Source organism: Schistocerca gregaria, chromosome 3 (assembly GCF_023897955.1).
Source record: "Schistocerca gregaria isolate iqSchGreg1 chromosome 3, iqSchGreg1.2, whole genome shotgun sequence".
Lineage (NCBI taxonomy): Eukaryota > Metazoa > Arthropoda > Insecta > Orthoptera > Acrididae > Schistocerca > Schistocerca gregaria.
The window spans coordinates 330,094,570-330,238,748 of NC_064922.1; positions in this window are offsets into that span (position 1 = coordinate 330,094,570).

Genomic DNA, 144,179 nt, shown 5'->3' on the forward strand with positions numbered 1-144,179 from the left:
CGCAATTTGGGTGCATAGATCCTAAGAAATCAGTATCCAGAAAAACCACCTCTGGCCGTAACAGCGGCCTTGATACGCCTGGGCATTGAGTCAAACAGAGCTTGGATGGCGTGTACAGGTACAGCTGCCGATTCAGTTTCAACACGATACCACAGTTCATCAAGAGTAGTGACTGGCGTATTGTGACGAGCCAGTTGAAAGGCCACCATTGACCAGACGTTTTCATTTCGTGAGAGATCTGGAGAATGTGCTGACCAGGGCAGCAGTCGAACATTTTCTGTATCCAGAAAGGCCCATGCAGGACCTGCAACATGCGGTCGTGCATTATCCTGCTGAAATGTATGGTTTAGCAGGGATCGAATAAAGGGTAGAGCCAAGGGTCGTAACACATCTGAAATGTGACGTCCACTGTTCAAAGTGCTGTCAATGCGGACAAGAGGTGACCGAGACGTCTAACCGATGGCACCCCATACCAGCATGCTGGGTGATACGCCAGTACGGCGATGACGAATACATGCTTCCAACGTGCATTCACCGAGATGTCGCCAAACACGGATGCGGCCATCATGATGCTGTAAACAGAACCTGGATTCATCAGAGAAAATGACGTTTTGCCATTCGTGTACGCAGGTTCGTCGTTGAGTACACCATCGCAGGCGCTCCTGTCTGTGATGCAGCGTCAAGAGTAACCGCAGCCATGGTCTCAGAGCTGATAGTCCATGCTGCTGCAAACGTCGTCTAACTGTTCGTGCAGATGGTTGTTGTCTTGCAAACGTCCACATCTGTTGAGTCAGGGATCGAGACGTGGGTGCACGATGCATTACAGCCATGCGGTTAAGATGCCTGTCATCTCGACTGCTAGTGATACGAGGCCGTTGCGATCCAGCACGGCGTTCCGTATTACTTTCCTGAACCCACCGATTCCATATTCTGCTAACAATCGTTGAATCTCGACCAACGCGAGCAGCAATGTCGCGATACGATAAACCGCAATCGCGATAGGCTAGAATCCGATCTCTATCAAAGTCGTAAACATGATGGTACGCAATTCTCCTCCTTACACGAGGCATCACAACAACGTTTCACCAGGCAACGCCGGTCAACTGCTGCTTGTGTATGAGAAATCGGTTGGAAACTTTCCTCATGTCAGCACGTTGTAGGTGTTGCCAACGGCGCCAAACTTGTGTGAATACTCTGAAATGCTAATCATTTGCATATCACAGCATCTTCTTCCTGTGCGTTAAATTTCGCGTCTGTAGCACGTCATTTTCGCGGTGTAGCAATTTTAATGGTCGGTAGTGTACATTTTGGAAGTACTTAGCAAAAGGTAGATTCATAACTATTTGGCCCGTATTAGATATACATGAGACCAACTAAAGAAGATTAGAATCTTTTAATTAATAAGACAGGAGGTAAATACCCGTATACCAGTGATCATTTGAGACAAGAGCAAAAAGTGAAAGGAATTCTCGAAGGAGAAGCGTTAAAAGCTACACTGGACCGAAGCCGGAAAGTAATTTTGTAGACGGAACGATTTTTAGCTTTGTCAACATTGTCAGAAACATTCTTGTTTCCAGGTCTTAATCTCGGCCCTTACTGGCTTATGGAGCTGGAACTGTTGAAGAAAAGAACCTTCCATAATTGGCGTGTTTGACAGGAGAACTATCAGGAGAAATCTATGTGATAAGTAGGGCAATTCCAGTGTTAAATTGATTCCTCCAGATTCCAGACAATATTTGCACACTCACCAAAATTAGGCATGAGATTTACTGTTCTGATAGAATTTGATAGAGACATTTATTTGCTCTGCCTATGTTTTTGCATCCAAAGTAATAGGATCGTCACTTCAAAATCTCGTTGCAGCGCTGTCTGAAAAGGTATTATCGTCGGAGTGAGACTAAAATGGAAACAGTAAGAGATTCTTCAGGGACTGTATATGACCAGGTCACAAACCGCTCGCATTGAACATTGTGGGAGAAATTGCGGGCGCCTCTGTCCCGCGCTGAAACCTTGAATTAGCAGAAACAACTCCTATAATTGTCAACCACTCAGCGAATCCTCTAGATACACACTCTGTTAAACAAGAGAGTATCTGAGTGCTGTTGCGACTATTGGGCCAGCTAATAGGATATTTTCAAAAGGCGACAACCTTTCCACTTAAAAAAGGTTGCGTACCATTTTACTTTTCTGAATTGATTGCCTCAGACATACTGCAGGCAAGCTTATTTCACAGCTTAAATTAATGTATATGCTAATCTTGATATTGTTGTTTGCTATTTAGAGCACCAATTTCCTGACAGAAACCAAATTAATTAAGTTCGGGATAATTAACCAGCGCTATAAATTTTCTCGATAATAAAAACAATGGGAAAATTATGGTGTTCAACGTAAAAAAAGAAAACAAATCTTCTGAAACAGCTTCTGTATACATCAGAAATTGCAGGCTTTTAATACAACTAAGTTAAATAATAACGTATTCCTGTCTCAAAATTAACAACTCTTTTCTAAACTAGTTGTCAGACGTTCTGACATATCGAAATCCGATAACTCGAAAAAATTATATAGCGTCAGCGTCGATATCGTTCAGCTGGTTTTTCGAAAAGTAGATACATCGACACTTCATATTATTTTGCCATCTGTTCGAAGAATGTAGGAAAACATACGATGTTTCACATATTATTATGTTCTCTATGACGGATCTTGAGTATCGCCGCTGCATAGAATTGCGAGAGCATTATTTATTTGATCAAACCAAGTAATACTTCAAACCCACTGTGGCGGTTCGCTACATAACCAATTAAAAATGATGCTGAATAACTTCGCAAATATAACAAATGGTTCAAATGGCTCTAAGCACAATGGGACTTAACTTCTGAGGTCATCAGTCCCCTAGAACTTACAACTACTTAAACCTAACTAACCTAAGGACATCACACACAACCATGCCCGAGGCAGGATTCGAACCTGCGACCGTAGCGATCGCGCTGTTCCAGGCTGTAGCGCCTAGAACCGCTCGGCTACTCCAGCCGGCGCAAATATAACAAAACCGACGTTGTAACGAAATAAATACCATCGCAGAAAAATAAGAAATATTGTAATCAGTTAATATGATCTGTGAATGTAATTGCAATCTGTGTTCCTTTTGCAAAAGGACCGCTCTCTCGTCCCTTTTGATTCTTCGTAGTGTAAGAAGCCATTTTGTGACGAGGCACGAAAATATGTAACTTGCATGTAAAATTTAGCCTAAATATAATCAAATATTACTTAAAAGTTATGTAAAACTTTATATGTACCAATTTCTATATTCATGAAGCGGCAGTATCAATTTCTTGCAAATTTTATAGGGGGACATTGGTGCAGAGGTCGGTGCCATTGTTCTAAATGATAACGGCCCAGAGTCGTAATAAATATCTTAATATTTGCTAATATTTTGACAAAGATAAATGTAAATGTAGGAGAATTCCCTTGATTAGCGGTTCTTCCTCTGAAACAGTAAAAATAATGTTTGGTGTCTTTTAATATAGAAACATCGTGTCAGGCAACCTAACTGCGAGAAGTACCACAACTGAGTCACTGACGTAAATAGTTTTCCAGTTGTGAAGCAGCCAGAATAACACTAACTTCAAATTTTCATAACATATAAATACCAACACATAAAAGAACCACCACACCACCTACGTGTTGTTGTTGGGGTCGTGAGTCCCAAGACTGCTATGGTGGAACTGTACATACTAGTCTGTCCTATGCAAGCCTCTTAATCTCTGCATCTCTGAACAACTGCTGCAACATACATCCACTTCAACTTGCCTATATATTCAAGCTCTTGTCTCCAACTACAATCCCCTCCCCCTAAACTTAGCCACACACATCCCCCAATTACCATACTGACGATGCCTTTTTGGCTCAGGATGTGTACTATTAATCGATTCCTTCTTTTATTGAGGTTATGCCATAAAAACCTTTTCTCTTTTTCTCCGTTTCGATTCAGTAGCTCATCATAAGTTACTCGATCTAAACAACTGTCTTCAGTCCTGATCTGTAGGACGGCATTAGAAAAGCCGCTATCATTGTTTGAACTGTTTATCACCCACTTTTCACTTTCAGACAAATACCTTCAGTACAGAATTACCATAATTCATATCCATATTGGATGTTAAGGAAATTCTCATTTTCAAAAATGCGTTCCTTGCCATTATCAGTTTGCACTTTACACCGTCTCTACTTCAGCCAACATCAGTTACTTTGCTCCCCAAACACTACTTATAGTGTGGCTACGAAGTCTTTCGCGACGTATTTCTTGAATAAAAATATCTCGGTGTACATGCAGCGTCATGTACACCGAGAGATTTTTGGTTCAGATGCCTCTGAGCACTATGGGACTTAACATCTATGGTCATCAGTCCCCTAGAACTTAGAATTAATTACACCTAACTAACCTAAGGACATGACACAACACCCAGTCATCACGAGAGATTTTTATTCACTACTTATAGTGTCTCATTTCCTACTCTCATAGTAGCCCGATTTCATTCGAATACAGTCCATTTCTCTCTCCTTTTTTTTATTTTGTTTATGTTTTTCTTATCATCTCCTTTCAAACTATTATCCGTTCTGCTCAACTGCTCTTCCATGTCTTTGCTGTCTGTGACAGAATTACAGTGTCATTGGCAAGCTTTGCATGGCGTCTGTTAATAGTCAAGCGTACTCGTGTAGCAAGCGTATTGATGTGCATCTGAATACATCGAAGCAGGTTTAAACAGACAGTGGAATATATCCTGCGCAAGGATACACCCTCTCGTCGACGTTTGTAAGTCCCAAAATCAATCATAGTTCTTTACAATCATTATCACTAATCTCTAGAAATTTTTAAAACTTTCAAAATATGCACTTAATTCTATCACTTTTATTGCCTTCTCATCAATCCGTTGCTCAATTTCATCAATCATACTTTTAACAAATTTCCTTGCTCTTTTCATAGCTTGAATCAGCTCCTCTACGTTCGTGAATAGCACACCTTCAACTTCTGTTGCGTCCTCCTGCAGTTTTTTTAAATTTTGTTAAGAGTTTCATTTGCTGCACTATGTCCATCACAGTCACAAAGACAGTCGATGTGTCTTAAATGTTTCAGAATTCCAGAAACAAGTCGAGGGATTTGCGAAATTTTAAGTGATGGTCTTTGCAAAACTTTACATAAGTTTGAGACCGCATTTAACGTATCGTCTAAAATTACTAAACCTACAATGAAATTGGAATTCATCATTTCTAACAAGATTCCTCTAGCTAAACTTGTTAAATCCGCGCCGTCCTTGTGTATATGTTCACATGCCATTATAATGGACTCGTAGGTTAGGAAAATAGCATGAACTGTGCGATGGGTACTTAACCATCGGATGTCAACAGCTTCGGGTATTTTTAAAACACGTTGCTCTAAAGCACACTGAATTTCATGCAAAACATTTTCTTTTGTAAGAACCATGAAAAAGTTTGTAAATGTCGTCAACAAGATGTAATGTGCGTTTCATAATGGGGTGTTTATTCCTAGAGTTGGTGGCAGTAATTGACAAAACAGTGCTCTACTGTGAATGTATGGCACCTATGGCCCTTCCTCTCTGACAACCGAGCGCAGACTCCTGAGATAGACCCACCGTCGTAAGAACAAGAAAATAATCCGTCGTCAGAAAGTTTTCTTTTCTCAGAAAGTTTTCTTTTCTTTAGTTCAGTACCAATTGCTGTAAATATGGATTCAGCTGAAGTGCTTTTCAACTCAACGAGACATAAAAACCTTTCCTTCACTTCAAACGATGGAGACGGTGCAACATATTGAACTACTAAAGACAGTTCACTTTGGTTGGAAACATTTGTAGATTGTCTGCCATTAATGAAAAATATTTGTCATGGAGAAGTGTTACATCTTGAAAGTCTCAAGACTCTCCCAAACAAGTCCACAATTCTGACGCAGTACACTTACTAAGATATGTGGACCTTCCGCTCTGAAATTTTAACCACTTTTCAAGATTAATGTCGCTTTTCAGTACTATCTTACGAATTAGAGGTTCATGTTTTGTTGTGTGGAGTATTTCTTCCTTACTGAGGAAATGCGGACTTCGAATAAAGCTTTTTCATTTTCAGTTTGTTTAAATATCTGTGTATGAAATGGAGCGTTTACTCCCTGGAATGCAACGGCTCTTGCATGTTTTTCTGAGTTGGCGTGCTTTTCTAGTTTTCTCGTGTTTCCGGTAGCTTTTCTAAATTTAGTGAGAGATACAGAAATGAACACTACTCCTGTTTTCTGTAGAGCTTCTGTATCGTTTTTTAATTGCGTTTCACACAATTTGCAGAAAGCCCCACCCCGCTCGTGATCAAAGTACAACCAATAGTACTTAAACTCCCATTTTTGCTGATACTTAATCTCGCCTTCAATGCTTTGTTTAGAATTGCAATTTAGATAGGCCAGAAATAGCACATTTATAGTTTGAAAAATGTGAAAGGGAAACTGAAGACTTGGTAGACCTACGCAATTCATTGTCACAACCACTAGCACTTCTTTCAGTAGACTCACACTCGTTTTTGTCTTTTGCAATACACTGTCTTTTATTAGAAAAGAAAGAAATTAAAGTTTGTTGTTCCGACATTGTATTTCGCCACTAACACTTCCATTTATGTTATAAACTGACGAAGACTGCACGTACCACACTACTTAATCACATCACACTTCCATAGTAACCCGTCGACTGACTGTTACGATCTTACAACAGTTTCAACAATGCATTGTTGCCTCCAACTGCGCAACGCTACGCGCTGATAGCATCCAGCTGCCGCTGCCCAACACTACAATGGCAGACAACAATGCAAACCAGCCACAGACTGCACACGGCACAGCCAGTGATTTTTATACAGAGCGCTACGTGGCGGCGGCGTTACCAATAAAAAAACCTAAACAGCCTACTTACATAGCCCACATGCTCCCCACAAAAAAATTTACAAATTGTTTTGGGCAGTGGCCAATACAGATTTGAAATTTTTTTTCATAATTACAATGACAAAGAAATGAAATGCACACACTTACCGATACAATGTTGGTCAAAAGCTAAAATTTTCTCACAGTCCATAAAGACAGTCCTGATCATTCATCAAAGTAAAATTGCAGTGTTTTTCTCAAAGTCTGAGTAGTAAAAGAAAATGCACACGGAAGTAGTGGATTTCCATGCAGTCTTGAAGAAGTAGTGTTGTCCTTGCAATGGAAAGACAGTGCTGACTCTTGACATGCAGACAGGTAATGGGCCACAACAGAGCAAACCCACTGCAGAGTCAGTCGAAGTTTTAAAGAATATTGGTAGGTAGGTCGTCACAGAGTAGACCCATTGTAGTCCTGGTAGAGATTACGGTATTGGTGGGCCACGAGAGGTGCAGACCCACTGCAGTCCTTGTAGAGATGTCTAGCAGCCATCTGTTGTGACTGTGCAGGTGCACAATCACCATCGAAGAGTCTTGCAGAGAATATAGCAAGTCCATAAACCACCACTTGTGCACTCAATATTTTTTTGAAATGTCCTTTCAACCAGCAATGCTGTTATCCAGTCCCTTACTGAATTATTAACACACGTGCAAACACTATCAGTCCCTACTTCTCACATATTGTCCATATACTATGACAAACAGAAACATGTGAAGTGAAATGTAATTTACAAGTTACTTAATTTGATTAACTGGTGTCAATTACAATTTTATAACATAAGAATACAATAACAAAGGTACAAAATATATCATTAAAGAACTTAACAATACAGATAACATTTGTAGTAGTACAGGCTTTACAAAAGAATCGAAATAGCAAATACATCAGTGTTACAAAAATTACGACATAACTACATACATAAAAGATCAGAATAACTTTTGAAACATCAACTTCACACATGAGCATTAGAACAAAACAGAATAAATAATGTGTAAACATCTTTACAAGGTAAATAACATGTTATTAATTCAAATTATATTTGAGGATAACAGTATTCCTCATCATAGTGAAAGTAGCTTAGTATTAGAAAAATTCTGCAACATAAGTCTTATCAGATAAACATATAAAGACAGGAAGAACATAAATACACAAGAGTACACAAACACATAGTGGGATAACACAAGGAAAGGGCAGAGTTTGTTTTACTGCAGTATTTTGCAAACAAAACTTTCTTTACTTCTCGGAGATCTCCCTTCGTTCTTCATTATTTCCAAAAAGTCCTATCTATACATGCTTTCTGTACTTTTCTCATATAACCTCTCAGTGCATTTCTTCAAATCCATCACAACTCATTCTCTTATATAGGTTACCCCCTCTTAAGCTAACTTAAATCTACTGAGCTCAGATGCTTAACTAAGGGACGAGGCAGTGGTGCAGCACAAAACAATTTACACAAACAGCAATGATAAAAAAATGGAAATTGGCAAAAAAAGGCAGCAATATTACAACTAATATAAGGCAATGCGCAGCAAACAAGAAAAATAAATCAGTAATAAAATTGGCTTAACCTAGTAATACAAAGTGACATTCAGTAGCACTATGCATGGCAAACAGCAGCAGCAAATGCTATAACTTATACCTAAACATGTCAAAGCTCAAGCAGAAAAAATGTTACACGAAAGACAACAATGCAGATAAGGACAATGTCTATTCACATTTTAATGTCTATGTAATTAAAGTGGTGCACCACAAAAACTAATGCTACAACAAATTACCAAGTACTTGAAAAGAAAATTATATATACAGTTACTGTTATTAGTCGCTTCTTATTGCTCTTTCCATTCCAAGAGCTCCTTTTTCGAAGAATGTGGATCATAAAATAATTATTTAATAGATCTGTTGACAGAAAGTGTTCACATTAGCAAATGCGTTTAATTTTATTTTATAAAACCAACGCTGCAACACAGCTTGAAAACAGATATCAAATGAAATAAGCAACTATGAAAAGCAAAGCATAAAAATATCATTCAATAGTCATGTGACATTTCATAAGTTAGTAGAAATTCTCTCAACTCTCGTAGAAAGACGCTTGTCATTATCAGGTGTGCAGATGTAAGTATCTTTCCAAGCAATAAGCGTGTCGTATTTGCAATGCTTTCTACAAAGGAATGTCAATAGCGAGGATAATGCCCTCTTTTTTTTCTCCACCTGTGCCTCTGAACGGCACACACTAATGGCTTGTGTCCAGGTGGCTGTCGCACAGCTGGGTGCCCACGACGCATTACGTGCAGGTGGTCACTTACCTTTCCTACTGAAAAAATTATGACAACAGTTTCCGCTACAGTGACAGTCTCACATAAAAAATATTTTCACAGGTTGAGAATTTGCATTACAAATCTGTAGAAACAAAATCCTTTAAATATAATAGTGTCCAAAAATTTTTCGCCAGCAAAGTGATACATTCACGCATATACACACATTTCATAACTCTTAAAGTACGATTCTCGGTTTCCAACATCCTTTTTCACAAACCAGAGTCCCTAACCACTACTCTTTATTCCTTACCTTATTCGTCGACACTTCTTCAATATTTCATCATAACAGATACGTAGCATAATCAAATAACTCATACAGCATCAGCTTATTGATCATGAACATACCTCAACAGCATAATACACATAGTCAACGTAATAATTTCGTAACACCTTAGTCAACTCTCAAAATCGTCGTAGCTTCCTCCAATAATTTCAAAAGCTAAAAAAAATTCTCTGCTCATGCCAAAAGTGTCAACTACCTCAAACGTACTTTAACAATCATGATCCCATACCAAACACATCATTCAAAGATTTCATACTATCACAATGGTTCTGAAAAAATATGAACAGTTCACAAAGTACAGACCAAATACAATTTCATAAGTGTGAAGTTATCCAACGGTGCAATTACGTAAACATCTGTCACTGATGTAGTAAAATAAATGTTTGTCTCTCTCAGTTAAATGATCAGATAGCTGTGTAATTTATGTGTTAGAGAAATATGGTACCGATGTGTAAAGTTGTATAAGCAAATACCATATTAGCTAGGGCTCCTTGTGCTTGCCAAGCACATGGTACACAAAGTAAGCGTGTACCCCGCTGAGGATAAATGTAATTGTATCCTCAGATGTTACAGGTTACAGCAATGGAATGAAATGTATCACGGAAAACCTTTGTATCATTGTCCTTCAAATATCTTTAAAAATAAATGTTTTAAGTACAAAATTAATCACTCAAATACGTGTACTGTAGCGATAAACTGTGCGTCTTCTCGTAAGATAATTATGTGGAAGTGTCGTAGTTATCGTCCTCTGTAAGCAAAGTTCTGCTGAAGTCAATGTACTTACCTCGTAATAAACGAAGTGAATTGCTTTGCCTATAAATATCTTAGTTATTACGCTTATTGCCGTGATGAAGAAAGTACTGTGCTGTAACGTATTGCTGTGCTATGGAAAAGGCTGTCTAATTGTAGCTATACCACAAAAGTTACCACTAAAACATGTTTTACTTTCCAGAATAATTCAGAAAAACTGTGCAGATATAAGACAGATACACCGCAAAAGCACAATGTAAATTGTGTCACACATTAGTAGCGTCGTGATATAATCGTGTAGCTATCAAAGAAACCAAACGCTAAGTCATCTTTAATCTCACAGAAGGTACTTCAAATAAAGAATGTCTTTTCAACTGAACCAAAATGTTGCATTAAAACCTCGTTAACAGTATATGTTCTAAGTATGTAAGCCTTGTAGTCGTTACGTAATCGTGCAACTAACAAGCAAGAATGTACAAATAACAACACTGTGTCGTCTGTTCACTATAACAATGCATTCGTAATTTCTGTTTAAAAATGTTCCCTAGGTTCTAGACTGTACAGTTAACTTCAAAACATTGTTGCATGTTAACAGTTTCTCAGTGTGACAAAGCATACTAGAAATGTGAAGTGAAATGTTTTATGGCAAAGACAAACTTAAAAAGCACATTATCTCTTAATAAACGGTTTTGCATGTAAAATGTGGTGTAAACCTTTACTCTTCCTAGTACGCAGACTGTCAACTGAAAAGCAATTATCATATGGTTACGTCGGTAAGGAACACTGGAATTTTGCTCAAGGTTAGCTTATGTTATTTTTCTCTGAGCCAGCCGGTTCAGGTGGCTGCCTGCGGTGCGAGTCATTGTCTGTTTCTTTGTTGGCGCGCGTCGTTATTGGGATTAGGAGACCTAACTTCTACAAATTCACCTTGCCGAGAGGGCCCTGCTCTGTTTGAATCCCGCCAGTTCTGATGCAATTCAGGTCTGTCGGCATGTCGGTAATTTCTGTAATTAATTTCTTGTCGGTCACGTGGTGGAGAATTTCTCCCTGAATCGTAACTGCGCGCTGGACCGTTGCGTCTGAAGTTATTCCGTCTCCCTTGATAATAATTATTTTGGTTCCCGTATTGTCTGTTTCTCTGATTGTGTCTGTGATATTCATTACTACGGAAATGCGATCTTTCTCTGTAACTATTACTCTGCCAGTGGTTGTCACATGGGTGGTGTCTGTTTTGGTCACGATTTGTGATGTGAGAATGACCTTGTCCTGTCCAGTTATTGTTTCTTTCATCGCGGAATTGCGACGGATGTGACCTGTAATTGTTGTGTTCCTGTTTTCGCGTTCCGCGATTGTCAGTGTCAATTTCTAATTCTTGTAACAGTCCCTGAAAATCTTCAATGTCGTCTTTGCAACGGCCTGCTAAAATAATCTGTCGTAAATGTTCAGGTTATTTGATTAAGCAAATGCGGATGAGTTCTGAGGGGCTGTATGGGTTTGAAAGATACTGATTCTTATGTAACATGTCTTCAAAATATTTGACACGACTGGAAAATTCAGATTGTTCGAAATGTTTCATCATTATGATGCTATGTTTTACTCGGTCTTCTGTAGCTTGAGACCAATATGCTGAGAGGAAGGCATGATAAAATTCTCCTTCACTATGACAATCGTGAATGACCGATCGCATTCTTACAGCTGGTTCATTCTCCAAGTAGCCACACATAAATTCTAATTTGTGCTCTAGTGACCAGTTGGGAGGAAAACAATGAGAGAAACGATGGAGCCACGCTTGTGGTTGAATGTCGTTGCCAGAATTCTTAAATGTTTTGAATTTACGTGTAGTAATGAACAGCTTATAGTCAAAATCATCGTGTCCGCGGGTTGCATATTGGTCATTGTTACGTGATGTCGGCGGTTCCATCTCAAAATTCGGTGCACCTTGCCAATTTCTTTCATAATCTCCAAAGTGCCCTGTGTTATTATTTTGTGGCAGTTCGGTATTTATATGTCCCTCTTCCCGTATTGGCGTGCGAGTGTCCTCTGAAATACGTAATTCTTGTATTATCTGTGTGAGCTGATCTTGCACTTCCCGGATTTCTCTTTGGTGTTGTGTATTAATTTGATTCTGATTTTGTTTGAATTTCCTAATTTGTTGGCACTCTTCTGTGTCATTCAGATCATCATCTACCTTTGTAGATAAGTTAATGAACTGATCTGAAAGTTCGGCTACTTTCTCCGATAGTGAACACATTTCCTCAGTGTGTTTTTCTGAACCAAGTTTCAGAATGTCCATTTGTGTTGAAATCGAATCTTCTGTGTCCTTTAAGTTCGCTTGAGTTTTTGCAAGTTGCGTAACCGAATCGGTAGATGCAACTGAGTCAATTTTAGCTTGCAAGGTCTCATGATTTTCATGAACAATAGTTTGCAGTTCTTTTATGGCTGCTTCGTGATTCTGTAATGCATTTTCATGCCGCGAAAAAATAGGTTGGAAATGCTCACAAATTTGTGTTTTTACGTCATTACAGACTTTTTGACATTTCGATTCGATTTTATGTAATTCAGTAGTTAAATCTTCACGTGTTTGTTCAAGTGTATGTTCCACTGAGTCTAACTTTTGAAGCTTTTGTTCCGTTGCGTCTAACTTTTGAAGCTTTTGCTGTGTTTGTCTCTGATTTTGTTCCATTGTGTCTAACATTTGAAGCTTTTGCTGTGTTTGTCTCTGATTTTGTTCCATTTGTTGCATTAATTGCAATGTATTGGTGTCTGGAATCTGTTTTTCTATGCTTTTTGGCAGTGCATTTTCACCGGCAACATTTACATTTTGACAGGCAGAAAAGGTGTCTTGACTCATATGAGAAAACGGTGCGGGCCCATAACCTAAGTCTACAGTATTTGCAATATTGTGTTCTGTCATTTCGGATTCCTGAGGCGAGCTGTTGCCGACTGATCGATCGATAATTGTTCCCTGTTCACTACTTGTTTCATTGTCTACACCATTATTTGCCACCAGCTCCATTTGCCTATGCACAGTTACCAAATTACTACTTCGAATGTCTGTTAATTCACTACACAGTGGTGCTGATAAGCGTCGCTCGTCGTCACTATTATTTCTCAGTTTACTTTGGAGCCTAGTGTTACGTTTTTCACACGCCATTATTGTCACAATATTTCACACGATAACACATAAAAGCACAATTTGAAGAGCAAAAATAAGAGAACACATTAACATAGCACTGAAAATAATATCTAGTTAATTGCAAGCGAAGCTGCAAAATACTTGGTGCAAATCTACATGCATGCCACAACTGTTTCACTGTACATCTACATCTACATCTACATGACTACTCTGCAATTCACATTTAAGTGCTTGGCAGAGGGTTCATCGAACCACAATCATACTATCTCTCTACTATTCCACTCCCGAACAGCGAGCGGGAAAAATGAACACCTAAACCTTTCTGTTCGAGCTCTGATTTCTCTTATTTTATTTTGATGATCATTCCTACCTATGTAGGTTGGGCTCAACAAAATATTTTCGCATTCGGAAGAGAAGGTTGGTGACTGAAATTTCGTAAAAAGGTCTCGCCGCGACGAAAAACGTCTATGCTGTAATGACTTCCATCCCAACTCGTGTATCATATCTGCCACACTCTCTCCCCTATAACGCGATAATACAAAACGAGCTGCCCTTTTTTGCACCCTTTCGATATCCTCCGTCAATCCCACCTGGTAAGGATCCCACACCGCGCAGCAATATTCTAACAGAGGACGAACGAGTGTAGTGTAAGCTGTCTCTTTAGTGGACTTGTTGCATCTTCTAAGTGTCCTGCCAATGAAACGCAACCTTTGGCTCGCCTTCTCGACAATATTATCTATGTGGTTCTTCCAACTGAAGTTGTTCGTAATTTTAACACCCAGGTACTTAGTTGAATTGACAGCCTTGAGAATTGTACTATTTATCGAGTAATCGAATTCCAACGGATTTCTTTTGGAACTCATGTGGATCATCTCACACTTTTCGTTATTTAGCGTCAACTGCCACCTGACACACCATACAGCAATCTTTTCTAAATCGCTTTGCAACTGATACTGGTCTTCGGATGACCTTACTAGACGGTAAATTACAGCATCATCTGCGAACAGTCTAAGAGAACTGCTCAGATTGCCACCCAGGTCATTTATATAGATCAGGAACAGTAGAGGTCCCAGGACGCTTCCCTGGGGAACACCTGATATCACTTCAGTTTTACTCGATGATTTGCCATCTATTACTACGAACTGCGACCTTCCTGACAGGAAATCACGAATCCAGTCACGATACCCCATAGCTCCGCAGCTTGATTAGAAGTCGCTTGTGAGGAACGGTGTCAAAAGCTTTCCGGAAATCTAGAAATACGGAATCAACTTGAGATCCCCTGTCGATAGCGGCCATTACTTCATGCGAATAAAGAGCTAGCTGCGTTGCACAAGAGCGATGTTTTCTGAAGCCATGCTGATTACGTGTCAATAGATCGTTCCCTTCGAGGTGATTCATAATGTTTGAATACAGTATATGCTCCAAAACCCTACTGCAAACCGACGTCAATGATATAGGTCTGTAGTTAAATGGATTACTCCTACTACCCTTCTTGAACACTGGTGCGACCTGCGCAATTTTCCAATCTGTAGGTACAGATCTATCGGTGAGCGAGCGGTTGTATATGAGTGCTAGGTAGGGAGCTATAGTATCAGCGTAATCTGAAAGGAACCTAATCGGTATACAATCTGGACCTGAAGACTTGCCCATATCAAGCGATTTGAGTTGCTTCGCAACCCCTAAGGTATCTACTTTTAAGAAACTCATGCTAGCAGATGTTCGTGTTTCAAATTCTGGAATATTCCATTCGTCTTCCCTGGTGAAGGAATTTCGGAAAACTGCGTTCAATAACTCCGCTTTAGCGGCACAGTCGTCGATAACAGTACCATCGGCACTGCGCAGCGAAGGTATTGACTGAGTCTTGCCGCTTGTGTACTTTACATACGACCAAAATTTCTTCGGATTTTCTACCAAATTTCGAGACAATGTTTCGTTGTGGAACCTATTAAAGGCATCTCGCATCGAAGTACGTGCCAAATTTCGCGCGTCTGTAAATTTTAGCCCATCTTCGGGATTTCGCGTTCTTCTGAACTTCGCATGCTTTTTCCGTTGCCTCTGCAACAGCGTTCGGACCTTTTTTGTGTACCACGGGGGATCCGTTCCATCTCTTACCAATTTATGAGGTATGAATATCTCAATTGCTGTTGCTACTATATCTTTGAATTTGAGCCACATCTCGTCTACATTCGCATAGTCAGTTCGGAAGGAATGGAAATTGTCTTTTAGGAAGGCTTCTAGTGGCACTTTATCCGCTTTTTTAAATAAAATTATTTTGCGTTTGTTTCTGATGGATTTGGAAGAAATGGTATTGAGCCTAGCTACAATGACCCTGTGATCACTAATCCCTGTATCAGTCATGATGCTCTCTATCAGCTCTGGATTGTTTGTGGCCAAGAGGTCAAGTGTGTTTTCGCAACCATTTACAATTCGCGTGGGTTCGTAGACTAACTGCTCGAAATAAATTTCGGAGAATGCATTTAGGACAATCTCGGAAGACGTTTTCTGCCTACCACCGGTTTAGAACAAGTATTTTTGCCAACATACCGAAGGTAGGTTGAAGTCCCCACCAACTATAACCGTATTAGTGCGGTATTTATTTGTTACGAGACTCAAACTTTCTCTGAACTGTTCCGCAACTGTATCATCGGAGTCTGGGGGTCGGTAGAAGGAGCCAATTATTGACTTAATTCGGCTGTTAAGTATAACCTCCACCCACACCAATTCGCACGGAGTATCTACTTCGATTTCACTACAAGATAAACCACTACTGACAGACACAAACACTCCACCACCAATTCTGCCTAATCTATCTTTCCTGAACACCGTCTGAGACTTCGTAAAAATTTCTGCAGTACTTATTTCAGGCTTTAGCCAGCTTTCTGTACCTATAACGATATCAGCTTCTGTGCTTTCTATTAGCGCTTGAAGCTCAGGGACTTTTCCAGCGCAACTACAACAATTTACAACTATAATTCCGACTGTTCCTTGATCCAAGCACGTCCTGTAATTGCCAAGCACCCTTTGACATTGCAGCCCATCCCGCACTTTCCCGAGGCCTTCTAACCTAAAAAACCGCCCAGTCCACGCCACACAGCCTCCGCTACCCGTGTAGCCGCCAGCTGAGTGTAGTGAACTCCTGACCTATTCAGCGGAACCCGAAACCCCACCACCCTATGGCGCAAGTCAAGGAATCTGCAGCCAGCACGGTCGCAAAACCGTCTGAGCCTCTGATTCAGACCCTCCACCCGGCTCTGCACCAAAGGTCCGCAGTCGGTTCTGTCAACGATGCTGCAGATGGTGAGCTCTGCCTTCATCTCGTAAGCAAGACCGGCAGCCTTCACCAAATCAGATAGCCGCTGGATTCCAGAGAGAATTTCCTCAGATCCAGAGCGACACACGTCATTAGTGCCGACATGTGCCACCACCTGCAGCTGGCTGCACCCTGTGCTCTTCATGGCATCCGGAAGGACCCTTTCCACATCAGGAATGACTCCTCCCGGAATGCACACGGAGTGCACACTGGATTTCTTCCCCTCCTTAGCCGCCGTATCCCTAAGGGGCCCCATTACGCCTAACATTGGAGCTCCCGACTACCAGTAAGCCCACCCTCTGCGATTGCCCGGACCTTGAAGGCTGAGAATGATCCTCTGAAACAGGGCAGGCAGCTGCATCTGGCTCAGCCAGAGACAGTGCCTGAAACCGGTTTGTCAGACGCACCGGGGAGGCTTTCTGATCAGCCTCCGGGGACGCCTTTCGCTGTCTGCCACGCCTTGGAACGACCTCCCAATTAACCACAGGCGAGGGCTCAGCCCCACTGCGGGCATCAACCGGGGCAACCACAGCGGCAGACCGATCTGGGGACAGACGGGACGAGGTTGACATCCCCGTGATAACCGAGTCCGGCTCCCCACAGTGGTGCCCATTGGCAACAGCCTCAAGCTGCGCGACCGAAGTCAGCGCCGATTGCAGCTGTGAGCGAAGGGATGCCAAGTCAGCCCTCATCCGAACACAGCAATCGCAGTCCCTGTCCATTCTAATCTATGTTTAACAACAGTTACCGAAACACGAGTCCGTGCCTAGATAACGCAAGCGGAACACGCAAAGAATGTATCAACTAACCTGTACAAATGCCTAACGACTGCGCTACAATCTGCTGAATTTACGATTACAGTAACTAAAACTCGAAATTGCACCTCCTATACGAAACTCACACGCAATTTAAATAAGAATCTACGAAGTAAACACTAAAGCGCGATGCTACAACTGTCAAATACTATAATACGCCCGAAATATATGAATTAAACAATGCAAGTACCCAAAACAACGCAAAGAAATTAATTAAACTATCTAACAAATAAGTAAGCTAGGGTTATACGACTTGCTGCTGCAGCTGCTTATCCAACGGCGGCAGGGAGCACACTGACTGACCAACCAACACTGGCCGTTCACAACAAAAATAGAAGACAGACGACTACGCGAATTTGCACTATTCAGGTACTAAGGCGCGATGCTACAATCCTCAAATACTATAATACGCCTGAAATATATGAATCCAACAATGCAAGTACCCAAAAACAATCAAAGAAATTAATTAAACTATCTAACAAATAAGTAAGCTAGGGTTATACGACTTGCTGCTGCAGCTGCTTATCCAACGGCGGCAGGGAGCACACTATACAACAATGAAAGACTGCAACTACAAAGGAAATTCTCTCTATGATTACGCGCTAGCAATAAACAAAGGCTACACTAACTACACAAACTACAAGAAAAAATCACAAGATTCCAGTGAGGTATCCTGGCAGGGTCGCCATATGAAACGTCCACTTAGAACAATTTATACACGACTGTGCTTAAACTGACACACAATATTTTTAGCGCAACGCAATCTGACTTCCAAAAATCCCTACAAACGAATGGCCCGGACTAACATTAAACTATACCTTTCACAAATCACTTACCTCACAAAAATCTTCGTTACTCGAACTACTGCAATACAGCGAGCGCCACTACTGCCAGCTAACTAAAAGAATCAAACTACGGAAGGCACTAACTACTGATAGGCATAGTTAGCAAATGAAAGATTTTAATAGAGAACGAACAGTGTATTTACCTTAATAGTCAAAATATATATGGTAGTTCATGACATCCAGGCTTACAAATTACAAAACTCCGCCATTTCTCTCCTCACATCCACCACTGCTAGCGGCTCGCCTCGAACTGCGCAACGCTACGCGCTGTTAGCATCCAGCTGCCGCTGCCCAACACTACAATGGCAGACAACAATGCAAACCAGCCACAGACTGCACATGGCACAGCCAGTGATTTTTATACAGAGCGCTACGTGGCGGCGGCGTTACCAATAAAAAAACCTAAACAGCCTACTTACACTTTCCTCTCCGATTCTGCGTAGAACCTCCTCATTCCTTACCTTATCGGTCCAACTAATTTTCAACATTCGTCTATAGCACCACATCTCAAATGCTTCGATTCTCTTCTGTTCCGGTTTTCCCACAGTCCATGTTTCACTACCATACAATGCTGTACTCCAGACGTACATCCTCAGAAATTTCTTCCTCAAATTAAGGCCGGTATTTGATATTAGTAGACTTCTCTTGGCCAGAAATGCCTTTTTTGCCATAGAGAGTCTGCTTTTGATGTCGTCCTTGCTCTGTCCGTCATTGGTTATTTTACTGCCTGGGTAGCAGAATTCCTTAACTTCAATGACTTCATTACCATCAATCCTGATGTTAAGTTTCTCGCTGTTCTCATTTCTACTACTTCTCATTACCTTCGTCTTTCTCCGATTTACTCTCAAACCATACTGTGTACTCATTAGACTGTCCATTCCGTTCAGCAGATCATTTAATTCTTCTTCACTTTCACTCCGGATAGCAATGTCATCAGCGAATCGTATCATTGATATCCTTTCACCTTGTATTTTAATTCCACTCCTGAACCTTTCTTTTATTTCCATCATTGCTTCCTCGATGTACAGATTGAAGAGTAGGGGCGAAAGGCTACAGCCTTGTCTTACACCCTTCTTATTACGAGCACTTCGTTCTTGATCGCCCACTCTTATTATTCCCTCTTGGTTCTTGTACATATTGTATATGACCCGCCTCTCCCTATAGCTTACCCCTACTTTTTTCAGAATCTCGAACAGCTTGCACCATTTTATATTGTCGAACGCTTTTCCAGAACTACAAATCCTATGAACGTGTCTTGATTTTTCTTCAGCCTTGCTTCCATTATTAGCTGTAACGTCAGAATTGCCTCTCTCGTGCCTTTACTTTTCCTAAAGCCAAACTGATCGTCACCTAACGCATTCTCAATTTCCTTTTCCATTCTTCTGTATATTATTCTTGTAAGCAGCTTCGATGCATGAGCTGTTAAGCTGATTGTGCGATAATTCTCGCACTTGTCAGCTCTTGCCGTCTTCGGAATTGTGTGGATGATGCTTTTCCGAAAGTCAGATGGTATGTCGCCAGACTCATATATTCTAAACACCAACGTGAATAGTCGTTTTGTTGCCACTTCCCCTAATGATTTTAGAAATTCTGATGGAATGTTATCCATCCCATCTGCCTTATTGGACCGTAAGTCCTCCAAAGCTCTTAAATTCCAATTCTAATACTGGATTTCCTATCTCTTCTAAATCGACTCCTGTTTCTTCTTCTATCACATCAGACAAATCTTCACCCTCATAGAGGCTTTCAATGTATTCTTTCCACCTATCTGCTCTCTCCTCTGCATTTAACAGTGGAATTCCCGTTGCACTCTTAATGTTACCACCGTTGCTTTTAATGTCACCAAAGGTTGTTTTGACTTTCCTGTATGCTGAGTCTGTCCTTCCGACAATCATATCTTTTTCGATGTCTTCACATTTTTCCTGCAGCCATTTCGTCTTAGCTTCCCTATTTATTTCATTCCTCAGCGACTTCTATTTCTGTATTCCTGATTTTCCCGGAACATGTTTGTACTACCTCCTTTCATCAATCAACTGAAGTATTTCTTCTGTTACCCATGGTTTCTTCGCAGCTACCTTCTTTGTACCTATGTTTTCCTTCCCAACTTCTGTGATGGCCCTTTTTAGAGATGTCCATTCCTCTTCAACTGTGCTGCCTACTGCGCTATTCCTTATTGCTGTATCTATAGCGTTAGAGAACTTCAAATGTATCTCGTCATTCCTTAGAACGTCCGTATCCCACTTCTTTGCGTATTGATTCTTCCTGACTAATGTCTTGAACTTCAGCCTACTCTTCATCACTACTATATTGTGATCTGACTCTATATCTGCTCCTGGGTACGCCTTACAATCCAGTATCTGATTTAGGAATCTCTGTCTGACCATGATGTAATCTAAGTGAAATCTTCCCGTATCTCCCGGTCTTTTCCAAGTATACCTCCTCCTCTTGTGATTCTTGAACAGGGTATTCGCTATTACTAGCTGAAACTTGTTACAGAACTCAATTAGTCTTTCTCCTCTTTCATTCCTTGTCCCAAGCCCATACTCTACTGTAACCTTTTCTTCTACTCCTCCCCTACAACTGCATTCCAGTCACCCATGATTATTAGATTTTCGTCCCCCTTTACATACTGCATTACCCTTTCAATATCCTCATACACTTTCTCTATCTGTTCATCTTCAGCTTGCGACGTCGGCATGTATACCTGAACTATCGTTGTCGGTGTTGGTCTGCTGTCGATTCTGATTAGAACAACCCGGTCACCGAACTATTCACAGTAACACACCCTCTGCCCTACCTTCCTATTCATAACGAATCCTACACCTGTTATACCATTTTCTGTTGCTGTTGATATTACCCGATACTCATCTGACCAGAAATCCTTGTCTTCCTTCCACTTCACTTCACTGACCCCTACTATATCTAGACTGAGCCTTTGCATTTCCCTTTCGAGATTTTCTAGTTTCCCTACCACGTTCAAGCTTCTGACATTCCACGCCCCGACTCGTAGAACATTATCCTTTCGTTGATTATTCAATCATTTTCTCATTGTAACCTCCCCCTTGGCAGTCCCCTCCCGGAGATCCGAATGGGGGACTATTTCGGAACCTTTTGCCAATGGAGAGATCATCATGACACTTCTTCAACTATAGGCCACATGTTCTGCGGATACACGTTACGTGTCTTTAATGCAGTGGTTTCCATTGCCTTCTGCATCATCATGTGGTTGATCATTGCTGATTCTTCCGCCTTTAGTGGCAATTTCCCACCCCTAGGAGAAGAGAGTGCCCTGAACCTCTATTCGCTCCTGCGCCCTCTTCGACAAGGCCGTTGGCAGAATGAGGCTGACTTCTTATGCCGGAAGTCTTCGGCCGCCAATGCTGAATATTTATCAAAATTTAGGCAGTGGCGAGGATCGAACCGGGGACCGAAGACGTTTTGATTATGAATGAAAGACGCTACCCTTTTTTTTTTATTTATACAGTTCATATGTATGTTTCGCTATACTGAAAGTTTTGTAATACGTGACATTATTTTGCGCTCTGTGGTGACAAATAAACCAATTTTTCATGTAAAAAAAATCAGTGACAACTGTGCAGTAATTCACGGGTTTGAAATCATCTCAAACCTTTGAAATTTTTTATTCCGTTTGTTACTACTTTTTTCCATAAGGATAATTATAAGAACTCTATATGGCGGCAGTATCTGTCCACAAAGAACAGGTACCGTTGATGACCATGTAGCTTTGCTAGAAATGAAATGATAATTAAATGGACACCCTAGCTGCAAACATGCATTGATGTACTTCATTGGGGAGATGTTGAAAATGTGTGCCCCCATCGGGACTCGAACCGGGGATCTCCTGCTTACGTGGCAGATGCTCTATCCATTATTTTCAAATTTTTTTAAATAACCTTCCACTTAGCAGCTATTGAGCAGCTATTGATCTTTTTTTATAACAAAATGCGTACGTAACACAAATGGGCATTTTTTTAATAGCCAGCTATCCCAGCCAGTTTTTTTTAACAAAAATGAAAAAAGGAAAAAGGGTTTTGGAAGGTTTGTTTTTCTGCTTTTTTTTACTTTTATTTCATTTTATTTTTCTACAAATGGATAAAAGGAAGGCCGTTCCTCTTCGGCTACATAAACAGAATAATAGGAAGTCGTCCCGTTACGACAAAGGATGCTCCATACTATAGCCCGCTGCGAATTTTTCGATGACTGTCTTCTCGTTGCTGTGTTGTTTCCGTTGTTTGTTCAAATCTCATAAAAAAGGAACTGGGAAGAGGTGCTATGGTTATCTTCTCATGTCATCGATAATCCAGCTGCGAGGCGAATTATGGAATGCGCTCCAAAGGAAATTAGAAAAACATTGCCTATATTTAGGGTTCTTGACGATCGCATAATGTCGTTCGTTGAGGTAATACCAAAAATCGGGTACCGTCTTTTCGCCATTACCGAAGAGGTAGTGAACAGCGTGGCCGCTGATCCACGTCATAGAGATCGTTTTTGCTCTTGGGAAATAAATCTTATCGGGGAAAAGAAGTGATCGGGTAGTTATCCTGTCGGGAGTCGCGCGTGGGAGAAAAGCCAATATCTGACGCACCAAATACCATACGTCCTTTGCCGACCCGCATTCGAAACGATGTTCATCCGTGTCAATCACTTGGCATGTGGCACACAAGGGGGAATCAGCGAGGTGGATGTGATGTAGGCGGGACTGGCACAACTGTTTCCCATTAACAGTTACGTACCATGCAGATTGCACGTCAGTATCAAGGGTGGTGGCATTCACTGCCTGCCACGCAGCGCGCCACTTTGTATTGGGGTGTTTGCTTTCAATCACATTCGGCGTCATGTTCATTTGCATGGCAGCATATATCGCCCTCGTCATCATCAAGCGTGTGGGTAGTGGTGCAGTGCGGATGTAGCTTAATTCAAGGAAGAATTGGCTAATGTAGAAGAAAGGTGCAGGGATGTCCGATATCATCACAGGGGGTGCGAGTGAGATTGGTCGTAAGGCCTCCAGTACGAGACTTGTGAGGCACGTCGGACTTCGTCGCCACAGTTGCAGGTGACAGCTGACGAAAAGGGCCTTCGCTCTGTTCTGAACATGACAAAGGCCTAAACCCCCTCTGCTCCTCGGGAGTGTTAGGGACTCGTAAGGAATCTTGAATAACATGCCCGTATTAACAAAGGATCCCAAAACCGCCAACATGCGGTGAGCCAGGGTAGGTGGTATGGGGAGTATCTGTGCAAAATGGGGGATACGTGACGCCAAATAGACGTTAGCATATCGTGTCCGTTGCAGGAGGTCTAGATGTCTCAGACGGTGGTCACTTATTCCTGCTCTCATCTGATTCAATAAACGTCTGTAGTTAAGGGCTGTTGAACGCTTAATGTCAGATGTGAAATCAATGCCAAGACAGCGGATTGTGTCACTGATTCGTAGCGGTGTGACGCTCTCGTCGGGTAGGCCTCTGCCTATAGACAAAGCGTGTGATTTGTGGAGATTGAGATGGCTCCCCTATGCCGCGCCGTAGGTCGCCACCCACGCCAGTGCTGCACGAACATCGTCATTATTGCGAAGAAGGAGTACCATATCATCTGCGTAGGCAGTGCAGCAGAAAGTGTGTCCACCAAGGGACATCACAGTCAGGCGTTGTCGGTGGCCGCAGAGGAGTGGTTCCAAGACGAGGGCGTACAATATCGCCGAAAGAGGGCAGCCTTGTCGCACCGATCGCTGGATCTGTATCGGCGGCGTAAGACGGCCATTATATAGCACCTTGGACGTCGCGCCGCGTAGGAGACGCATCAGTACATTAACTATGACGTCCGGATACCCCATGTGTCGCAGTACCTCCATCAAAAATGTGTGGTCGACTCTGTCAAAGGCCTGGCTAAAGTCGAGTGAGGCCAAAACTCCTGGCAGTTGGCGAGCTTTTGCTAGCGCGATCATATCTCTATATCGGCACAATGCAGTGCGAATATTATGGTCACCACCTAACGATGCCTGGTCCTGCGACACAACACATCGTACTGATCGCTTTAGGCGTGCCGCCAGAAGCCGGGTGAAAATGTTCAAGTCACTGTTGAGTAAGGTCAAGGGCCGATAATCACTGATCCTGGATCCACCTCGTGGTTTGTGTATGGGCGCAATCAGTCCTTCTAGGAAGGCCCCAGGTATCTGCGTCGTGGGAGACATAAGATCGCGGCAAATATCAGTCCACGCTGGTGTCAGCAATTGTTGATACGTCCGGGGTAGAATTCCAGAGGAAGGTCATCACATCCCGGGGACTTATGAGCAGCCCCAGCCTGTATTGCTTCAATGATTTCCTCTTCCGTTACATCTGTAGTCAAATCCTCCGCTGTCGGAGAGATCGAGCCATAAGTGAGTTGAGAGACTTCGGCGATCACCTCTGGGGGATGTCGATTTTCCGAGTACAGCCTAGTGTAGTGAGCATGAAGGGCGTTTTCTATGTCGTGCTGGGTATCAAGGCGTCGTCCGTCTTCCGTCGTGATAGCTTGGATCAGTGTCCTGCGCCGGCGCTGTCGTTCTGCAATGACGTGGTACATAGACAGTTCCTCCTGGGCCACTCTGTCTTGAGTGCGCGCTCTGACGATCGCACCCTCAAGGTGGCAACCTGTTAATTTGATGATCTGTGCCTTGGCACGGTTCACCGTCACCTGCCGTGCAGGTGAGTACGGCAGTGTTGCACATTCCCTTAAGATGCTGTAGTAAAAGTCCATGGTATGTCTCTTCCACGCTGCAACATCTCGGCCGTAGCCTATCAAGGTCTTCCGGAGGGCTGTTTTGGCGCAGAGTAACCACCACGACAGTCTAGACCGGTGGGTGCCACGCCGGCGGCTATAAGAGTCCCACGTGTTCTCTATAAGGCGGTGGCTTTCCTGAGAAGCTAGGTGGGCGACGTTCAACTTCCAAGGACCACGGCTGTGCCATATCTTCTGGCGGCCGAGAGTAATAGCGCAGATGTAGGCCTCGTGGTCAGAAGAAGCTGTGGGCCAAACTTCGGCAGCTCTTGTCCCCACAGCGATGGAGCGCGAGATGTAAATCCGGTCGATGCGGCTGGAGGAATGGCTGGTGTAGTGAGTAAATCCGGGCTGATCGCCACAAACATGTTCCCACGAGTCCACCAATTGAAGATTATTTATAATTGTCATAAGTTCTGCGCAGGGAGAATGATGTGATAACTGATCCTTAGGTGCTTGGCTACAGTTGAAGTCCCCTCCCATTATCAAGGCGTCCTGACGGCCCGTAAAGAGGGGCGTGAATGTATGAGCAAAAAAGGTGGATCGTTTGCGACGCCGACCAGATCCTGACGGTGCATAGATGTTAATAAGTTTGACTCCTTGGACAGTAAGAGCCATGCCTCTGGTGTCAGGGAGATAGTCGACGTCTTCTGCGGATATACCGTCGCGGAGGAGGATCGCCACACCACTGCCATTGGCAGACGTATGTGAGACCCAAGTCTGGTAGCCATAGGGTCCCTTGAAGTCGGCGACATACACCTCTTGAAGGAGCGCAATGTCGATGTCTGCTGCGTTGAGTAGATCCTGTAGCATCGCTAGTTTATGTCGGGCACGTATGTTGTTGATGTTAATCGTCGCTAGACGGTATGTTTGGTCAGCCAGGTCGGCAACTGGGTTGTGTCGGTGGCCAGGTGTGGGAGGCAGGGGCGGCCCCACAGAGGCTGACGATACAGCCGTGGTGCTGGTGCTGGGTACAGCCGAGGGAGCATCTCTGCCTTCGGCATCCTCCTGGTGCTGTGGCTCATCTTCGACATCATCCGCCCAAGAATCAGATGCAGCAATTGGTAACTGTTGATTAGTGCTGTCAGTAGAGCGCTTGCGCGTATGTTCGGTAGCAGAAGTGATGTTGTCAGACCGAGGCTCAGAAATTGTATCCGCCGTAGCATCGTGATGGGAAGGTTGAGTTGTGGTGGTAGAGTCCTGAGTGTCGTCCGACGCCGGATATTCGTCTGGGTCGCACATCCGAAGCAGGCAATCATCGGACGGCGTATGCCACCGTTTCTTGGGTTTTCGAGGGGACCGTTGTTTCCGGACATGTTGTTCTGTGTCAGAGTGCGGGCGACAATCATCTGATGCGGTCTCCATTGGTAGGAAGGCAGAGGTCGGGACAATTTTAGTTTCTACTTCCATCTTCTCTTTAGGCTCGTCTTGAGGCAAGTCTTGAGGCAAGTCTGCCGAAGGCGTCGTAGAGGGGGATATGCTGTCCGCCGCACTGTCATCGACCACTGACTGCAATATGGTGTTACGATCCTGGGCAGGAACAGCTGTTGCGGTTGCAGCCGCTGCATACGTGATGGGGATTGAAGTAGGCGTCGCCGGGGATGGAACTTCACCAACCAGTGTCTGAGTCAGTCGGCGTTGAATGCAGGCCGATCGGACATGTCCTTCCTGGCCACAGCCGGCGCAAGTACGCGGTTGTCCGTCGTACATGACAATGGCTCTGCAGCCGCCAATTTCTAGATAGGATGGCACATGCTTCGTCAGTTCAATCTTAATTTGCCTCACTGCATGTAAGACGGGGTACGTCTCAAACGTTTGCCACTTTTCAGCCAAGTGGCTTAGCGCGTTGCCGTACGGTTTGAAAGCTGTCACCACAACATCTCGCGTGACTTCGAATGGCAGCTCGAAGATCCGCAGAGTGCGAAGGCCTAATCCAGCGTGGTCGATCGTGGCAGTTCCTATGTGACCACCAGAATGCTTAAATTTAAGTCCATGAGCGTGTCGGCACACAACATCAGTGCACGCCTTTTCATTGATCATTTTTATGTAGACGACACTTTGTGTTATAGAAAAGTGGATCCCAATGATGTCTTGAGGTGCAATATGAAGTTCTTCTCGGATGAAACGTTGAATGTCAAGTGCTCGAGGTCTTGCGTAGTCCGCTTGAAATGTGATCTTAATTGTGGACTTGCGATACGAGTGCGCCATGGCACTACCGATACACGGACGCGTGACACTCGCCGCAGCGGAAGGTAAACAGTAAACACTCGCAGGGGGACACGGGCACGACGACCTTGCCCCACCGCTGCTAACAGCGGAGTGCCCCTAGACCACGGGTAGTTAGATAGTGCCACCTAAAACAACAAGGGGTGCAAGCCCCCTCCATGAGAAAACACGACCACACCATAACACCACCGCCTCTGAATTTTACTGTTGGCACTATACACGCTGGCAGATGACGTTCGCCGGGCATTCGCCATTCCCACACCCTGCCATCGGATCGCCACTTTGTGTACCGTTGATCGTTACTCCGCACAATGTTTTTCCACTGTTCAATCGTCCAATGTTTACGCTCCTTACACCAAGCGAGGCGTCGTTTGGCATTTACCGGCGTGATGTGTGGCTTCAGAGCAGCCGCTCGACCGTGAAATCCAATTTTTCTCGGCTTCCGCTTAACTGTCATGGTACTTGCAGTGGATCGTGATGCAGTTTGGAATTCCTGTGTGGTAGTCTGGATAGATGTCTGCCTATTACACATTACGACCCTCTTCAACAATCGGCGGTCTATGTCAGGCAACAAAACGAGGACGGCCTGTCTGCCTATTACACATTACGATCCTCTTCAACTACCGGCGGTCTATGTCAGGCAACAAACGATGACGGCCTGTGCACTTTTCTGCTGTAAGTGTCCCTTCACGTTTCCACTTGGCTATCACATCGGAAGCAGTGGACCTAGGGATGTTTAGGAGTGTGGAAATCTCGCGTACGGACGTGTGGCACAAGTGACACTCAATCACCTGACCACGTTCGAAGTCCGTGAGTTCCGCGGAGCGCCCATTCTGCTCTCTCACAATGTCTAATGACTACTGAGGACGCTGATATGGAGTACCTGGCAGTGCGTGGCCGCACAATGCACCTAATATGAAAAACATATGTTCTGGGGGGATGTCCGTATACTTTTGATCACATAGTGTACACCCATACTCTACAAACCACCTTAGAGTGTTTGTAAGTCCCATTGTACCAGTTACTAGGGTTTCTCTACGTTCAATTCACATATGGAGCGCGATAAGAATAATTGTTCGAGTGCCTCTGTGCTAATTATTCTAATCCTATGGGATACTTAGGGGTTGTAGTATATTTCTAGAGTCATCATTTAGTGCCGATTCCTGAAACTTTGTTCAAAGTCATCATTTAGTACCGCTTTTGAAACTTTGTTCCTAGGCTTTCTTGGGACAGTTACGTCTATCTACAAGAGTCTTCCAGTTCAGTTCCTTCAGTATTTCTGTGATGCTCTCCTACGGATCAAACAAACCCGTGATCATTCATGCTGCCCTTCTCTATATACGTTCAATATATACTGTTAATCCTATTTGACACGGATCCCACACATTTGAGCGATATTCTAGAACCGGTCACGCAGGTGATTTGCAAGCAATCTGCTTTGTAGACTGATGGCATTTCCCCAGCATTCTTCCAATAAACAGAAGTCTAGCACGTGCTTTACAAATGACTGTGCCTATATGAACATCCCATTTCATATCCTTACAAAGTGTTACACACAGGTACTTGTATGAGTTGGCTGACCTCAACAGTGACTCGTTGATATTATAGCCATAGGATACTACGTTTTTTCTTTCTGTGAAGTGCACAATGTTACATTTCTGAACATTTAAGTCAAATTTCGAATCTTTGTATCACTTCAGAACCTTATCAAGATCTGATGAAATATTTATGCAGCTTTTTTCAGAGAGAACTTCATTATAGATAATTAAGTCACCTGCAAAAATTTTGAGGTTACTATTGCAAGTGTCTGCAAAGTCATTAATACATAATATGAATATCAAGGGTCCCAACTCACTCCCCTCGGTCACACCTGAAATTAGTTCTACATCTGATGATGGCTCTCCATCCCAGATAACATGCTGCGTCCTCCCTACCAAAGGGTCCTCAATCCTGTCACAAATTTCGCTTGATACCCATATGATCGTACATTTGACAGTAAGCATAGGTATAGTAATGTGTCAAATTCTATTCGGAAATCAAGAAATACTGCATGTATCAGACAATGTTGATCCACAGCTCTCTGTATGTCATGTGAGAAGAGTGTGAGTTGCGTTCCACATGATCGATGTTTTCAGAATCCATGCTGGTAGGCAATAAGGAGGTCATTCTGATCAAAATGTCTCATTATTTTTGAACCCAGAATATGTTCTACGATCCTACAACAAATCGATGCCAAGGATACAGGAAGGTATTTTTGTGGATCACCTCTACTACCCCTCCTGTATACGAGTGTGACCTGTGCTTTTTTCTAAGAACTGGGCACAGTTTTTTTGTTCGAGTGAACTACGACTGACTACAGGTAAAAGAGGAGCTAACTGAGCCGCAGTTTCAGTATAAAATCTGACAGGGATTCCATTGGCTGTGGAGTTTTGTTGAGTTTTATCTATTTCGTCTGTCTCTCAATACCAGTGCCACTAATACTTATGTCAGTCATCTTTTCAGTGGTACGAGAATTAAATTGGGGCGATTTTTCTGGGTTTTGCGTTGTAAAGGACCATCTGAAAATGGAGTTAAGCATTTCAGATTTTGCTTTGCTACCCTCAATTTTAGTTCCTGTCTCATTCGCTAGGGAATGGACTTTTCCTTTGGTGCCGCTAACAGCCTTCACATTCTACCAGAATTTTTTGGGTTTTGTGAAACATCATTTGACAATATTCCGCTACAGTAGTTATTCAAGACGTCACATATTGTTCTCTTAACGGTCAAACGCTTTTCAATGAGAATCTCTCCATATATAGGCCTTCGCTTTGTTTTACAACAATCATGCAGTAGTCTCTGTAGAAACATGGATGTTTCTTCCCATTATGAACTGTTCCGCCAGGTTCATATCAGTCCATAACATGGTCAACTGTTCTTTTAAACTTGAGTCGTAGTACCTCTACATGATCCTGCCCTGTGCTGAAACTTTCAAATTCCTGATTGAGATATGGCACTAGCAACTTTTCATTTGGTTTACTGAACATACACTCCTGGAAATAGAAATAAGAACACCGTGAATTCATTGTCCCAGGAAGGGGAAACTTTATTGACACATTCCTTGGGTCAGATACATCACATGATCACACTGACAAAACCACAAGCACATAGACACAGGCAACAGAGCATGCACAATGTCGGCACTAGTACAGTGTATATCCACCTTTCGCAGCAATGCAGGCTGCTATTCTCCCATGGAGACGATCGTAGAGATGCTGGATGTAGTCCTGTGGAACGGCTTGCCATGCCATTTCCACCTGGCGCCTCAGTTGGACCAGCGTTCGTGCTGGACGTGCAGACCGCGTGAGACGACGCTTCATCCAGTCCCAAACATGCTCAATGGGGGACAGATCCGGAGATCTTGCTGGCCAGGGTAGTTGACTTACACCTTCTAGAGCACGTTGGGTGGCACGGGATACATGCGGACGTGCATTGTCCTGTTGGAACAGCAAGTTCCCTTGCCGGTCTAGGAATGGTAGAACGATTGGTTCGATGACGGTTTGGATGTACCGTGCACTATTCAGTGTCCCCTCGACGATCACCAGAGATGTACGGCCAGTGTAGGAGATCGCTCCCCACACCATGATGCCGGGTGTGTATGCAGTCCTGATTGTGGCGCTCACCTGCACGGCGCCAAACACGCATACGACCATCATTGGCACCAAAGCAGAAGCGCCTCTCATCGCTGAAGACGACACGTCTCCATTCGTCTCTCCATTCACGCCTGTCGCGACACCACTGGAGGCGGGCTGCACGATGTTGGGGCGTGAGCGGAAGGCGGCCTAACGGTGTGCGGGACCGTAGCCCAGCTTCATGGAGACGGTTGCGAATGGTCCTCGCCGATACCCCAGGAGCAACAGTGTCCCTAATTTGCTGGGAAGTGGCGGTGCGGTTCCCTACGGCACTGCGTAGGATCCTACGGTCTTGGCGTGCATCCGTACGTCGCTGCGGTCCGGACCCAGGTCGACGGACACGTGCACCTTCCGCCGACCACTGGCGACAACATCGATGTACTGTGGAGACCTCACGCCCCACGTGTTGAGCAATTCGGCGGTACGTCCACCCGGCCTCCCGCATGCCCACTATACGCCCTCGCTCAAAGTCCGTCAACTGCACATACGGTTCACGTCCACGCTGTCGCGGCATGCTACCAGTGTTAAAGACTGCGATGGAGCTCCGTATGCCACGGCAAACTGGCCGACACTGACGGCGGCGGTGCAGAAATGCTGCGCAGCTAGCGCCATTCGACGGCCAACACCGCGGTTCCTGGTGTGTCCGCTATGCCGTGCGTGTGATCATTGCTTGTACAGCCCTCTCGCAGTGTCTGGAGCAAGTATGGTGGGTCTGACACACCGGTGTCAATGTGTTTTTTTTCCATTTCCAGGAGTGTATATCTTTCTGCTTGTTCCAGTTGTCCTTCGCGATTTGGTAAACATTTTTGTCACAACTGCTTCATGGTCACTGATACCAGTTGTGATGTGAACATCATGAGAGGTCTGGACTATTTGTTATCAGATTTAACAAGTTTTTAAGGAGTGCTTAAAACCCTGGCACTTCGCTGCGAATGCTTAGACGGTTAACCATAGGGATTTTAATACTTTCACTGGTGGGAGGCATTTCTTTCGATCTTACACTGATACTTCTCGGTTTCCTACAGCTATAGTTATCTGGACTGTATGAACAGTCATCCAATCTACCAAAAAAAAAATGAAAATAGATCCACCTGTGTACATCCCACACACAGGCTGCTACCTGAGTAGCAGCGTCTGACATGTAGTGCACATTCGACCTATTTAGGAGGACCCTACAGTTCTCAACCTTATGGCAGAAAAACAGGAAGTAGCAGCCCAGCTTGTCATAGAACTTTCGAAGTCTTTGGTTCAGACCTACCACTCGAATCAGAACCAGAGGTCACGATTAGTTCTGGGGAAAATGCTGCAAATCGTGAGCTTCTTTGAAACTCCAGGCTCAAGGCTGGTCTTTTCAACTTTCTCTGTCAGTCTCCAGAATGACCCAGTATGACCTCGGAGCCCGGACGACATGCATCATTTGTTTCAACTTGCGTCGCAATCTGCTGTTGGTTGCACCTTGTTCCTTCAATGGCTGCTGGAGCAACCTCCAATGAGGCCCGCAAGCATACACATTGTAGCTCGTGTTCTTTCCTGTCCCTCGCAGCCGCCCGGTGTGCCGTGCGGTTCTAGGCACTACAGTCTGGAGCCGAGCGACCGCTACGGTCGCAGGTTCGAATCCTGCCTCGGGCATGGATGTGTGTCATGTCCTTAGGTTAGTTAGGTCTAATTAGTTCTAAGTTCTAGGCAACCGATGACCTCAGAAGTTAAGTTGCATAGTGCTCAGAGACATTTGAACCATTTGTCCCTCGCTGCTTTTTTCCTAACAGGTACTATCTTTTTACGTACGTTTGAACCGCCGTCAATTAATGGGCCCCTACCCTTTTGTATTTACCTCCTCTTGGCACTGGGTAGTTCGCTCCGATAGCTAAATGGCCAGCGCGGTGGTCTGTCACGCCAAGGGGCCCGAGTTCGATTCCCGGCTACGTCGGAGATTTTCTCCGCTCAGGGACTGGGTGTTGTCTTGTCCTCATTATCATTTCATCATCATCAGTGGAAGGTAACGGTAAACCACCACTGGAATCACTTCCCTAGATGCTCATGTGGTGGACCTCTCTGACGAGGCTTCCCTACCGTAAGGCAGCACACAAATTTAAGACACTGGACAAAGCAGATTTCCCCAACACAGGTGAAGTGAGTACCTCTAGCTCAGTTTCACTTTCAGCCAAAGACAGCGCCTCAAACTTTTTGATTAGAGGGACTGATACAACACCTTGAGTCCTCCCTAGTCCGTGTCAATTCTCTACAGAACTCCTAGATCTATCATTGACACGCCACTCTCAAGTGGATGAGTAATGGCAGATCCTGCACTTTCTACAGAGGAGACAGGATCCATAGTAGAGGACAGTACTTGAGGTACCTCTGCTATTGGTATCATAGGTACACGACTCTCAAGAGCTGTTCCAAAACATTGACTCGCAGCAGTTGCCAATCGTTTGACAGCGGTCAGGACTATTTCCAGCCGCTTATGAACGTCAACCAACTCATTCCGTGTTTGAGAACTGCAGTAACATGGGTCTGCACTTTGGCTGGCGCAATGTATTACAGGGCAGTGGACAAATTACTTTAAATGAAGCCCGCTATCTTTTAATCTGTTGAGCTAAAAAGTTGGTAATTCCCAATAATAATTTAAGAAAACATATAAAACGAGATCTGTTAACACAACAAAAAACCCTGTGGCAAAAATTACTAGTTCTCTAAAACATTTTGAGGTTAATTACAGTCGTTAGTAAAACTGATAATAGAGTTAATTTACGATAAAAGTAGATAATACATAGGGCTTTAAGGGAAAAGCAGATGCAATACAAAATGTTAGAATATCTGCTACAGTAAGTAATTCACAAATGCCGATTTACTACAGATTATTCGTAGATTAAACAAAGGATAATGTCATCTTCCTAAAATTGTGAAAAACGCACATTTATTTGCGTTGATATGAATGTAATTCAGGGGTAATGTATTTTTTGGCAGTAACTATGAGCCACAAACGCTGATTTGCTACGAAATAAGTTACCTATCCAAAACACTTACGAAAATATAATTTTGTAAGAATACGAAAATCCTCAAAAATAACTTATTTCTCACGTAATTATATAGCGACATTACATGATTGTTTTGAACGACGGTAGGCCTACTGTTCTCAAAATTTAAAAAAAATCACAATTATGTTCAAGTTGACAGTAACAGCACAATTTTATCGATGCACTTGCGAATGTTCGAAATTTCACAATATATCAGTATACAAACGAGTACTAATACAATCAATGAAATATTACGCAGAAGCCACACGAACAGTGAAATGTGCGAATCTAGAACTTCAAAACTGCACACGAATCTTGTACTCGCGGTCTGACATAAAGGAAAATTCCAAAGTCGGCTTTTATATACAAATAAATACCAAATGACTCTTAAGACACTTGGGTTAAGAAAAGAACCAATGGGTGGAAGATAAAAGTCATAATTGCAAACATATTCTGTGATCGTTTTCAAAAATAATGGAAAAATATAAACAGATTTGAACGTTGTATGAGAAAGAAATGTGAGCTCTTTATATAAGACTCGGAGTGTGTCCAACGACAGTACCCATCTGAAAGGATAGGCGTACATATTTGTTGCACAACGGTAATTTTCCGAGTATGACGAGGAAAACAGTTCAGGCAAGAGGAGAGTAGAAGCTTTTCAGATGTAGTGCTACTCAAGATTTCTGTAGGTTAGATATGTAGACCGGGTAATTAATGAAGAGGTGCGAACTAGGAAAAAATACATTTATGGCAATACCCCAATAAAAGAAGGGATCGGTTGACAGGACACTCATTGAGACATCAAGGAATCCTCAATTTGGTAACGAGTTAAAGTATTTTTTTGTTTTTTGTTTGGGGGGGGGGGGGGCGGTTAAGAGTGAAAAATTGTACTGTGAAACCAAGGGATGAATACTGAATACAATAAGACGGTTCACATGGATGTAGGTTGCAGTAGTCATTTGAAGACGAAGAGGCTTGCACAGGATAGACTAGTGTAGGTAGCTGTATTAGACCATACTTCAGATTAAAGACTACAACACCAGCAGCAGTAACAACAACAGCAAAGACTACAGCAATACAAAAAAGAATCAGTCCTATGTGATTGTTGGTTGCGAGGCAGCGAGGGTGATTCAGCTACCTAATATGAGGGTTTTCTTCCTCCGTACAGAATGGACCCATTCCACACAGCTAATCAGTTTTACTTGCATTTGTTGATTTAAGGACCGACCATGGTGGCACATTCGTAAGGATGAGGGGTCTGACCATCCAGATTCAGATTTTCCGTGATTTCCGTAAACAGTTTTAGGTGAACACCGGGATGGTTCCTCCGAAAAGGCATGGCTGGTTTCCTGCTATAACTTGAGCCTGTGTTTCGTTCGTAATGACCTCGCTCACTCTGGACGGAATCTTAAACACTAATGTGCCTCATTCTTTTAGTGTAATGTGTGTGTGTGTGTGTGTGTGTGTGTGTGTGTGTGTGTGTGTGTGCGCGCGCACGTGTACATCGTTCGTGTCATGGTTGAGTTGTGTGACGAGGAGAGAAGAGGGATTAAGGTGTTTATCGTGGCAAGTAGTTAGTGAGTTTTGTCTCGCCCAAAGTTCGAATGGAACAGAACACGTATTGACTTATATTACACGTAGTGCCGAGCATCCTCCGGCATGCAACGTGCAGTATCTTGAGGAGTACCTCATTACGTGTGAGCAGAGTTACTAGTATGTTAGGTAAAGTCGTTTGAAGTACAAAATACATCTTTTTTCTACTACTCACAAAGACGCAGCCGATGATAAGGAGTTGGACTTAGATGACAAGTCGAATAGTGCTCGTCTAGTCCTTTATTAAGTGATCTTCGAAGCATTACAATACTTACCAAGGCATTCGACTCTTCTAAAATTAATTTAAAAGGCAGTGTATATGCACGAATACCATGTGACCATTAATCTACCAGCTGGAACAATTGAAATGGAGTATTGAGACACTTAATCGATATACCCTTTGGTATAAATTTCTTCCGAGTGGTCGTATAACATTTCAAGTATGGTGATGATCCGTTGAAATGCCATAAATATACTAAGTTCTCTCTCTCTCTCTCTCTCTCTCTCTCTCTCTCTCTCTCTCTCTCTCTCTTTTCGTTGCAAATAATAATGATAAATAATTATGTTTACTAGAAGACACTGATGTTTCTTCTACTTTAACGGACAAGATAACTTTGCACGTTCATTAAGAGGTCGTTCTTTTAAAATCTGACAGTACTTTCTAAACATAATACTCTATAATTTTTTGAAGACAAAAATAAGTAACAACAACTGCATTCTTCAAAAGGTAACTGAAAATTACAGAAACGTTTGCTCATAGTACATTTTGTATCAAGAACTGATCTGACAAATTAATATACGTTGTATTAAGAGGGAAACAGAAAAAGACAAAGTTATGATACGTTCAGAAATGTACATGTTAATAATGCAATCATTACTTAGCGATTTGCTAATGCATTGATACCTAGTTGCCTATAAGTACTCTTAACTGTGAAAAGAACATTGATGCTGATTCATCCGAGATGTAATTAAACTTCTTAACCGCTTAAAACATAGATACACAAAATCAAAGCACGCCCTATTTCTACCGCGCTAAGCGCATTGAAACGAACACCTACGTCAGGTGACGAGTGTTTACCGTGAATAATAGTAGTGAACGAAAGAAATGGGTAAGTAATCTTTTCGTAGTTGATTCGCGTACCCAACCAATAAACAACCAGGATAAATCAGAGAATAACAAGGACAAAAGTTTCGCCTTAATAATGATTCCATGCTGCAACCAGTGATCATCTTCTACTGAACCAATCCACTTGTCATTCAATTCGTCCGTCGCTACTCGAACCCCTCCTTCTAAACAAAAATGGTGCTAAGTACGTTAGGGTACTGGTGCCTGATACGACGGCCCACTCTGGTTGCTGCGCTGGAACGTCTTCTTCCTGTTCTGAGGTTTTCTCTGCTGGATCACTGTCGTTTCCAGAGTGGAACGGAAGTGTTTGATCACCACAAAAATCACCCATAGTTCGCAATCGACTGCGCTCGGTTCCGTATGTTGTCGTGAGAGGCTAAAGGCTGTCAATGTACCCTGTGTTGCAGCACCGCGCCGACTTCTAGCTTGCTCGCGTTTACCTTGAGAGCTAACTGAGCCACGGTAGGAGGATACGGTAGAATTGCAGCCTGTGCTAAACACGGTTTGATTCTGTTAAAAGCCTCTCCTCCAGCTGGAGTCCACGGGATTTTATGATTTCCTGATGGCCGTTTGCCAGTGAATAATGCATTAACCGGTACTTATTGCTGTGCTAGGCGCGGAAGATAGCACCGGTAGTAATTGACCTTTCAGAGAAATCTGCATAATTCTTTGAAAGTTGCCGGTAGCCGCATGTTTCGCATTGCCTCTAGTCGGTTCGGAATTTTCAAATACCAAGTACACGAGGAATTGCACTTAGTCCCTACCTGGTATGCATTTGGAGACATCGACCACTTTTCCGTACTCCTGCAGCTGTTGAAATGTGATCTATGGCTTTCCTCTAACGCCGAGAAAACGAAAATCTAATCCACGTAGCAGAAGAGAAACGAAAAACCGCGCAATACCTCATGCATGAATTTCGTCACGTTTGAAGAGCGTTTCTTAACCCAAACGGCGTGAAGTAATACTGGAAGAAGCTAAAGTGTGTAGTTACTGAGGTTCTCTGTACATCCTCTTTGGCTATCGGTATCTTAAATATGCCTTCGTCAGAATACTATCCTCAATACTTCTGCCTGTGCAATAGCTCGATTAAAATATGTGACATTAGGTACCAGGTGCTGGTCGAGAATCGTACGTGCGTTAAGTGTCCCGTAGTTATCACGTAACGGCCAAGATCCGTCTTTCTTATGTACCATATGCAATGGTAAAGCCTAAGGACTATAGGAACGCGCTACGATACCTGTTGCGATTAGTTCTTTAAAACCGGCTCGTTCTGCTCGTCGCTTGTCCGGTGGCAATCCCCACAGTCTGATTGCTACTGGTTGTCCGGGTGTCGGGTTGATGTGCACCGCTGAGTGTCTGCATTATCTCTCCGTACTAAATGGTTGTATCACCCCCAAATATTCGTGCCAGAGATCGTTGAATGCACTGTCACTGCTTGCCGTTTTAATTTGTGTATGTACACTCCTGGAAATTGAAATAAGAACACCATGAATTCATTGTCCCAGGAAGCGGAAACTTTATTGACACATTCCTGGGGTCAGATACATCACATGATCACACTGACAGAACCACAGGCACATAGACACAGGCAACACAGCATGCACAATGTCGGCACTAGTAGAGTGTATATCTACCTTTCGCAGCAATGCAGACTGCTATTCTCCCATGGAGACGATCGTAGAGATGCTGGATGTAGTCCTGTCGAACGGCTTGCCATGCCATTTCCACCTGGCGCCTCAGTTGGACCAGCGTTCGTGCTGGACGTGCAGACCGCGTGAGACGACGCTTCATCCAGTCCCAAACATGCTCAATGGGGGACAGATCCGGAGATCTTGCTGGCCAGGGTAGTTGTCTTACACCTTCTAGAGCACGTTGGATGGCACGGGATACATGCGGACGTGCATTATCCTGTTGGAACAGCAAGTTCCCTAGCCGGTCTAGGAATGGTAGAACGATGGCTTTGATGACGGTTTGGATGTACCGTGCACTATTCAGTGTCCCCTCGACGATCACCAGAGGTGTACGGCCAGTGTAGGAGATCGCTCCCCACACCATGATGCCGGGTGTTGGCCCTGTGTGCCTCGGTCGTATGCAGTCCTGATTGTGGCGCTCACCTGCACGGCGCCAAACACGCATACGACCATCATTGGCACCAAGGCAGAAGCGACTCTCATCGCTGAAGACGACACGTCTCCATTCGTCCCTCCATTCACGCCTGTCGCGACACCACTGGAGGCGGGCTGAACGAAGTTGGGGCGTGAGCGGAAGACGGCCTATCGGTGTGCGGGACCTTAGCCCAGCTTCATGGAGACGGTTGCAAATGGTCCTCGCCGATACCCCAGGAGCAACAGTGTCCCTAATTAGCTGGGAAGTGGCGGTGCGGTCCCCTACGGCACTGCGTAGGATCCTACGGTCTTGGCGTGCATCCGTGCGTCGTTGCGGTCCTGTCCCAGGTCGACGGGCACGTGCACCTTCCGCCGACCACTGGCGACAACATCGATGTACTGTGGAGACCTCACGCCCCACGTGTTGAGCAATTCGGCGGTACGTCCTCCCGGCCTCCCGCATGCCCACTATACGCCCTCGCTCAAAGTCCGTCAACTGCACATACGGTTCACGCCCACGCTGTCGCGGCATGCTACCAGTGTTAAAGACTGCGATGAAGCTCCGTATGCCACGGCAAACTGGCTGACACTGACGGCGGCGGTGCACAAATGCTGCACAGCTAGCGCCATTCGACGGCCAACACCGCGGTTCCTGGTGTGTCCGCTGTGCCGTGCTTGTGATCATTGCTTGTACAGCCCTCTCGCAGTGTCCGGTACAAGTATGGTGGGTCTGATACACCGGTGTCAATGTGTTCTTTTTTCCATTTCCGGGAGTGTATTTCCCGTGGCTTTTGCAGTGTCATTCCCACCGCTGCGCCACTTTGCTGATACGTTGCATCATTTGATCTGTGCCACTAGGGATGATGAAGTCCCACTTAAGTTCGTGCAGAAGTCCAAGGTCTACAATCCGTTCCTGCTCTCGTAACGTGCCGATTCTTGATCCATCCCCTACAGCGAGAATATGTTGTGGCGGTGCGAAAGGGCCTTTCGTCGTAGTTTTAGAGCACACACTCACTTCCGACTCTGAGTCGGTCAGAAAATTCTTGTCCCAGTCGTACACGAAATTTCTGAAAGCTCTCCGTATCGCTGATAGCGTCACGTTAACGTTCACTTTTATTTCATTCCTCTTTGAGCGCATCTAGAAACGTTGGCGGATGTCGCCTCTCTTTAACCCCTGCCAATGGCATTTGCGTGCATCAACGCGAACCTCCTCCGAATCTTGGGTGATACCAATACCACTGTTCTCCTTTTTTTTCTTGGGAACGATCCCTGCCTCTTGAGACACGCTCCTCTTTTCGTCAGTATCTTACGTGACGACGACAACCCTGAATTAATTTGTGTTATTTGTTGTTTCAGATGTTCTACCCTTTGGTCCTGTTTCTATGTCTCCTCGCCACCGAGATACACCTCATGAGCTACTTTTGAAGTCTCTGCGTTCTCTAACACCGCGAAAACCAACATTCCTGCCATACTGAGAGGCACTTTGCAACCTCGTGTGATAACTCACGTAGTGTCAGGTCTTGATCGGCGGCAACCGCCACGCAAATGCCTGCTGGTAATTTTCGTAGCCACAGTACTTTTAGAGACTGTTCTGCTATGTCAAGCCCTGCAAAGGCTCGCACATCCTGCTTCATTTGAGACGGTGATCCACGAAAACCTTCTGAAGCCAAAGTTCCAGTGACAAGTATATCGGTGTATCAACGCTTCCTTTATAGCCGAATAGCATCGCTGTGATAACACGTCTTCTACTTCTGTAACAGCTCCATCTAGCTGCACCACAGTGGTGATATACCTATTTTCATCTATGCTCATACCGTGCTGTTGAAAAATACATTCAAAGTGTGTAAATCACTTAGTGCTCGGCTCGACCAAAAGTGTGTCAGTTTGATGAGGGTAACATTATTTACGTCTTTCTGCTTGAATCATCTCCACAATGATTTGACGCGGTGATGTTGAAGGCCTGGATAGCTCTTTTTTACGTCGGCTTCTGCCTCTTGCATATCTTATTCTGTCGTCATGTCGGAGAAGAAAAGGTGTGCTATCTTATAAATTTTCTCATCTTACTTCGTCTAGGTCGCCACTTTAGCGTGAGTAATACTAACGAACGAAAGAAACAGGTAAGTAATGTTTTCGTACTTTATTCTCCTAACGAGCCAACAAACAACTAATACAAAGAATAACAAGAACAAAAGTTTTCTCATAATAATAATTCCATGCTGCAATCAGCGATCATCTTCTACATCATCATCTCATCTTCTGCTGCATCATCCACTTGTAGTTTACACTCGTCCGTCGCAACAAGTAGCATAAGACCGGACCCCTGTCCCCATGTACTGTGCGAAATGGAGTTGGCAGTCTCAACGTTTCTCGCTTTTAACTGGAATCTTTTCTCGTAATTGAGCGAGATACTGCATTAGTGTTATTTGTGTAGTCATGGTTCTGCCCGACAACTAAAAATTTTTGGAACGACATTTGTCTTTAGTACTCTTTCTGCACCGAAAGGGTCACTGTCAAGACGTACTGGCGAAATATGTTTACTTCATACCTTCCCGTGGTCGTTCGCGTTAAAAATATCTTTCTCAAAGCAAGAACGGAAATAATTTTCGTACATCATCAGTGAGAAAACCGTAATAAGTGATGATGTTGCGAAGATCTTATCGCGGATAGAGAAAAAGAAATACACTCTATATGTAATCCATTTTTGCTTGAACTTTTTTGCCGATATATAATGATTTTAATCAATAAATTCGTAACGTTCATACATAAATTACTCTTCATAAAAAAAGAAAACAGAAAACCATCCGCATCTGGTCGATAATTATCTCACATTATACGTTCATCCTATAATTCAAAGAACTGATCTCGAAAATCACGTTAGTACAATTGCTTTGTTTTAAAACCACTTTACTGTTGAACTAGATATTACTTGTGATGTTTGAAGCTTTCCCGGCGTAATGATTGTTCCATAAAAACACGGGAGAACTGCCGGATGTCAGTATCGTCCTGCCACGATATTTCGGCGCAGAGTCTTCTGACCATCTTCAGGCCAGTACCACTGTAGTACTACAGTGGTACTGACATGAAGATGGCGCTGAAATATCGTGGCAGGACGTTACTGACATTCGGCTAGATATTACTTCCTTTTGGATATTTAGCGTACATATAGTAACTTAAACAAAACTTCATTATCATAACCAAATAACTTGACTCAAAATACAATGAAAAATTATCATTTATTGCATACGAATCCTGGAAATCGGTATTCACCAGTCAGCTAAACGAGATGTTGCGTTTCACTACAATACGTCACGCGCTGTCTGCCTCGTACATGATCAGTCCTTATTCCTGCCTTCTTTTGTCATAAATGGATGTTTGCAGCCTTCTTAATGTATGTAAACATTTCGTCTAAAGATTGTGGACCTAAGATGATTGTGAATGTAAGACGTTGCTACTACATTCCTGCAGCAATAGCTGCTATTAATTACGACATTCCTTTTAACAGATGCACGATTCGGCTTCTGTTTTTTGTCTCTTCTCTTCTGCCTCCCTCTCTTGTTGCAGCTAAAAAAGTAAGCACCAGTGTAGTCATTCATAATAATTTTGGTAATAGTAAGCGGAATTGCTATGTGTGGCCATGTTTCATTTATACGTCAAAGATAATATCTTTCACCAATGCCATGCAAAGTTTATTAATTTCAGTGTTAACAACAATGGAAGGAGATTAGTTTGTAGACGTGTTGATTACCGAGCCATCCCTGGGACATTACCTGCAGACTTGCAACACAGAAAATTAGATTAGAGCGCTATTTATCTTGTCACTAACAGGCAACAGCTACAGTTACATTCTTTCGTACTACGCATAGAAATCAACTGCTTACAGATTTACTCTCTAGGCCAGATAGTTAAACGAAGTTGTCGATGTATAAACAAATTCCAAATTACAAGTCAATATTTTACAACTTATTGCTCATATTTACAGTTGCTTTTCATATGTTTAATGTATATGAAACTACTACATTTTTTCAGAAATGTTAACATTGATAACGGATTACAGTGACAATATTTGAAGCTGCGTGCCCCGCCTGATAGTTAGGCTGCCCATCGTAGCAACTGTCACTCTCAAGCAGTACGCGAGGAACAGCTGAAATATACCGAACTATTACGCTGCTTATAATCAACGCAATTTTATCGGCGTGTCATCCTCTTTCAGTTCTAACTTCTCATTATTGATGTAATACATCAATCATTTGTGTTTGTCGATGTATGGTATATAAGAAAAGTATGTAAGAAGTAAACAAATGAGCAAATTTTTAGAAGGGTTTATGATATTTCGTAACGGTTTTATTTTGTGATATTAACCCGAAGGGAAAGAAATACTCTTTTTCTATCTTGCTAGTAGCTTCTACATCCCGCGACATGGCAAGGAATCCGCTAAACACGGAAGGTTTTATGGAGGCATCTTGATCGCTGACAGCTCAACCGTTGCCCATAAAACAGTCTGACTGATCGAAACTGGTTCCAAGGCGAACTGCACGAACTAATTCGTTACTTAGAACCACAACACAACGACATTTCATGTCAAGCACCTACCATGAGATACGGCAGACAACAAACTGACGAAAACGGTCAGACGTAAGTCACCAATTTTTGTTTATTTTCCATATAAATGAATTGCAAGTCCACAAATTATTGTTTTGTTTTACCCCTCATACACATTTCACCACAGTTGTCACGTACTCAGCGGGTTGTATTATTCAGGAATACAATAATCAGATTTTGCTGTCATTTAAATTGTATGTGCACTTCACCTGTTATTTAACATTGTCCTATGGCTGCCACCCAAAATCATCCAGAGCTCTAAATTAGTCGTCCATATAATCTGTAAATATGAGCAATGTTAGAAAATCGTCTTCATCGATTTTTATGTTTATTATCCAATCTTTAAAATGTATGTTCCAGTAAATGTATGTTTTGGTAAAACACGTGACACACGCTCCTTTATTGCCTTACCATAACAGTACTTTGCGAGTACTTAACTGTGACAAGTTTGTTTTTATGCATCAAACATATTTCTGTGAACTGTAGTTGAGGTGAACCTATGGACATCGATAAAGGTTTTGTGAAGTTTAGGTAATGCAAACATTTTCGTGTGGTTTGTTATACATGGATTACGTTTCTTTCGTTGACAGTGTTACTCACGTTTTCTCCTGCTCGTTTGTAAATACTGTGTTTTGTTATGTTGCTGTGACTTGTACATACGTTTCCTTGCATAAATTTACGTCTCTGATGCGCTTCCAACTGTCGTTTGTTTACTGTTTTTTGACGACCAGGAACCTTTAGTCTGATGCGATTCTGTAACATATAGTCGTACCTCTCACCCGTCCCGGTAACAGTTACTGACGTTTTGCTGTCCAGCGCCATCTGTCGCTCATTTTGTGAACTTGGTTTCTTTTTTTTTATCTAATAAAACCACATGTCATTCCAAGCATGTGTGTCAATTTGTACCTCTCTATCTACATTATTCCGTGAGTTATTCGGTTTTCAAACTTATACTGACTTTTTGATCACCCGGAAATATATATATATATATATATATATATATATATATATACTCCTGGAAATTGAAATAAGAACACCTTGAATTCATTGTCCCAGGAAGGGGAAACTTTATTGACACATTCCTGGGGTCAGATACATCACATGATCACACTGACAGAACCACAGGCACATAGACACAGGCAACAGAGCATGCGCAATGTCGGCACTAGTACAGTGTATATCCACCTTTCGCAGCAATGAAGGCTGCTATTCTCCCATGGAGACGATCGTAGAGATGTTGGATGTAGTCCTGTGGAACGGCTTGCCATTCCATTTCCACCTGGCGCCTCAGTTGGACCAGCGTTCGTGCTGGACGTGCAGACCGCGTGAGACGACGCTTCATCCAGTCCCAAACATGCTCAATGGGGGACAGATCCGGAGATCTTGCTGGCCAGGGTAGTTGACTTACACCTTCTAGAGCACGTTGGGTGGCACGGGATACATGCGGACGTGCATTGTCCTATTGGAACAGCAAGTTCCCTTGCCGGTCTAGGAATGGTAGAACGATGGGTTCGATGACGGTTTGGATGTACCGTGCACTATTCAGTGTCCCCTCGACGATCACCAGAGGTGTACGGCCAGTGTAGGAGATCGCTCCCCACACCATGATGCCGGGTGTTGGCCCTGTGTGCCTCGGTCGTATGCAGTCCTGATTGTGGCGCTCACCTGCACGGCGCCAAACACGCATACGACCATCATTGGCACCAAAGCAGAAGCGCCTCTCATCGCTGAAGACGACACGTCTCCATTCGTCTCTCCATTCACGCCTGTCGCGACACCACTGGAGGCGGGCTGCACGATGTTGGGGCGTGAGCGGAAGAACGCCTAACGGTGTGCGGGACCGTAGCCCAGCTTCATGGAGACGGTTGCGAATGGTCCTCGCCGATACCCCAGGAGCAACAGTGTCCCTAATTTGCTGGGAAGTGGCGGTGCGGTCCCCTACGGCACTGCGTAGGATCCTACGGTCTTGGCGTGCATCCGTGCGTCGCTGCGGTCCGGTCCCAGGTCGACGGGCACGTGCACCTTCCGCCGACCACTGGCGACAACATCGATGTACTGTGGAGACCTCACGCCCCACGGCGGTACGTCCTCCCGGCCTCCCGCATGCCCACTATACGCCCTCGCTCAAAGTCCGTCAGCTGCACATACGGTTCACGTCCACGCTGTCGCGGCATGCTACCAGTGTTAAAGACTGCGATGGACCTCCGTATGCCACGGCAAACTGGCTGACACTGACGGCGGCGGTGCACAAATGCTGCGCAGCCTGCGCCATTCGACGGCCCACACCGCGGTTCCTGGTGTGTCGGCTGTGCCGTGCGTGTGATCATTGCTTGTACAGCCCTCTTGCAGTGTCCGGAGCAAGTATGGTGGGTCTGACACACCGGTGTCAATGTGTTCTTTTTTCCATTTCCAGGAGTAATATATATATATATATATATATATATATATATATATATATATATATATATATATATATATATATGTGTGTGTGTGTGTGTGTGTGTGTTTATCTGTGTGCTTTATTCCTTGTTCTCCAATAATTCGTTTAGAGTGTTTGGTCATTGATTAATTTTTTGCCCTGAGTGATACCTTTATAGATGTAATTTTCTTCTATTCTTAAAAATTAGTACAGATGGTTACTGCATTTTAGGATTTGGAGGTCTCTTTCTGTGCCACTGGGATGGTGGTTGTTTTTGATTAGGTGGTCTGCAAATGTGGAATGTTTGCAGAGCTCTTACGTGTTCTGAGTATTTCTACATGTCTCTCCGATGTATAATGAATCTCAGTCATTGCAGGTTAGCTGGTAGAAACCTGCTTTGTTGAATTTATCTGTGATGCTGTTACGTATTTTTAATCTTTGCTGCAGAGTGTTGTTGGTTTTAAATGTCACATTTATACCTTGTTTCTTCGTAATTTTTTCTATTCTATGTGTTATTTTGTTGTCAGTATGCGCCATGTTTTTCTCTTGTTTGAGGTTTTTTCACCTTCTGTGCTTTGTGTGTTGTGGTTCTCGAGGTAGCGTTCTCGCTTCCCGAGCAGGGAGTCCCGCGTTCGATCCCCGGCGGGTCAGGGATTTTTCCTACTTCGAGATGACTCGGTGTTGTGTCGTCTTCATCTTGATCATTCATCCCCATTACTGTCGGAGGAATGCAATGGCAACCACCTCCGCTAGAACCTTGCGTAGTACGGCTGTGCAGGTCTCCCGCATCGTCCCCTACGCTCTGTCAAGGAGTATGGGACCTCTGACAATGTTCTTATTTTATGATTTAGTTTGTCAACCCTCCTACGTGTCAATTTGTCTGATAAAGTTTAGTTTTTGTGTGTAGGTAGCTATCTTTGTGCATTGGAACTCTGTTCAGTCTCTAGAGTATCTTAGGCTGGCCTGCTTGTGGACTGTTGGGTGGTTTACCCTATTGTGAATAACTGTACTGTTGATGTACGTTTTCTGTACATTGAGATCCGGTGTTTGTGGTGTTTGTTTCCTACCGTGATGTCTAGGAAGTCTATTTTTTGTCTCTTTCGCTTTCAAAGGTGAAGTGTATTTTTGGATGATTAGTACTTATGTTTCTGTGTGACTGTAGTAACCAGTCATATGTTTCATCCATCAAGCAAATTATGTTATCAACATAATGGTACCAGTATATTACTTTGTACTGTTTTGTTTTATTATCTCTTCGAAGATTTTGTTCTCAGTGTGGTTAAGAAAGTTACTGGATAGCAGGCCATTTATGGGTGACCCCATGGGGAGTCCTTCCCGTTAGATGTAGAATTCGTCTTTAATCACGGAACAAAAATTATTTCGGATTTACCTTCAAAACAGTTGGACTTCTTGTGTCTGTGTGTGAGGGCTAATATTTTTCTATCTTCGTTGTCTTTCAAGTATTTTGCTGGTTTCTTCAGTTAATACGAAGGTGTAGATTGATGTGATGTCAAATGAGAGTACTGTAGCTATGCTGAGCACATTCGTATCTTTGAATTTATTGGTTAGGTCAGTAGTGTTTTCTAAGCTACTGTTGTTTGTATAAGTGTAGTGTTCTTGTAGAAACTTGTGTATGTGCCTGGTTAAATGATAGGCTGGCGCATCTGTGAAATCAGTCATAAGCCTGATCGCAGTATCGTCCTTGTTAATCTTTAGTAAACTTCTGTGTGTGAGTGCCCTGGGGTTCTTTGGTGTTACTCTTTTTTATTTGACTTTGTGAGAGTGTAGATGTGGTTTTCTCAGTCGTTCCTGAATGTGTTTCTGGAGTTTTTAGTGGCATCATTTTTCTTCGTTATTTTGGTTTTCTATTATGAAATTTAGTGTTTTATTGGTACAGTCCTTTTCAAGCATAACAATCAAAGGTCTTCCTTTGTCTGCCCTTGTGACCATTGCATTGTGTGACTTCAGATTTTTGCATATGCCTTTTAATAAGTTTCACAAACCTCTTGGTCATGTCCACGGGCTAAACTCAAGGGGCTTCACAGAAACACATTTGATACATAAAAGCAGCTAAGTACTAGCATAATATCACTGTGGAAAGGGTAAAAATGGGCATATACCATGACTTTTCCCAGAACATGCATTTACTAAACTCACATTTTAAAGACTGAATAGTAAATAAACAGTTCAATGCAGACGTTTGCAGATGACATGGGGTACTAATTTAGACCTGTGGCTGATTTTGGTTGGAAGCCACAAAATGCATACAATGTTAAATAGAAGTCAATGTGCACACACAATCTAAATGACAACAAAATTTCCTTATCATGCTCCTTAACCTAAAAACAACTTGTATGTATGTAGTTCAGACAAATACTAAAAAAAAAACACTGATCATGCCCTAACTGTAACATTACAAAATGAGGGACATGGTTCTCAGTACAGTGCTCTGCGACGTGTTCCGATGATAGCCACAACATTGGTAAGGACTCCTACTGACTGGTAGGGCCTTCTATTACGTCGACAGCGCGGCTGAAAAGTGCTGGATGGTCGCTGGTGCATGCGGGCTGGCTGCAGTACGCCTACTGAAGGCATTCCACACGTGCTCGACGGGATTTAAGTTGCGGGAACGGCAGGTCAGTCCATGTGCTGAATACACTCTCGTTCCAGCAGCCGCTCCATCTCCGCTCTTCTATGCAGACGCGGTTTGGCAGTATGTATAGCGGGAATTGCATTTAGAGGAGATGGAAGGTACGCTTTTCAAAAGAACTATGATACAAGAATGAAATTTTTACTTCATACTAAAAGGCATCAGATAGCTTACATAATGGTAAGACAGAGAATTATGAACCAGGTTTTAAATTGTAAGACATTTCCAGGGGCAGATGTGGACTCTGGCCACAATCTATTGGTTATGACCTGTAGATTAAAACTGAAGAAACTGCAAAAAGGTGGGAATTTAAGGAGATGGGAGCTGGATAAATTGACTAAACCAGACGTTGTACAGAGTTTCAGGGAGAGCATAAGGGAACAATTAACAGGACTGGGGGAAAGAAATACAGTAGAAGAAGAATGGGTAGCTTTGAGGGATGAAACAGTGAAGGCAGCAGAGGATCAAATAGGTAAAAAGACGAGGGCTAGTTGATACCCTTGGGTAACAAAAGAAATATTGAATTTAATTGATGAAAGGAGAAAATATAAAAATGCAGTAAATTAAGCAGGCAAAAAGGAATACAGACGTCTCAATAATGAGATCGACAGGAAGTGCAAAATGGCTAAGCAGGGATGGCTAGAGGACAAATGTAAGGATGTAGAGGCTTATCTCATTAGGGGAAGATAGATACTGCCTACACGAAAATTAAAGAGACTTTGGAGAACCACTTGTATGAATATCAAGAGCTCAGATGGGAACCCAGTTCTAAGCAAAGAAGGGAAAGCAGAAAGGTGGAAGGAGTATGTAGAGGGTCTATACACGGGCGATGTTCTTGAGGACAATATTATGGAAATGGAAGAGGATGTAGATGAAGATGAAATGGGAGATACGATACTGCGTGAAGAGTTTGACAGAGCACTGAAAGACCTGAGTCGAAACAAGGCCCCGAAGTTGACAACATTCCATTAGAACTACTGACGGCCTTGGGAGAGCCAGTCATGACAAAACTCTACCATCTGGCGAGCAAGATGTATGAGACAGGCGAAATACCCTCAGACTTCAAGAAGAATATAATAATTCCAATCCCAAAGAAAGCAGGTGCTGACAGATGTGAAAATTACCGAACTATCAGTTTAATAAGTCACAGCTGCAAAATACTAACACGAATTCCTTACAGACGAATGGAAAACCTGGTAGAAGCCGACTTCGGGGAAGATCAGTTTTGATTCCGTAGAAATGTTGGAACACATGAGGCAATACTGACCATACGACTTATCTTAGAAGAAAGATTAAGGGAAGGCAAACCTACGTTTCTAGCATTTGTAGACTTAGAGAAAGCTTGACAATGTTGACTGGAATACTCTCTTTCAAATTCTAAAGGTGGAAGGGATAAAATACAGGGAGCGGAAAGCTATTTACAATTTGTACAGAAACCAGATGGCAGTTATAAGAATCGAGGGACATGAAAGTGAAGCAGTGGTTGGGAAGGGAGTGAGACAGGGTTGTAGCCTCTTCCCGATATTATTCAATCTGAATATTGAGCAAGCAGTAAAGGAAACAAAAGAAAAAATCAGAGTAGGTATTAAAATCCATGGAGAAGAAATAAAAACTTCGAAGTTCGCCGATGACATTGTAATTCTGTCAGAGACAGCAAAGGACTTGGAAGAGCACTTGAATGGAATGGACAGTGTCTTGAAAGGAGGATATAAGATGAACATAAACAAAAGCAAAACGAGGATAATGGAATGCTGTCGAATTAAGTCAGGTGATGCTGAGGAAATTAGATTAGGTAATGAGACACATAAAGTAGTAAAGGAGTTTTGCTATTTGGGGAGCAAAGTAACTGATGATGGTCGAAGTAGAGAGGATATAAAATGTAGATTGGCAATGGCAATGAAAGCGTTTCTGAAGAAGAGAAATTTGTTAACATCGAGTATAGATTTAAGTGTCAGGAAGTCATTTCTGAAAGTATTTGTATGGAGTGTAGGCTGTGTATGGAAGTGAAACATGGACGATAAATAGTTTGGACAAGAATAGAATAGAAGCTTTCGAAATGTGGTGCTACAGAAGAATACTGAAGATTAGATGGGTAGATCACATAACTAATGAAGAAGTATTGAATAGGATTGGGGAGAAGAGAAGTTTGTGGCACAACTTGACCAGAAGAAGGGATCGGTTGGTAGGACATGTTCTGAGGCATCAAGGGATCAGCAATTTAGTATTGGAGGGCAGCGTGGAGGGTAAAAATCGTAGAGGGAGACCAAGAGATGACTACACAACGCAGATTAAGAAGGATGTAGGTTGCAGTAGGTACTGGGAGATGAAGAAGCTCGCACAGGATAGAGTAGCATGGAGAGCTGCATCAAACCAGTCTCAGGACTGAAGACCACTACAACAACAATCCTACAAAAAAAGAGCAGGACCTTTTTGCAGGAAAGTTAAATTTTGTACTGGGATACATTTTCGCTAAAGCCCGTAGTTTTTTTACTCAAAAAAAGACGTAGAAAAATGACCTTCAGAACAGTTATTTTTTATACAACTCCAGCGAAAACTTACGTGTATATAGTGTCTCTCCTCGAAGTCGCCAGGTGTTTCAGCAAATGTTTGTGGGGTTTTTTTTCGCCAAATGTAGCTGGAGTCAGCCCAAACAAACACTGCTCGTCACAAATTTCATACAACCGACCTAGTCGGCGCTGGCTGTTGTTGTCATGCATCAGCGCTGCTAAGTCGCTGCTGGCGTACTGCTTATTCTTCATATTTTACTGTTGCTGTTAAAACATACTGATAAAAGGAATTCGCACGAGACTAATTTGGGAATATACTGTTGAACGGACACGTAAAATTCTGATTTAAAACTCATCTTGTTTTTGTAATGGGGAATACAGTGACGCTTTTCACTGAAACCAGGCGTCACATGAGAGACTTAATGAGCAATATTGCAAAAACGGAATTACAAATATCTGCTAATCACAAGATAAAATGCGCCTGACGACACGTAGGAGAGACACCCGGTGCACGTATATAACCCCAAACGACGTTCTCGATGCTACAATCCATTAATACATATGTTAATGGACTGTAGCCTGAAGGATGACGTTCGGCGTGCAAGGAGCGCCCTTATCGATTAATGCCGTTGTCTAAAGCATAGCAGAATGTTGAATCTGCCACGTCGGGCATGGAGTAATAGGTGTCTATTTCACTCTTCACGCTACTCACGCTCTTAGTCAGATGCCAGCACAAACTTGAAACAGTACGTAAGGAGTGGCTAACGTTGGCGGCAGTGTACAGGAATACAGAACTCATGTTTTAGATAGTCAACAAAACCGTCCGTCATATGCTTTTAATTTTTTAGAGAAGGGTACCAAATTCAAATTCAAGAAAGGTATCTCTCAGTATTGAATTCTGTTTCTTACAGAAGTCCACTATTGGGACTCCCTGTGATGCTGAGAAAGAAATATCTACATCGTCAATAAGTCTTTCTGTTTTGCGACTGATAAACATGGCTGGTCTGACAAATTAAGTACGGGGATAGAATACAGCAGCCACGGTCATCCCTCTTTTGAATTCGGTGTCATTCTCCATTTTTCTGTTTCAGGGTAAGAGTTTTAATAGCTACATGAGATGGTTGGGCATGAGACACATTGATGGTACTTTATTTGGAGATAATACATGTCTGTCTTAACAACAACGTTTCAGTAGCATCTTTAAAATCAGAAAGGTCGGTTTCATGCATATGGGTTCATAGTTTCAGCTGACGCAACAATTTTGGGTAAACTTTGTAGAACAACGACCTTGATTACCTTTTTTCGCTCCTCTGTAACTGCAAAATCTCCGTCACAGCTCAAAAAGCTGTGCCCACTCACAAAAGACTTTGGTGTTGCCTCTTCAGACCACACCAGGCAAGCCAGAAACGGTACTAAAAACTAAATGGAGTGGAGTAGACTCTGACGCATGGCAATTGGAATTTCAGATATTGTCACTGCTTGGCACAGAGACCATGCGCCATCTGGTTGTCCATGATATGGAACTTCCAACAATTCTAGGGATATGCAACAGAATAACGAGAACACAATAACACAGTAACGCGTTTTGTGAAGATGTGGCATTTGACATTTCAGCTCTTCATATCGTAAATTAAAGTCCTCCGTCGCTAGTAAGTTTAAAGATTCTTTTAACTTATTCTTCTGTCACTTATTGGTAGAAGCTCTTCAGTGTTAATTTATTTCGTTTTTAGAAGGCCATCTTCAAGCAATCGTTCTCAAAGAGTATGCAATACTCTTGAACAACACTGAAAAATGTTCAAAGAAATTTCGGGTTTTCCGCCTGCCATTGGCAGCTGGGTCGCGGAACTCTTCTACGTTATGCGTGGTCTGGCCGGAGTAAGCCACACCACTCTGGCAAAATATGTTGTAATACTTGATTCATATACGTAGTATATATAGACACGCATTTCAAGACAGCTCAACACATTTTTTTCATATCATTCAATTCTCAATAATGAGTGGCAACATATCGATAAACTTTCTGGATTCAACCACTGACATTAGTACGGCAACACATTTTTTTCAAAAATACAGAAAACTACACCTATAGACACAATAATACCTTCATGCACCCAACACCCAGCAGCACACAAGCAAGCATCTTTCCAGTCAATAGCGGACCTTCTCGTATCAGTGCCAGTGTCCAAAGATGATTTTAAAGCAGAGTTAGACAAAAGAAATGTATTACCTCAACCAAAGCTATAGGCCAGGCTTATTGACAACATCTTAGACAGGAAACAAAAACTGAAGATTGTATCCTTCATATATTCTTCCTCTGCTGTTCCTTCCAGTGTCTACATAAGGTTGGTGTACTACTCTCTACCTGGGACAGGTATCACTGATAGTAAGAAACACACTGAAATCACACAGCAATAGGATTTCCTAAAACGTGAAGCATGCCACAGCCCGATAGACACTGAAGATCCAAAGAAACCGGTACATATGCCTAATATCGTATATGGCCCCCGCGAGCACGCAGAAGTGCCGCAACACAACGTGGCATGGACTCTACTAATGTCTGAAGTAGTGCTGGAGGGAACTGACAAAATGAACCCTGCAGGGCTGTCCAGAAATCGGTAAGAGTACAGAGGATGGAGATCACTTCTGAACAGCACGTTGCAAGGCATCCCAGATATGCTCAATAATGTTCATGTTGGGGAGTTCGGTGGCCATCGAAAGTATTTAAACTAAGAAGAGAGTAGTTGGAGCCACTCTGTGGCAATTCTGGACGTGTGGAGTGACGCATTGTCTTGCTGGAACTGCCCACGTCCGTCGGAATACACAGTAGACATGAATGGATACAGGTGATCAGACAGGCTGCTTACGTACGTGTCACCTGTCAGAGTCGTATCTAGATGTCTCAGGGGTCCCATACCACTTGAACTGTACACACCCCACACAATTACAGAGCCTGCACCAGCTTGAACAGTCCCAGGCGAGGGTGAAAGCTTTGTGTCATCCAGTCATTAAGGGTACACGAGAGGGGCTTCAGACCAGAAAGCACATATCGATGATGTTTTGTTGAATGGTCCGCACGCTGGCACTTTTTGATAGCCAAGCACTGAAATCCAGCAATTTGAGGAAGCGTTGCACTTCTGTCACGTTGAACGATTCTCTTCAGTCGTCGTTGGTCCGTTCTTGCAGGACATTTTTCCGGCCGCAGCGATATCGTAGATTTGATGTTTTACTTGATTCCTGAAATTCCTCTTTTTTGGGGAAAAACGCAAAAAATATGAACACAATTTTCAAACTCCAGAAAAGAGCCATAAGAATAATTACCAAAAATACTAGTCGAGGGCATTTAACTGCTCCATGTGAATACATTTACCAGTCAGTTGTACATATCAAAAATAACATTGGTTATTACTGCACAAACAGCTCTGTCCATGACCAAGCAACAAGAGACAGACTCAACTTATGTTTAGTAAGAAAAAATAAAAATAAAACTTGAAACAGCATTTTCTACCAAGGAATAAAACAGTACAATTAATCACCAAAAAATATAATTGCAAAAATACACTTATTTAAAAAGGCAGCTATAAATCACCTGTTATGCAATACATTTTATACATTTAAGGATTACTTAAATAAAACAGAGTAGGAGGTTGATAAAAAAATGTTACACAAATAAATAATAATAAGAATTATTATAAAACATCCAACATTCCACATAACACCTTCACTTTACTTTTTTTCCTTCTTTTTTCCTTTCTAGAAATGCTTACCCCCAAGCTATGCATAGCACAATACTAACACCTCTTCCTCTTTCTCAGCTCAACATATCACTCATTATGGATCGATGAGGACTCAGTTTCTCATGATAGCAAATAGGAAGTTGCAGTACAGAAAATGGCCCAGAACAATGTGTGTATAGTGTGTGCAGTAACTGATAGTGAGATGAGACTGAACAGTGTGGCATTACATTATTTAATAAGTTATTTATAAAAATAGCATTGTATACCAGGAGTAAATCTAATTATTGTCTCTAACTAGAGGTCTGTAAATATATGTTTATACGAATTAGCTTATTTTAAATTGATCTAAACTTGTAAATACTTTGACATGTCCTATATCCTTATATCTACGGGTGAATAAAGCTACTATTTCTACTACCACACTCGTGAAATGGTCGTACGGGATAATCCACACTTCATCGCTACCTCGGAGACGCTGTGTCCCATCGCTCGTGAGCCGACTGTAACTCCACGTTCAAACTCACTTAAGTCTTGATAACCTGCCAATGCAGCAGCAGAAACCGATCTAACAACTGCGCCAGTCATTCGTTGTCTTATACAGACGTTGCCAACCGAAGAGCCGTCTTCTACCTGTTTACATATCTTTGTATTTGAATACACATGCCTGTACCAGTTTTTTTGGTGCTTCAGTGTGTACTCAATAGCGAAGAGGAGACCCAATTTCTGGCCAGCAGTGAGCTATTTCTTTTGTACACATGGGTCCACAGTCACTTCGAATTTATTGATGGTAGTAACTTTTCTACGTATGCTACTTTTCATATCTAAAATAAACACGTCATTATAATGCTTTTGCTGTTTGCTGGTTTCCACCTTGGGCATTTTCAAGCTATCTCTGTCACAGTGAGTATTCGCTGACATATACGCAATTCGGTTTTAAGAAATTGATCACGTCATCTGTAGCTTTATTTGAAATGTGAAACTAACGTATTTTAATGAGCCGTGCTTTCCCACTGAGACAAAATCCGCATAATGGTTTCTTTTTCTTATTTTGTACACTGAACTGATCTGTGGCAGCTGTGCCTGTTAACATCATGATCGTAAAAAAACTTATTAAGGACGCCATTAAATGGAGCTTACTTCCCTTCGAGTGTGGGAGATGTTCTGTGACTGCAGTTTGTCACTGAGACAGCGGTAGTTTAAAATGTCCGAGGGGACGCAATTAGCGAATAGCAAAAGCATGACATGGTTATTTTAAAATTAAAAGCAGCCTACGCAGAAAACTGACTTACCTAAAAAAATAGGGGTATTTAAATTACCCATCGCCACTATGAAAAATTAGATATTGGTCGATCAGGCAAGGTACAGAAGCCAAGTTCGCTGAACATGAATGCAGCCGAAGGTTGTGGATTCCTGACACCATGTTTTCTGAGCATGTACTAAGTGCGAGCCACAGTACCGTGTTATCCACGTAGCAAACAACGCTAAAAATCGATTAACATTTGGTCCGCATGCTTGATTTAATATCAAATAATGAAACACAGCCCAATAATTCAAAAGGTTCAAATGGCTCTTAGCTCTATGGGACTCAACTGCTGTGGTCATTAGTCCCCTAGAACTTAGAACTACTTAAACCTAACTAACCTAAGGACATCACACACATCCATGCCAGAGGCAGGATTCGAACCTGCGACCGTAGCAGTCGCACGGTTCCGGACTGCGCGCCTAGAACCGCGAGACCATCGCGGCCGGCTAGCCCAGTAATTCCCCTCTTCTAAATTTCATGCAAGCCACAGTTTTATTCACCATTTCCCATACTGCCTGCTCCATTCTGGTCTCCCATCTTTTCCTGTATTTGTTTTATAATAATTGTATATGAACTCTATAAAATCTGTTGTTTTTTAATATGTACATCTCTCCTACAGTGAGAGAAATTCTTCATAACACCGATAAATTATAACTGCAATTATCACATCAAACTTTTACTCTTTTCTGCATCACCCTCCACACGTAATACCTCTTCAAATTATTATTCAATTCTCTTGTCTTTCATTTTATTCCATTGTGATTTCTAATTTAAATTGTTATGTTTGCTATTGGATTGTTACTAATGCACATCTTTTCTTTGCTAATTGTGTGTGACTAGAGCGTCCAGTCGGGTAGACCGTTCGCGAGGTGCAAGTTTTTCGATTTGACGCCACTTCGGCGACTTGGCGTCGATAAGGATGAAATGATGATGATTAGAGCAACACGACACCCAGTCCCTGAGCGGAGAAAATCTCCGACCCAGCCGGGAATCGGACCCGGGACTTTAGCATTGACATTCTGTTGCGCTGACCACTTTAGCTACCGAGGGCGGACTTTGAACTTATCCTTGCGCATGAGTCCACACACATACACACACACACACACACACACACACACACACACACACACACACACACACACACACACACACACACACACTGTTTTTCGATTTTTAATGTTTTATGTAGTTTATTTCCATTATATTGGTTTACAGTTTAACCTCGAAATTTTCAGTTAGGCTACCACTGCACTGTCAAAGATGACGTTTACTCTATGTTTGCACCTCGATTGCGACGTGTACCTAATATCTTTTACGGCGATGTTCTCTAGTATTGTGTCCTCCATCACTGTTGACGATATTCACTTAAAGTCTGAACACAATAAATTAAAACTGCAAAAATCGACAAATTTGTGCTTTTCATGTAAGAATTCGTCTTAATTCCCTGAGAGTACGACGCACCACGAAGGAATTATCGAATTGGGATGTACATGTACATCCAAACAAATGCTTACAACGGCAGAAGAATTGATTTATGCAAGAGAAAGAGCTTCGCAAATGAGCAAGTCATTAACGTGCTGGTCCAGCTCCAGTCTTATGCAAGCAGTTATTCGGCGTGGCAATGCCTGATAGGGTTGTTTGGTATCGTCCTGAGGGATATCGTGGCAAATTCTGTCTAACTGGTGCGTTAGCGTCAAAATCGTCATGTTTTTGGAGGGTCCTGCACATAACGCTCCAAACGTTCCAACTGAGGAGATATCCGGCGACGTCGCTGCCCACGGTATGGTTTGCCAAGCACAGAGACAAGTAGTAGCAACCCCTGCCGTATGCGCGCGGGCATTATCTTGCTGAAATGCAAGAAAATTGTATATGTGTTACTAGCTGTCGTTGTAGACTTTGTTTCTGCACGAAATCTACTGTACACAGCTTGCCTCTTCACGAAATCCATTGTTCACAGCTATTATTGTAAAATTTTTTTGCTACTATGGTGGGCTCAAAAGAGCAAATTACTCGTATTATGGTATAACTTTCCAGCCGATGGTGGATAATGGTCGTTTGACCAAAACTAGTGGCTTGCCGTTGTGGCCGAGCGCTTCTAGGCGCTTCAGTGTGGAACCGTGCGACCGCTACGGTCGTAGATTCGAATCCTGCCTCGGCCATGGATGTGTATGATGCCCCTAGGTTAGTTAGGTTTAAGTAGTTCTACGTTCTAGAGGACTGATGACCTCAGATGTTAAGACCCATAGTGTTCAGAACCATTTGAACCAAACCAAAACTGGTAGCGAAGCGAATTGTGCAAAATGAATCACTGTGGATGAATGGCAGTCCATTCTCCTGAAATCAGAGAAGGCTGTGATGTTGGATGGTGGGGTCTGGAGAGAAGGCGACGTTCTATCTCACTCCTAAGGTATTCCATTGGGTATGGGTCTTGAGCAGGTCAGTTCATTCAGGATGTTATTGCCCACAAATTATTGCCTCGCAGATGCTGCTTTGGGCCAACGTGCATTGTCATGTTGATACAAACATCGTCTCGGAAATATTCCTTCACTGTGGTATATAATGCTGTAAGAGGTAGGTGTTCACATCCTTCCGCATTCAGCGCTAAGCGCAACAGGAGGACCACGACCTAACCGCGCAAAAACAGCTCCACACAATAACACCCCCTCATTCGTACTTCGCTATTGACCCTACACATGAAGGCACGCACCGCACTCAAAGCAATCATGAAACCCTAAGCCTGCCATCGGATTGGCACAGGGTACAGTGTGATCCATCAACTGTTTGAAGGTGTCCAGTGGGGTGCCTCGTTAAATCACCCCAAGCGTCGATTGGTATTGGTTACAGAAATGGCAGACTCATTCGCAGCTATTGTGCTAGATGGACAGTTGGTAGCCTTTGGAGCTCACCAGAAATTCCTTTCACTGATACAGTGCTGTTTTTCTCATCCACAATCCGCATTTCTCGAGGGTCCCTCTCCTTTAGCACCAGAGGTCCACCTAGTCTTGGTTTAGCAGCGTTTTTTACTTCGCGTTTCCATTTCACAAAAACATTTCCAACAGTCGACTTGGGCTGAGTTAGAAGGATTTAAATGTCCCTAGTGGATTTGTTATTCAGGTGATATCCGATAAATACACTCCTGGAAATGGAAAAAAGAACACATTGACACCGGTGTGTCAGACCCACCATACCTGCTCCGGACACTGCGAGAGGGCTGTACAAGCAATGATCACACGCACGGCACAGCGGACACACCAGGAACCGCGGTGTTGGCCGTCGAATGGCGCTGGCTGCGCAGCATTTGTGCACCGCCGCCGTCAGTGTCAGCCAGTTTGCCGTGGCATACGGACCTCCATCGCAGTCTTTAACACTGGTAGCATGCCGCGACAGCGTGGACGTGAACCGTATGTGCAGTTGACGGACTTTAAGCGAGGGCGTATAGTGGGCATGCGGGAGGCCGGGTGGACGTACCGCCGAATTGCTCAACATGTGGGGCGTGAGGTCTCCACAGTACATCGATGTTGTCGCCAGTGGTCGGCGGAAGGTGCACGTGCCCGTCGACCTGGGACCGGACCGCAGCGACGCACGGATGCACGCCACGCCAAGACCGTAGGATCCTACGCAGTGCCGTAGGGGACCGCACCGCCACTTCCCAGCAAATTAGGGACACTGTTGCTCCTGGGGTATCGGCGAGGACCATTCGCAACCGTCTCCATGAAGCTGGGCTACGGTCCCGCACACCGTTAGGCCGTCCTCCGCTCACGCCCCAACATCGCGCAGCCCGCCTCCAGTGGTGTCGCGACAGGCGTGAATGGAGGGACGAATGGAGACGTGTCGTCTTCAGCGATGAGAGTCGCTTCTGCCTTGGTGCCAATGATGGTCGTATGCGTGTTTGGCGCCGTGCAGGTGAGCGCCACAATCAGGACTGCATACGACCGAGGCACACAGGGCCAACACCCGGCATCATGGTGTGGGGAGCGATCTCCTACACTGGCCGTACACCTCTGGTGATCGTCGAGGGGACACTGAATAGTGCACGGTACATCCAAACCGTCATCGAACCCATCGTTCTACCATTCCTAGACCGGCAAGGGAACTTGCTGTTCCAACAGGACAATGCACGTCCGCATGTATCCCGTGCCACCCAACGTGCTCTAGAAGGTGTAAGTCGACTACCCTGGCCAGCAAGATCTCCGGATCTGTCGCCCATTGAGCATGTTTGGGACTGGATGAAGCGTCGTCTCACGCGGTCTGCACATCCAGCACGAACGCTGGTCCAACTGAGGCGCCAGGTGGAAATGGCATGGCAAGCCGTTCCACAGGACTACATCCAGCATCTCTACGATCGTCTCCATGGGAGAATAGCAGCCTGCATTGCTGCGAAAGGTGGATATACACTGTACTAGTGCCGACATTGTGCATGCTCTGTTGCCTGTGTCTATGTGCTTGTGGTTCTGTCAGTGTGATCATGTGATGTATCTGACCCCAGGAATGTGTCAATAAAGTTTCCCCTTCCTGGGACAATGAATTCGCGGTGTTCTTATTTCAATTTCCAGGAGTGTAGTTCACATTCTCTTCTGACCACACATTACTCCCAGCCATCTTTTATACTCCCAGGTCCTCCTCTCGTGACGTCTAGTATTTAATTTCGCTTTACATAGGCGTGTCCGGATACTTTCGTCCACGTAGTGTATATCTGCAGTACAAAACCGACACAGGACCGCACGTGAAACGAGGGTTGGACTTCAGCTCTCGTAAACTGTGTTAGCGATATCCGGCCGAGGAATCAGCGTCCACCCAACGTTTATACGTTTCGATTTACGGTCTGTTTCAAGATTCCCCGACTCCCTGAAATAACTAAATGTTTACTGAGGCCGCGGCGATGGGAAATGTCTGGCGTCAGCGTTATCCGACTTTTAGGTTTTTTACATCTCGCAGTCGGAGCGCGGGGATAATTTTAGCGCAGATCGCGGATCGCGTGCGCGGTCGAGTCCACCGGACAGCGGCAGGTGTAGGGAACCGCGGCGGCTGCAGCCAGCGCGCCGTGGAGCAGGCGGCTACCCGCTACAGGCCGGGGTCTCACGAGAAGTTGAGTCCAATGTACATCAACGTTCATGGACGTTGCAACAACAACAGTGATAAATCTGATTGACAGTAGCTTTATACACAGATCGCTTTAGTCTCACGCCTTCCATCTTGATGGAGGAAAATTTGAGTATCAGAGACAAATTTCCAGTTCAAAAATGGTTCAAATGGCTCTAAGCACTGTGGGACAACGTCTGAGGTCGTCAGTCCCCTAGACTTAGAACTACTTACACATGACTAACCTAAGGACATCCCACACATCCATGCTCAAGGCAGGATTAGTACCTGCGACCGTAGCAGTCGCGCGGTTCCGGACTGAATCGCCTAGAACCGCTCGGCCACAACGGCCCGCTGTTTCTTCACATAGAGCCATACTTCATGAAGATTCATAATTATGAAACAATGTATTCTGTAATTGCTCAGTATGTCACCGCATGTACGTGATGTTGATGCATTAAGCGCTTCGAAACTGATAGCGATTAATAAACACCAACCACAGCTGTATGTTGTGTATATCATCTTATAAATAAAAAAGTAAATTTTTGTTTGCTCAAAATTTTATACGAGGACTGTTCGATAAAGAATGAGCATAATTTTTTATGGGCATAATTTCTCGCGCTAAAATTTAATCTTATGATATTCTGTTAGCTTAATGTGCAAAAAACACGCCGTACTAGTTTCATTTTTGGGACTCTTGGTTCCTGCCCGTGAGAAGTAGGGAAGCAAGGTAAGACATATTCAGTATCGCCTATTACTGCAATGGAGATAACACGCGAGAAACAATATGCGGCCTTGAAATTCTGCTTTCGTTTCAGAAATCTTCAGCTGAGACCTATACAACGTTACAGGAGGCCTATGAAGAGTCTTTTCTTCCCTACAGCACAGCTGAAAGGTGGTTTAAAATGTTTAAAGGGGGTAGACAATCAATTTCAAAGGGAGGTGGACCTGGTGCTCCAGTTGCTGCTCTTACGGAAGAAAATGTCAACGTTGCTGCTGACATTGTGAGAGAGGATCGACGAATTACCTTAAGGTCACTTTCTGAAATTCCGGACATTTCATTGCGTGCCACCCGGAAGCTGGTGACAGAAAAATTACACATGACACGTGTTTTTGCGTGATGGGTTCCAAGACTGTTGATTCCCGAACAAAAGGACATTCCCGTGCAGGTCTGCATGCAGTTAAAGTTGATGTTAGAGGAAGATCCGGAGTTTCTATCAAATGTAATAACTGCTCATGAAACTTGGCTACATCATTTTGATCCTGAGAGAAAACATCAAAGCTCAATATGGAAATCTCCTTCATCGCCAACCCCGAAAAAATCAAAAGTGATTGCTTGTGCTGGGAAAGTTATGGTCATCCCATTCGTTGATATTCATGGAATGGTTTATCAGTATGTTGTACCTGCACACACATCAGTAACTGGACAATACTACACGGATGTCCTGAAAACATTACAAGTCCACATCAGGCGCAAAATACAACATTTTCGTGAAGCAGCCTGGATACTGCTCCACGATAATGCGCGGCCGCATATTGCCAATGTTGACGCTGAAAATCGTGCAAAAATCAAAGTGAAGTGCATCCCTCACCCTCCCTATAGTCCGTATTTAGCCCCATGTGACTTTTTCTATACCCCAACATGACGAAACTCCTTCATAGGGCCATTATCAATCATCAGAAGAAGGATCTTTCAAAAAATGGTGTCAAGAATGCATTTGAAGACTGGCAGAAACGCTGGGACAAGTGCATCGCATTCATGGGAGACTTATTTGAGAGGGACCATCAAAGTTATGAGGATGAGTAAAGGTATGCTGCCAAAATATTATGATCATTCTTTATTTAACAGCCCTCGTATCTCCGAAAGTTGACCTGTTGCTTTGAAGGTTTGACACGACGTTACATTCAAATACGCGCAAGTTTCTGTATACATGGTAGAGCGCCATCTGTTGAACTATATAAGCTGATAGGAAAAAATCTCAACACCAAAAAATAATTAATGCAGAGTATTGAAATTTTAGGAATACATTTTTGTAGGTAACATATTTCAGTGATTGACATTGCAAAATAAGAGTTTTATGTAAGCACGAGACAAGCCATTGCAAATTTGAGATGCTGGTACAATAATAAGCGATGTAACGCGCTGTAATGAATTCATGCATGCAGACGTGCATGTTGTAGAGCCCCCAGCTGTAACTTTGCGCGATGGAGTTCCATGTCAGTACAGGGACAGTTAAGGCTTTCTGCGGATGATGCTGCTGGAGTTGTGGTCCGATGATGTCCCATAAGTGCTCGACTGGAGACAGGTCTGTTGATAGAACAGACGAATGGAACATGTCAACACTGTAAATCATGTTTGTTTAAAATAGCGGTATGTGGGGGAGCGTTATCCTGTTGGAAAACTCTCTATGGAATGGTGTTAATAAATGGCAGCACTGCGTGACACAACCACAGGAGGGCTCCTGCTATCGTACGAAATAGCACCCCAGTCCATAGCTCCACGTGCAGCTCCAGTGTGTCTAGCACACAGACGGGTTGGTTGCAGGATCTTAACTGGCCTCCTACTAACCAACAAACAACCATCACTGGCATCGAGGCAGAACCAACTTCCATCATAAACACAACTCAACCGACCCACACCATGCCCCCCAGTGAGCTCTCAATTGACACCAGTGATGTCGCAAATGTCTGTGGTTTAGCGTCAATGGAACGCGAGCTACAGGGTGTCTGGCTCCGAACTGTCCTTGAACTAACCGATGAATAACAGTTTATAGTGTCACTGTTGTGGCAACTGCTGCTCAGATTGCTGCTACAGATGCAGCGCAATGCGTCAGAGCCACTACTCTCTCGGTAGCGCCATGTGGCCTCCTGTAGCCCGGTCTTCCTGCGACAGTACTTTCCCGTGACCACCGCCGCCACCTGGCATGTACAGTGGCTACATTCCCGTCTAGTATTTCTGCAATATCGCAGAAATAACATCCATCTTCTCGTAGCACTATTCAAATTCAGTGAGGTGTTGATAAATGCGTCTTCGTAGCACCACGTCCAATTTCAAATGTAACTAACGCTCACGACAGTTACAGCACATATTTAAAGCAAACCTGATTTTCATCCTCGTAGTGGTTCTATATGGCCTGTAACTAAAAAGTGTCATGAACACTTGTAAAGGGTTCCGGAATAGTCTCCCATTCGGATCTCCAGGAGGGGCTGACAAGGGGGTTGTGACCATGACAAAAAGAATGAATAGGCAACGAAATGGTAACCTTCTACGAGTCGGGGCGTGGAATGTCAGAAGTTTGAACGTGGTAGAGAAGCTAGAAAATCTGAAGAGGGAAATAAAAAGGTTCAATCTAGATACAATAGTGGTTAGTCAAGTGAAATGGAAAGAAGACAAGGATTCCTAATACAACAGCAGAAAATGGTATAACGGCGTTAGGATTCGTTATGAATAGGAAGGTAGGGCCCAGAGTGTCTTACTGTGAACAATTCAGTGATAGAGCTGTTCTTATCAAATTCGGCAGCAAACCAACACCGACAACGACAGTTCAGGTACACATGCAGACGTCGCAAGATGAACATGAAGAGATAGAGAATGTATATGAGGATATTGAAAGGATAATACAGTACGTAAGGGAAGATGAAAATCTAACAGTCATAGGGGACTGGATTGCAGTTGCGGGAAAAGCGTTAGAAGAACAGGTAACAGTAGAGTATGTGCTTGGGACGGGGAGTGAGAGGGGAGAGAGACTAATTGTGTTCTTCAAATAAATTTAAGCTAGAAATAGGGAATACTCTGTTCGAGAACCACAGGAGGAGGAAGTATACTGGTAAAAGGTCAGGTGATACGGGAAGGTTTCATTTAGATTACATCATGCTCAGACAGAGATAACGAAATTAGATAATGGATTGTAAAGTGTACCTAGGAGCAGATATAGACTTGGATCACAGAGTAATAGTGATGAAGGGTAGGCCGAAGTTTAAGAGATTAGTCAGGAAAATTCAACACGCAAAGAAGTGGGATACGGAAGTAACAAGGGATAACGAGACAGGCTTGAAGTTCTCTAAGGTTAAAGATACAGCAATAACGAATAGCTCAGTAGGCAGTACAGTTGAACAGGAAGGGACATCTCTAAAAGTGCAATCACAGAAATTGGAAAGAAAAACATAGGTACAACTGCGAAGAAACCATGGGTAACAGTAGAAATACTTCAGTTGACTGACGAAAGAAGGAAGAACAAAACTCTTCAGGGAAATTCAGGAATACACTGACCAATGAAATAAATAGGAAGTGCAGAGAAGCAAAGAAAAAATGACTTCATTAAAAATGTGAATAAATCGAAAAAGAAATGATTGTTGGAAGGACTGACTCGGCATATAGGAAAGTCAAAACAACCTACGGGGAAATTGAAAGCGAGGGTGGTATCATTAAGAGTGCAACGGGAATTCCACTGTTAAAGGCAAAAGAGAGAGCGGATAGGTGGAAAGAGTACATTGAAGGCCGCTATGAGGGGGAAGATTTGTCTCATGTGATAGAAGAACAAACAGGAGTCGATCTAAAAGAGATAGGGAAACCAAATCAGAACCAGAATTTAAAAGAGCTTTGGTGGCAGAAGGGATAGATAACATTCCATCAGAATTTCTATAATCATTGGGGGAGGTGGCTATTCACGTTCTACATCTACATCTACACCTACATGGATACTCTGTAAATCACATTAAAGTGCCTGGCAGAGGGTTCATCGAACCACCTTCACAATTCTCTGTTATTCCAATCTCGTATAGCGCGCGAAAAGAATGGACACCTATATCTTTCCGTACTAGCTCTGATTTCTCTTATTTTATCATGGTGATCGTTCCTCCCTACGTATGTCGATGTCAACAAAATTTTTGGACATTCGGAGGGGAAAGTTGATGTTTGTAATTTCGTCAGAAGATTCCGTCGCAACGAAAAACGCCTTTCTTTTTATGATTTCCTGCCCAAATCCTATATCAGTTCTTTGACACTCTCAACAGTATTACGCAATAATACACAACGTGCTGCCTTTGTTTGAACTTTTTCGATGTACTCCGTCAGTCCTACCTGGTAAGGATCCCACGTCGCGCAGAAGTATTCTAAAAGAGGACGGACAAGCGTAGTATAGGCAGTCTCCTTAGTACGTCTGTTACATTTTCTAAGAGTCCTGCCAATAAAACGCAGTTTTCGGTTAGCGTTTCCCACCACATTTTCTATGTGTGCCTGCCAGTTTAAGTTGTTCGTAATTGTAATACCTAGGTATTTAGTTGAATTTACGGCTTTTAGATTAGACTGATTTATCGTGTAGCCGAAATTTAACGAGTTCCTTTTAGCACTCATGTGGATGACCTCACACTTTTCTTTATTTAGGGTCAACTGCCACTTTTCGCACCATTCAGATACTTTTTCTAAACCGTTTTGCAGTTTGTTTTGATCTTCTGATGACTTTATTAGCCGATAAATGACAGTGTCATCTGCAAACAACCGAAGACGGCTGCTCAGATTGTCTCCAAAATTGTTTATATAGATAAGGAACAGCAAAGGGCCTATAACACTACGCTGGGGAACGCCAGAAATCATTTCTGTTTTACTCGATGACTTTCCGTCAGTTACTACAAACTGTAACGCATCTGACAGGAAATCATAAATCTAGTCACATAACTGAGACGATATTCCATAAGCGCGCAATTTCACTACAAGCCGCTTGTGTGGTACAGTGTCAAAAGCCTTCCGGAAATCCAGAAATACGGAATCGGTCTGAAATCCCTCGTTAATAGCACTCAACACTTCATGTGAATAAAGAGCTAGTCGTGTTTCACAGGAACGATGTTTTCTAATCCCATGTTGGCTGTGTGTCAATAGACCGCTTTCTTCGTGGTAATTCATAATGTTCGAACACAATATATGTTCTAAAATCCTGCTGCATATCGACTTTAACGATATGGGCCTGTAATTTAGTGGATTACTCCTACAACTTTTCTTGAATATTGGTGTGACCTGTGCAGCTTTCCCGTCTTTGGGTACACATCTTTCGTCGAGCGAACGGTTGTACATGATTGTTAAGTATGGAGCTAATGCATCAGCATACTCCGAAAGGAATCTAATTGGTATACAGTCTGGTCCAGAAAACTTGCTTTTATTAAGTGATTTAAGTTGCTTCTCTACTCCGATGATGTTTACTTCTACGTTACTCATGTTGGCAGCTGTTCTCGATTCGAATTCTGGAATATTTACTTCGTCTTCTTTTTTGAAGGCATTTCGGAGCGCTGTGTTTAGCAACTCTGCTTTGGCAGCACTGTCTTGAATAGTATCCTCATTGCTATCGTACAGAGAAGGCATTGATTGTTTCTTGCCGCAAACATACTTCACACACGACCAGAATCTCTTTGGATTTTCTGCCAGGTTTCGAGACCAAGTTTCGTTGTGGAAACTGTTATAGGCATCTCGCAATGAAGTCCGAGCTAAATTTCGAGCTTCTGTAAAAGATCGCAAATCTTCGGGATTTTGCGTCTGTTTAAATTTGGAATGTTTGTTTCGTTGTTTCTGCAACAGCGTCCTAACCCGTTTTGTGTACCAAAGACGATCAGCTCCGTCGTTTGTTAATTTATTTGGTATAAATCTCTCTATTGCTGCCAACACTATTTATTTGAATTTAAGCTACATCTGGTCTACACTTATATTATTAATTTGGAATGAGTGGAGATTCTCTCTTAGGAAGGCGTCAAGTGAATTTTTATCTGCTTTTTTGAATAGATATATTTTTCGAGGATTTGAGGATTACAATATTCAGTCTCGCTACGACAACTCTGTGTTCGCTAATCCCTTAATCGGTTTTGATGCTCCTTATTAACTCAGGATTATTTGTTGCTAAGAGGTCAAGTGTGTTTTCACAAGCGTTTACTATTCGCGTGGGCTCATAAACTAACTGCTCAAAATAATTTTCAGAGAACGCGTTTAGCACAATTTCGGATTATATTTTATACGTACCTCCGGAATTAAACAAGTATTTTCGCCAACATATCGAGGCTAAATTAAAGTCACCATCAACTATTATCGTATCACTCGTGTACGTGTTCGAAATCAAACTCGAGTTTTCTTTGAACCTCTCAGCAACTGTATCACCTGAATTGGGAGGTCGGTAAAAGGATCCAGCTATTATTTTATTCCGATTGTCAACAATGACCTCTGTCCATACTAACTCACAGGAAGTATCTACTTCAGTTTCACGACAAGATAAACTACTTCTGATAGCAACAAACACGCCACCGCCTATCCTTTCGGAACACCGTAAGGTTCTTCGCAAAAATTTCGGCTGAGCTTATATCCAGCTTTAGCCAGCTTTCAGATTTGAGCATCAGTGCTTTCTATTAGCGCGTGGAGCTCTCGTACTTTCCCATCACAGCTACGATAATTTACAACTGTTTTACCAATGGTTCCTGTATCTACGTTCTTCCTGTGTTCAGACTGCAACCTTTGTGACGTTGGTGTGTAGAATGTCTGAGTCTGGTGGCATATCATCTGAGTTTCGGAAAAATATCATCCACACGATTCCGAAGACTGCAAAAGCTGACAAGTGCGAGAATTGTCACACAATCAGCTAAACACCACAAAGCATCCAAGTTGCTGACAAGAATAATATACGGAAGAATCGAAAAGAATTGAGGATGAGGTAGATGACGATCAGGTTGGCTTCAGGAAAGCTAAAGGCACCGGAAAGACAGTTCTGACGTTGCGGTTAATGTTGGAAGCAAGACTAAAGAAAAATCAAGACACATTCATAGTATTTGTCGACCTCGAAGTGCGTTCGACAAGGTAAAATGGTGCAAGATATTCGAAATTCTGAGAAAAATAGGGGTAAGCTATAGGGAGTGACGGATAATATACAAGATGAACAAAGCCAAAAGGGAATAAGAGTGGACGATCAAGAACGAAGTGCTCATTTCAGAAACGGTGTAAGACAAAGATGTAGCCGTTCGTCTCTACTATTAAATCTGTACTCGAAGAAGCAATGATGGAAATTGAAAAATGTTCACGAGTGGGATTAAAATTCAGGGCGAAAGGATATAAATGGTACGATTCCCTGATGGCATTGCTACCCTCAGTGAAACTGAAGAATTACAAGATATGCTGAATGGAAAGAACTGTCTAATGAGAACAGAATATGGATTGAGAGTAAATCGAAGAAAGACGAAATTAATGAGAAGTAACAGAAACGAGAAAGCTAGAAGCTTAACATCAGGACTGATGGTCACGAAGTAGCAATTAAGGAATTCTACTACCTAGGCAGTAAAATAACCAATGACGGACAGAGCAAGGAGCACATCAGAACCAGACTATCATTGACAAAAAAGGCATTTCTGACCAAGAGAAGACTACTAGTATCAAATACAGGTCTTAATTTGAGAAAGAAATTTCTAATAACGTACGTTTGGAGCACAGCATTGTATGGTAGTGAAACATGGACTGTGGGAAAACCGGATGGAAGACAGTCGAAGAATTTGAGATGTAGTGCTACAGACGAATGTTGAAAATTAGGTGGACTGATAAGATAAGGAATGAGGAGGTTCTACGCAGAATCGGAGAGGAAAGGAATATGTGGAAAACACTGATAAGGAGAAGGGACAGGATGATAGGACATCTGCTAAGACATGAGGGAATGACTTCCATGGTACTAGATGGATCTGCAGAGGGCAAAAACTGTAGAGGAAGAGACAGACTGGAATATACACAAATAACTGAGGACGTAGGTTGCAAGTGCTACTCTGAGATGAAGAGGTTAGCACAGGAGAGGATTCATGGTGAGCCGCATCGAACCAGTCATAAAACTGACGAATCAAAAAAAAAAAAGTGAGGCTATCAGAGCAACCCTCTCACTAGCTATATCTCTCAAGCAGCAAGACAGTAGTGATAATCAGGTGTATAGATGTAAAATATTTCTCATCACTTCATTAACATTTCAGTAAGTAGTAGAAAATGCGAGCTTGAAAGTGTAATCATATGTTTTCGAATATGAGGGTGTCGTGTTTGCGAAGCTTTCTACAAAGAAATGTCAATAGTGAGGTTAACAAGCTCGCCCATATTTTATGTAAGTGGCCAGCCAATGACAATTTCCTGTGACATTCTTGTTGCTATGTTTTCCCTTTGCTTACCTTTTACTTTCTTATGTAGCATTTACCTTCTTTTCCTGCTTTCTTTGCGTGTGTGCTTCAGTTTTATTAGGTCTGTCCACATTCGTTCCTTTTAATGTGTGTCAGGGCGCTGCTGACCTCGATGTTCAGCGCCCATAAGCCCCAACACACACACACACACACACACACACACACACACACACTTTTTCCTACACCTGTACCTCTGAAAGGCACACACTAATAGTTTTTTTTTTCAGGCAACTTTCATGCAGCTGGGTGCCCACAGCACATTACGTCAAGGTCACTTACCTTCTTTACTGAAATATTTATGACAGCAGTTTCCGCTACAGTGACAGTTTGATACCCACAAAATTTCACAGGTCGAAAAATTACAGTAGAAATGTGTAAAAACGAAATCTCATGTATAGCAGTGTCCAAAAATTTCCGTTGGCATTGTGATACATTCATGCATGTACACACATTTCGTAACTCTTAAAGTATGATTCTTGGTTTCCAACATCCTATTCACAAACCCGAGTCCCTAACCACTACTCATTATTCCTTGCCTTATTACACATATACATATTCGTCAACAGTTCATCGTCAACAGTTCATCATAATAAATACTAGCATAATCAGATTCCTGACATAGCATTGTCTCATTGATCATAAACATTCCTCAACAGCATGATACACATCATCATCTTAATAATATCATCATAACAGATCAATCACATCTCAAAATCGTCGTAGCTTCTTTCAGTAATTTCATAACTTAAAAACAACTTCTCTGCTCGTTTCAGTAGTGTTATCTACCTCAAATGTACTTCAAAGATCATGACCCCATACAAAATACATCATTCAAAGCTCTCATAGTATCACAATGTTTCCAAAAAATATGAACAGTTCACAAAGTACGGACAAAATACAATTTCATAAGTGTGAAGCTATCCAACTGTGTAATTGCGTAAACATGTGTCACTGATGTAGTAAAAAAAATGTATGTCTTTCTGTTAAATAATCAGATAGCCATGTAATTCTGTGTTCGAGAAATATGGTATTGATGCGTAAAGTTGTATAAGCAAATACCATATTAGCTAGGGCTTTTTGCGCTTGCTACACGCATAGTACACAAAGGAAACGTGTACGCTCCTGAGGGTTAATGCAATTATTTCCTCAGATCACGAAATGTATCACTAAAAACCTTCACTGTATCATTGTAATTCAAGACTGTTTCTAAAAATGTTCCAAGTACAAAAATTAATCACTAAAAGCCATGTCCCATAGCGCTAAACTGTGCGTCTTGCTTAATGGTAAAAATGTGCCAAGTCGTTGTCCGGAAGCAAAGTTCTCTAGAAGTCAATGTACTTACATTGTCATAAACAAAAGTGTAATGCCGTGTGTCTAGATGTCATAGTTATTACGTACATTACCATCACCAAGAAAGTACTGCACTGTAAAGTACTGTTGTTTTGTGAAAAAGGCTGTATCATTGTAACTATGCCACAAAGGTTACTGCTAAAACATATTTTACTTTTCAGAAGAATGTAGAAAAACTGTGCAGATATAAAACAGATACAGCACAAAAGCAATAATGTAAATTGTGTCACTCATTAGAAGCGTCGTGATATGATCGTGTAGCTGTCAAATAAACCAAATACTAAGTCATCTGTAATCTCTCATAAAGTACTTTAAAGGCAAAATGTCTTTTCAAGTACACCAAAATGCTGCACTAAAATCGCATTAATCGCATTAGCAGTATGCTGTTGTTGTTGTGGTCTTCAGTCCTGAGATTGGTTTGATGCAGCTCTCCATGCTACTCTATCTTGTGCAAGCTTCTTCATCTCCCAGTACCTACTGCAACCTACATCCTTCTGAATCTGCTTAGTGTAGTCATCTCTTGGTCTCCCTCTACGATTTTTACCCTCCACGCTGCCCTCCAATGCTAAAAGGTGATCCCTTGATGCCTCAGAACATGTCCTACCAACCGATCCCTTCTTCTGGTCAAGTTGTGCCTCAAACTTATTTTCTCCCCAATCCTATTCAATACTTCCTCATTAGTTATGTGATCTACCCATCTAATCTTCAGCATTCTTCTGTAGCACCACATTTCGAAAGCTTCTATTCCCTTCTTGTCCAAACTAGTTATCGTCCATGTTTCACTTCCATACATACAAATACTTTCAGAAATTACTTCCTGACACCTTAATCTATACTCGATGTTAACAAATTTCTCTTCTTCAGAAACGCTTTCCTTGCCATTGCCAGTCTACATTTTATATCCTCTCTACTTCGACCATCATCAGTTACTTTGCTCCCCAAATAGCAAAACTCTTTTACTACTTTAAGTGTCTCATTTCCTAATCTAATTCCCTCAGCATCACCCGATTTAATTCGACTACATTCCATTATCCTCGTTTTGCTTTTGTTGATGTTCATCTTATATCCTCCTTTCAAGACACTATCCATTCCGTTCAACTGTTCTTCCAAGTCCTTTGCTATCTCTGACAGAATTACAATGTCATCGGCGAACCTCAACATTTTGATTTCTTCTCCATGAATTTTAATACCTACACCGAACTTTTCTTTTGTTTCCTCCACTGCTTGCTCAATATACAGATTGAATAACATCGGGGAGAGACTACAACCCTGTCTCACTCCCTTCCCAACCACTGTTTCCCTTTCATGCCTCTCGACTCTTATAACTGCCATCTGGTTTCTGTACAAATTGTAAATAGCCTTTCTCTCCCTTTTCCTACACTCGAATTCCAGTCACCCATGACTATTAAATTTTCATCTCCCTTCACTATCTGAATAATTTCTTTTATTTGATCATACATTTCTTCAATTTCTTCGTCATCTGCAGAGCTAGTTCGCATATAAACTTGTACTACTGTAGTAGGTGTGGGCTTCGTATCTATCTTGGCCACAGTAATGCGTTCACTATGCTGTTTGTAGTAGCTTACCCGCATTCCTATTTTCCTATTCATTATTAAACCTACTCCCCTATTTGATTTTGTGTTTATAACCGTGTAGTCACCTGACCAAAAGTCTTGTTCCTTCTGCCACCAAACTTCCCTAATTCCCACTATATGTAACTTTAACCTATCCATTTCCCTTTTTAAATTTTCTAACCTACCTGCCCGATTAAGGGATCTGACATTCCACGCCCCGATCCGTAGAACGCCAGTTTTCTTTCTCCTGATAATGACATCCTCTTGAGTAGTCCCCGCCCGGAGATCCGAATGGGGGACTATTTTACCTCCGGAATATTTTACCCAAGAGGACGCCATCATCATTTAATCATACAGTAAAACTGCATACCCTCGGGAAAAATTACGGCTGTAGTTTCCCCTTGCTTTCAGACGTTCGCAGTACCAGCACAGCAAGGCCATTTTGGTTATTGTTACAAAGCCAGATCAGTCAATCATCCTGACTGTTGCCCCTGCAACTGCTGAAAAGGCTGTTGCCCCTCGTCAGGAACCACACGTTTTTCTGGCCTCTCAACGGATACCCCTCCGTTGTGGTTGCACCTACGGTACGGCTATCTGTATCGCTGAGGCACGCAAGCCTCCCCACCAGCGGCAAGATCCATGGTTCATGGGGGGATTAGCAGTATATAAGTATGTAAGCCTTTAGTCGTTACGTAATCGTGCAACGGATAAGCAATAATGTACATACAATAACACTCTGTCGTCTATTTTCAACAAAAATGCTTTCGTTATTACTGTCTAAATAGGTTCCCTAGGTCCTGACTGGATAGTTAAGTTCAAAACACTTTTGCGTGTTAATAGTTCCTAAGTGTGACAAAGGGTACTAGTAACGTGAAGTGAAAAATTTTACAGCAAAGACTAAATTAAAAAGCAGATTATCTCTCAATAGTCCGCAGCTCGTCGTCGTGCGGTAGCGTTCTCGCTTCCCACGCCCGGGTCCCCGGGTTCAATTCCCGGCGGGATCAGGGATTTTCTCTGCCTCGTGATGACTGGGTGTTGTGTGATGTCCTTAGGTTAGTTAGGTTTAGGTATTTCTAAGTTCTAGGGGACTGATGACCATAGATGTTAAGTCCCATAGTGCTCAGAGCCATTTGAACCATATCTCTCAATAAACGGGTTTACATGGGAAATGTGGTACAATCCTTTACCTTTCCTAGTAAACAGAGTTTCAACTTGAACGCAATTATCATACGGTATATGTCAGTAAAGAATACTGGAATTTTTCTCAAGGTTAGCTTGCCAGCCCACGTGGCCACCTGCGCTGAAGTCATTGTCTGTAACCTCTTTGTTGTCACGTATCGTTACTGGTATTTGGAGATATAACTTCTACAAATTCACATTGTCGAGAGGACCCTGCCCTGTTTGAATCAAGCCAATTTTGTTTAAATTCTGGTCTGTCGTCATGATTATATTGTCTGTCATCATGTCGGTAATTTCTATAGCTTCTTTCTTGTCGGTCACGTGGTGGAGAATTTCTCCCGGAATCGTAACTGCGCGGTGGACCGTTGCGTCTGAAGTTATTCTGTCTCCGTTGATAATAATTATTTTGGTTCCCATATTGTATGTTTCTACACTCCTGGAAATGGAAAAAAGAACACATTGACACCGGTGTGTCAGACCCACCATACTTGCTCCGGACACTGCGAGAGGGCTGTACAAGCAATGATCACACGCACGGCACAGCGGACACACCAGGAACCGCGGTGTTGGCCGTCGAATGGCGCTAGCTGCGCAGCATTTGTGCACCGCCGCCGTCAGTGTCAGCCAGTTTGCCGTGGCATACGGAGCTCCATCGCAGTCTTTAACACTGGTAGCATGCCGCGACAGCGTGGACGTGAACCGTATGTGCAGTTGACGGACTTTGAGCGAGGGCGTATAGTGGGCATGCGGGAGGCCGGGTGGACGTACCGCCGAATTGCTCAACACGTGGGGCGTGAGGTCTCCACAGTACATCGATGTTGTCGCCAGTGGTCGGCGGAAGGTGCACGTGCCCGTCGACCTGGGACCGGACCGCAGCGACGCACGAATGCACGCCAAGACCGTAGTTTCGTACGCAGTGCCGTAGGGGACCGCACCGCCACTTCCCAGCAAATTAGGGACACTGTTGCTCCTGGGGTATCGGCGAGGACCATTCGCAACCGTCTCCATGAAGCTGGGCTACGGTCCCGCACACCGTTAGGCCGTCTTCCCCCCACGCCCCAACATCGTGCAGCCCGCCTCCAGTGGTGTCGCGTCAGGCGTGAATGGAGGGACGAATGGAGACGTGTCGCCTTCAACGATGAGAGTCGCTTCTGCCTTGGTGCCAATGATGGTCGTATGCGTGTTTGGCGCCGTGCAGGTGAGGGCCACAATCAGGACTGCATACGACCGAGGCACACAGGGCCAACACCCGGCATCATGGTGTGGGGAGCGATCTCCTACACTGGCCGTACACCTCTGGTGATGGTCGAGGGGACACTGAATAGTGTACGGTACATCCAAACCGTCATCGAACCCATCGTTCTACCATTCCTAGACCGGCAAGGGAACTTGCTGTTCCAACAGGACAATGCACGTCCGCATGTATCCCGTGCCACCCAACGTGTTCTAGAAGGTGTAAGTCAACTACCCTGGCCAGCAAGATCTCCAGATCTGTCCCCCATTGAGCATGTTTGGGACTGGATGAAGTGTCGTCTCACGCGGTCTGCACGTCCAGCACGAACGCTGGTACAACTGAGGCGCCAGGTGGAAATGGCATGGCAAGCCGTTCCACAGGACTACAACCAGCATCTCTACGATCGTCTCCATGGGAGAATAGCAGCCTGCATTGCTGCGAAAGGTGGATACACACTGTACTAGTGCCGACGTTGTGCATGCTATGTTGCCTGTGTCTATGTGCCTGTGGTTCTGTCAGTGTGATCATGTGATGTATCTGACACCAGGAATGTGTCAATAAAGTTTCCCGTTCCTGGGACAATGAATTCACGGTGTTCTTATTTCAATTTCCAGGAGTGTATGATTGTCTCTATCATAGTCATTTGTGTGGAAGGTGACATTTCCCTGTAATTATTATTATTCTGCCAATGGTTGTCATATGGATGGTGCCTGTCTTGATCTCGACTTGCGTTGTAAGAATAGCCTTGCTGTGTCCAGTTTTTATTTCTGTCATCATGAAATTGTGATAGATGTGATCTGTAATTGTTGTTTTCCTATTTTCGCATCCTGCGACAGTCTGTCTCAATTTCCAGTTCTTGTGAAAGTCCCTAAAAAGTTTCGATGTCGTCTTCACAACATCCTGCCAAAATAATGTGTCTTAAATGTACCGGCAATTTAATTAGGCAAACGCAAATAAGTCTGAGTGACTGTACGGATTTATCAAATACTGATCTTTGTGCAACATGTCTTCAAAATATTTTACAAGACTGGAAAACACAGATTTTTTGAAAAGTTTCATCATTATGACGTTACATTTTACTCGATCTTGAGTAGCTTGAGACCAATATGCTGAGAGGAAGGCATGATAAAATTCTCCTTCACTGTGACAATCGCGAATGACCGATCACATTCATACAGCTGGTTCATTCTCTAAGTACTCACACATAAATTCTAATCTGTGTTTTAATGACCATTTGTGAGGAAAACAATGAGAGAATTGATGAAACCATGGTTGTGGATGAATGTCGTTCCCGGAATTCCTAAATTTTTGAATGTACGTGTAGTAATGAACAGCTTATAGTCAAAGTCATGATGGCGAGTCGCATATCGGTCATCGTTGTATCGGCTGTTCCATCTCAAAATCTGATGCACCTTGCCAGTTTCTTTCAAAATTTCCAAAATACCCTGTGTTGTTACTTTGTGACTTTTCCTTATTTCGGAATCCCTCTTCCTGTGTCGGAGCGCGAGTGTCCACTGAAATATTTAATTCTTTCATTACGTGTGTCAACTGATCTTGTACTTCCTGCATTTCTCTTTTGTACTGTGCATTGATTTGATTCTGATTTTGTTTAAATTTCTTAATTTGTTCATACTCTTCTGTGTCAGTGAAGGCTACAGGTCTTGTGTCATTCAGATCACCATCTACCTTTGTAGATAAGTTAGTGAACTGATCCGAAAGTTCGGCTACTTTCTCCCATAATGAACTGATTTCCTGTGTGTGTTTTTCTGAACCAAGTTTCAGAGTGTCCATTTGTGTCGAAAGCGTATCTACTGTGTCCTTTAAGTTTTCCTGAGTTTTTGCAATTTGCAACTGAGTCAATTTTAGCCTCCAAGATGTCGTGATTTTCATGAACAGTAATTTTGCAGTTCTTTTATGGATGCTTCATGATACTGTAATGCATTTTCATGACGCGAAAAAGAAGGTTGAAAATGCTCACAAATTTGTGTCTTTACACACTTTTTGACATTTAGCTTCGATGTTATGTAACTCAGTAGTAACCTCTCCAAGTGCACGTTCAAGCGTTTGCCCCATTCAGTCTAACTTTTGAAGCTTTTGCTGTGTTTGTCTCTGATTTTGTTCCATTGTGTCTAACATTTGAAGCTTTTCACAAATCACTTACCTCACAAAAAATCTTCGTTACTCGAACTACTGCAATACAGCGAGCACCACTACTGCTAGCTAAATAAAAGATTCAAACTACTGAAGGCACAAACTACTGATAGGCATAGTTAGCGAATGAAAGATTTTAATAGAGAACAAACAATGTATTTACCTTAATAGTCATAATATATATAGCAGTTCATAACATCTAGTCTTACAAATTAAAAAACTCCGCCATCTCTCTCCCCACATCTACCACTGCTGGCGGCTCACCTCCAACTGCGCAACGCTACGCACGGTTAGCATCCAGCTGCCGCTGCTCAACACTACAATGGCAGACAACAATGCAAACTAAACACAGACTGCGCACAGCACAGCCAGTGATTTTTCATACCGAGCGCTAAGCGGCGTTACCAATAAGAAAACCTAAACAGCCTACTTACAAGCTGTTGCATTATTTTCAGTAACAATGTATTAGTGTCTGGAACTTGTTCCTTTGTGCTAATCGGCAGTGCATTTGCACCGGCAGCAAGCGCATTTTGAACAGCAGAAAATGTGTCTTGACGTGATTGAGAAAAGGGTAATGACGCGAAACCTGAATGTACAGTATTTGCAAGATTTTGCCTTGTTATTTCGGACTCCTGAGGCGAGCTATTGACGACCGATCGATTGAAAATACTGTCCTGTTCACTAGCTGTTTCACCGTCCACACCGTTATTTATTGTCCGCTCCATTCCCCTATACACAATTACCAAATTACTGTTTTGAATATCTGTTAATTCATTACACAGTGTTACTGATACGCTCGTCGTCAATATCATTTCTCAATTTACTTTGCAGCCTAGTTTTATGTTCTTCACGCGCCATAATTGTCACATATTTCACATGATAGAAACCAGATGGGGTCATAACAGTTGAGGGGAATGAAAGGGAAGCAGTGGTTGGGTAAGGAGTGAGACAGGGTTGTAGCCGTTCCCCGATGTTATTCAATCTGTATATTGAGCAAGCAGTAAAGGAAACAAAAGAAAAATTCGGAGTAGGTATTAAAATTCATGGAGAAGCAGTAAAAACTTTGAGGTTCGCCGATGACATTGTAATTCTGTCAGAGACAGCAAAGGACTTGGAAGAGCAGTTGAACGGAATGGACAGTGTCTCGAAAGGAGGATACAAGATGAACATCAACAAAAGCAAAACAAGGATAATGGAATGTAGTCGAATTAAGTCGGGTGATGCTGAGGGAATTAGATTGGGAAATGAGACACTTAAAGTAGTAAAGGAGTTTAGCTATTTGGGGAGCAAAATAACTGATGATGATCGAAGTAGAGAGGATATAAAATGTAGACTGGCAATGGCAAGGAAAGCGTTTCTGAAGAAGAGAAGTTTGTTAACATCGAATATAGATTTATGTATCACGAAGTCGTTTCTGAAAGTATTTGTTTGGAGTTTAGCCATGTATGGAAGTGAAACATGGACGATAACTAGTTTGGACAAGAAGAGAATAGAAGCTTTCGAAATGTGGTGCTACAGAAGAATACTGAAGATAAGGTGGGTAGATCACGTAACTAATGAGGAGGTATTGAATAGGGTTAAGGAGAAGAGTTGTTTGTGGCACAACTTGACTAGAAGAAGGGTTCGGTTGGTAGGACATGTTTTGAGGCATCAAGGGATCACAAATTAAGCATTGGAGAGCAGCGTGGGGGATAAAATCTGTAGAGGGAGACCAAGAGATGAATACACTAAGCAGATTCAGAAGGATGTAGGTTGCAGTAGGTACTGGGAGATGAAGAAGCTTGCACAGGATAGAGTAGCATGGAGAGCTGCAACAAACCAGTCTCAGGACTGAAGACAACAACAACAACACAGAAGAGCACAATTTGAAGAACCAAATAAGAAAACACATTAAAATAGCACTGAAAATAATATCTAATTAATTGGAAGCACGGCTGCAAAATATTTGGTGCAAATCTACATGCATGCCACAACTGTTTTATTATACAACAATGAAAAACTACAACTACAAAGGAAATTCTCTCTACAATTACGCGCTAGCAATAAACAATAACTGCACTAATTACTCAAACTACAAGAAAAAAGATTCCAGTGAGGTATCCTCGGCTAAGTGTCGACATATGAAACTTCCCCTTTGAATACAAAGAAAGACTGTGCTGGTAAACTTCTACGTTATTTGATACTGAAACAGCTGAGTAAAACTGAAGGTACTCAGACAGTTTTCTCTTTACTTATTTAATTTTCATTTTCTTATTTTCTCTTTACTTATTTAATATCTAAACTGACACACAATATTTTAGCGGAATGCAAACTGACTTTCAATAATCCCTACAAAAGAATAGCCCTGACTAACAATAACCTGTACCCATCATGACTCACTTACCTTACAAAAATCTTCGTTACTCGAATTACTGCAATACAACGAGCGCCAATACTGCCAGCTAAATAAAAGAATCTTATCTACTGAAAGCACTAACTTCTGATAGGCATGTAGTTAGCGAATGATAGATTTTGATAGAGAACAAACAATGAATTTGCCTTAATAGGGTTCACAAGTCATAATATATACATAAATTCTTGACATCTATTTTGACAAATTTCCTTTTTCTGACGGATACACGTCCAGATCGTCTGCTCATATTCTTCTCTTTCTGTAGTGGTCAATGTAAGGATTGGTTTGCAACAGCTACAATGGCAGCTTGTCTCCATTCTGTGTGTCTCTCAGCTTTTCTCTTCATTTCTTTATAGGTGTCATATCCCACATCTTTCACGATTTGATCCGTATACCTCAGTCGTGGTCTTCCTCTAGGTCTTTTTCCCTCTACATATCCCTCTATGATTGTGTTCAGGAGTCCTTTATGTCTTAATAGATGGCCTGTAAATTGCACTCTTCTTTTAACAATGAAACTCCAGAAGCTTCTCTTCTCACCTGCTCTTTCCAGAACCACTTCGTTTGTGACCTTGTCGATACATTTTATTTTTAGTATGCGTCTATAGCACCACATTTCAAAAGATTTAGCTTCCGGTCTTCCTCTGTCCCGAGAGTCCATGTTTCACACCCATAGCATGCCACATTCCACACATGTGATTTCAAATATCTTTTCCTGATTTCAAGGCTGATGCTCTTAGATGTTAATATATTTTTCTTCTTGTTAAAAGCAGCCTTTGCTTGAGCTATTCTACTTCTCACTTCTGCCTTGCTCTTTCCATCCCTGGTAATATTACTGCCCGGATATGTAAATTTACCAACTTGTTCAAGCAGTTCATTGCCTACCAGAACTTGGACTTGATCTTCTTTGTCGCATGCCATTACTTTTGTTTTTGCTTTATTAATTCTCATATTATATTCTTCACCCATAACTTTATCCATTCTATTCAGTAGGACTACAAGATCTTCTTCACTTTCAGCCAGGACAGCTATATCATCGGCATATCTTATCATATCTATTCATTAGCCATGAATTACTACACCTGTCTGTGAATTTTCCCTTACTTTTTTCAGCGCCTCTTCAATGTATAGGTTAAAGATAACAGGGGATAGCATTTTTGGTTGTACCCGTAGCACCCCATATCATAAGGACTCGAGTTGGCGCTGTACGTCCTGTGCGAATGCAGTCACTGTGATGCCGCTTTCCCTGTCTGCGGCGAACCAAAACGCGACCATTATTTTCAAACAAACGGAACCTGGATTTATCCTAAAATACTACCTGATTCCACTCCTGGCCCCAGTGATGTTTTTACACACACCATACACTGCTCATATTAACATCTCAAAACTCTGGCATCTCTCCTCCCACATCTATCACTGCTGGCGGCTCACCTCCAACTGCACAACGATACGGGCTGTTCACATCCAACTGCCCAGCACTACACTAGCGAATAATACAACCCTGAGTACTACCAGCCACAGACTGTACACAGCGCAGTCAGCGATTTTAATAGAGCGCTACGTGGCGTTACCAACATAAAAACCTGAACAACCTACTTACACTGTGTAACACGTCCTACAATATCATGGGTGGCAGTGCTTCGCCGTTTATTACGGCATGGGTACTTGCGCGTCGTCCGATTCTCTGCCTACCTTCGACAAATGTGTACGAACATGCTAGACGGCAATGGTGTATGTAAAAACATTACTGGGGCCAGGAGTGGAATCAGGTAGTATTTTAGGATAAATCCAGGTTCCGTTTGTTTGAAAATAATGGTCGCGTTTTGGTTCGCCGCAGACAGGGAAAGCGGCATCACAGTGACTGCATTCGCACAGGACGTACAGCGCCAACTCGAGTCCTTATGATGTGGGGTGCTACGGGTACAACCACAAATCACAGTTGCAGCGTGTGCAGGGCACAGTGACCAGTGCGAATAAAATCCTGCGACACATAACCATGCCCTTCCTACACAACACTTCAGACGACCACATGTTTGTGCTCAAACACGTGCCTTCTTGGTGTCACAGGATGTCAGCCTTTTACCGTGCCCCACCAGATCAACTGACTTTTCGCTAATGAAAATGTGTGGGATATGGTGAAACGACGGGTGCAGTGCTGTGACCCTATGCCACCCAATAAAGATGAGTTTTGGCGTCGGGTGAATGCGGCATGGATGGCTATTCCACAGGACGCCATTCGCGAGTTGTTCGCGTTGATGTCATCACTGCACACTGCAGAACATACTAACGTATCTGTCCTGTAAATATGAACGGCCTATCTCTAACCGTTCAAAGTGTTCTGTTTTTTCGGAGCCTGAGTGTGTAGAAACGCTGACATCAAAAATCTCGAAAAGTTCTTGACTGATTGACTTCGAACCTAATGGCCCAAAAAGTTTGTAATTCTAAGTGTTCACAGGTTAAAGCTGTGAGCAACACTGTCATTGAAACCACTATTCTCACAGAACCAGCCGCTGGAAAGGTCTCTCTCGTACTCTGCAATCAAAGAACCCAACCGATTTACCCGTTCATTCTAAGCGACTTCAATTCCAGATCAAGGTTTCATTTGGAATAAGGGTCAAGGTAAAAGTGAGGGGACAAGAGATGGACAGAGAGGAAGGGAGAGGAAGAGAGAGAGAGAGAGAGAGAGAGAGAGGCAGGAAGGAGGAGGTCAGAACGTATATCCAATTCCTATATATATTTAGCAATTGCGAAACATTACCAAGCTAGCTAGTTATATAAATAAAAAATTGTGCGTTATATTCCGCAGCAAACCGGTTATTTTCAAAAACGTCAATGGAGAATGTTGATAACGCAAAGGAAAAAATGCCACCGCTTCCAGGATGTGCTTTTAGGCAGTCTGATCGCTGGCTGTTCGTAAACGGTAATGAATTTTGAAGTGTTTTGTGATTTATTTGTACACTGTTATAGGATGATCCATTCAGCTATATTATTGATGATATTTAGTTCTCATTATACAACTTGATCTTCAGGCCTTCTTGTAGCAGACCAACTCAGCCCAAACACTGAAACTGGTCTACACAAAGTGGTCTAACAGGTAATCACATTCCAAATTAGTGCTGCTACTTGTCGTTATCTTCGTCTTCATTCGGTGTACAGATTTGATGCAACTATCCAGGCCAGAATATCCTGTCGAAGACACTTCTTCTCTGCATAACTACTGTAGCATACATCTATTTGAAACTGCTTACTGTGTTTCCGAGCCCACACTGCCGCGCATCACCAAACAGACAATTCTTTGATGCTTCAGAGTGTCTCCTATCAACCGATCCCTTTATTTGTCAAACGGAGCCATAAATTTCAGTTTTTCCTAATACGATTGAGTATCTCTTCATTTGTTATTCGATCCCCCCGTCTAACCTTCAGCGTATTCTGTGCTGTCACATTTCAAAAACTTCTGTTTTCTTTTTGTCTGAATTGCCTAGGCAATACTCAGCACATATACCTTCAGAAAAGACTTCCCCGCATTACAAAACTGATAATTCCTTGATGCCTCTTAATGTCTCCTATCAACCAATCCCTTCTTTTGTCAGGTAGATTCATTTCTGTGAAGAAATGTATGATGAGATAAAAGAAATTATTCAGATTTTAAAGGGAGATGAAAATGTAACTGTGATGGGGAACTGAAATTTGGTAACAGAAAAAAGAAGAGAAGGAAAAACAGCAAGTGAAAATAGGCTTGGGGAAAGTAATGAAAGAGGAAGCCGCTTAGTACAATTCTGCACAGAGCATAAATAAATCGTCGCTAACACTTGGTTTAAGGATCATGAAAGAAGGTTATATACGTGGAAAAGACATGGACACACCGGGAGGTTTCACATTGATTATGTAATTGTAAGAGAGAGATTTCGGAATTTTAAAATTCCTCTTTTTCAGAAATGGTTTTCTTACTATTGCCAGTCGGTATTTTATATTTGCCTACTTCGCCCATCATATGTTACTTTGCTCCCTATGTAGAAAAATTCAACTTTAAGCGTCTCATTTCGTAACTTAATTCCCTCAGTATCGCGTGATTAAATTCGACTACATTGCATTACCCATGTTACACTTTAATTGACATTCATCTTGTAATCTACAGACATCAAAAAAAGTTTTGCATCACCCCAGATCCCAGAACTCCTGAAGACAGACGTTAACTGTGAATTTGTATCACACAGTTCCTTTGACTGTTCAGAGATGTCACTAAACCCCCCCAAAGATGTAAACAACCATGTATGAGCAGCGCCTATTAGACGGTGGGGTCCGACAGCCGATCAGTTCCAGCCATTCTACCAGGACGGAGTTACAGGGCTCGTGTAGTCTGTAGTTCAACATTGCCTAGACGGTCAATACCGCGGTTCGATCACGCCCATATTATTACCTTGTGCCAGAAAGGTCTCTCAACAAGGGAAGTGTCCAGGCGTCTCGGAGTGAACCAAAGCGATGTTGTTCGGACATGAAGGAGATACAGACAGGAGCGATCGATGATATACCTCGCTCAGGCTGCCCAAGGGCTGCTACTGCAGTGGATGGCCGCTAGCTATGGATGATGGCTCGGCGGAATCCTGACAGCAACGCCATCGTGTTGAATAATGCTTTTCGTGCAGCTACAGGGCGTCGTGTTACCACTCAAACCGTCCGAAATAGGCTGCATGATGCGCAACTTCACTTCTGACGTACGTGATGAGGTCCATCGTTGAAACCACACACCATGCAGCGTGGTACAGATGGCCCCACAACATGCCGAATGGACCGCTCAGGATTGGCATCAATTTCTCTTCACCGATGAGTGTCGCATATGCCTTCAACCAGACAATCGCCGGAGACATGTTTGAAGGCAACCCGGTCAGGCTGAGCGCCTTAGACACACAGTCCAGCGAGTGCAGCAAGGCGGAGGTTTCCTACAGTTTTGGGGTGGCATTATGTGGGGAAGACCTACGACGCTGGTGGTCAAGGAAGGCGCCGTAACGGGTGTACGTTTCGTGAATGTCAGTCTCCGACCAATAGTGCAACCATATCGGCAGCATATTGACGAGGCATTCCTCTTCATGGACGACTATTCGCGACTTCTTGATGCACATCTTGTGAATGACTTCCTTGAATATAACGACTAGAGTGGCCAGCTTTTTCTCCAGACATGAACTCTATCGAATATGCCTGAGATAGATTGCAAAGGACTGTTTATGGACGACGTGGCCCACCAACCACTCTGAGGGATCTACATCGAATCGCCGTTGAGGAGTGGTATAGTCTGGAGCAACAGTGTCTCGATGAACTTGTGGATGGTATGCCACGACGAATACAGGCATACATCAATGTAAGAGGGCGTGCTACTGGGTATTAGAGGTACCGGTGTGTACAGAAATCTAGATCACCACCTCTGAAGGTCTTGATGTATGGTGGTACAATATGCAATATGTGGTTTTCATGAGCAATAAAAATGGCGGAAATGATGTTTGTGTTGATCTCGATTCCAGCTTTCTGTACAGGTTCCGGAACTCTCGGAACCGAGGTGGTGCAAAATCTTTTTTGATGTGTGTATTTTTAAGACATCCATTCCGTTCAGCTGCTCTTCCAGGTCCTCAACCGTGTCTGACATTTTTACAACGTCATCAGGAAACCGGAAAGTTCTTAAATCTTCTCCCTGAACTTCAATCCCCTTTGCAGAATTCTCCATGGTTTCCTTCACAACTTGCTGTAATGTACAGATTCAACAAAGTCGGTCACTGGCTACAACCACTCACCTTCTTCTTACCCTAACCGAATGAGGTGGCGCTGGACTCGTATTCAAGGGGACGACGGTTCAGATCTTCACCCTGGCATTTACCTGTAGGTTTTCTGTGATTTACATTTAAGTTTTCTGTGATTTCCCTAAGGTTGAGGCAAATGCCGGGATAATTCCCTTGAAAATAGAACCTTTGATTTCCTTCTCAGTGCTTCCCTAATCATAGCTTGTACTTCGTCTCTTATGACCTCGTTAAACTCCAATCTTCCTTCGTCCTCAACCACTGCTTCTCTTTCATATCCTTCGACTATTACAACTGTTGTCTGGTTTCTGTACAAACTGTACATTTCTGTACAAGTTGTACGTAACCTTTCGGTCCCTGAATTTTATTCCTGCTAGCTGCAAAGAAATAAATTATTAGAGAAAGTTCTGTCGAGAGCTCCGCTGAAGTCGGAGTCAGTTCACAAACTTATGGCCTGCTGTAACCATAAAGTGTCCCACTTCTCGCATGTATCCACTATGGAGTCCAAACCTACAGTAACCGAAATTTCATGTCTGGACAGCGAGAAATAAATTATTGTCAAAAAGATGGTATTGGGTCCACAGAAGAATTGGCACATTTTTTTGTTACGGTGCTGTTGTCTCCAGAAATGTATCGTCGGTAGACGATCGTAAGGTATTGCAGAGAAACTAGGATAAAATGTCAATGTGGGGTAATGAGTGGAAGTTCTATTTAAATACGGACAAATGTAACATAAGACCTGTCATAAAGAGAGAGAATCCTATAGCATTTGATTACTGGTGAACAGCTTGAGCACGTCACAATGAATACGTAAGTAGGCCGAGTAAGACTTGTATTAGGGAAGGTAAATAGAAAACATATTTTCTGGAATGTTTATGGAATTTATAGTTTCTCTAAAGGAAGCTGTGTACAAGACGCTAACGTGAGCAATTATAAACTACCGTTTCAATGGTTGCAGCTCCAATGAAGCACACGTAACAACAAACATCAGTGTCAGACACGCACTGCCAAGATCGTCGCAGGTTGGTACAGCTCATATGAAAATCTGATAGAAATGTTCAGGAAATTTAAACTAGAAGTCTTGGAAGATAAACAACGTAGTTTTCGCGAAACCCTCTTGGGTAAATTTAGGGAACCTGTGTTCGAAGAAGACTGTGCGACCATTATGCTGTAAACAACGCATACGGGGTGATTCCTTGATGATGATACAAACTTTCGGGGATGATGGAGAAGAGTAAGCGTTTCAACTTGAGGTAAGAGACCCTGGTCGGGAACCAACCAGTCGAAAGCTATAATCGAATCCTCTCATAGTGGAATACACGTAATGTTTAAAAAAATCTAGGAAATGTGGGCTCTAAAAAGTATATCTCTAAAACTATGAGCATTTGTTCATCTACGCTATTGCCAAGCCCATCCCTTCTATTGAAGAAGTGTCCGTAGTTTTGAAGGTAAGCATTTTAGTGCCGATATTTACTGGACATTTTTCTTCCTTTGGTCCATACTACCTCCACCAAAAATACGTAAATCAAAGAGCTTGCAGTAGAAGAGATGTATTTCACATATTACAATGAACACTTGCTCATAGTTCTTGAGATATGGATTATAGAGCACCTGTTTACTAGACATTTTTTATTCTTGTTTTGGTGTATACTAACGTCTCTGAATGGCGTCTTAGCAACAACAGTGCCAGTACATGTATTCCACTTTCAGATGAATCAGAACGATTTTCTCTTATAACTTTCGACTCATTCCTTTCCCGGCCTGGGCCCCGTTACCTCAAATCGATACATTTACGCTTCTCCATCATCCCTGAAAGTTTGAATCATCATCACCAAATCATACTGTATCTCGCGTGGAGAACATGACAACAAGATAAAACGCGAATGCAACACGACAGAAAATCGATGGTACTGGTATGATGTACCCTCTGCCACGCACCATATAGTGGCTTGTGGAGTATACTCCGGTAAGATTTACACCATGAACGCCGTCACCGAATGCTACCAAAGTGATACATCAGAATGTCCACGGTTATGGGCTGTGCAGATTGACATTTCTTCCTTATGCGAGCTAATTTTTATTGCAGCAAAAAGGTCATACCTACAGAGGACGAATGGTGTGCTTTCGTCATAGTCGTTGAGTTGTTCTGACGTTACTCAAACTTTTCAGGTCGATACCACAACACAGCCGGCCAGAGAATGTACACGTTCAGCTTATCGTCATTTTTCGAACTCTTAGAAAGTTCTAATCATTACCATCAGAGATACGAGGCATCATTCAGATAATACCGACAGTTGGCTGTAGTGCAACTAAAAAATTCAGTGACATTTGTGGCGTTCGGCGGTGAGGTTCGCTTCTGTTTGTGGCCGTCAGTTTGACGTCAGCGTGTCAGTCGACGACATGGTGAAAGGCCACAGAAAGTAACAACGATTGTTGAGATCCTCTCCTCTCCAACTCCTGGGATGGTGACGTCAGGACCTGTTGGATGTGACAATAGTATCGATTTAGCAGTTGCTGAAGCGAAGTTTCCAAACGGCGTGCTCCAGCAAGACCATTCGGTTTCACACTACAAACGCCTTGAGATATGTAAGAATCCTTGACGGGCCTGCCTTGTCCTATACTTTGTGTCGCATAGAGCTAGTATGGAATGTGATGGGAAGATTTATACTTTCGCGCCTGATATGCAGTGATAAGCCAAAACATTTCGATCACCGCCAATGGTTCCAATGGCTCTGAGCACTATGGGACTTAACATCTGTGGTCATCAGTCCCCTAGAACTTAGAACTACTTAAACCTAACTAACCTAAGGACATCACACACATCCATGCCCGAGGCAGGATTCGAACCTGCGACCGTAGCAGTCGCGCGGTTCCGGACAGAGCGCCTTAACCGCGAGACCACCGCGGCCGGCTGATCACCGCCCACCGCGGCGTTGGATACAGCCCGGTGGCGTTACGGGTAAGTGACGCACTAACAAAAGTATGTAAGCGGAGCAGACATGGACGGGAGATCACCCTGGCGAAGATATGGACTGCAAATGGGTAAATCCACTGAGACAAGTGACTTTGACAAAGAGCAGACTATTATTACGTAGAGCCTGTAAACGAGTATCTCGAAAACGGCGAAGCTGGTCGAATGTTCACATACTACTGTCATGAGCATCTACAGAAAGAGGTAGGACAGTGAAGCTCTCAGTAGGTGCTAAATGGCTGGACGTCCACGACTCTTCATAGAATTTGGAGTACGGAGGCTTGTCCGCTCGGTAAAGTAGGACAGATGGTGATCTGTGGCATTACTGCCGGAAGAGCACAATGCTGATGCACGCACAAGTGTTTCGGAGCACCGTTTATCGTACAATGTTGAACATGAGGTTCCGAAGCAGACCAACCCTAGATGTTCACACGTCAACCCAACGTTACCGTCTGTTACGACTGCAGTCGTCACAGGTCCATCGGGATTCAACCGTCGATCAGTGGAAACTTGTCGGCTCTGCGGGTGAATCACATTTTTGCTCACTGGATCGATGGTCGTCAAGGCAAACACCGCCAAGGAGGTGAACGGCGGCTTGATGCGTGTAGCGAGCCACGGACGCAGGCTATTAGGAGCAGAAGTATGCTATGGGAGACATTCTCCTGGTGTTGCATGCGACCTGTTTTAGTACTCGAATACACGCTGACAGTGCGAACCACCTGCATCCCTTCATGCTTGATGTCTTCTCCGATGGCGACGTCATCTTCCAGCTGCACAACTGTCCGTGTCTCGGAGCCAGAACCGTGCTACAGTGGCTTGAGGAGCATTACACTGAATTCATGCTGATGTCTCGGCGACCAAATTCGCCTGATGCAAACCCTATGGAACCCATCTGGGTCGCTAACGGGCGCCATCACTGCGTACAGAAATGAGTGGCCCGTTACTTACGCGAATTACTTGCCCTGTGCGTAGACATCTAATGCCACATATGTCTACAAAACCACCAACAAACTGACGGATCCCTGATACACAGAATCACTGATGTATTTCGTCATAAAGACGGACAAAAAAGCAATTAAGCACATGGTCATAATGTTTTAGCTCATCGGCGTTTTTTTATATCAGCCTCCAGCCGGTAATATTAGTGAACTGATACAGCATGTGTTTACAGGCAGGGCAATAAATTACTCAAAATAGCATTCAGAGCCTGTTTGCTTCCACGCCACAACGAGTACAGGATTGTATTCGTGCTCGTCGGAGTCGTATCTAATTCTCATGTTGATGGTGGTTATCAGTTCTGAATGGAATCAAGGTTTAATCACTTAATACTCTTTACATGATTAGTGTCTTCACAAAGTTTGTTATACAGTGTGATTCCATGACGACGTAACAATCTTTCAGGGATGATAGAGTAGGGTAAAGGTATCATTCTGAGACCAGGGACCCTGGCACATAAACGACCGAGCTGAGAGTTACAAGCGATTTATAATACCTCTGACAGTGGACCTCTTCTTCTGTAAGATCTTCGCTTTGCATATTTTTGGAGGACATGGTACAGACCAAAGCAAGAAAATATTTTTAGTAAACATGGGTTCTCAATGTTATGGCCAGACGAAACTACTTTCATCTGGCTTTAATTGTGGATTCTTTATCGCTCGGTAAGGTGGCACATAGTAACTGTAACTCATGATATAGTAGTTAACTTTATTACTTTTATGAATAAAATATTTACTTAACTTTGACTCACTTCTTTGCCAAAGGAGTACTGGATCATTTACAGCTTTCATTGGCTACCAAAGCTCAGCTTGATACGCTAGTTAAAAAACTGTTGTCTTGAGGTACAATGTTCAACATTTACTAAAGTACAAATCCATCAGAAACTTTGACAACACTTTGGTCCTACATTATGACGTTGACACATACAAACGAAGTCACGAACTAGGCTGGGCTCTTTTGTCGTCGACGCTACAGAGGGTCCAGAAAAATTTAGGCACTCTTTGATAATATTAATGGAACAAATGACATACCGTTTCAATTCTTGGACGGGGGGAACGTTATTTTATGTTTCAAAGTAACCCCCATTAGCAGCCAAAGAACGTCGATGCTACTGAACTGTTGACCAAAGCACGGTTGTCAGTGTTGCCGGGGCAATAGTCGCAGAGGACACCTCGATGGTTTCTCGTAGCTCTTACAGTGAAGCCGGCTTCTGTTGATAAACTTGTTTCAAAGTCCCCCATAGGTAGAAGTCAAGAGGCGTACGGTCTGGAGACCGTGATGGATACTCAACAACTCCTCTTCGACCTATCCATTGTCCAGGTAGATTTTAATCTAATTAGGCTGACACCTCTGTAGTAGTGAGGCAAAGCTCCATTTTGTTGTTGGTAAAATCTTTCATTTCCAAACACCTAGGATGGCAGGTAAAATCGATGTTTGTAGAATACGATGATACACGTCACCAGTTATTGTACCTTGAAAGAAGAATGGACCAATCAGACCGCGCTATGACAGACCACACCACACACTAACACACGGCAGATTAACATGTGAGTCAACATGAACGTGAGGGTTTTCAGGAGCTCAGTACACGTAGTTATGGCGCTTTACAGTACCGTTCAGTTTGAGTTGCGCTTCGTCAGACCAGATAACCATCCATGCAAATCGTTCATCTCCGCCAAGCATGCCTTCAAACCACTCGCAGTACTCCATTCTTCGATTCGTGTCGTCCTCGTTCATAGCGTGCAGTGATCTTGGAGTGTACACTTTCCACTTGGCAGCCTTCAGAATTCGTCATACGTTTGATCGGCTTACCCCGCTTTCATGAGCACCCAGCTTCACAGATTTTTTATATGACCAAATAAAACGTTGCAACACAGCAGCGCTGGAGGCTGGACTTGCTGATGTTTTTGGTTGGCCAGACTTTTCCTTATGCACATCGTGAACAGTATCATCGGCTTCAAATTTAACCCGAATACGATAAATTGTTGTACGTTTTGGTGGCTGAGTTCCGTACACTTTACACCACTGTTGCTGTTTCTCCATCACACCACTTCAATATGATCTTACATTTCTCAAACTATGGTCTTACTTCATTCACTGCTACACTGTCATCCGCTGAAAAACGCGTGCCATGATCTATTGGGAAAACAAAGCTCTACGCTAAAACTCAAAATGGCAATGATATTTCATTTTTTCTGAGCATGTTAACTATCAAAGGGTGTCTATATTTTTCTTGACCCCACCTGTATATTAGTCTCTGCGTGAGGGCGCTGCTATACACCAAAACATCCAAATGTCAGACACGCAGATCGGTACCAAACGTTGTGTGTCGATAAACCAGAACACCGATTTAATTGGTCCTGTGCGCTGTCTAATAGCATAGGCGTGAACGGTAATTAAAAGTAGCAGCAGAACTATAGAGTCTATGAAAAGTGTATCTGTGAGCTATTAGAGTGGGGATCTGTGGTAGGTGAGTACATGGAAGAAGATATTTCTGACGTGTGCCTTAGGAAGTCGGGATGAGGGGTACACTTATCATGGAAGGTCAAGGCCCCAACTATGTCAATCCTTAACACAACAACTAGCAAATCAATAATTGACAATTTATTCAAAAGAAGCTTTTATAAAACAGATAAGAGGCAATGAACACGTGGTCGTGTTTAAGACAATATCAACATATACAATGACATGACGTAAAAGATGAGCCACGGAGATTTCGACACTTAATAAACAAAAATTACGATCTGAAGGTGATTTTAAAAGGTTGCACAGTTTCTTTTAAGGCAGCGATCTGCAATATGAAAGTGATTTACAAGCACACCAGTTCGTTACGAACCCAAATAACACATGGAGCACAACAAGTTAATTAATACAATTGATTCACAAGCAAATTTAAAAAAAAAAACTTTTTTCTAAACATGACACAGGTTAAACGGGCAGTGATGCCAGGCTGCCCTGGGCCAAAGGTGACTCAACGTAAAATGCCGGAAGCAGCAGACCAGGCATCCTAAACAACAACTAAACGCCGGGACCTCACATCTTCTGTGCACCGAAGCAGAACGTGGCGTCGCTCCCACACACCCCAACTCGCAGAAAACTGGAACACAAACTAACCGCAGAAAACACGGCAAACACCAAGCAAACATCAATTAATATAAGTTAAGAGATCAATAAACAACAATATAAATGAAGAACCAATAAATATTTTCAGTAGAAGTGATACGTTTTACAGCAATATCAGTGCTGTAAAATATTTAAACTAAGAACTGTACACAAATCCAATGCTGGAAATATTGTATCATACTTTTACACTATCATAGTTTGCCAAACAATGTTCCCACATATGATTAAGGCCGACAATGCGTACAAAGATGAAATGGAAAAAATTTCAAGATAATATCACCTTATTCAAATGCCCAACTTCACAACGATACTGGGTGTTGTGCACTTTAATTAGCTTGCATAGGTCTGTAATGTAGCTGCCAATTGTGTAAGCTTGTTATGCAGAAAATTACAACTAGACTATGAGCTAATATCTTCAATACCTTACAGTAACTACCTCATTTGGGAACATTAATTTTTTAGAGGAAGTAGTGACTACTGTTCTCCATGCGGTCACACACCTTGCCGGCTGCTCTTAGCACAACAACACGTACGTTAGGGCAACCGAAACGAAGGCACCAAAATAACTTACACCTTCGATGAAGAGCGTTGTTCGAGATGGTCTCGAGGGATGGGTCTCTCCGAGAAAACAGGCACCAAGGTAATGCGACGAACAGCGCCCGGAGTTAATATCAGGCAGGTCCACCACAAACTCGCGACCGTCTGCAAGGTAGACCGGCCGCGCCGCTGTTGGCCAAGCCCGCGTGTTTTCCTCCTTCGTCCTCGCGAGCATGTCCTTCCGCCTCGTAGCGAGTCCGACCTCAATTGTCGCGACCGCAAAACAGCCCCCAGATCACAACAGGGGCAAAGATCGCAGTAGAGCCGGGTAATCGATAGTGACATGCCAAAGAGCTGGCGCGCCAGAAAAGGCGCACCGCGGCTCAAAAGGACGTTTCGGAGTTTGTAAAGATGTTCTTTTAGCTGTCTGGTTTCGCTTCTTTAGTTGAAAGTAGCAAACCTATAGTGTAGGTTTGTATAGATAACACCATAGCTATGTATAAAAATGTACTCTACAGCTTCGCTACTTTCAACTAACGACGCGAAATCAGACTGCCAAAAGAACGCGTAAACTGCTCTTGTAGGGACTCGAACTCGGTACTGACGCTCTACCAACTCACCTACCACAGATAGCCTCTTCCCATAATCCGTGGTTCTGGCTTTTACCTTTATTGGCCGTTTACGCAAGTTATATTGGACGACAGCATACAGCACAAACTAGATCGGTGGTTTGGTTGATACTCAAGCCACACACAAGTTTGGTACCGATCTGAGAGTCTGACATCTGGATGTTTGGGTGTAAGAGGGAAGTGTGGTCCTCTGGAGTGCCTCCCATTGGTTGTTGCGGACTGCAGAGAGCCCTTGCTAATGTGGTATTGACTCACGTTTCAGGCTTCGATGTGGCACTGCGATCTCTGGACGACACCACACTGGAGTGACTACTTTAAGAGCTATGAGCATTTGTTGAGTAGAAGAGATGAATTTCACACAATAAAAGATGAACAAGTGGTCATAGCTCTTAAGGTACGCACTTTAGAACCCATGTTTGCTAGACATTTTTTCTTATTTTGGGCCATACCATCTCCTCCCTAAGTGTGGAAAGCAGAGCTTGCAGCGGAGGAGGTCCACTGTCGGAAGTATCAGAACGTTTGTTATAGCTTTCGACTACGTCGTTTCCGGACAAGAGTCTCTTACCTCAACTTGATCATTTACAATTCCCCGTCATCCCTGGACGTGTGTAACATCAGCACGGAACCATCCTTTATTCTAGACTAGTATTTCATACAACAGCACTTTCCAACAGTATAAATAACTAAGTAACTGAAAACCATTAACACAGGAGGCTTCCACGAGTCGGATACCGTTCACTGTGCTGTTGGCGGCGTTTTGAGAGCAACTTGCTCTCCGTCCCTATGGCGTGACTAGGCGGTGACGTGACACTGGTCGAAAATACGCTTGACACTAAACACGCAGATCTTTATCCGTCCACTTCCCTGTGACTTTTAATAAATAAATAGAGTCGGCAGCGTAATGCTGCCAGACGCAGAGCGCCAACAGCTTGTTCATGTCTATTCTTAGCGTTAATATCCCTCTGACTGCCCATAAAAACCCTTCAGCCACATGCTAAAACGTATTTAGAAACCCAAGGCCAAATTCCAAATGGTTCAAATGGCTCTGAGCACTATGGAACTTAACATCTATGGTCATCAGTCCCCTAGAACTTAGAACTACTTAAACCTAACTAACTTAAGGACATCACACAACACCCAGTCATCACGAGGCAGAGAAAATCCCTGACCATGCCGGGAATCGAACCCGGGAACCCGGGTGCGGGAGCGAGAACGCTACCGGCCGAATTCCATATTTTGTAGACTTGTAAACCAAAATTTCCTACACGTGATCATGCACTTAAACAGGAATAAAATAACATGGTCCAAAACACTCTGCTGCGTTTTCTGTACATTGCCTGAGTCTCTGGATGTGTTCTTTAAGTAACTTCAAGAATAGTTATTCTGAAACTACTAATCTGTCATTAAAAGACTCGAGAGTTTCAAGTCATTCAAATCTGTCATTAGGTTCACAGCACCTGCCTCCATAGCCGAGATAAATGACAAGGGTGAATCAAATGAAAATGAAAATATTTTCTTAAATATTATTTATTGTGTAGAAGTGGTACAAAGCTGTATTACTTTTCAACATAAACTCCCCCACGCTCAATGCAATTCCTCCAGTGCTTAGAAGGTGCATGAATTCCTTTAGAAAAAAATTGTTTTGGTAGTCCGCGCAACCACTCACGAACCGCGTGGTGTACCTCTCCATCAGAACGGAACTTCTTTCCTCCTATTGCGTCTTTGAGTGGTCCAAACACATGGAAATCACTTGGGGTGAGGTCTGGTGAGTATGGGGGATGAGGAAATGGTTGGTGGAAGTGAACCCAGGTTTCGTCCCCAGTAACGATTCTTGCAAGGAAGCCATCACCGTCTCATTCAAAGTGCCGAAGAAGTTCTTCACAATCATCAACACATCGTTCTCTCATTTCAGGAGTCAGCTGCTGTGGCACTCATCTTGCAGGCAATTGGTGAAACTGGAGCACATCATGCACACTTTGGTGTGCTGACATGACTAATCTGTAAACATGCTGCAATGTCATTCAGTGTCACTCGGCGGTTTTCCTTCACTATGGCTTCAACTGCTGCAATGTTCTGTGGATTCACAACTCGTTGTGCCTGACCTGGACGAGGAGCATCTTCCACTGAAATCACACCATTTGCGAACTTCCTACTCCATTCGTAGACTTGGTGCTGTGACAAAAATCCATCACCGTACTGAACCTTCATTCGTCGATGAATTTCAATAGGTTTCACACCTTCACTACGCAAACACCGAATAACAGAACGCTGTTCTTCCCTGGTGCAAGTCGCAAGTGGGGCGTCCATCTTTATACTGATACTACGACGGTATCGGTATGTGTGCATCTGCACTATGTTGCCACCTACAGGCCATTCTGCACGCTGTTTGTAGCACGCTTACCAACTTACAGGATAACGGAGCGAAATTTCTATTTGTTATTAGAAATTTAAGGTTTTCATTTGATTCACCCTCGTAGCGAGAGGGGGTAGCTAGTTCCAAGTCCCAGAGGTGAAATAATTCTCGTCGTAATACACAGTCTAACAAAAAAAAAAGTGAAGCACCCAGAAGGGAAGGAGAAAACTAAGCGTCACGCTCTGAGTGGGTAAGCTACGTTATGTCAGTGATTATAAAATCGAGTTAAAAAAGAACTTGGCAGTATGAGCCTACTTACCAGTATAACGTTGCACCCGCTCTAGTCTGGACGCAAGCAAGTATTCGGTTGGGAAGGGTGTCACTGATCCGTAATTATAGTAACTTGTCCTTCATGTCCTTAGTACTGCCACTGCAACGGAACAAATGTTCGAACTGGTCTCCCACATCTATCGGAAACAGATATGGGTGTCTTGTTGGCCACCGGAGTCACTCAGTATCAAGCACACAGTTCACAAAGACATATCCCATGTGCCCAGCATCATGTTATTGAAAAATGCCACCACGAATTGACGCGTGGCTGTAAACACGTGGGGACGCAAGACGTCCGTGACCCACCATTGGACTGTCAGAATTCACTCAGTCACAACCTTTTTTGACTTGAAATCATATCCGGTGGTTACTCACACTACGAGGGCAGCAGTATGCCACTATGCCTCTAGAGAATATTGGAACAACGGGACCTGCCCCGTGTCGCCCCCATATTCGCCGACGATGATCGTCAGAGTAGTGCAGATCCGCGATTCATCGATGAACAGTGTGACGCCATACACCAGCGGTCCATGCATTCCGGTCACGGCACCTTTCCAGACGTAGAAGTTTCTCACATGCAGATGTCGTTCCTGAGACTGATGAAGTCTCATTTTTATCTATGATGATAATGTAGGATGAAGAAATGAATCAAAACTTTTACCAGTGCCACGATTCGAACCCTGGTCTCCTGCTAACTAAGCAGATGAGCTAGCTGTATTTTTAATTTTTTTAATTTCCTGTCAAAGACGCTATCCCCCTTTTTTATCACAGGCGCTACCCCTATTTGTTGGGAGTAGTGGACCTATCTCCCTATTTAAGTTTAATCTCCAAAAATAAAAGAATCTAAATTCAAACCAACCCCTACTTGGCCCCACCACTTTTTCTTCTGACTTATACCTTATTGATGAACGCTGATGTCATGGTGCTAGATGTAGGTGTAGCATCCAGTATTTAAGAAATAGCCGTGCTGCTCTCTCCAGCAATCGACTATTATCATTCAACGGTTCCTTCTTCGTATACAGCGTCCGCAGCTCTTGGTCCAGTGGCTAGCGTTGCTGCCTCTGCATCACGGGGTCCAAGGTTCGATTCCCGGCCGTGTTAGGGATTTTCTCTGCCCAGGGTCTGGGTGTTTGGGTTGTCCTCAACATTTCATCATCATAATTTGTAAGAGTGACTAGATGGAATTCTGAAAAGAAAGTGGACTATGTAAAAATTGGGACTTTGTACGGGCGCTGATGACCACGCAGTTGAGCGCCCCACAGCCCAAACACCATCATCGTCATCCGTATACAGCCATTGTCCATCAATATGGGTTATCTTTTTTCGTAATTTTATTGCTAAATTTAAGTTCTTTTTATGTATTCCTCTAATTTATATCCTTTACCATGTAGACTTGAATGTCTGAAGGTGATCATGTGATGATCGAAACCGGTCAGCTTGTAATAAACGTGCGTATGTGATCTAGACGTTTAAACAAAATTTAGTTGTCCCCTGTACTTGGTATGGCCATACCAATAATGGTAGAAAGTAATCCCTTTGAATATACATATGAGCAAAAGGTTTGCAATTACCTTGACATTGTAGCCATACTGTACCTAATTCGTACTCCAGGCCAATACAAAACAACAAAGATAATGCTGATTAATGCAATATAGCACAACCTGAATACGGGAGAAAAAGGAAAACAAGAATGCCGTAATGAACAATGCAGTTTCCTTTTATAGATTCGAACGGAGCAAGGTAAAAGTGTTTCGATTTATAAAACGAATATTTATACACTTACTGCGAGAAATGACCGCTGCAACGAACTTGAAAAAAAATTCACATTCACGCTCCCATTTACTCTTCCTATCCGACAGATAATCAAAAAGTTTTAATAATCATCCCGAAACAAGTAGAATTGTGTAATGATTTTCCGTCTTTTCGAACTTACGTGTCAGGAGTTCTGCAGTCGTTGTACTACATTACCGTGGTATGCCGCTAGAAAAACCAAAGGAAAATGGCGAAGCCTACTGGTAACATGGATTACCGTGCGATAGTTCGTTTTCTGAATTTGGAGGGGAACGACACTGCATCGACTCATGCAAAGTCGATGGAAGTGTGTGTCAACAATGAAACATCGTGTGGCACAGAGCTTCCAGTATGGTCATACAAGTCTGAATGATGAACAACGAATTGGAAGACCACCTCTCTGTGAACTCTGTGAAGAACAGGGAATTGCAAGCCAAGTGGAGAAGATGGTTGTTTCTCGAAGACCAGGGTTGTCACAACCGTGGAGATAATGGTAAAAAGTGAAAACTAGTAATATATGAGTTTTCAACATATTGCATGACATTATGAACATGACAAAGTTCGTCAAGAGCTAGGTTCCGCGACTGCACGCATCTCCTTCGAACCGGAAATGTTACAGCTGTGTCAGGCCAATAAAAAATTACTTATTTAGTCCCTTAATCACCATTAATGCGTGATACCTGTGTCACTATGACCCCACGACAAAGTAACAAAGAGTGCAGTGGAAATATCTTGTTATGTCCGTTTGGTCTGGTGGGTAAGAAATGTTCATGTAGATTTGGTAGAACAAAGTTAATTTAACAAGAGAGAATATGTCTTCCCGGACGTATGTTTTAATACAATGTAAGAATTAATCACCTGATAAAAGCAATTACTTCTTGAATAACGAATAAAAATATTAAAAAGAAATTATCTTCTGAACTATTAAAATAACAGTAATATGAGGTTTGACCAGAAAGTGAGTTCCGATCAGTCACGAAATGGACACCACAGTAAAAACCTGATGAAGCTTTGCACAGATATGTTAGGTAGTGTCTCTAGTATGAGCGTCGATCGCATCAAGACGCTCTTTTAAGCTGTGAGCGCACTGTGAGCGAGTAAAGGTGCCTCGAACAACGATGTCTCCCTCCAAGTAGGAGGGCCCTCTGAGAGGCTTCGCCTTAAAGAATGCAGCACACCTAACACAGCCGCCACGCACTTCCTTCTTCATGGCAATTCTCAGCCGCAGTGAAGACGCTGCTGCAGCCTTTTCGATGAGAAGTCTTCGATCACCCACAAGACAACCCTAAGTGGCTCGTCCTGAGTATCATCTCTGTTCACATGGAACTCTGAATACGCAGATAGCACCTAGGCGCAGGCTACGCGCTATAGACTAGTGTAGAGAATTATCGGAAATCCCTGGCGGCTGCCTTCTATGACGATGGTGTTGGAAATTTAGTATAACGCTCCGACAAATGTCTAAGTCGGAGCGGCGACTATGTATAGAGGTATCTGGAACGTGTAGCTAACTCTTGCAAATAAAATGTTTCTGATTTTCACTGTGGTTTCCATTTAGCTACCGATCGCAACTTGCTTTCTGGACAACCCTCGTATTATCAGGGAGGCCAAAGACTTGAATGAAAGCAGTCAGTTCTTGGAAGAATAAATAAACATCAATATTGTCTGCAGCATGAAAGCCTTTAGAAAGAAAACAAACACTGCTAGGAAATATCACCAAATATAGCCTGCGGCAGCGCTAACGGCCTCTGGCAGCGCACCTCCTAAGGAATGCTGCATTGTCAACTCGTCTGAAAGTGAATAAACAGCAACTACGTTACTTTTTCGCACCTTGGAAACGTCGCAGACTGGCTCACCTGAATCTGCCTCATGTCTGAAGAACGAGTACACTTTAAAAATAAGGCGACTCGCCTGTTTACGAAACACTTGGCGCCTTCTAGGTGTTTCAACCATTATGTCAGAACTTTCAGAACACCAAGAATACCACAAAAATCATTCAGTCGTACTGTCGCGCAAGTAAAACGTGAGAGAACGTTCAAATATGATGGATGTTTACACGCTATGGAAAGCGGAAACAGACTGAGCGCTGATTGGGTAGCAATGCAGCTGTTTTCTGTACATCCCCAGCCCAGAGGCTAAATGCTGTAGCAGACTATAGTAGGTAAACAATACACTACGCTAGCCAGAGTTCAAGTCCTGACAGGCCAGTCCAAAGTTTTGTACACTTAGCCACAGTACAAGTTAAAGTTCCAGAAGGACAGTTCATTTTCAAAATTCCAGAATGATAAAAAAACAGCCTACTATGGGGTAGAAACAAAGGCAAGAACTATTAAAAGTCCACTAGCCGATCACTGACATGAGACGCAGTGCATCGTCGTTGTGGCTTCAAAGTGAGGTCTTGACAGATGGAATGCAACTGCATTTGGACCTGACCCAGGAACCCCACTCGAAGTAGACTGGACGTCGTGGCTCGGCCTAAATACAACACAAGTACCAGGACACCTTAGGCATTGTCTTCAGTCACCTGGCCTGCGGAGGAGAGTAGGTCCGTGGGGCCAGCGACCTCTACCGGCATCCGGCATGCCCTCTAGTGACTGGGTGGATAGTGACTTGGTGTATAGTGGGCGAGTTGCGTCTGTCTGCAGGAAGGCTGCGACCTATGTGTTAACTGCTTCTCTCGGATGTAACGTTGATTGTTGGTTGGGTAGGTGCAAGGCCTACTCACATAACACATCTGGATTCACCAACGCCAGGAAAGACGAAGATGCAAAAATGTCTGATACAGTGCGCTGCGAATTCCTCTTATGTACCAAACTCTTCCTCTCAAAGTAGCACTAGCAACATACATCCTCAATTATTTGATGGATGTATTTTAATCTCTGTTTTCCTCTACAATTTTACCTCCTACAGTTCCCTCTAGTACCATGGAAGCAATCTGTGATGTCTTAACGTCCTACTATCCTGTCCCTTCTTCTTCTCAGTGTTTCCCTTATATTCCTTTCCTCGTCGATTCTGCGGAGAACCTACTTATTCCTTACCTCATCAGTCCACATAATGTCAGCATTTTTCTCTAGCACCACATCTCAAATGCTTCAATTCACTAATTTTTCGATTTTCCCACAGTTCATGTTTCACTACCATACAATTCTGTGCTCCAAACGAACATTCTCAGATATTTATTCCTCAAATTAAGGGCCATTTTTGATACTAACAAACTTCTTTTGGCCGAAAAATCAGTTTTTGCCAGTGCTAGTCTATGTCCTCCTTCCTACGTCCGTCCAAGGTTATTTTTCTGTCTAGGTAGCATAATTCTTTAACTTCATCTGCTTTGTGATCATCAGTCTTGATGTAAAGTTTCTCGCTCTTCTTTAAAAATAGACACAATCAGTCTCGACCACAAAAACTGCTTTTTATAAATTTTGGGCCGTCCTCGGACCCCCATATCGTGATTGTAGGCGGTGGTAGTGAATGCTGGGGTACCGTGACTCCACAAACCGATTACTATTAAAACAAATGTTTTTGCGGTCGAGACTGTTTGTATCCATTATTAAAAGACATTTAGTCAAACTGCAGTTTCTCCACGAGAAATATTCTCAAAAATTAACTTTCTTATTTCTGCTACTGTTCGTTACTTCCGTGTTTCTTCGATTTACTCTCAGCCCATATTATATACTCATTAGACTGTTCATTCCATCAGCTGATCTTGTAGTTCTTCTTTACTTTCACTGAAGATAGGGACGTCATTAGCGAATCTTATCGCTGATATCCTTTCACATCGAATTTTAACTTCACTCTTGATACTTTCATTTATTTCAGTCATTGCTTCTTCGACGTATAGATTGAACAGTACTCCGAAAACTACATCCCTGTCTTACACCCTTTTCAATCCGAGCACTTCGTTCTTGATCTTCCACTCTTACTGTTCTCTTTTCGCTCTTTTACTCATTGTACATTTCTCGTCTTTCCCTGCAGTTTACCCCTATTTTTTTCAGAATTTCGAAAATCTTACCCGATTCTATATTCTCGAACGCTTATTCCAGGTTGACAAATCTTAGTATTGCTTCCGTTACGCATGGTTTCTTCGCAGTTACCTCCCTTGTACCTGTGTTTCTCTCTTCAATTACTGTTATTGTTCTTTTTAGAGAAATACAAAAATGCAGTAAGTGAAGTAGGCAAACAGGAATACAAACGTCTCAAAAATGAGATCGACAGAATGTGCAAAATGGCTAAGTAGGGATGGCTAGAGGACAAAATGAGGATGTAGAGGCTTATCTCACGAGGGGTAAGATAGATACTGCCTACAGGAAAATTAAAGAGAACTTTGGAGAAAAGAAAACCACTTGTATGAATATCAAGAGCTCAGATGGAAACCCAGTTCTAAGCAAAGAAGGGAAAGCAGAAAGGTGGAAGGAGTATATAGAGGGTCTATACAGGGGCGATGTCCTTGAGGACAATATTATGGAAATAGAAGAGGAGGTAGATGAAGATGAAATGGGAGACATGATACTGCGTGAAGAGTTTGACAGAGCACTGAAAGACTAAGTCGAAACAAGGGACCAGGAGTAGACAACATTCCATTAGAACTACTGACAGCCTTGGGAGAGCCAGGCCTAACAAAATTCTACCATCTGGTGAGCAAGATGTATGAGACAGGCGAAATTCCTTCAGACTTCAAGAAGAATATAGTAACTCGCATCCCAAAGAAAGCAGGTGTTGATAGATGTGAAAATTAGCGAACTACATCTACATCTACATCTACAAGACTACTCTGCAATTCACATTTAAGTGCTTGGCAGAGGGTTCATCGAACCACAATCATACTATCTCTCTACTATTCCACTCCCGAACAGCGAGCGGGAAAAACGAACACCTAAACCTTACTGTTCGAGCTCTGATTTCTCTTATTTTATTTTGATGATCATTACTACCTATGTAGGTTGGGCTCAACAAAATATTTTCGCATTCGGAAGAGAAAGTTGGTGACTGAAATTTCGTAAAAAGGTCTCGCCGCGACGAAAAACGTCTATGCTGTAATGACTTCCATCCCAACTCGTGTATCATATCTGCCACACTCTCTCCCCTATAACGTGATAATACAAAACGATCTGCCCTTTTTTTGCGCCCTTTCGATGTCCTCCGTCAATCCCACCTGGTAAGGATCCCACACCGCGCAGCAATATTCTAACAGAGGACGAACGAGTGTAGTGTAAGCTGTCTCTTTAGTGGACTTGTTGCATCTTCTAAGTGTCCTGCAAATGAAACGCAACCTTTGGCTCGCCTTCCCGACAATATTATCTATGTGGTCCTTCCAACTGAAGTTGTTCGTAATTTTAACACCCAGGTACTTAGTTGAATTGACAGCCTTGAGAATTGTACTATTTATCGAGTAATCGAATTCCAACGGATTTCTTTTGGAACTCGTGTGGATCATCTCACACTTTTCGTTATTTAGCGTCAACTGCCACCTGACACACCATACAGCAATCTTTTCTAAATCGCTTTGCAACTGATACACTGCTCAGATTATCACCCAGGTCATTTATATAGATCAGGAAAAGCAGAGGTCCCAGGACGCTTCCCTGGGGAACACCTGATATCACTTCAGTTTTACTCGATGATTTGCCGTCTATTACTACGAACTGCGACAACTGAGACGATACCCCATAGCTCCGCAGCTTGATTAGAAGTCGCTTGTGAGGAACGATGTCAAAAGCTTTCCGGAAATCTAGAAATACGGAATCAACTTGAGATCCCCTGTCGATAGCGGCCATTACTTCGTGCGAATAAAGAGCTAGCTGCGTTGCACAAGAGCGATGTTTTCTGCAGCCATGCTGATTACGTGTCAATAGATCGTTCCCTTCGAGGTGATTCATAATGTTTGAATACAGTATATGCTCCAAAACCCTATTGCAAACCGACGTCAATGATATAGGTCTGTAGTTAAATGGATTACTCCTACTACCCTTCTTGAACACTGGTGCGACCTGCGCAATTTTCCAATCTGTAGGTACAGATCTATCGGTGAGCGAGCGGTTGTATATGAGTGCTAAGTAGGGAGCTATAGTATCAGCGTAATCTGAAAGGAACCTAATCGGTATACAATCTGGACCTGAAGACTTGCCCGTATCAAGCGATTTGAGTTGCTTCGCAACCCCTAAGGTATCTACTTCTAAGAAACTCATGCTAGCAGATGTTCGTGTTTCAAATTCTGGAATATTCCATTCGTCTTCCCTGGTGAAGGAATTTCGGAAAACTGCGTTCAATAACTCCGCTTTAGCGGCACAGTCGTCGGTAACAGTACCATCGGCACTGCGCAGCGAAGGTATTGACTGCGTCTTGCCGCTTGTGTACTTTACATACGACCAGAATTTCTTCGGATTTTCTACCAAATTTCGAGACAATGTTTCGTTGTGGAACCTATTAAAGGCATCTCGCATCGAAGTACGTGCCAAATTTCGCGCGTCTGTAAATTTTAGCCCATCTTCGGAATTTCGCGTTCTTCTGTACTTCGCATGCTTTTTCCGTTGCCTCTGCAACAGCGTTCGGACCTTTTTTGTGTACCACGGGGAATCCGTTCCATCTCTTACCAATTTATGAGGTATGAATATCTGAATTGCTGTTGCTACTATATCTTTGAATTTGAGCCACATCTCGTCTACATTCGCATAGTCAGTTCGGAAGGAATGGAAATTGTCTTTTAGGAAGGCTTCTAGTGACACTTTATCCGCTTTTTTAAATAAAATTATTTTGCGTTTGTTTCTGATGGATTTGGAAGAAATGGTATTGAGCCTAGCTACAACGACCTTGTGATCACTAATCCCTGTATCACTCATGATGCTCTCTATCAGCTCTCGATTGTTTGTGGCTAAGAGGTCAAGTGTGTTTTCGCAACCATTTGCAATTCGCGTGGGTTCGTAGACTAACTGCTCGAAATAATTTTCGGAGAAAGCATTTAGGACAATCTCGGAAGACGTTTTCTGCCTACCACCGGTTTTGAACAAGTATTTTTGCCAACATACCGAAGGTAGGTTGAAGTCCCCACCAACTGTAACCGTACGAGTGGGGTATTTATTTGTTACGAGACTCAAACTTTCTCTGAACTGTTCCGCACCTGTATCATCGGAGTCTGGGGGTCGGTAGAAGGAGCCAATTATTAACTTAATTCGGCTGTTAAGTATAACCTCCACCCATACCAATTCGCACGGAGTATCTACTTCGACTTCACTACAAGATAAACCACTACTGACAGACACAAACACTCCACCACCAATTCTGCCTAATCTATCTTTCCTGAACACCGTCTGAGACTTCGTAAAAATTTATGCAGAACTTATTTCAGGCTTTAGCCAGCTTTCTGTACCTATAACGATATCAGCTTCTGTGCTTTCTATTAGCGCTTGAAGCTCAGGGACTTTTCCAGCGCAACTACAACAATTTACAACTATAATTCCGACTGTTCCTTGATCCAAGCACGTCCTGTAATTGCCAAGCACCCTTTGACATTGCAGCCCATCCCGCACTTTCCCGAGGCCTTCTAACCTAAAAAACCGCCCAGTCCACGCCACACAGCCTCCGCTACCAGTGTAGCCGCCAGCTGAGTGTAGTGAACTCATGACCTATTCAGCGGAACCCGAAACCCCACCACCCTATGGCGCAAGTCAAGGAATCTGCAGCCAATACGGTCGCAAAACCGTCTGAGCCTCTGATTCAGACCCTCCACCCGGCTCTGCACCAAAGGTCCGCAGTCGGTTCTGTCAACGATGCTGCAGATGGTGAGCTCTGCCCTCATCTCGTAAGCAAGACCGGCAGCCTTCACCAAATCAGATAGCCGCTGGAATCCAGAGAGAATTTCCTCAGATCCAAAGCGACACACGTGCCGACATGTGCCACCACCTGCAGCTGGCTGCACCCTGTGCTCTTCATGGCATCCGGAAGGACCCTTTCCACATCAGGAATGACTCCTCCCGGAATGCACACGGAGTGCACACTGGATTTCGTCCCCTCCTTAGTCGCCGTATCCCTAAGGGGCTCCATTACGCGCCTAACATTGGAGCTCCCAACTACCAGTAAGTCCACCCTCTGCGATTGCCCGGACCTTGAAAGCTGAGAATGATCCTCTGAAACAGGGCAGGCAGCTGCATCTGGCTCAGCCAGAGACAGTGCCTGAAACCGGTTTGTCAGACGCACCGGGGAGGATTTCTGACCAGCCTCCGGGGACGCCTTTCGCTGCCTGCCACGCCTTGGAACGACCTCCCAATCAACCACAGGCGAGGGCAGCAACCGGGGCAGTTTAATCAGTTTAATAAGTAAGAGCTGCAAAATACTAACGCTAATTCTTCACAGACGAATGAAAAAACTGGTAGAAGGCGATCTCGGGGAAGATCAGTTTCGATTCCGTAGAAATGTTGGAACAGGTGATGACTTCTCTTAGAAGAAAGATTAAGGAAAGTCAAACCTACATTTCTAGCATTTGTAGACTTAGAGAAAGCTTTTGACAATGTTGACTGGAATACTCTCTTTCAAATTTTGAAGGTAGCAGGAGTAAAATACAGGGAGCGAAAGGCTATTTACAATTTGTACAGAAACCAGATGGCAGTAATAAGAGTCGAGGGACATGAAAGGGAAGCAGTGGTTGGGAACGGAGTGAGACAGGGTTGTAGCCTCTCCCCGATGTTATTCAATCTGTATATTGAGCAAGCAGTAAAGAAACAAAAGAAAAGTTCAGAGTAGGTATTAAAATTCATAGAGAAGAAATGAAAACTTTGAGGTTCGCCGATGACATTGTAATTCTGTCAGAGACAGCAAAGGACTTGGAAGAGCAGTTGAACGGAATGGACAGTGTCTTGAAAGGAGGGAATAAGATGAACATCAACAAAAGCAAAACGAGGATAATGGCATGTAGTTGAATTAAATAGGGTGAAGCTGAGGGAATTAGATTAGGAAATGAGACACTTAAAGTAGTAAAGGAGTTTTGCTATTTGGGGAGCAAAATAACTGATGATGGTCGCAGTAGAGAGGATATAAAATGTAGACTGGCAATGGCAAGGAAAGCGCTTTTGAAGAAGAGAAATTTGTTAACATCGAGTATAGATTTAAGTGTGAGGAAGTCGTTTCTGGAAGTATTTATATGGAGTGTAGCCATGTATGGAAGTGAAACATGGACGATAAATAGTTTGGACAAGAAGAGAATAGAAGCTTTCGGAATGTGGTGCTACAGAAGAATGTTGAAGATTAGATGGGTAGATCACATAGCTAATGAGGAGGTACTGAATAGAATTTGGGAGAAGAGGAGTTTGTGGAACAACTTGACTAGAAGAAGGAATCGGTTGGTAGGACATGTTCTGAGGCATCAAGGGATCATCAATTTGGTACTGGAGGGCAGCGTGTAGGGTAAAAATCGTAGAGGGAGACCAAGAGATGAATACACTAAGCAGATTCAGAAGGATGTAGGCTGCAGTAGGTACTGGGAGATGAAGAACCTTGCACAGGATAGAGTAGCATGGAGAGCTGCATCAAACCAGTCTCAGGACTGAAGACCACAACAACAACATTACCCATTACCTGAACTGCCTATTGAGATATTCATTATAGCAGTATTTACAGCCTCAGACAACGTCAGTCGTATCATTTCATTGCTTAAAGCAATGATTCTTCCTGAATATTGCCTTAAACTTCAACCTATTCACCACTAAATCGTGATCTGAGTTTGTATCTGCTCCTGGGTACGCCTTACAATCCAATATGTGATTTCGGAATCTGTGACTGACCTTGACCTTACCATTTGAAATTTTATAGCAGACCTTTGTGTTTCTGCTCTCTTATTCCTAGTACCAAGCCCATATTCTCCCATAACTATTTCTTCTATTCCTTCCCCTACACTCGCATTTGGATCACCTATGATTATTTAATTCTCATCTCCCTTTGCATGCTGAATTACCCATTCAGCATGCTCATATACTTTGTTTTATCTTCGGCCTGCGACGTCGGCATGTAAACCTGAACTGCTGTTGTCGGTGTTGGTTTGATGTCGATTCTGATGAGGACAACCCTATCACTGAACCCTTCACATAGCTCACTCTCCGCACTGTATTTCTATTCACAAAGAATTTTTTCCTGTTGCTGGTATAACTCTAAACTCTTCTGACCAGAAATCCTTATCTTCTTGCCATGTCACTTCACTGACGCCCAGCCGGGCGGTGTGGCCTTGCGGTTCTAGGCGCTTCAGTGTGGAACCTCGTGACCTCCACGGTCGCAGGTTCGAATCCTGCCTCGGGCATGGATGTGTGTGATGTCCTTAGGTTAGTTAGGTTTAAGTAGTTCTAAGTTCTAGGGGACTGATGACCACAGATGTTAAGTCCCATAGTGCTCAGAGCCATTTGAAGCATTTTTGAATCACTGACGCCCACTATACCTAGACTGAGCCTTACTATTTCCCTTTTCAGATTTTCTAGCTTGCCTATCACGTTCAAACTTGTTTGATTCTGCGCTCCGACCCGTAGAACGTTTGGGCGAGCGGTTCTAGGCACTGCAGTCTGGAACCGCGTGACCGCTACGGTCGCAGGTTCAAATCCTGCCTCGGGCATGGATGTGTGTGATGTCCTTAGGTTAGTTAGGTTTAAGTAGTTCTAAATTCTAGGGGACTGATGACCTCAGAAGTTAATTCCCATAGTGCTCAGAGCCATTTGAACCGTAGAACGTTATCCGTTCTTTGATTATTTAACGTTTTTCATGGTCACCTCCCAGAGATGCGAATGGGGGCTAGTTCGGAATCTTTTGACAATGGAGAGATCATCCTACACTTTTTCAATTACAAGCCATCCGTATTCTGCCGACATGGCAGCCAGTTATTCCTTGGTGTTTCCTTGGACGAAGAAATCACTGTGCGGCAGGTACTGCCGGTGTGACGACGAGGTGATTTTCGAGGTAGAACGTTTCCTGAACAGAAAGACTATAGACTTCTACAAGCAAGGACTCCGCCAAGTCATCCATCAATGTGAAAAATGAGGGGAATTGAAGAGTGAATATCCAGAAGTAACTGCATCTCACCAAGTTTAATAGTTGCAGCTCGATTATTTCGAGGTGATAACAGAAACATTTTGAATATCCATCGTACTGTTACAGAGAAAGGTAATCAATTAAGAAATTTGAGTCACATTTAGAAGAACCTGAGTTCAGTTCCTCTTTCGGCCATCCAGATTTAAGTTTTCCCTGGTTTATGTAAATCACGTAAAGCAAATGGCGGGATGGGTCCTCTGGAAAAAGCAGTCTCAATATCCTGACACAAGCTGAGCTTGTGCTATGTCTGTAATGACCATTTCGTTGACAGGACGTTAATGACTTATCCTCCTTCTCCCTTTCTACAGGGTGAGCGAGAAGTGCCCATACCCGATACTGTCGAATGCTAATTGATATGTTTTGTTCAAATGGTTCAAATGGCTCTGAGCACTATGGGACTTAACATCTGAGGTCAGCAGTCCCCTAGAACTTACAACTACTTAAACCTAACTAATCTAAGGACATCACACAAATCCATGCCCGAGGCAGGATTCTAACCTGCGACCGTAGCGGTAGCGCGGTTCCAGACTGAAGTGCCTAGAACCGCTAGGCCACAACGGCCGGCGATTTGATTTGTTTTTGCACTAGTACTTACTTACGTATTCAGTGTCAAATACATTGGTATGTACCCCATAATGTCCTTCTGATACATTTTTTAGTATTTCCGGTATTTGAGTGGGAAATGCATCCTCAGCAACGTTTTTCGTTCGTAGCATTACGAGGTGCAGATACATGGGCCTTAATGACCCCCTCCCTATAACGAGTTGTTAGGTGTGTTCAGATCAGGACTTCTTGGTGGCCATTTTAAGGGAGCTGGTGCTGCTGATGAACCACGACCTATCCACCGTCCTGGAAAGTGTTCATTTAGGAACTCGAGCTCTGCAAGAGAGTAGTGGGGAGGTGTTCCGTCTAGCTCCAACCATATGTGTTATGTGAAGCCTCTTTCCGCACGTTGAGGCATTATCCATGTTGGTAACAGGTGTAAATAATTTACTCCATTCACAGTCCATTCATAAAATTATGGTCGAAGCTAATGTGATGTCATCACTGCTCAACTCATTACGTGAAGCGGGTTTCCTTTCTAACTCGACTGTGTAATGATGAATTTCTTTAACACAAACAACAATATTTCTGACATGTGTGCTGCGATATGTGGCAAGTTCATCTGAAAACATAACCTTGGCGTGGTTGACTGCATTTGGAAGCTGAGTTAATAAAGTACGGCATTCTAAAACGCGCCCATTGCGTTCTGTATCCGATAACTCACCTAAGAACATCGGTCGAAAAGGTCTGACATTAAATTCGTTGGCATACCGAGTTTTGAAACACGTTTACGGGTCGACTTCATAGGAGATTGTTCAATCGAAGTAGAGACTCCGGCACATGTTTCTTCTCCTTCCACTCGGCGTCCTGTCTTCAACATTGCCAAAAGCAAAAGCACGTCTTTCCCAATTTAAAAGTGTTACCTTTTGCGGTGGATGCTAATTAAATGGCTCTAAGCACTATGAGACTTAACATCTGAGGTCATTAGTCCCCTAGACATAGAACAACTTAAACCTAGCTAACCTAAGGACATCACACACTTCCATGCCCGAGGCATGACCCGAACCTGCGAGCATAGCAACAGCGCGGTTCCGGACTGAAGCGCCTAGAACCGCTCGGCCACAACGCAGGCGGAGCCTAATTAAATCTTTGCTGGAATGCTCCCATGATCTGTCTCATTGTCTGCCCTTTGCGTTGTCTTCCGTGCACCCACACACTTGTCACAAAGCGCTCCTCAATCGCGTAATTGTGACCCCTCACATCTTCCATGGCAACAAATTAAAACTCGACGGCGACTGCGATTGCGAACACATGTAAACTTGAATTCCAACAAGTGATTCCAACAACTGATAAAAAGTAACACAACTAATAACCTGCATAATAACACTTGATCACTTGATACTAAACAGGGGTTACAGTGGGACGGGGACTTCTCGTCCATCCTGCACGTTACCTCACTGTGTTGCGCACCTTATTGTGTGAGGTTTTCTTTTAGTAAGTCAGTCATAAAACTTAGGCAAGACAGCCACAAATTTATTGTCTACGGTCGTTCCTTCGAGCAGCGATACGTCTTAATGTATCATACTTGAACCAGCTTCATTTTGTTGAATACGTTGTAGTGCTTTACTCTGGTGTAGATAAACTTCAACTAGTGATGGAAGAATTAATAGAGCAAGACTCAAGATAGGCATGCAAGATCAATTGTAATAAAACTAAAATAATGTATAACCAACACACCGAAGAGAAAACTGTATAAATTAACAAGGAAGTCAAAGAACCATTTGACTAATTTTTGCATTAAGAGCAGCTGAATAGTAAAGTAAAAAATGTGATGGAATGTATTTAATAGAGATATTATAGGTTTGAAAATATAAATTTGAATGAGATCGAAACAGAAAGTTTATGCACAAGCGGTAGGGTGTAGGCTTTTGATACGAAGTCATTCAAAACCTATGGGTTGCTGAGGACAAGAGAAACAGGAAATATATCATCCTCATAATTTATAAGGTATCAAGGTCAGGTAAGTGCAAACACTATTGCCCAATCACCTTAATAGTTCATGCGTCCAAGCTGGTGACAAGACCATAACGGATAATAAAAGTCGTAATGGAAAGTTGGTAGTGGGCATTGGAAAAAATGCAGGAGCAACGTGGATGCCTAGGTCTATAGACAGAAATGTATGAAAGAGTCTGAAGAAGGTATTTATCCAGCAGTCGATGTCGAATGGCTGCTGCTGCTGCGGCAGATGATGATGATGATGATAAATCTCATGATCATGATCAGTACGGTATCACCTCTTCTCATATAGTACGTCACTACACTGTCTGGCAAAGAAAGTGAACCATTGGAAGACATGGTCGAGTGCAATGTAATTTCTTACACATACACACCATGGGCGGGTATGTAAATTATTACCGTTGCAATTCTCTGTGATATGTAGAATTGCCACCAAAGTGCATTAGTGTTGTTGCCAGGCTTGTTAAGATATGCACAGCATGCTACGATATGTAGGGTGAAAACATACCTATTAGCAGCTGTAAACTCTGATCTCTCACAGCTTGCAGGAATTTTTACAGTTAGAATGAAGAGGAACAAAAAGCATATCTTCAATTTGAGTAAAATGAAAGACCCTATAGTAAAACAGAATATACAAATAGAACTCAGCTTGGCTATTAACACAGAAATCATCACAAGTAACAATGTCAATTTACAACTGAAGAAACCACAGAATGTTGTTCAGCAAATAAAAGAAAAGTACATGAAACAAGAGATAAAGAATAGCCCCTAATAAGTTTGGGATTGTTAATGCAGTAGGTACGAGCCTTATCGGTGTACAAATATTGTTCCAGAGATATTTAAATGTAAATAAAAATGTTTAAAATGTAAATGCTAGCCCAATAGATTACCAGAAGGCTTTTGATAGAGTAAAACACGACAAATTTATGGATATTTTGAGAAAAATTTGAACAAAGGAAAGAAATCTGCGAAACGTTAAGAATCTATGCTGGAACCAAACTGTAGTGTTACCCACTAGAGCAGTCAAAATTCTCACGGGAATTAGACAGGAATGTATCTTTCCAGCCATACTATTTAATATATACTCAGAATTCATATTCAGTGAAGCTCTGGAAGAAGTAGAAGGAGTTTTGATAAACGGAATGAGATTAAACAGCATTCGATACGCTGAAGATAATATTGTATTTGATGACACTATTCAAGTTATACAATTATTAACAGATAGAATTGTAAGAGTCAGTAGGCAGTATGGGCTCGAAATAAACACCTCAAAGACAAACCTCGTGGTCGTAAGTAAGGAAAATATTACATGAGTAAACTTAGTCATAAACCAAATAACTATAGAAAGGGTAAAAGAACATATATTCCTCGGACCGATAATAAATGTACATGGGGATAACTCGCAAGAAACCAAGATTCGCATCGGGAAAGCAAGAAATGTATTTCAGAAAATGGGTACTCACTTTAAAAGCCAAAACCTAACTCTAAGAATAAAAATCTGACTTTTGCATTGCTATGCATATTCTGTCTTCCTGTATGGGGTAGAGACATGGACCTCAAATAAAACAGGGAGAAGAAGCTGGAGACCTTTGAATTGTGGCTTCATAGGCGGATTCTGAGAATACCTTGGACCCAGTGAGTGACAAACGTAGAAGTTTTGAGAAGAAAGAACACAGTATCTATATTAATCAAGATTGTGAAGTGCCGAAAGTTGCAAATATCTAGGACATATCACACATTATACAAATAGATGTTATTTGCTATAGAAAATACTGCAAGGGGAAATCAACAGCAAAAAGTGGTTGTAGAAGAAGACGAATATCTTGGTTTGAATATCCATCATGATCGCCAACATCCGAACCGGAGAGGCACCGAAAGAATTGTGTACAAAAAAAAGTACTTATTAGTAACGAAAACACAACGAATGCGAAGTTTACTTGTTTCCATTTTAAAGGTCTTAGTATGTTTATTTGACAATAGCTGAATTAACAAACTTTCTCTTCTTTATTATAAAATTATTCTCCATAATTTTGACTATTGCTGCAGTAACAAACTGTTTATTCTTTGTCATAAAGTAAATAAAATTATTCTACATAATTTTGACATTCTGTTTACTAATAAGTGCATCTCTTTGTACAAAATTCTCTCGACTTTTACCTAATCAACTAACCCTGCCATCATTCTGTCAGCCGTAGGGGCGGACCACCAACATTTACGAAATAGCTGTGCTGCTCCCTAGAGTAGTTGACTATCGTCATTTAGGAGTTCCTGCTCCGCGTGCAGACACTGTCCATCACTATGAGTTTAACTATTTTTGTAATTTTATATCTAATTTGAAGTTCTTTTTATGTATCTCAGTAATCTGTATCATATTACAGTTGTGAACACCTAATGATGATCATGCAATGATCGAAACCGGTCACCTTGTAACAGAAGTGCGTTTGCGATCTAGACTGTTTTATAATTAATTTCAAATATTATATTTTGCTCGCTGACTTTCTCCAGCATTGTTTAAAAAAATAATGAATTTTATTCAATCTCACGCGCCACTGTCTGGACTATGCCTGTCATACAATAATATTATGCGTGTCCCCATACTGTTATTCGATAAAAAGTTGGCACATTTCCTAAACCAAGACAACTCACGATCAGAACTTAGCGTGACATTTAATGGAGTACAGCTTGATAGAATTCAGTCACTTTTGCGTCGTCTTACAAATGGCGTTACATGTTCCTTAGATCATTTCAAAGATTCTTTTATCGAAATGATGTGAAATAAGTCAGTTTACAGAATATATCTAAATGACTAGCATTGAAATGGACACATTTTAGTGCCACTAATGCCACTGCATTTAAAATCTATTTTCTTGTATTGATTTCACAGTCCAGACGAGGCTATTGCGGCTGTTGAAAACACCATCGACGTTGAAGGAGGCATTATCTGTGAACAACACATCCTGTAAGAATTTTGGCACCAAGACACTTCTCTGAATAATCCTTTGGCAGAACTGAATTCTGGACTCAGAATCATTTGGGTTCGTTGCCTGAACACGTTGTTTGTGATATGGGTATAACAAGTGGTTGACAATACTCTCCACATTGCATGTCTCAGAGTGTGCATATCACGAGCAAATTTAAGGTTGCTTGCTGATAAGGTCCAAATCTTCCATCTAGCTATAAAAACAACGGTCTCCATGTGTAGGCTTCTCAGCGATAGCTGACGGTGCCAGTTGCAGGTCAAACAGGCCTCAGAAGAGATAATTTGAGTAATACACCAGTGCCAAAGAAAATGTCGTGTGGAATCATCAGATGCGTTCAGCCACCAGTCAAAAAGAGTATGCTTCCAACACACACGTTAACACCTTTCCTTGTGGGTATATGATGATGATGACGATGAGGTCCCATACTCCGAGGAGCATAGGGGACGATGCGGGAGACGCGCACCGCTCTACTAGGCAAGGTCCTAGCAGAGGTGGTTTGCCGTTGTCTTCCTACGACCGTAATGGGGATGAATGATGATGATGAAGACGACACAACAACATCCAGTCATCACGAGGCAGAGAAAATCCCTGACACCGCCGGGAATCGAACTCGGAACCCCGTGCCCGGAAAGCGAGAACGCTGCCGCAAGACGACGAGCTGCGGACATGGGTATATGAGAGTTGCGTCAAATGTATTTGCACTTGCGAATATGGAGAACCATGAGCTGTATAATGGAATGACGACAGTGGAGATTTGTTCAGGACCGGAACTCGAACCTGGATTTCCCGCTTATAGCGATAAGCAAGAAATCCGGGTTTGAGTCCCCCTCCGATACAAATTTTCATTTTCGTTATTCCGTTATACAGCTTATGGATGTCCATATTGGAAACTTTAAATACATTCCACGTACTTCATAGAGTGCCTGATTCTTCGGACATGCATTCGGAACAACACAGGTACTGCAATATCGTATGTGATAGTTATGCCGCAAGTGTATTTTTAGAGTGTAGGTGAGCGTAACAGATATATGTATTGTGTAGCGTTATGTTATGTTTGCATTGTACGATGTCAATGTGAGAAAGTGAGGGTATAGCCCAGTGCTGGCACATAGTCAACTTAGGGGGGAGGTGGTGGTGGGGGACAGATAGCGGCCCACCCTGAGCCTCTGGACCTGGGGGACTCCAAATCTAAAGAAACTCGACCAGACGGCACCAGTCTGTTTTTAATCAAATCCCAAAAAAGACCAAAAAATATGATCAGTAAATGCGCGTAAGATGCAGTTTGCAATTTGAGGTCCCACATGTATGCAAAACATAAACAAAGGTACCTACTTACCTATTGTTACGCTATGGCAGTTATATACTGATGTTTTCAGAATTTTTATTATTTTTGTAAAACGTCGCGTGATACTTAAAAAGTATAGAATGATAACTAGTTGTCTGCAGGCGAGTTACTGTACATGAAGAGTATTTTGATACCTATGTCTGCTAAACAGTTGAACTATAAGTACTGTTTAAAAATGTGTGCATAAAGGCAGTGAAGAGCTTACCAGTGATTTAGTAATTATTTTACTAAAGAATTACACTCTAAACATTACTTTTTCAAAGGCTATACATAATTATTATAGAGTTTATTTTATTAATATGAAAATCCAACTACAGTAACTTGTCATTGTAATTAAGCAACGGTTTTCGTCTTCTGACATTAGGATCAGCTCTAGAGTCGTCTAGACGTTATACGCAGAACCAACCGAAAAAAAAAACACATTTTGTCCGATGAACACTGGCAATGTCGCATAAATCTTTATCTAGTTATTGTCAGGGCCTTGAAGGAGTGTACCTCGCTCGTTCTATGGCGCCTTCAGTGCGAAACATAAATACATAATAGATCTTATATACAATAGCAATTACCTCGTGATTCCATTCGTAAGAGGAATAATGTACTTATTCAAGAGTAGCAACGTGGACATTCAATTTGTACCCTGTTCTCATCAAGTTCTGTTGTGACTTGTAGCTTGTTAGGAGAGCAATGAAGATTGCAGCCACTGCGGGACTTCCTTAGACTTCCATTTGAAACTCTTGGGGAATACCTATCGCTAGGGGAAAACTGAAACAGTCCGCTCGCACATGCGCTCTAGAATATCTTGAGTTTCCTACTCATTTCATTTCATTCTTCATTACACTCAATTAGAAATACTACGTAATTAATGTATTTTTTAATCGACTTTTCGTGAGTTGAAAGAAATGTTTCATATGAAATAGATTTCAACGACATTATTGAAAATTTCATTATAATGCTGGGAAACATGTACGATTACTGTAATAATATCAATAATAACTGTCATCTTGTACTGTTTCCAGACATTAAAATAAAAGATAATTTTCTTATTCTATTCTTTATTATTTTCTTGCATTCTACATAGTGCTTTCTCTGCCAAATATTGATTCATGATACAATTTCTAGAAATTAGAGTACTCACAGTAAAATACTTGGTTTTTTTGTCAGTCGTTACATTTTTATTAGTCAGTTTTTTTTACAAAATGTCTCATGTACAAATGCATCAGTTTCCAAGCAATTGTTGAGAAAGGACTGGATTTGATTGACTACAAAATTCATACTTCAAGCTTTTATATATCAGGAGAAGCATAATTTAAAGTACATGTCTGGCGCACTAGTAGATGGCATTCATTTATCTCGATTTATTTAAGTGAATTAATACAATTTCATGATACTGAAAACTTTTGTGTAGTTGAGCAGTAGTGATTTTTGTATAGCTGGCGCTCGCTCCACGATCTATGACGGGCGTTGTTACGCAGGATTTTGATCCAGCACGTGTGTTGACTGATATATATGTTGGGGAACTGGACCAAGAGAACCAGAGTCAGATAGGATATTCATGCTTTTCTAGAAATGCATTAAATCTTATGATCGAATGTTGGCTAGATCCCACTCAAGGTAGCTTAGACAGGAAGACAGTTACAGATTAGGACAGAAATTACAGAAAGCAACAGAATGGAGGCAAAGGAGGGAGTAGGAAATCTCGATCGTTACGAAAATGACACGCAGTACTTTGAAAGTAGTGTCTTACATGAAATACAACAGGACAGAATGGCAGGCGAAGATGTGATTTCACCATACCCAATGCAGACTGGAAGTCATGGAAATCTTTGACATACATAAAGTAATGGCGGTAGTCACAGACAAGCAGAAAATTCCAGCGAAACAGAACCAGAATCTGATGATGCGCAGATGGAAGAACTATTACAGAACGTGAATAGATTTAGTCCACATATGTTTTGCAGAAGGAGTGTCAGCGATCGTGTAACTTATTCAGAAAGTAAGATCAACAGTGACCATGGCGAAAAAGTGTCTCCGAGAGCTGCAGACGATGGAACGAATGTTCCAGAATGTCGACAATATTCCAACATTTATTCCTTGTGATACAGGATTCGAATAAAGTTATAATCATTTGAGTCGGAAGACTGAGGCAGGGATACAGGAATCTAGGGTAGATATGAACAGAGCCATAAACGAATCGAGTGCGAAGACAGAAGCATAGGTTAAGGAATCGAGTGTGAAGACAGAAACACGGATACAGGATATAGGCAGAGAAATCCAAAATACACGTATTCGTATTGATGAACAATTAGACACGATTCGTAAAGAGCCAAAGAATTGCGACAAGAAATCAGGTCGCTAACGGCACATACATACGGAGTTCAATAAGTTGTGCTCAGAAACAGAAACGGAGGTAGAAAAAGTCAACTAGCGTGTTGATTCATTAGCATGGAAAGCTACGAGCAAAGTACACCAGATAGTTGAAGACAGTCACAAATAGAAAAGAGTGACAAAAGCCGTGCTGAAGAGGTTTGACAGAGAATTGGCAAAATAACCGGGAAAAACGAACAACAATTCGCCCAACTTCGTAGCGAACTGAAGCGAGCAAAATAAGCACGTGTGGGCTGTGGCAGCGATATTTCAGAATTCGTTGCGTGTGTAGTGTCGGTGGCAGGACACGAAACGGACGTACTTAAGAAAGTAAAGATACCTCCATGGTCTTTAATAAAGCAAGCCGAATGCACTTCGCAGAACACGGAACAATTACAGGCGCGTGTAGACAATGTAGAGGAAAAAGAGAATACGGCACAGGAGCTTCTGCAGAACAAAATATCATTAGTACCAGGTGCACCCACGCCACAAAGCAACCATGAGACGCCGAAAAAATATGGGAAACAGACGAGCCCAACACCGAATTTTATGCAAGAGCGGTTCAGAAGATGCCATTTATTACACCACTGCCAGCAATACAAGCTGGTACAAGTTATGCTACGACACAGTATTTGCCGCTGGTACAGCAAACGTTACAGGACAGGCGAAATGTGCAACAAGTTACTTCACAGTTTGAAACGCAATTTACGCCACTGCAAAAAATCAACACTCAGCAACAGAATATTTCGTACTTACCACAGCAGAATTCGGTACAAATGAATGCGGGAAATCATTTTGACAATGATCATTTCCTAACAGTACGCAAATTTCAACATTACAAAGAAAATGGGAATAGTCAACACCCAAGAACATTTGTTAATCAATTTGAAGTAGGTCCTCCACAACATTGGCTGCTAAGACATAAATCAGATTTCATATGAGGACATATGGATGATGCAATCAACGTGCAATACATGTGGGCACTGAAGTCAGCATTTCGGACAAGGTATTGGTCTGCAGAGGCGCAGAACGGGATAAAATACCGATTTTTGCACAATAAATCTTTCGAAATTTCTGGAGAAAAGAGTCCAGTTAAGTTCTTCGATGGCATGGCGAAACGGAATCAATGTTTGAATAATCTGCACAGTGACAGAGAATTAATTAGGATGTGCACAATGAAACTACCACTCGTGTATCAACAATCATTAATAGGTAAGGACTATGATCATATACAAAGGTTTAAAGGAGTACTTCATGAGTTGGAATTCATTTTCAGTGAAGCTGACGCAAGAAAACAGAAACGTGCGCGACAATAATGGAAATAAAAGGGCTGAGGAATGGAAATTGATTTATTAATGAGAATGGAAATGGTAATGGGTAGGACAATGTGAGTCGATCTTTCAATTCAAATGGAAATTACCAACCACAGCGTAATTTCGGCAAGAGCAATCAAGGATATTTTCAAGCAGGATTTAATAGAAGAAACCAGCATTGGTGAAACAATGGAAACGATAGTAGATCAGGAGGATTTCAGTAGCAGAACCAGAATTTTGCAGGACCAAGCAATTCGACAGGCGCCAGACAAGAAAACAGAAGGCAAATGATTCTGGCGAACACCAAGATGAGAAAGAAATTCGAGGTTCTAATCCAGGGAAGTCGAAGAATTGACTAGGAGACGGAGATGTGGACTGTTCGGATGACTGCCCGGTCCTAGCAGAAGACGACTTCGTTACGAAACATATTAAGAGAATGATATGCGACGGGCAGAAGAGAGAAGAGGGAACACAGTCTCAGCATGAAACATCACGCAATCAACCGCAAGTAGCCAGCTGGGGCGATACTGGTTGGGAATCGACGGAGGAGGAGCAAGAGGAAGAACCCACAGATATGGGACAGATACCAGAGAATAATGAAGACGAGCCACTTAATTGTGTAGTCAACATATTTGGCGAAGAACATGACATCATCAGCGATACCTCCCGTACCAAGAGAACAACACATAAATATTGAAAATTTGGCTTTACGGAATATCCTAAGTGCAGCGAGAACAAGAAAAACCAGGGCTGACAAAACAGCCACTAAACGCAAAATTTGCAATAGGACAGAAGGTGTTGGTGAAAACTCATCGTCTTTCATGCAAACCTAAACAGTAGTGCCTCAAATTCTTTCCAACATTTAAGGGGCTTGTGGAAATTAGTAAGATTACGATAAACATGCCGTAGAGTTAGTATATCCCAAAACAGGAAAATTGTTAGGTAGATAGTATGATTAGGTTCAGAAATGTTTCACACCAGTTTTTCTGTAAAAAATTATTGCCTCCTAATTTATGAAGTTTATGTCCTAAATACTTTTAAATATTAACATATGATGTTAAATTTAATAACTTAATTTGTAATTCATGTTGAAGTTCTTATCTTTGTGAACTTCAAAAGCATCACACATATAAGGTGGTGTATGAAATATGAGGACGCCCTAAGAATGTAAAAATATATGGGTAGCTGTAAACAGCTATACTCCATTTGGTTAATGTTGGTAAGATAGGAAACTCTTTCACTAGTTAGGAGATGAAGGTAGATATTTAGATGGCGGATCTTAGTCAGTTATTTATAGATGTTTCTGATCGCAGGAAGTGACAGGACACGTCTTTACAATAGGTTTATCTTACGCACTCAGTGCAAAGGAGCATGTGAGGTGTTGTAATAATTTATAGGCATCAGAGTACACAACTGGGAGGAGAATTGTTAGGGAGATTTAGAGAAAAACGGGTTTTTATGATAGGTTAAAGACGACTCTTTTTATAATGTTGATGAAGCTAGGGCTGATGAGGCTATAAAAAGATAGTTAAATCTAAAAATTTCCGTTTTTTATGTAACATCGCAGAAGGTTAAAAATGGAGAAAGTAGAATGTGTAGATAAGATAATGATTATAATTTGTAAAAACGTCGTCGTAACACATCACCAAGACGACGACATGCACCGAGCATAGCAGCACGGGTGATAAGCTGTTTCCTGGCATCAAGAAGGCGAGAGAGACAGGTAAGAGTGAGTGTGCTATAGGTAACAATGATTTTAACGAATGGACCAACCACACTATTGCAGTGTGAACTTCGAGGGCTGAAGAAAGAAGGTGTTTCTGTTGTACTTCCAACAGACGAGTCTGGCAGAGAAAGAAAAATCTGTTTTGGGTAATGGAATGCAACACGAAATAACGGACGAGTGAGCAAAAACGAGCGAATGGACCGCCATGCAAGGTCACGTGGATCGGCTAATTCACAGACAACGTACAAGGGGACAAAGCGGGCAGAAGTTTTGTCTTGCGGTTGGCCCAGGCCCAATAATTGACTGTCTACGGATGCAGTGCTCATGTCGAATGCTGCTTCACAGCAAAACAAACAGATGTGAAATGGGAAATGAACATCGACGAAATTTAATTTAATATCCATACCAATACTACCCTGATAAATTTTATCATAATCCTTCCCACACACGGTCCAGAGAAAAGAACAGCATAGCCGAAGTAGAAGGAAAAAAGAAGATCATTGCAGAAGATAAAAAAAGAGACAAGATGGGCCAGAAGTGCAAGATTACCTTCCTATTCCATCCTAGAGTGACCAATAACTTTATAATCACTTTCAATGAAAATAAAATGCTCAATCTCCATTATCATGCCATTACTATGAACACAGTGACCATCCATGGCGAGCAAGAAAGCACTTCATTTCTGATCGGCAGCTAACGTCAGCATCACTGCTGGAGACAAGCACTGCATCGAACCATTATATTGGCGAGAACCAGTCCCGCACTAAAGCTAACCAATACACACTCCCACAAACAGAGCCAGCAGAATAAATAACCTCTCACACTCTCTGCTCCTCAACAAGGTGTGCCAAATTCTTCATGAAAATGACTTTGACGAAAAAGTATGACATCTTGGTTGTGAAGAAACAAAATAAAGTGTGACTAGCCCACAAAAGAAATGAGAATAATTCAAATTAATACAAACAAACTGAAACCCACTCATGGCAAAACAGATGTGCAAAAACATCAAAAGAGTTAATGTCATCTTGATAAACATTATATATATATATATATATATATATATATATATATATATATATATATATATAAGTGTTTTACTGACTTTTTTATGTGATTATGAGTTTAAATGTAAATTTGTGTGAACAATATTTGAAGGATACCAAGTGAGTGTATATTCATTGGAATATAATATGTAACTATTTATGTCGAGTTTATATAGATATGTACCAGGTGATCAAAAAGGCAGTATAAATTCGAATACTGAATAAATCACGGAATAATGTAGACAGAGAGGTATAAAATGACACACATGCTTGGAATGACATGAGGTTTTATTATAACCAAAAAAAGTACAAAAGTTCAAAAAATGTCCGACAGAGGGCGCTTCATCTGATCGGAATAGCAATAATTAGTATAACAAAGTAAGACAAAGCAAAGATGATGTTCTTTACAAGAAATGATGCCGTAAACCCACACCACATAGTGTCCTTTTCAGGATGAAGTGGTACTGGTTGATTTACGTGTGTATTTCCCGTTGCCCATATTTGACAATACTGTATATTGACATAGCGTATCATATTGAAGTAAGGTTAGTCCGTCCACAAAATCATCCATCACCAATCAATATCCACTTCTTTTGCGAGAAAGAAATTCTAAAGCAAAGGTGTCTCTTGCTGGCAGGTCAACAGGAAGCAACTCGTGCACATGAGTAATTTTTAATGGAAAACAAAGAAGGATGTTTCGTAAGATTTTACCCACAGTGCTCAAGGGTATGTCCAATGTTCGGGCAATTCTCGGTGCACTACACGTTTGCACACCACCACTCGTCTCCTCCTGTACTGCTGTGGCCACTGCTTCCACTGACGTCGAATCAACTCGTTTCCTCCCTCTATCACGTTACACAACAAAAGAACCCGTCTCTTCTAATTTCCGAATCTTTTCTCCAGATCATGGCAGTCATCGGATCAACGCCTTTTTTCAAACTCTTCAGTGTCCGGAACTTCTGCAGAGCGACGTGTGCACAGTCATTATTCTTGTAGTAAAGCTTAGCAAGCAAAGCACGATTCTGCACTGAGACAGCCATGGCGAACGTCGCAGACGCGTAAGGAGGAAAAGCCGTGTACCCGGCGTGCTTGTACCAACTTCAATGCGTTGTGCGCATGACAGATGTTTTCACTTACGTCTTCTGACACTTACAGCGTCATCTATTGATCAATTTTTACACTATTTTATTTCTTTTGCCATACATTTTCCCCTTCTCCGATAATATTCCGTTGCAATTTGACGTCATTCTGACGAGTGGTGTTATAACTAAAGCGTTTTGAAACTTTAAGATTCATTACAATCACCTTGTAAAACCCATGGAACCCATCTGGGCCACTATCGCGTCCCATCACCGCTTACGCAAATCAGCGGCCCGTTATTTATGCGAATTATATGACGCGTGTGTAACCATCTAATGCCACATATCTCCACAAACCCATCACCAAATTGTCGGATCCCTGATACGTAGAATCAGTGATGTATTTCGTTCCAAAGATTGCCAAAGAAGCTATTAAGCAGGTGGTCATAACATTTTGGCTCCTCAGTGTATTTTGAGCCAATTTCCTTTCGTCACATGACAGTCGTTGCGTGCTAGATATAACCAGACGTAATAAGGTTTTCTACCCCGAACCACCTTACTTAATAGTGTATAATCCTTCGTCTTTCGTCAACTGTTTGTAGCTTCATGACCCATTTCTTCATAGGTTTCTGTCCATGGTGAAATTAATGTCCCAGATGGAATAAAGCCTGTGGTGAAACATTCGGCTTTCCAGACCTAGACCTACATACATGTCTTCAGGTTGCAGGGCCGCCTTCGCGGCTGAATGGTCTGGTACTGCACCCTCCGAGGAAACAAAACTGCGTAAAGTTTTCATCGGTGAAATTTGAGACGTACCGTGAGCATTCGCACAGGAATGCAGGAAAGAAACGATAAAAATACAGAGAGTAAGAAGAGATTTAAAAAATGGTTAGCGTCGCTGCCTTCGGTGCGGAACTCGGAATTCATTTCCGGTACCTCCTTTGATTTTTATAAGTAGAGTGGTGCACTCAGACTCATGAGGCCAAATTAGAAATTGGTTGAATAAAGAAGCAACGGAATCATCAGGATGCATGTACTGGCAACAATGACAGGATGGATTTCGATCACATTTACCTCGATCATACATCGCTTCTCGTACCGCCTTGTGGGCAGGAGGTGGCAAGTCCGTACATACATAGGGCCTAATGCGTGAGTGGTGTTTGCGGTTCCAGATAGTGATCTCCATCGTGGATGCATCACGAACGATTGTGTACAGTTTTATTCCAATTTAAGGGCATTAACATCAGTGTGGCAGTCAGTTGTTCGCTATGAAACGAAATGAATTTATAAACACTTGCTACACATGCACTACGTCTAGAATACCCAATTTCATAACGGGTTTTCGATCTCTAAAAAAATGGTTCACATGGCTCTGAGCACTATGGGACTTAACATCTGTGGTCATCAGTCCCCTAGAACTTAGAACTACTTAAACCTAACTAACCTAAGGACATCACTCACATCCATGCCCGAGGCAGGATTCGAACCTGCGACCGTAGCAATCGCGCGGTTCCGGACTGAGCGCCTGAACCGCTAGTCCACTGCGGCCGGCTTCGATCTCTAAAATCTTTTTTTTTCTTCCTCTATTATTTGTACAGTTTCTGCCCTCAAGACTCGTGGTATCGCATACACGTTGTGCCCGACTTCCACCGACAAAATTTCAGAGATTGTTTGACGATATTTTAGTATCAAGAACCCTTGCCGTCTGGTGGCTCGTTACGAAATAAGTGCATTCCATTTTATTCCTTATCCCCATTAATTTTCGTGCCAGCACTGCACTGAAAATATCCGCAGAACAGTGCAAATGTCAACAGTATGCGGTATTGTTTGGAAACGAACTTGATCCCCTCATTCACGGTACCTGCTGTTTACAGCATTAAAGTGCACTTTACTCCTCCCCATAAAGCTTCCATTCAATATGGCTCAATTAGGTAAACGTTAATAGTGATGCACAGCAGCATGGATAGATTTACTGACGAAGCGTAGGTCGATGCGCATGTTGTCTACGAAGTGTGGTTACAAAATAACTAAAATAATGGGAATGATGTTGTCACAGACTAAGTATGCAGGCGTCAAAGGTGAATGACGAATAGCTGTAAAGAATGAATCCTTCTCAGTCGAATGTGGCATCCCCAGTGTCTGTAAACAAATCAGTGTTACCGTGGCCTTCGTTCGTATAACAGATGTCATTTCGTTTTGCCGGAAAGATGATAAGTGTAGTAAAGGAGCAAAGAGTTGTGAAGCTCTAAGCATTCATGGTGGTGTCTGTTTGTTCTATATCGTGTCTCGCTACCGCTTTCGCGCAACGACGCTCTGAGCGTGTTTTTTTTTAGGGAATTGACTAGTTTGAACCTGGGACCTGTTGCTGGTAAGGAGACGCCAGACCACGCATGACATGTAGGATTCAGAAGAGTTCAGTGAGACTAGCGATGATATAACCAAATACTTAATGATTTCAGCGTCAGCTCCACTGCACTCCCTGTAAAAGAATCTTAATACTAACGAAATTTAGTGGAAGGGGTTCAACGCTTTCCTATTTTTAGTTAGCTGGTAAAATAACGTCGAAAAAGCAGTTAAGTTTACCATTGGAAATTTTATTCTACGCACAAAACATTCTTTATAAATTGCACTATTGATGAAAGGAAATGTTTAAATACAGGATGGTAAAAACCAACTGCGTTCAACAAAAATGTGGTTTCCAAGGTCTACAATGGATCGAAGGATGACCTATGCCATATCACATCTATAATCTAGGTTTAAATTAAGTTTCACAAGAGAGAAAACTATCAAAATGGTCTACAGTGACTCTCAATTATCTTTAATTATTTATCTAACTTGTCGTAAATTACAGTGGCTGATGTGGCTTCTCAATAATTATATAACAGAGAAATCATCGCGTTTCAGATTTTTACTTCAAGTGGCAAATGTGAACACCATGAGCTTTAATTTACGATCGACACTAGTATTACGCAAAAAGGGGGTGTAACAGATGAGACTTCTGCAGTTCTGAGTGAAGCTTTATGCGCTGTTTTGCGGCATCGCGTGCGTTCATTACCTTGTTGGTGTTCGTCAGGGGGCGGAACACAGCACAGCTCGTCTCACCTCGCCGTCTCCGAAGTAACTCTCCTCCTAACTTCTCCTTACCACCATTTACCGAAGTTGGTTTAAAAAAAACTATCTGGCTGTGTTTTCATCTGACCAATCAGGGCCTCAATATTAACCTTAAGCTCCGCCTACAAAAATTCTGTCTATCCAATGAGAAACGTTCTACTTTTCGTGGTGGGGCAATGTTTTTAAAGTTTGCAACGTAACAGAGACGCGAAAAAGTCTCACTCTAAAACTTGCAGGTGGTGTGGCCCTTTTTGTGTTATCGTAAGATCTGTACTGTTTTTCTGGAGGGTTGTAGCTTTTAACATGGGCTGGGGGGGTGGTCCTAATGTAACAGAGACGCGAAAAAGTGTCACGCTAATACTTGTGGGTGGTGTGGTCTTAGCGGTTAGCTGGCGACGTGGGTGTCCGTCCATCCCTTATCGTAGGGCCTTCCAGCTTAACACGGTTCTGCTCTCGGGTTCTGCTCTCGTTTCTCCCCTCGGAACTGCGTCTGTCTCACGGTGGGAAGGTATAACATGCATTTAGGCATTCTTATGTTAGTCTGTGGTATTCCATTTGCTCACTCGTTACTCGTATTACTTTGCTTAATTTAATGTCACGATTTATTCGGAGCTATGTGACATACTACTGAATTTGCTTATCATGTCAGGGTTTTCATGGGAGGTGTTGGATTTGCCTGACACCTTAGAAAGTTCCACATGAAACTTGAAACCTATCTTTTATTAAAAGAATTGTATGGCGAAGGCTGCTTATGAATTACGCGAGTTTTTGAGTGGTTGCAGCGTTTCAAAGATGGCCGAGAAGAAGTCGAAGATGATTCACGCTCGGAACGAATGTTCAAATGTGTGTGAATTCTTAAGGGACCAAACTGCTGAGATCATCGGTCCCTACTCTTACGCACTACTTAAACTAATTTAAACTAACTTATGCTAAGAACAACTCACACACCCATGCCCGAGGAAGGACTAGAACATCCGGCGAGAGGGCTCGCAACGCCGTTCAACATTAAAAACAGATGAAAACATTGAGAAAGTAGGTAATCTGATCCGATATGACCGCCTGTTGCGTATTAGATTGATCGATGAAAATGTAGGAATTGCACAGAATGCGTAAGGAACATTTTACATACCCGTATTAACATAACAAAAGAGAATGCGAAACTGGTGATTAAAATTCTCGCGATCGAACAAAAAGAAGCTCGTTAAAATGTTTGTACTGACACTGTGAAAACCGTTGAAACTGATCCTAATCTTTCGGCAAGAGTCGTGATATGTGACTAATCTTCAATTTTTATTTATTATCTGGAAACAAGCGCCAATCCTTACACCGGAAGGACGCAATTGCAATGAAATCGAAAGAAGCTCGAACATGCAAACCAAGATTCAAAAGGATCATTTTTTTTCGATATGCATGGAATTGTATATCTTCGCTGGGTTCCTGAAGGTCAGACTAATAGTCAACATTACTTCCCTGAGGTTCTTGCTAAGCTCCATGAGAAAATAAGGAAAAAAAACAACCCTAATTGTGGAAGAAGAAGTAGTGGGTTCATACCGCATAGCTTTTTAGGAGGTTTCAAGCAACATACAGCATCCCAGTGTTTGACGACCCACCTTATTTGCACGTGACTTTTATATACTCCACAAGATCGCATCTACATTAAAAGTAGCAAGATTTCAGTCTGTTTAAGCAGTGAAAGAAAAAGCGACATGCATTATCAAGGAGTTCACAGAGGAAGATTCCCGTCACTGTTATCAATGGAAAATTAGAAGGAGCGGTGTAGGGGTAGAGAAGGGGAGCATATTGAGAATGACAATAAATAAATTCTTCTTCTTTTAGTGTTCAACCCTGAGGCTGGTTTGCAGCAGAGCGCCATTCCTTTTTCTGTCTACCTTCCTCCTCATTTCCACGTATGTGTTACATCCAACGTCATTCATGATTCGTCGCATGTATGATATCCTTGGTCGCCCCTGCCGATTCCTTCCCTCAATAGCTCCTTCTGCTATTGTTCCGATGATGTTGTTGTGTCGTAGGAAGTGGCCTACAAGTTTGTCTCTTCTTGTTTAGACGTGCCTCCACAGAGATCTGGTTTCCTGTAATCTTCTGAGCACCTCTTCATTGGTTACTTTGTCTCTCCATCTGATCTTCATCATCCTTCCATAGCACCACATCTCCAGTTGCTCTAGCAGTCTTCTCTCTTCTGTTTACACTGTCCAAGTTTCACATCCGTATAGGACCAAACTCCAAATGAAAGCTTTCATGATCCGTTTCCTTATTTTCAGACTAACGTTCTTGCTGGTGAGTAAGTTCCTCCTCCGATTAAATGCAATTTTGGCCTTTTCTATTCTGCTCGCAATTTTTTTTTCGGTTTCTACCATCCTCTGTGATTTTGCTTCCCAGGTAAATAAATTCCTCTATCACTTCCAGCTCCTCTTCCAATTCTCATTCTCAGAGGTTCATATTCTCCTCCCGTACTGCATACCATCACTTTAATCTTTTTATTGTTTATTCTCATTCCACACTGACTGCATAAAAATCTTTCTATTGTTCCGAGGACTTCCTCAAGATCCTCTTTCTTCTCCGTGACAATAGCAATATCATCTGCATAACGTAACATGTCTATCTTCTGCCCATTAATTTTGATCCCCACCTCAGTAGTTTCTTCTGGATGTAAGCCTTGAATATAAAAGGAGAGAAAGAGCACATCCTTGACTTACCCCTTCTCTAATATTTGCTTCTTGTTGGTGGTGACAGTTCCTAAACATTGGCACCTTATAGAAACTTAGTACCTAAGATGTCTTTCTATTTCACCCCACTTTTCTTCAGCACTCTGAACGTCTCTTGCCAGATAACGATATCAGATGCCTTTTCCAGTTCTACAAAGGCAATATAAGTTGGTTTATTTTTCTGTAATTGCTTTTCGAATAAGGAGACTCTTGTTACCAAACCCCTTGCGAAACCAAACTGATCTTGACTCAGCATATCCTCCACCGTCTCTCCCTCCGGCGTGGATGTGTGTGTTGTCCCTAGCGTAAGTTAGTTTAAGTTAGATTAAGTAGTGCATAAGCCTAGGGACCGATGAAAAAAATTGTTCAAATGTGTGTGAAATCCTGTGGGACTTAACAGCTAAGGTCATCAGTCCCCAAGCTTACACACTACGTAACCTAAATTATCCTAAGGACAAACACACACACCCATGCCCGTGGGAGGACTCGAACCTCCTCCGGGACCAGCCGCACAGTTCCTGATTGCAGAGCCTTAGAGCCCTTTTTTTTTATCTCAATTCGTTCGCTTTTGTTCGTTGCATCTGCTCGGGGCGGACGTCGTAAGACATCCATTTCAGTTCGTTGTTGGTCGATTAACTCAGTTTTTTATTACAGAGGGCGGCTAACCCTCTGACCGAACACGCTGAGTTACCGCGCAGGCTGCGCGCTGGGCTAATCCCGCGCGGCTAGGGAACGATGACCTAAGGAGTTTGGTCCCATAGTCCTTACCACAAATTTCCACCTTCTCTTCAGTTCTGTTCAAAATTATTTTAATGACAATTTTTGATGCTTGTGATATTAACCTTAAAGCTCGGTACTGTTCATATTTTGTAGCTGCTGCCTACTTTGGATCCCGTATTTCTTTTAGCGCTTTTTATGTTTTTGAAATGAAGTGTTTTACAGGAATAGCTCCGTTATTTTACAGCCACGCCTCGTATGACGATGCAATAAAGAGCTTCATCACTGTTGTTAAGATATTTTCTTAGGTACAAGGGTAACTGTAGTAACAAATGGAATACACCATGATTACGTTATTACTCTGCAACGAGCGATCAGAATTCACGGGTCCGTAATACGAAAATACTCGGAAAATACCCCCGAATAACCTCCGAAAAGTTGTTCCGGGTTTACCCTGCATAATTCAAAGCAGCAGCCGCGTTTCGCCTCTTTCGCCGCCAGAATATAGATTTCCGAGCCAGACGACAAAGCCCGGATCGGTTTCCTGCCGTCACACACACTGTGCGTAAACAAAAGCGACACGCGAACAATCTAAGGCACGTCCGCTGGCCGCGGCGAGCGAACAGAAGCGCCCGAGGCGGATGCCTGCGGGCCATCGCCGGTCCCGCAGTTTGCTTTGCAACAGAGTAAATAAATCGAAAACGCGATCCAGAAATAAGGCGGCCGCTGGAAGCCCGGATGTCGCAAGATGGCCGTCGTGACCCACATCGCTGAGGCTTCGCAGATGACGCAGCGCGCCCCGAGTGTCGTGCAGCGCGTGCCGTCTGTCAGCGAAAACGAGCCTCAGCTCCGTGCCGCGGGAGCGTCGCGTGTAGAGTGGAAATGGAAGAGCTTCTAACAAGGGAACCCCCCCATCGCAGCCCCTCAGATTTAGTTATAAGTTGGCACAGTGGATAGGCCTTGAAAAACTGAACACAGATCAATCGAGAAAACAAGAAGAAGTTGTGTGGAACTATGGGGAAAAAAGCAAAATATACAAACTGAGTAGTGCATGCCCAAGATAAGCAACATCAAGGGTAGAGTGAGCACAGGACTGCCGTGGTCCCGTGGTTAGCGTGAGCAGCTGCGGAACGAGATGTCCTTGGTTCAAGTTTTCCCTCGAGTGAAAAGTTCAATTTTTTTTATTTTCAGACAATTATCATCTGTCCGTCCGTCCGCCCGATGCGACGTAACTGTGCCTTAGTATGGGGACGCTAAACCTAAACGGAAAAATTTGAAAACGTTAAAAACATATGTTTTGACAGAGCACAGGGAAAACTGTGCGACTGTTGCATTCATTTGTTGCAGTTTATGTGACAAACTCTTATGTTTTCATCACTTTTTTGGGATTGATTACCACATCCATCCTAAATCGGGAGCCGGCCGCGGTGGTCTCGCGGTTCTAGGCGCGCAGTCCGGAACCGTGCGACTGCTACGGTCGCAGGTTCGAATCCTGCCTCGGGCATGGATGTGTGTGATGTCCTTAGGTTAGTTAGGTTTAAGTAGTTCTAAGTTCTAGGGGACTGATGACCACAGCAGTTGAGTCCCATAGTGCTCAGAGCCATTTGAACCTAAATCGGGCAAGGTAGAAGAATCTTTTTACCCATTCGCCAAGTGTACAAGTTAGGTGGGTCGACAACATATTCCTGTCATGTGACGCACATGCCGTCACCAGTGTCGTATAGAATATATCAGACGTGTTTTCCTGTGGAGGAATCGGTTGACCTATGACCTTGCGATCAAATGTTTTCGGTTCCCATTGGAGAGGCACTTCCTTTCGTCTTCTAATCGCACGGTTTTGCGGTGCGGTCGTAAAACACAGACACTAAACTTATTACAGTGAACAGAGACCTCAATGAACGAACGGACAGATCATAATTTCGCGAAAATAAAAAAGTAAACTTTTCGCTAGAGTGAAGACCTGAACCCAGGACCTCGCAGCTGCTCACGCTAACCATGAGACCAAGGCGCTCCTGAGCTCAGCTGATCCTTGATGTTGCTTATCTTTCGCATGGACAACTCGGTTTGTATATTTTGCTTATTCTTTTCATAGTTCCACATAACTTCTTCCTGTTTTCTCGATTGATCTGTGTTCAGCTTTTCAAGGCCTATCCACTGTGTCAACTTATAAATAAATCTGAGGGGGCTGCGATGGGGTGGTTCCCTTGTAAGTGCCATGTGTCTTATTTTGTAGGTAACTTCTCTGTATCCAAAAAAATTAGATAGTATTCTGATACCACGCAAATATACTACGCATCTGTAGCGTTAGTATAGATTATATGTAAACTGAAGTTGGTGTGGAGAGAAAGGAAGGGAAAAGAATTACTGATGTCAGCTGCATCTGGATATTACGGGGAATCAGCGGCAGGATTCTAGCCTAGGACATTCTGCTTAGTAGGCAATCGCGTTCACCACTTGCGCCACCGGAACAGAGTATTCATTGCAGTAGCGCCGACTATCGTGGCACGCGTCTCCGCGGACCCACATTCCTGTCCAGTGCCATCTATCCGCAGTTCATATGCGTGTCCTCCTTGCTCGCTACTCACCGGCCTCTGTGGCCGAGCGGTTCTAGGCGCTTCAGTCCGGAACCGCGCTGCTGCTACGGTCGGAGGTTCGAATCCTGCCTCGGGCATGTATGTGTGTCATGTCCTTAGGTTAGTTAGGTTTAACTACTTCTGAGTCTAGGGGACTGATGAACTCAGATGTTAAGTGCCATAGTGCTTAGAGCCATTTGAGCCATTTTGAGCTCGCCACTCGTGGAGATTCCCGCAGAAGATGGGACGAAATCGTGCATCCGCACTGAATAAGGTGATTGTCCATCAAGACGAATTAGTTATATGAATGCGTGGTGTCTATTGTTTCAGACACGTCCGAAAGAACAGACACTACGCATTACCGATATTACCTATAAAATAATACTCTTTCCTTAAATGGTTTTTCTTGTTTAAAGTAAAATGGGTTAACCAAAGTAAAATAAACCGCTTAAGGTTCTAGTGAAGGTCACTACATACTGAACAAATTGTAAATAATATTCAAATAAAAGTCTGTATTAGGTTTTCTCTCTTGCATTTTTGTACAATTTACTCTCTTACGGATGAGGCATTCTCATGTGAGTATAACCATTGATACACGATGTTTTATGTAACATAATTTTTTGCCATATGTATGTAAAATGTAACCGACGTTATTCTTATGTAAATGTGATGAAATGATTTTCTTTGTCTTGCTGCTTGCATAAAGTGTGCACTGTTTTGATGTTTTGGAATTTTTTTTCGTCCAACACTGTTTGAGGTGTTATGGATGGCTCACTGACGTCTTCCTGACATCGAGTACAACAGAAGTGATTTCTGGCGTTCCGCAAGGTAGTGTTATGGGCCCTTTGCTGTTCCTTATCTACGTAAACGATTTGGGAGACAATCTGAGCAGCCGTCTTCGGTTGTATGCAGATGACACTGTCGTTTATCGACTAATAAAGTCATCAGAAGATCAAATAAACTGCAAAACGATTTAGAGGAAATATCCAAATGGTGCGAAAAGTGACAGTTGACCTTAAATAACGAAAAGTGTGAGGTCATCCACATGAGTGCTTAAAGGAACTCGTTAAACTTCGATTACACGATAAATCAGTCTGATCTAAAAGCCGTAAATTCAACTAAATACCTAGGCATTACAATTACGAACAACTTAAATTGGAAGGAACACATAGAAAATGTCGTGGGGAACGCTAACCAAAAACTGCGTTTTATTGGCAGGACACTTAGAAAATGTAACAGACCTACACTACGCTTGTCCGTCCTCTTTTAGAATACTGCTGCGTGGTGTGGGATCCTTACCACGTAGGAGTGACGGAGTACATCGCAAAAGTTCAAAGAAAGGCAGCACGTTTTGTATTATCGCGAAATATGGGAGAGAGTGTCACAGAAATGATACAGGATTTGGGCTGAACCTCATTAAAAGAAAGGCGTTTTTCGTTGCGACGGAATCTTCTCACGAAATTCCAATCACCAGCTTGTTCTACCGAATGCGAAAGTATTTTGTTGACACCGACTTACATAGGAACGATCACCAAGATAAAATAAGGGAAATCAGAGCGCTTACGGAAAGATATAGGTGTTCATTCATTCCGCGCGCTATACCAGATTGGAACAATAGAGAATTGCGAAGGTGGTTCGATGAACCCTCTGCCAGACACGTAAATGTGATTTGCAAAGTATCCATGTAGATGCACATGCAGAAACGTTACTGAACTATGAGGCATGTGTAACACTACCATTGACAGTACCCATCCTTATCTTACGTAATTTCTTCTGCTTTTGCTTAACGTGATATCTGTATCACCATGTTCTTTGATGTCACTCTATGTAAATGCTTTGTTGCTATAAAATTAATGTGTGTAAGTAATTTCAAAATTAATGTTCTGAAAAAGTATTGAAAAGTTAAAACTCTATTTACAGTCTTAGTTTCTATGTAAATGGAAAGTATGTTTCTAATGATGTAAAACCTGGAGGAAAGTCTCTCTGCAACGAAACTAGCTTGGCGGAAACTGGAAAGGTGGATTTCGCAGTCGAACGACACAGCTCTTTTGTGGCAAGAGTTATTTAGTGGTCAGCACGTAAAGTTTTTGTGACTTGTGTGCTGAATGAGGCCAGAAGAGCAGCAATATTATTTAATATGACTTTGAATTTGTATTAATTCGTAGCATTCATTGCTTATCACTGAGATATGGAAATCCGACGCTAAGAACAGAATTTTCAGAGCTTTTTATACAGTAATGGCCATTAAGATTCTGCCACCTACCTATAGAAGATCGCCATAGCCACCACCTTCGTCCTAAATAGCCAGCTGAGTACTGTAAAACTGCACGAATGAGTTATTTAGTTTATTATCCAATTAATAGTGTTGTTTTGATTAAAATTTGTCTTTAAGTAGTGTTTACGATGATCCTATTTTACTGAACTGAAAAGTAACTGCTTTCTTTAATAATGTTGAATAACTTTTGTGGAGTAGTAGATTTCTGTGACATTAAGTGAGTCTTGTTCCTGAAGTACTCATCGTATTTCTCAGAGAAAATTGCAATTATACAGAAAAGGTCTAAAGTGCTTGCTGAAATGTTATTCTTATTGAAGTCTCACTACAGTATCAAAGTTATCTGCACAAAACTGTGATCATTCGGAGTAGTTACCAGCTAGTACATTTGAATGTCCAGCATAAGAAATAATTACGATAAAGATTTCTAATAATGTTTGTATTTTCACATGTTTGTAGTAAATAGTGTTTCTCATGATGTGTTTTGAGTAAAATGTTCAGCCTTGATCCGAGTCTAGTGATAGATTAGTTTTATGGCCTCCCATTCTAGTTGTTGAGCCAGTTTTGCTTTCCATATTATAATAACAGCACTAATGCACAGCAACTACAAACCGTATAACAATTCTGTACCCTAATAAGTAACCAGCTGCAATTGTTCATACTGTAAGAGGACTAGGGACAACATGTTTCATTGGTGTTCTATTTAGATTACAGAAGTGAATATTCCATAAGAAAATAAACAGTAATCAGTACAGTGGATATAACTATCAGAAAACCACTTCAATGACAGTAATGTTTCAATAATTAAACTAACAGAAGGTACTCATGTCTAAGTTATTAGTGTTGCAACATCTGTCGTCAATTTTCTCTAATGGTGATTAGTTGTCCTACTATAATGTACAGACGGTAAGTGCCACTGAGAGCCAGGTGTTTCAAAAACGTTTAATATTACTCATGTGTTCTTCATGGCAAACCACTCGTACACTGCTGTCTAAAGTGTGTTACTAACTTGTAACTTGATAATTTCAGTATCAAGTAAACTAAATACCAATGATTAACTTTCTATTTGAACAATGGTAGTACTTGTTACAACTTTCCCTAATTAGGTTGCCCATCGTTTTCTTTTCAGTAGCTGCACTTTATTTCATTACTGATACAACCTTCATTCCAATCCCGTTCGTTCTGCTCCTACTTCCTCTCATTCAGTGTTCTCATATTTAGGGTACTGAAGACGGGATCTGCTTTACTTGGTGGAACTCATTCAACAGCCTACATTGCATAAAATGTTTCTTTCTTTAAGACAACTGGTTTGACAGACTTTGCTGTCATCTTCAGGTCTGTAAGAAAGTGCATGTTGTGGTCTTCAGTCCAGACACTGGTTCGATGCAGCTTTCCATGCTACTCTATCCTGTGCAAGCTTCTTCATCACCCAGTACCTACAGCAGCCTACACCCTTCTGAATCAATGTCTCATCAAGTGAGTTAAACTGTAATATTTAACATTAAAGTTTTAGTTTGATATTACAAAAACCGGAAGTGGAGCTGTACAGCTACATACATTTGTTCTGAAACGTAAACACAGAACAGACTCGCACATATGTTTACAGAAGCTGAATATATTCCAAACAAAGAAAAGCCACTTTAGACTATGTACAAGGTATAACTGACAAGTAGTATTACAAAGATAACATTTCTATAGCGTGTTGCAGTCACTAGATGGCTCGTACATCAGAACCATGTAACACACCGTAAATAATTTTCTTTTCACATTTATCATCAGAGAATTTTAGCACAGAAATGACAACTCCCAAGTGTTAAATATTCTTCTTATCTGTAGAATAACTTAATTTTTTCTAAAAACCTGGAATTTTAGATCTCTTAAGGCTTTTATTGCGCCTTCAAATACAACGCATATTAAATGATAAGTCTCTTGTTACATGAGACCCTCTGGGTACCGAATAACAAGTGTTTTTTTTTTCAGTACATACGTATATACATTACTTATACAAACTTGTGGTCATTCATATTCCTTGACAATGTGGCTGTAACAGAAGATTCTTTGCCGACTCTGACTACTGTTGCCCATCAAGACTCCAGGTACGTCGTCGCATCTCTTGGAACGGCACGGAGACCAAAAGGAATACCTCACACAAAACGGGGCTTGTCTCCCAATAAATCTTCTTACATAATAATTAAAACTTTATATTCTGAATGCTTATTCTGGATAACATAAATGCATACTCCTATAATTTTACTGTAAAGCTTGTTCATTTATATTCTGAATTAGTATGGAATATCACTTTTTTTGGATTTGCAAGACTTTGCGGCAAGAGTTAGTCAGTGGCTAGCTCCTAAACTGTTCGCATCTTGTGTGCTGAATGAGGCAAGAAGAGCACAAAGGTTGTTTAATATAACCTGGGATGTGGAAGAAAAAGCCGGCCTCGGTGGGAGAGGGGTTCAAGGCGCTTCAGTCTGGAACCGCGCGAGTGCTAAGATCGCAGGTTCGAATCCTGCCTCGGCCATGGATGTATGTGATGCCCTTAGGTTAGTTAGGTTTAAGTAGTTCTAAGTTCTAGGGGACTGATGACCTCAGATGTTTGTGGCCGAGCGGTTGTAGGCGCTTCGTCCGCAACCGCGCGACTACTACGGTCGCAGGTTCGGATCCTGCCTCGGGCATGGATGTGTGTGATGTCCTTAGGTTAGTTAGGTTTAAGTAGTTCTAGGGGACTGATGACCTCAGATGTTAAGTCCCATAGTGCTCAGAGCCATTTTTTGAACCTCAGATGTCAAGTCCCATAGTGCTCAAAGCCATTTGAATTTGTGGAAGAATATGGTTTTTAAGTCCTGAAATACATTGGTTAGCTCTGAAATACGGATATCCGCAGCTAAGAACAGAAGTTTCAGAACTTGTTATACAGTAGTTTACAGCGAAGCATATCAGTTCTACCGCGTTTATAGGAACCCTGCAAGACTCACCCTGGTCTACTAAACTCCACTAGAGAACAACCAGACCCGTTACAACATCATAAAGATTTCTCAGTGCAGCTGCACCTAAACAGAGCACTTCGGTCACAAAATACACAAAATGTTTTACTAGTGAACCCAGCGAAAAAGAGTCATATCTTTAAAAGCACCAAACATTCCCCAGGCTCGAAGAGTGGCGCTACCTGGTGAGTGTCGTCGACCGAAGTCCAAGATATCCGTTGTACCTATCCATCACATATTGTCAATACGAATCAGGAAGTGTTCCACTTAAATATCTATTCCGTCATCCACCTGTGGCTGCCTGTTCTGTCCACAGGTTGTTTCCAACGTTCTATCCTATAAACATAAGAGTTTCACAGTAATTACCGATTAAACAGTGTGCCAAAAAAAAAAATCAAAAAAGAGAAGGCGAATTTTCGTCCACAAATTGTCTGCTAGCGACCCGTTCCAAGTGTCGATAAATCATCCTGTAGTTCCATAGACATTTTTCACCCCCAAAATATCATTTCTGGACAGCTTGTTAGAGGGTGCTTATAAAGTCACTTATCATTATTACGGCTTACAGACAACACGAGCATACATCGACATGTTTCAGTGTGATGACCTGCAACTGTAGCCACGAGACCCATTGTTCCTGTTGTAAGGTAACAGGGGATAATATGGAACTCTTCCAAGTAATTTAAAATATAAAGCACAGCAGCAGAGATAATATGCTGGGCAAAATAGACCGGAAAATACTTGTTTTGTGTTTTGATGGCCTTTGTAGTTCCTTTGCATAGTGTTTTGGTTTTCTTTTAATTGCAACGAATTATATAAGTGTGGTGATAATTTGTAAAATTATATAATGTATTTAGATTTAAGTATTTAAATATTATAAAATATTGTAAACGAATTGTGGCCATGTTTAGCGATTATTTTGACTACTGTGGTGCCATGTGACCCTACTCAGGAGTGTGGATATGAGCGGGAAAATCGGGGTGTTTTGTCGTTGGCCGTTGTGGCGGCGAGTTGGGAGCGGCAAAGTGCCGCGAGTGCAAGCGTGGACGAGAGTGTATGCGAAGGGACAAACTGAAAGTGTGTGGGTGTGAGACAAACAGTGTACGAATTTCCATTGATGGACCTACATGAAACTGCCCAATAGGGCCAAATCGGGCGAGCGGGGAGCCCAAAGTCTTGCCAAATCATGATCAAATCGCCTCGCAGGTAAAGTGGCATATAGGTAGTCGCGGACTTAAATGGAAAATGTGGAGATGCTCTATTTTCTTGATACACGATAGTGTCCTATATGTCATCCTGAATCAACTGTGGCTCTGTTTCAGCAGGTCAAGGTAAGTGTTACCTATTACTGTTTCCTCAGTATTCACTAACGGTCCGTACACTTTTCATCTCATACTTCCCATCCACACCTCTATCTATGGCGTGTGCCGTTTCCATTCATGTGACACATGAAATGCCTGGGTTAGCAGGTCAGAGAGCATTATGTTGTGGAAAGGGATCAGAATAAGGTTGCTGTCAGTTGCACTCAACACACAAACTTTATTTGTCCACAGACAATGTTACACAAGAATGCAAAACACTCAAAGTTGATTATCTTTAGATCGGCTGAAGGCCACACTCAAAATCCCAGATGCAAGGCCTAAGTAAGAAATTGACATACAAGGTTCTTCTGGAGATGTCACCCAAAAAGATTTTCTAAATGTTCAATCTAAACAGGCTGAAGGCTTTAGTACTTTAATTTTAATTGAACTCGGCTGGAGGCCGCGTATTAAGCAATAAGAAGTGTTTCAATCCAACGGCAGGAAGCCTAATCTTAAAACAATTGAAGCAAATTCGGCTGAAGGCCCCATACAAATACATCAGAGCCGTATGACTCAAGGGTAAGACAAGAACGTTAATTGAAGAGATATTAAAACTCGACTGAAGGCCACACATCAATACAATAATTTAACGGCTTAAGTCCTTAAAAATTTTGATGTAAAATTCGGCTGAAGGCCCTTATAAGGAATAACAATCTCATGCCTTAAGGGCAAGACAAGATACATTAATTCATAAAATATATAACTCGTCTGAAGGCCACACATCAACGAAGTAACAAACTCAAACAGGGATGTTACTGAAACTTCCTGGCAGATTAAAACTGTATGCCGCACCGAGACTCGAACTCGGGTCTTTGCCTTTCGCGGGCAAGTGCTCTACCAACTTTTTTTTTTCGGGTTCGAGGATCGAAGGATCAGGAAGAGGATGTAGTGGGTTTGTCGAAGTTTTATTTATTTATTTATTTATTTATTTGTTTATATATTTATTTTCATGATAAAGAAAGATCCTACAGCTGCCGTAGCCGAGCGTCCGAGTCGTCTTCTCGTCTGTTGGGAGGGGTTCCCCCCTATTCCGTGCGTAGAGGATCAATATGCTCCAGGATTCTTCATTTTCAGCGTCTCATACCCGGAACGCCCCAGTGAGCAGGAGGATCCGCAAATAATGAACCTAAATAATTTGCGAAACGAGTTCTGTACTTCGGGTGGCGGCTGAAAGCTGCATGTGTTGTCATCAATAGGGACCAAAAGTCGAGTGTGCCTTTGGGAACATCGCAAAATATGTAGTAAACGGCCATGCCTTTTAGCCAGTTAACGGCGTTCGTTCTGGTTGATGGAAAGTATACGTCGTCGGGGCGCAATATTTCGTCAGGGGAGACTGACTCCGGTAATCGCCGCAAGAGTAATGCCAGCATGCGCTGCGTCAGTAGCCAGCACTCGCTGGTCGCAGCACAAGTCAGACGGTGCGCATCCGAGTCAGCAACTGAGCATGTCGGACACAAAGGTGTCGTCCGACAGATGTATGGAATGTAGCCTCTGACGAGTAGCGAACTTCCCATTCACAACCACATACCACAATGAACGCACCGTCGTAGGTAGAAAAGGCGTGTGTACCGTTCACAATACGGTGTTCCAGGCAACTTCAGGATGTCTGTGGACGACCGTATTTACAGGTTTCCGCTGTTGATAGAGGCGATAATAGTCTTTTATGTCGGGCTTCCGTGTCGTCGGAAGTTCTGACCGTAAGTAGCTGAAGTCAAGAAAGAACTCTCTGATGTGGGTGAGTGCCTGGTGAAATGTCTCCTACAGAAACCGGGGGATGCAGAGAGTGTGGTGCCACTTCCGCTATCAGGGTGCCCGTCAGAGGGGCGTGAGCAGAGGTCAACTTGCGAAGCACAGTGTTGAGATAAAGCGATCGCGCGCGGTTATATACATGAATTAAACCGATACCGCCAGCCCGCTGCGGTAGTGTCAGGGTGGCGTATCGGACTTTAAAAACAAGACCGGTGCTTACGAAATGTCCATATGCTGCTTGAAATCTGTCGGCCATCGTAGCCGTCAAGGGAAGGATATGCGCAAAATAGTTCAGTTTTGAGACAAGATAGGTGTTGACATAACGTGTTTTGAGGAGCATATCCAAGCGCCGCAGTTTGTTGTCCTGCAGCAGAGCACGTGTCTGGTGTAGGAGCCGACGGTACGTAGCCGCCGCCGTGTGGCGGACATTGCTATAGAATTGCACTCCTAAACACTTGAGTACGGGCACCTTGTCAAAGGGCACTGCCGTTGTGTGGGAAAGCCCCCCTCCGACATCCATGTATATGGTCTTCTTCACGTTGATGATGCTCCCAGCGACCGCCCCGTACTGGCGTAGCCACTGTAGCGCCATAGGCATTTCATCCTCTGATCTGGCCAGGAACACCACGTCATCGGCGAATGCACCACAACGAAAGGTCACGTCCTGCAAGGAGATACCAGATAATCGCTGCCGTAGACCATGTAAAGCTGGTTCAAGCGCTGCAGCAAATAATATACCCGACAGGGGGCACCCTTGTCGCACTGACCGTCCAACAACAATGTGACCAGCCTGATAACCGTTGACCATCATGCGGGAGCGCGCTCCGTGGACCAGTCGAAGGACCACCTGTGCAGACTCCGGAGAGAGGCCCATGTGTTGCAAAACTGCGCGTAAGAAGCCGTGGTCGACGCGGTCGAATGCGTGGTCAAAATCGACGGCGACAAGGGAGCCTCGTATTTTGCAGGTCGCTGTCAAAGCAATTACGTCGCGGTATGCTGCTAACGCCGTATGAATGTTGCTGACACCACCTAAACATGTCTGATCGGTGTGAATGGCTTTCCCGATAGCGGTGTGGAGACGCGCGCGGAGGATACGGCCGAAGATCTTGTAGTCGTTGTTGAGGAGCGTGAGTGGGCGAAAATCCTGCCACCTACAACCACCATTCGGTTTCGGTACTGGGATCAATATGGCTTCTGTGAATTCTGTGGGGACAGTGAAATCAGGGCGGATCAGGTCTTGAAACATTTGGATCCACTTGTCACCCATTAGGTGCTAAAAAGTGCGGTAGAATTCCAGGGGTAAACCGTCCGGTCCAGGCGACTTGTTCGGTGCTCCACGTGCCAAGGCCGATGTCAGCTCGTCGGATGTAATGGGTAACAGCAGACTATCATCGGGCGCCGTGTCCCAAGGGGCGGGAAAATCGTGCAACGGATCTTCCATGTACAAGGTCCCATAGTGTCTGGCGAACGTGTGCGCGATGTCCGTTTGTGTCACTGCGCGGCCGCCCTCCTCCGTGTTTACCGCCGTAATGAGCTGACGTTTGCGGTGGCGCCTCTCGCGCACAATGTGATACACTGACGCTGTTTCGTTGGGGATATAGTCTTGCACTGGCGCACGGATGCGGACACCTTCTAGCTGCTCCGTCCTGATGCGAAGTAGACGAGCTTTGATGCGTTGTACGGACATCTGACGTTCGGGAGACGGTGGTTGCGTCGCCAGCTCACGTAACGCTGTATAGTAAAATTCCGATGTTGCCCTTTGCCAGTTCGATCTGTCACGCCCGTAGACCATCAAGGTCTTTCGGAGTGCAGGTTTGACACATCCCAGCCACCACAGCAACGTGGAAGCATACATGGGCAGGCGCCTGATACATCGACGCTACGTGTAGGTGACTGCTCGCCGACACGCTTCCTCGCGAAGGAGGGAGACGTTCAGAGTCCACGGGCCCCTGCTGCGTCTTGCGAGTTGTCGGGGTAAGGTGACAGTACAGATGTACGCGAGATGGTCCGTGAAGGCCGTCGGACAGAGTTCTGCATCACGGGTTGCTGTGCGCAGAGCACGCGAGACGTATATCCGGTCCAGACGACTGGCAGAATGGCTGGTAAAGTGCGTATATCCACTCTGGGTCCCATGATGTAAGAGCCATGTGTCGTGCAGCGCGAGGTCACGTATCAATGCTTGTAGAGCCGGACATGGGACGTAATGCGGTATCTGGTCCTCGGGCCGCAGAACACTGTTAAAATCGCCGCCCACTATGTAATGGTCCATATTTCCTTGCAAAAGTGAGGCTACCTCCTCCGAATAGAAGACATGCCTGTCACCTCGGTGCGAATTACCGAAGGGAGCGTAGACGTTAATGAGGCGGACTGCGCCAAGTGTGAGTGCGATGCCTCGCCCGTTCGGCAAGTACGTCACGTCCGTCGCGTCTATGCCATCTCGGAGAAGGATGGCCGTTCCTCCTG